This window comes from Nipponia nippon, unplaced genomic scaffold, assembly GCF_047370975.1.
Source record: "Nipponia nippon isolate SJK-2023a ecotype South Korea unplaced genomic scaffold, ASM4737097v1 scaffold_9, whole genome shotgun sequence".
NCBI classification, from domain to species: Eukaryota; Metazoa; Chordata; class Aves; order Pelecaniformes; family Threskiornithidae; genus Nipponia; species Nipponia nippon.
The window spans coordinates 29,772,212-29,915,010 of record NW_028262413.1 but is presented as its reverse complement, the minus strand read 5'-3'; the positions used below and the strand labels follow the sequence as shown (position 1 = coordinate 29,915,010).

Below are 142,799 nucleotides of genomic sequence, written 5' to 3'. Positions count from 1 at the left end.
GAGGCAAGAATGTTTATTGTTCTAGAGGAAACATCTCTAGTTGTGTTTTTAGGAAAGAAGAGTATTAAATCTTCTCTTTCTCCTCTGTCCAGAATGGTTTGCTTGTAAGGATACTGTATCTACATAGCTGAATGATTAAGCAAAAATTCCTAGGTAGTATTCATGCATTTGTTTTCCTGCTCAGGATTTGAGCCAGTGGCTTTACAGCCAATAGTCGGTGTGCTCTGTGTCGTGTTACAGCCAAGTTAAAGGTGTTCTGGCAAGTAAGCAGTTACCCTTCCTGCTGATGGCCTGGCCTATCTGGGCTCAGCTGTGAGCCCAGAGGGGAAGCTGGGGCTGAGGTTATCAGGGAGAAGGGTGTTCCCCTTTCCTTCCAGCTCGCTAGGCAGGAAGGGCAGATGAGGGAATTTGTTGCTCTGCCCTCTGAATTGGCTTGGTTTAGATCTGAATATGGGATTTGGAAGTAGACCCTGAGGAAAGCGTTAGGAAATCGTGTGTAGTTAGGATTTTTCTTTTTCCTGCCCTGGCTAGTGAACCTTTTGAATGGCTTCCTTGGTATATCTTTTCAAGTTATGGCTGAATGTGGAAGTAAGAGAGGGTTCTGTGAGCTCAGCTGTGTGGCCATGAGGGAACAGAGCTGACAGCTTCACTAGACCACTGCCATAGAATATGGTAGGGAATAGAATATTCTGTGCAGAGTATTAGAATAGAATATAGAATATATTCTATATCACTCATATACAATAGAATAAAGCTTCTGATTTCCACGACTAAACTGTAAGTTCAGTCAGATGATGATAGGTGCTATTCTGCTTTTCCTTTACTTCTGCGAAAGGAACCCTTGGTACAGCTAAATTAGTTAGGGTAGCATGTAACCAGAGGGATAACGTGGAGTGACTTCCAACCTCACAGTCAGTCTTGACTCATACGGGTTTTTTTATTGTCCCTGTATATCTCTGAAGTGCAGCATAACATTGTTACCCTTTATGGTGTGGGTCTTCAGAAAGGAACCACGTGTAATTTAGTTATCAGCACAAACAGTGTCAAGACATTGACCTCTATAATATTTAGATAGTAAACAATGAAATGAAACCTAGGGAAAACATATGGAAAAATGAAACATAGGGAAGTAGTATGTGTTACTTGAATAAAGGCGATGTTCTGTAAGATGGTTTGTAAATGGTACCAGATTAATAATTTTTGGTGTCTTGTATGATTTTTTTTTCTGGGTCTCCGTTGTGTGTCCATCTTAGAAATCTGTTTGGTTGTTTGGTTGTTTGTTTGTTTGTTTTTTCTGAACCATTTTCTCTAGACCATCCCAGATCTCCGGATATTCCCAGTTCACGTCTGTTTCCTGGCCATTTTTTGAGTGCACCAGTTGCTATTGTTTTCTGGGCATCTTAGTTCAGTAGTTCAAGCAATTGGCCTGCTTTGGCCCAGGAAGAGCATTAATCTTCAGGAACTCACTGGGACTTCCACTTTACTGCTGTCATAAACATAAAAGCGGACAAGCTCAGTGGCAATGACTTTTCTAACAGTTTTCTGTCAAATAGTTCTGCAAGATGTTTGAAAGGTCTAAATTGCATAGCCCCTTCTTATTTTGCTCTCAGACAGCTTGTTTGGGGATTCCTTTTTAGGTTGATCATGGATGATGTTATGAGATGCTGATTTTCCACAGTATCCCTGAAAGTACTGATGAAAGAAGCTACTGGGCTGATTTTTCTATCTGTTACACTGCTTTTTTGCTCTGTCTGTGCTTCTCTTTTGAGGAGTTTGTTTACAATGATACCGATGACGCAGAACATATTCACAGATGCACAGAAAAATCCATGCCTGATAGAAACTTGCAACTGTTCTGTGACCTTCTGTTAGGTTTGCTGGGTAGATGCAGAAAACTTCATAAATATTATAGCTGTTTTCTGCCTAGATACTGCATGGAATGTATCCTACATCTTTTTTAGCTCTCTTACAGTTCATTAATTTGCATGAAGGGTGTTAGAGAGAACCTCTGTGTAGTGCTAAACGCTGTACAAATCCAGACTGAAGAGATGGCTCCATAATTGTTCCAGCTTTCTGGGGATGGCCTTAGAGAAAATGTATTGCATCATTTGTTGCTTCTGCAGGTTAAAGAGCATGCCCCTGGAATACACAGGGAGCTACAGAACAGCTTTGCAGTGTTCAACCTTGCAGTAAAGCAGAATGTGAAAGGTAGATATAAAAATAGAGGCATCTGTAGAAAATTTAGGAAATCTGTTAACATAGATGGGGAAACAAGTTTGAATTCCTTAGGTCCAATATCTGTCAGCATAGAAGATACGTAGACCACTGTCAATGATGTACAAACCACATCTCTGCTCCAGCTGTATACTTTGAAAACATCAAAAAGCACAAACTTACCACATGCCAGAGATACTTAGTGGACATAGAGTCAGCACAGCTGGCTCTATGTCTTGACATTTGCTGTCTGGGGAGAAATGCGAGAGAGGTAGATGGTATCTCCATTCTACCTCTGTGATTACAACGCCTGGGGAGTTAGCACCATCAGGCTGCTCTCAGGGCTGCTGAGACTGATGTAAAACTGGTTTTAGGATTGGGAATTTGTTCTTGGCTCCCTACCACCTCCATCCTATTGCCCTTCCCAATAAAGCAAGTGGAGGTAGAACACAGCAAGGAACATCAGCTTGTTGGGTTGACATCAGTTGTGTCAAACTACTTTTCTCTTTCTCAGGCTTCACAAGCAGCAGTATGTCAAGCATATTTTTCCCTTTTGATTTACCTTCCTAATTACCTCTTTCAGTCTTGTTTCTGCTTCAGCACTTACTGATAGCAAAGAAAAGTGAAGAATAGCATGAGAATGCTAGTGTTTGCATGCTACTATCACTAAACCTCTGCCTGATTCTTTCATTTGTAACTAAAACAGTACTTGGAGCAGAAACTCACTCACATATGTTGAGGCAGCACCAGCCATAATGTGGGATTTTGAATTCTGAACTGGCATGTGTAGGCATCACTATGTAACAAGCAATGGAGTATAATTATGAAATAAAAACTCTTCAGAAACCATATTTAAGACCTCAAGTCAGCCACATTCAGTTAGCTTTCATCTTTCAGGACCTTTTACTTCTGTGTGCTCCCAAGTTCTGACTGGGACATACAGAGCCATAATCAGCCATTGCTTGCCTGAAAGAAAACAGTAAGTAGGGGAATGTGAGGAAGGAGCTCGAGGCCTTCTCTTGAAGTTTCAGCCTTTATACTGCCTGCTACTGAACCTCTACTTGGGAGTTTGTTTCAGTAATGCATCAAGCAGGAGTAGTTATATATGCCAGCTCTCAAGGGAGAAAGCAAAAATGTAGAACATGAATAGGAAGGTAACATTCTTCCTTTTAAAAGGGTATGAGTCTTGTCCTCTATATCCTCTAGGGAAGGCAAGTCACAAGCAGAGGTCATATTCAGGGATGTCATCAAAGCATTGCCAGCATTTTCCTTTCTCTCTGTGAATTTCACTGTGATTTAAAGAGCTGGTGATGTCAGAGAGCTGCAATTCCAGACAGAATTGTTGATCTTACCTCACTGTGAGAAGCTGCATGGGTTAGCTTTTCCTTACAAGACATTGTCCAGCCTTTCTTACATGAAGGATTTCTCATATTTCATTTGGGCTAATTACGCTGCCTCCCTTTCCTGCTCTCATGAATTAATACCACTATGCCTGACTATCCATTCTGAAAATAGCTATCGATACAGCTCACAGCTATTTATATCTGCTAGTGTCAACTTGAGGTAGGCACATGTTCCCAGAAGAAATTATGACTTTTTACAGCTTCTGCATCAGCGAAGTTAAAAAGGGTCAAAACACAGAGGTAGCTTGGACAAAGTTTGAAATGTTCTCCATTCTTGCCTTTCCCCTGAAGAAGATACAGAAAGTTGCATATCATGATAGATTTTAAAGTCTTATAGAATCTGCCAGAATTTGCCCCCTTTTTTTTTCAGCTTTGAAAACAGGATTTTTTCAAGTCATGTTGTGTTTAATGTATCCCCAGTGTTCAGCAATGGATTAGCTTCATCTTCAGGAATGCAGTAAGAAATGTTTATCATTCTGGTGTAGTAACTTCCTTCTCTAGAATTAAGTCTTCCATATGCTTTGACATTTTGGTTCCTGAACTCCTGTTGTAATCATGCTAAGAAAACCTTAACAGGATTGAGTAACTCAGAGAGCAATTTGTGCTCCAGAGTAGGTCACAATTTAGATGTCAGAGCATTACGAAGTAAAGAAACGTACTCATGAAGCAGTTAAAAAATAAGCGTAATGTTCTGAGGAGGATGTCTGAAGCACTGCTGAGCGGAAAATTGACATTGTATACGTGCATCTGCTGGCAGGTAGCTGAAGTAGCAATACATATTTTTTCATATGTTTGTGACTGTTTATCATTTGAAGTATGAAGACACATTTATATCTAGGGATCTGGGCTTATGTTCAGTAGTGTTGTCCCCACAATGCTTTGTTGAGAAGCTTTGTAGAGAGAAAAGAGGATGAAGGATACTTACAAATATATCGAAACACTTTGTTCAATCTCAATTTTTTTTAGATGGTGTGTTCTGTTAACCTTTAGTGCAGAATGCTAGTTTTGAAACAAGAAGTATCAAAGCATTTCATTTCAATAGTTCAATATTATTAACATTTCATCCAAAAGAATTCAGTGCAATGCTCTTTATTTTGCTGTGTGCATTGGATTTTGCCAGAATTTTTTACTGTAATGAAATGTGACTCACAGTGACTCTGCATTGGAGCGTCATGTAAAAGCAACACATCAGTTTTTTAAATACCTGCAAAAGAGTCGGTTTCAGGGCTGAAGGAACAAGGGAAGGAGTGAGAGAATCAATTCTTCTAACTGCCAGCTCCAGAAAAGCATAGAAGTCAGTGGGAGCAGAAGCCTCCACAGGGTCCTAGCAGCCTTAGCCAAATGTAAAAGACCATGTGGAGTAGGTGCTTCATGTCTTTCAGAGCAATGTCATGTGAACAAGCTCTCAGAGATGGGGAACAGGAGAAAGGATCAATGAGAATCTCGTCTTCCTGGGCTTAAGTGGCTTTTTGGGAGCTTCCCTTTCTTCAAAAGTTTCAGGAGCAAATGTCAATGCCTAGGTGCAAGTTAGAAGCAAGAAAAACTTGACATCAGGCTTTTGGCATTTATGAATTGCAGACAGTGACAATCCTTAAACAAACAATGAAAAAAGAAAGAAGTATTTCTAAATCTCACACTGTGGGGAACTAAACCCAGTTAGCATAGCTGCAGATAAGGACCACGTTAAAGACTAAAGAGCTATAGTATCACTTGGGTTTTTTTCTTGTTTTGTGATCATGTGTGCAGCGCTCTGACTAATCAAAGATAAGAGGGAGTTGCATTCGTTGTACTTCACAGGAAACAAAGTTGTATGCATGCATGAAAACCAGCTGGAAGGTGTTCAGGCAGGAGTTTCTGAGTAACTGATGAGGTCAAAGGCGGGAGCCAGTTACAGTAGATCTGATGATCCTACAATATCCAAGATAGTTTTGAGAATCCCTTCACAAACAGAAGATGAGCTGGGGCTATGCAATTTCTGTCACTTTGATTCTATTGTGGTAGAAACAGTCCCTAAAGATCTTTAGAGTCAGGCAAAATAAAGCTATATAAAATGTTCTTTTCAGGCTAGAAACCAGATCCAGAAAGAATTTAAGGAGCTAGATGTGAATTTCCTTGTTGTCACCCTTCAAATAATGCTGAAGGGACCAGGATCCTTGTTCTGTATGACAGGAAGAAGTATCTGACCTTCTTGTAGTATGTCTAGTATTTCTTCCTTCTGCTCTTCAAAAAACGAACAAAAATCTCACAGAATCATCAGTTATACGTGAGAAAATTATGATGTGTAAGTATGGATGTAGGTAAGTATACCTCTCTGTACAATATGTATGAGGTAAAAATCTGCCCACTCTCACTTTTCAGGTAATTTATGGAAGCTTTCAGTTCATGCTATGCAGTAGAGAAACTCTGCTGGAAATAATGAAACACCAGTAAACCACTAGCTGTCACTGTTCTTGTGATATTTTAATTACAAATTCTGAATGTAATACTAGTCAGAGAGAAAGGATTGCTGAGCAATTGTACAAGGACTGAAACACCATGTAAAAGCTCCTGAGATCCCTCTCTGAACACCTTAATTGTATCTGTTTGGAAACTAGCCTGAAATCTCCATTGTGACAGCCTATGGAGAGAGAAGTGTATCTCTACAATTCTACAGCTCCCTTCCATAGGGATTTGGAATGTGAATTTTATGCTGCTGGTACCCAGTGCCGCCATCTGTATCATGTCAGTCAGTTGCTTTTCTGAACACAGAGGTACATGTAGCACTGATTAGATGCAGTAAGACAAACTTTGATTCAACATGATAGTTGTTAAAATAAATACGGCTTTTTCAGATATTCCGACAAAGCTTTTTTGAGGTTTTGGTATTTGGGGATTTGTAGGTTTTGGGTTTTTTTGCTTTTGGGTTGTGTGTGTGTTTTTACACGAGGCAAGACACTAGAAACAATACATTTACAGTTTAAATACCATTCACAAAAGTTTTTAAGGAGGCCAGAATGGTGGAGCAGCTGGCATCGAGTTAGTTTCCAGCTGAGTCTGGGTTTGTGAGTTCCAGAGCAGTAAGGGTACCTGGCAGAGAGTAAGAGAATGAACCTCTTGTGCTGGTGATGCTGGTAGTACCAATTGGAAGATAAAATGCTACAGTCATAAGAAGCAGCGTCAGCACAATTCCATGGATACCTGGTTTAGTGAATTCTGCTCTGTACTGGTTTTTATTAGTATTATTTTGTTGCTATTATTAGAGCTGATTTAAGGCCCGCTTCTACAGAGTTCAGAGTTGTTCTTGGGAGACTGATAACTCTCCCATCCCCGGTTGCTATGTAAGGCTTAGCTCTGCCATCAAGCTGCAGCAAGTTGACAAGTTGCCCTGCAGCTGTTGACTTCGTCAATATCAAACCTGGCCAATGTATGATGTTTAAGTTACATTGTATAGTCGTGTACTGTAGGCTAAGACCAGATACTACAGGCAGTCACCATGGTTCAGCTGATGAGTAGAAAGTTATAGAGTTGATGTAGTTTGATCACGTATTTGAGTAAGGGCAGCAAAATACAGACTTGGTGAGGGAGGCCCTGACTTCCCTGATTCTCAACAGTTTTTAAATTTTTCCATCTAAGTCTAGAGGACTGCTTTTGCTGAGGCCTTTTTTAAAAATCTGTTGGGCAAATATTTTAGGTGCTGGTATTGATTTTTTTTTCATGGAATGCCATTCATGGTGCTCTTTAAATGCTGAGTAGAGTTAGTCACTGCAGTCAGGAAGGAAGACAGTAAGAACTGTGGAAAAAGTTGCAATTCCTGCAGGTGAATGACGATAACCAGCAAAACATACCTGGTTTTATTAATCTCAACCAAATGGGGCACTGTATCCTGCAGTATGCTACAAAGCCACAATTGTTTCATGCAGTACAAATTACGACTGATTCAGACACTGCGGTTCAGGTTAAAAATTTAAACACTGAAGGCTGTAATTACAAAAATCACAGTCAGTAACACTCGTGATTAGTTAATAATTAGACTCCAGAGTAATGGTGCAAGGACTGCAGAAAACGATGAATGTGGTGACAATAAGTTTTTGCAAGGAAAGGCAGCTACACCTGCGTCCTGCAGAATAGGATATTAAATAAGGATTCATAAAATTATTTAATGAAACTTTGGCCTTAATGCAGTTTGAGGATCTTCTTTATTTACACTGCTTCAAGCAAGGCTAATGCTTAATAAAATGAGCTAATAGTACTGCTCAGAGATAAGAATAAATATGGATAAGGGGCTTTAAGCTTCCCTTTCACACCTTTGAAAGTTACCTTTTTTTCCTTTTTTTCTTTTAGCGAGTAGGCTTCTGCTATTCCACACCTTCCACACCAGTTCCTGTTAGTACAAGAACAGCTCAGTCACTAGCAAATCGAGCAGCTGTAAAGTTGAGTTAGCTAGTGATCATGTACTCACGTACTCATGATCACTGCTGTGACTTTAGTGGATAAGGTATTTAAGTAGGTTGCTTCTTGTCCTTCTGGCACGTTATCTCTGCCCTACTTGATTTTGTGTGTGTGTTGGGCAGTGGTAAAGCAAACTGTTTTGTTCAGAGTGGCAAAATGGCAAGAGTTCACACTCGCAGAGAAAATCGAAATTGCTCCATGTATTTCCAGACATGTTCATAGGAAATCCAGTCAATGCTGCTTTATTGCTTTTGAAGTCTAACCACAGTGTTTGTGTCTGTGACCTCAGTGAAGAGTGAGCAAACAGATGAAACCTCATAGCACCTTCTATTTAAAAAAAAACAAAAAACAAACAAACAAACCAAACAATAACTGCATAACAAATGAAAACAATAAATATAACAAACTGAAACATTCCTATCAGATCTCTGTCCAAGAATTTTTAAAAGGTAATCTCCACTCCACTGGTGTTTCACCTGTAATGTTCACAGACAAATGTTTGTTGTTTCTGAGAGACGCAAGAATAGCAATATGTGGTTCTGATGTGATAAAGCATCCTGTATTTCTGAGCTCATTCAGCTGATTACTTTGGTTAATACCCTTCATGCCTGAAATGACAAACAGCAGAATTCCCGTGACCGAAAACTCCCAAACAATCACATTGCAGAAAATAAATTGAGATGTTGGATAATGCACTTGCATGCTGTGAATATGTCAGAGGTCCCCTCTCTGACATGGAAATGTACAATCTGCTTGTTTCTGGGATGCCAATTTTGTGTTTAGGTTCCATTCTCAATCAGTGGGAATAGCAGTGCAACACTCTTATTTCTTCAGTATGTAATAAACCAGTATTGAGAGATTCATAGTCTGTTGTGACTGGTAAGCAGTAAAGAACACAGTTGAAACATAGACTGTTTCCCCCTATTGTACCAGGTCTGCCAGCTTGCTCAGTTTGAGTGTGGGTCATGCATTACAGGATGATTTTCAGTGAGATCCAACCGCTGGAGTAATACAGGACCCGGCTCCTAGAGTAATGGGAGTGCGTGAGAATCTCAGATTTGGCAGGGGTAGGGTAAGATTGTTTGTTTAAATTACTACGTATGGCAGAAGTCTTGGAAGTGTCATGTAAATTCAAAATCTGGAAAGAAACCCAACATCAATTTATTTTTTCTATGAAATTGTAGAAATTAGGATATTGGAATATTCACCTCTTTGGGGGGAGTTTGACTGATAATTTAGGAGGATCAGCAATATCCCCATAATCTCATGCAATTAATTCTTTTCCATATATCCAGCCAGCTCTTATTTAGGGTGCATATAGCATAGATTCACACAAATAAAAACCCAGATAATGCAAAACATAGAAATTAAGTTAAACAAATCTATCATGAGTGTGATGTGGAAGGGAGAGGTGCATATGCATAGCTAGTCCATAATCTAGAGAATCAGAACTGGGTTCACTTTCTTCTATTCCTTGGAGAGCCTTAGAATGTATGTTCATCACTGAATCTGTCCTTCAGGTATGTGAAGTCATTCAAAAACAGATGAGAGGAAGAAATACACTCTACAAGTCTTGCCTTGATTTATTTTCGCAAGGTCACTAGTCATATGTTACTTTCTTTACAGTTATCTGCAGAGGAATCAATCACAAAGGCGAGAACCCTTTACTTCAGGGCTGCAGAAGCACAGAGTATAGAGGGCCTGCCTCAAGGAGCTTATGCAAACATCAGCAAACTTAATAGTCAAAAGAACTGATGTGTGCAGTCTGTAAGCATGCAGTCAAGTAAGGAAGGAAGTCCAGGTCTTCAGCAGCCCAGTTCAGTGCCAGATACAATAGATGCCATATCATATACTTTGTCTTTCTCCATATACAGAAAGACTCAGGAATTAAGTATGCTTTCTGACTTCATCACAAATACCTATTCGTTAAAAACACATAACAGGCTGTTATGTTAGCCTTCACTTAAGATTTTTGGGTGACAAACCTTTTAAATATATTGAGGCCCAAATAAACCATAGGCCACTTATTAATGGGGAGACACTAATTACAAAACAGAGTGCATTCATAACTCGCAAATTATTTGTCTAGAACCTGTATTTTCATTTATTATGTGCATTGAAATAGGTACTTTCCTTTGAAATATTCAGGTATTATTGGTATTTTGTAAGTTTGTTACAGGAAATAGATTATGTTTGGATGGAGATTACATAACCCTTACAGAAGATTTTGGCATATGAGTTTTAGGTTTTGTGGAAGAAAGCTAAGAAGCTGAGTGGGCAAGTAAAATTACTGTCAGCCTTCCAGTTCACAAGCCTGTGTGAATGGTGTTTGCTAATGCCTAATTGTAGTGGTTTCATGTTGCAGATCCCCTTTTTCCTATCTTAGTTCAGGCTGGCTCTGGGTTTTGAAGTTTAAAAAAGTACAGGTGCTTTGCAGAGGAAAATTTATTGCTCTCAACAGAGGAGTGCTATGGGATCCTCCTTGATTTCTAACAGCTACATTCTTTCAAGCTTGGTAATACGTTTAGTCATAATTAAAGTAAGTAGCTCATTGTGTTGGTATGAGCCAGGTGTAATGTAAATAGGCATTGTGCAAACATATTCAGACTACCAAAGCAAATTATTTTGGGTTGATCCTGGCCTTCTCTAAGCACAGATTGATAAGCAAAGGGAAGATCCTTGTCTAGAAGTCTACTACTGTTATCTATAGCCCTGGCATCTGGAGATCTTCCCAGAGAGCAAAATACATGACTGCTTCCAGGGCAGGATCCCTGCCATACGGCTTTGACAGGGCCTATGGAAATACTAATCAATTGATGAAACTCTTGAAAACAATTGTGTTTAGAATTAAGCTCATCAGGCTGAAGATCTAGCAAACCATTAGAGGAGAGCAGGTTTCAAATGATGCACATACAGTGTCTCCTTCCTAGACCTAGAGTTCTCCAGTAGTATAGAAAAAGCGTCAGAGGAGATCAAAACACTGCCTGTCAATTAATGCATTTGTGACCAGCAGGCAGACTGTAGAAGAGCTTTCTGGAGGGGGATCACTAGCATGCTGGTACCTATGTGTTAGTTAGCTGAAAGCCATACTGTTTAAAAACGTGATTGAATTGGTACGAAGTCTTTAGAATTAATGTTAGCCCCACGCAGAGAAGCATGTTGGAATACTCGCTTCCACTTCCCTTTGGTCTCATCACTAACTCATCCTCTTGTTATCAGGGCCTGGATGTGTGGAATCCCTGGAGCTGTAATAATAAAGACCTGATGAACGTGTAGAACTGGGTGAAGGGGAATTACTGGAAATCTGAGACCCCTCCCTGTGTTTGCAGAGCAAAAGATTGATTGCGTATTTATTTAGTGTTACTAGTTACAAATCTTTAGTAAATAATGCCTCAACAGGTCAAACATTTAAGGCACAATGAGTCGTTCCCCAGCATTAAATGAGAAGCCTTGATCCCAAAATTTTTGATTGAGGCAAATAAGTTTTTTAAATGTGTATCTCAAGCTGCTTGTTAAAATAAATGCCTGTGGTATAACTGGGCTGGAAGGATGAAAGAGAAAAATTCACAGGGCTTTCAGAATGGAACGTACATTGCCTGCTCCAACTTCAGGTTTTATTGCAAGGGCTCTAGCTTTACCCAGATTGACAGCAACTTGGCAGAAATTTTCCTCAGCACATTTCTTTTATGTAGATTTACCAGCAGTAAACTCCAAAATTGGGCAAATGAAACTTGTCAGTGAGCCTGTGGTGTAAGTCTCCCTCTGTGCCCAACCCACAAAATGTTATTAGTCAGCTGTAGCCCCAGCCAGAAAGTGTTAGCTCCTTAGTTCAGGTTGTGGTAGCTCTTGTGTTTAGCTTGGGAGACTCCAAGTTCAGTACGCAGAGTGTCAGCCAACATGACTGCTCTGTCAGAAACAAAAGGTCTATCAAACAGAGTGGCTTCCTGCCTCTGAAGAAAAGGTGGATGTGTCCAGGGAAAGAAGGACACAATAGACTTATACCTGTCTTTTCCCCATCGTGTCTGCCCTCTAGCTTTTATCAAGATAACTTGGATACCACCTCAGTGGAGAACCTGTCAGGTACTTCTTTTAATTCATGATATGTCTGCTACCACAACATTTTAAGCTCCATATTTCAGCATAGAATCATAGAATGGGTTGGGTTGGAAGGGACCTTTAAAGGTCATCTAGTCCACCCTCCCCTGCAATAAGCAGGGACATCTTCAACTAGATCAGGTTGCTTAGAGCCCCATCTAACCTGACCACAAACATTTCCAGGGATGGGGCATCTGTCACCTCTCTGGGCAACCCATTCCAGTGTTTCACTACCCTCATTGTGAAAAATTTCTTCCTTATGCCTAGTCTAAATCTACCTTCTTTTAGTTTAAAACCATTACCCCTTATCCTATTGCAACAGGCCCTACTAAAAAGTCTGTCCCCAACTTTTTTTATAAGCCCCCTTTAAGTACTGAAAGGCTGCAATAAGGTCTCCCCGCAGCCTTCTCTTCTCCAGGATGAACAACCCCAACTCTTTCAGCCTTTCCTCATAGGAGAGGTGCTCCATCCCTCTGATCATTTTTGTGGCCCTCCTCTGGACCCTCTCCAACAGGTCCATGTCCTTCTTGTACTGAGCACCCCAGAGCTGGATGCAGTACTCCAGGTGGGGTCTCACCAGAGCAGAGTAGAGGGGCAGAATCATCTCCCTCGACCTGCTGGCCACGCTTCTTTTGATGCAGCCCAGGATATGGTTGGCTTTCTGAGCTGCGAGAGCCCATTGCCGGCTCATGTCCAGCTTTTCATCCATCAATACCCCCAAGTCCTTTTCTGCCAGACTGCTCTCAATCCTTTAATCCCTCAGCCTGTATTGATACCAGGGATTGCCCTGGCCCAGGTGCAGCGCCTTGCACTTGGCCTTGTTGAGCCTCATGAGGTTCACACGGGTGCACTTCTTGATCTTGTTCAGGTCCCTCTGGATGGGTAGCATATCCCTAAGAAATTAAGTCCACTTTCTGGAATGATCAATATTACTAGAGCAAAAGTAGCTTGATAAATTTAGCAGGTTGTATTACACAAAAGACTTCTTTACAGGTATTTGCTTACAATGGGGACTGGCTGTTGATTAAGAGGTAGCATAATCAGAAATTTAGTTGTTTAATAGCTCTGAAATAGAAAGCCTTCTGTGCAACTGTGCATACATGAAATTTTTGAGTGAAAAATTAATCCTCTCAACTGCTTCAGATATGACATGCATAATATTTTTGCAAATGTCAATGTTCTTGAAAGAAAGGAACTTGGGACATGAGTCCTTAAAAAGCCCTGCTTTGCTGTAATTGAAAGCCACTTTGGCTGCAACTCAGCAGATTTCTCTTGGCTGATATTGTCTTTCTTTTTTTTTGTCCCCTAGGACAGTTTTTCTCCCCCCCCAGCCCCCACTTTGTCACTCTTTGGCAGTGTGTTGGTCACCTAAGGAGTATTTGGTTCCTTGCCGCATATGTGGTGTCCACAGAGGGGATTAAAAGTTTAAGCTCTTGCTGGACAGTTTGATGGAAAACTGCACACACAGTTCTAATGGCCGTCTTTGTGGGTATATGGATGGTTACACTGTCGTAGGGGTTTCGGTCTCCAGGGCTAAAAGCCTCCCTGCATTTCATATCCAGACGTGATAGACTTGCAGATTATTGTTCACTGTGGACGAAAGGAAATGCTTTTAACACTACACAGTGTTTCGTAAAACCTTGACTATGTCTGCGTGTTAGTGACTCTTCTCAGTGCTGCTTACAAAAGTAATTTCACACGCCAGGTGGAGTCCTGTGATGTGTATATGTGCCATATAAATTGAGGTTGCTTACTCTATCCACCCTTCAGGTTAGCAAATGGAGACTCTATTAAATTTTGCGAAGACTGGAAAGATGATAGTAGTATATCCAGCTAGAGCAGCAGAAGAGGCAGAATATCATTACATGTAAGGGATCTTTTCTCTGTGCAGGCATTGTAGTTTAGATCTGCAATAGCCAGAAGTGCTTGGAATGATTATGAAGTGGTAGGAAAAAGCTTTCATCAGCATCACCTAAATTGCTGCTGTGTGTGCAAATTCTAAAATTTATTGATGCGTGCTACCGAATCCTGTAATCCCCCTTGCCATTTTTTGGTATCTGCATCTTTATTGCTCTCTAACAGTGACCAGATGGATGTTCAGCCAGAAAACTATCCAATTATTTCACCTGTGAGTAAGAAGGTAACTATACACATGTGACTAAGCTGCCTGTGTCCTTTCCTTCCGAACCTGTTAGTGTGAAATTTACAGCTCTGTTTCCAGGCACCTAGCTTTTATTCTTGTGGCTGCCTGTATTAGAGAGCCTAAAGCACCATGAACATAGATACTGCCAACATAGATACTGCCAACAAATATAAACAGTTCTCTTTTCTCTCTTTGACTTTGACACCTCCAAGTACCATGTTGGTAGTGTCTGTGTGTGAAGACTGAGTTAGATACGTTAGTGAAAAAGCAGTAGATTTCATCTAGAAAGATAAAGGTGATAATGTTGGAAGAAGAAGTTAAAAAGAACCACCACCAAACATTATGGCCCAGATACCAAAGCACCAAGGTAGCTTTACAGAGCTCAGTACAACATCTATCAAAGGATAGTAGAAGTCACAGTGTAGTTTCTTTGTAGTTTAGTTCTGCAGTTGTTTCTTTGAGATCTAAAATAACTTCTGAGCTATGTTGCACTGGAGACCCGAGAACTTTCTTGCAGAATAGATTGAGGAATGGGCTCGATCTGACAGAATCTTCAGCCACCTTGTTTTTTTTTTTTTGTTTTTTTTGTATTACTAACTGGGCAACCATGCAACCATTTGTATTGATCATTGATCAACTGTTAGATAGTTTGGGGGACAAGCATCAGTCTTAGTTGATCATTAGCTCAACATGATTCTGTTTCCTGGGTTTATGAAGGGAACTAGAAGTAAACAGCCTAGGAAGTAGCCCTGTGTAAAAGGGGTTGGGTAGGAGATAAAAGGATAGTGGATTATAAACAGTAGTGTTTTGTTTTGTTTTGGTTTTAAATCAACAGGTTTTTTAAAAGCACGATGAAAATTTTTAATTAAAAAAAAAAAAATCATTTTTTTGCAAGAAACATTGCCCTAACACACTAGTGCATGGCAATTGAGATAGAAGTGCTCTGGGCTAGAGAAGTCTGCTTTCTTTTTTCAGCTACAGGAAATATAAAAAGAAAGCACAGTTGCCAGTGCAAGAACTAACTCCAGATTTGAAAATCTTCCTGTTGAGAAATACTAGTTTCATAAGCAAGGAAATGTGTTTTTCATAATTACGATCAATTGTTCCACCTAACTCTTTCTTACTAAAGTTTAGAAGATCTAAACAACCTTCTACATAAACAGTAATGTGAGATGCTGCTATTTTTTTTACTATGTAACTGTGACATGAGCTATTTTTCCATTTTTTCAAAATCAATCCTTACAATTTCTGTACAATTCCCATACACTGTCTCTCAAGATAGAGAGTATACAGATGCGCATGTCTCCAGTACTTCTGCTCTGCAAGTTGTGCAGTTTTAATGCATCTATTAGTGTAGAATCCAGAAATAATATTTTGCTAAGCCAGCTCCCCCCACCCCCCAAGCAGTGTGCTGTTCAGCACTGGGGGAATTTCCTGAAGGCAGAGCAACATTATATCCCAAGTCTTCCCCATGTTCCATAGTACCTCAAAAAGTTGTGCTGTCAAAAGCCAAGTTTCCACCTGTTGCCTTTGAAAATGCTGTCTTATTTTGCTGGGAAAGGAGGCAGGGCCCCTACTTGATGTTTCTTATGAAAATAGCGATTTGCATAGCGTGCACAGCCCATGGCTCTGAATTCCCATGTTTGTTGACTTCTTCTGAGTTTCACATTGTAACTGTTGGCATTCAGCTTTGAAGTGATGAAAGACTGACAAAGCATACAGAGGTGTGATGGAAATGGGAACAGAGGGCTTGCCAAACCCTGCAGCATTTTGTACAGTTAAAAAGCCGATAGCATCCTTTTGCTCTTGGCTACGGTACTTAACTTCAGCTGCCCAATGGGTGTAAGAATGAACTTGTTTCCACTGAAAACATTTTTGAATTGAACTAACAGTCTTCTCTGCTCTTATTTGTGTAACAGTCCTTACAAGATGTCTTGCAGGGATCATAGCATACCCTCAGTCAGCATGAACATGAAGAGAAATTTGAGTGTAAGACACACGTGTACAGCAAGATGGATATAGTCGTGCTACTTTTAGAACTGGATTTCTGAAGAGTCAGGCTAAAATTTCCTCTGGTGCCTTAGTTAAAGAATGTGTATATTAAAATGTTCCAGGCCTCTTCTTTTTCTCTCCTGTTTGTTGTAATGGAAGCAATGTGCTTGTTTCGATGCGAAGATGAGCGGGTAACACATTTCCTGCCACTGCACTGTCTAAACACTGAAATATGAATGTTCTTCATCTATGAATTACCCTTATGCTATTGATTTGTAGTCACAGTATGGTTTTGACCATGCTAGTCAGATCCTGAGATTTGGACTTCACAGACTGAAGTGATTGGAGTGATGTGATCTTTCCCTGAGTTGTACAGTGCCCCTGTCACTAGATGTAACAGAAGTACCCTTCCATGGTAGGTATGACATGTTCTGAAAAATCAGTGTCAGGAAAGGAGCTGAAAAAGTTAAATGACACCTACTCAGTGTCTTAGTGGCCAAGATCACTCAGTATTCCTGATACCATATGTATAATTTCTGTTCTTGTTGATCATAAGTACTTTTCAGGATATTGAGAAGCAGATTTTTTGCATGTGCTTGATCATAAGTACAATATCACGAAGTCCATATCTTCAGACCATCAGTAAGGTTACGTCTGTACTTCATCGTTGATTACAGGGTTAAGAATATTGCAACAACCCCACCAAAGACCAGAACAAGCACATTTTTCCTGAGGGAGTAGACTTCTGAAAGCAGCAGTCAGATTCTTCAGGACATAACTTCTGCCCCTGAAGAGGTATAGGATGCTTTCCTGTCTCTAATACAAAACATAATTATGCATTATTGTACTTAATTATGCATTACTGTATTGGGCAGGGAAGGTATTACATTCTGTACCGTGAAGCATAACAAGGTTTATGTTGACTAGCGTTACTATTATTTGGAGCCAAGTAAGGGAGTAATCTCACTCGTTTCCAGATTGATGCCGTGGTATCTGAAATCAGATTCTGAATCTCTGTTCTTAATCGCGTAATGTTCTAATCTCTTTTTGTTTGTTGATACAACTTTGGCTTTACTTAAGTAAGCACTGTGATTTTGAGTCCATGCTCAGGTAGTGCCTGAAGCAATGTAGGCCTTATTTCCTGTTCTGTCTTCTTTTCTTGAAACAAAGATTAATCCATGACTGAAGCATTAGAGGTGAAGGCAAGATGTAACATAAGATTGTTTGTGGTACGGAGTGCCTATGTTTGCCGACTATGTGTTATGTAGGGCAGAACAGTCATATAATGATGGAATTCAGCCCTCAGTTACAGCCTATTTGAGGCAGTGGTTGATGGTTCAATATTCTCAGCTGTGCACAGGTGCAAAAGGGCACCTGCCCATCAGCATGAATGTAGGAGCTCCTGCAAGGGAAAGGGACAGGTTAGAGTCCTGCAGGCTGCTAGCTGGAGCACTCTTACATATGGGAAAGTCTTCAGCGCTCTCCTTCTCTCTTAGATTAGCATGGCTATAATCAGACTTAAAACGCCAAAGAAAAATGTTTGTACTGATTGTCCAAAATTTCTACCAATAACATTACAGTAACAGAAAAAAATGCGGAACAAAATACTGGTTCTCTGGCACCTCTCATCATGAGTCTCTGAGTTGTATCTAAGGCGTAGGTATCTTCTACTGAGAAGTGGAGGACCAATTTTAGGATCATCACTGTGTCCAAGAGGCTCCAGCAATATGTGAAAGTGCAGGAGCAAATGACAGACCTACCAAACACTTAACTTCCTAATGCTGCCTCTTAGCTGTTGTGCCCTACAAATCTCCATCTTTTAGCAGTCTGCAATCCTCAGCCACACAGGTTTTTTCTTTGCAAAACCAGACTTAAAAATAGCAAGATCGTTGTCATGGTTTGTAATCAAGTGGGTTAGCACTGCATGAAAGGAATCCTGTCTGTAGATCTGTAGGGCAGATTATTGGCCCTTGCTATTATAGTAGTTGTTCTTACCTTCCTAATGTTGCCTGCTTTCAGCTCAGGAGGCCTCTTGTGAAAATACCTCAGTTCTGCTACCTTATTCATAGGCAAGGCTTCCTGTGTGTCAGCAATTACAGATTTTTTTAAAATACATTAATATGTTGGAATCTGTCACTTCTGCAACAGCTATAACAAAATGCAGGCTAAAGAATAATTTATACTTGCTCAATCTATCGCTTTCTCGCTCTTGATCTTTCGGTGCTGCTCAAACCAGAAATCCCCTAGCACCTAATTATGAATATTCAAGGAGAAGTTCATGTTATTTTACTGACAGTGGGCCAAAGTGATGTCTACGTTATCCTCTTGCACCAACTGAGAGTTTAACCCACGGTCAAGCAATTTTATTACTCAGTGTAAAAAGAAGAGACTTCAGTCTTATGTTCCCAGTGCTCACTTGAAGTTGTCAAATTTATCCTGCCCTGTCATCTTAAATTCTTTCCAATGAAGCGTGACAGCATAGCTTAAAAATGTCAACAGTTGTAGCTTTTTTTAAGAGTATATGTTTCCACCTCTTAGGAGGTTATTAAACAAATTAATAACAACCTTGAAAATAGATAGAAAGGGAGCACCTGTACAATGAAAAGCAGTCTCTTTAAAAAAAAAAATAAAATAGCACCAACATTTGTGTGATCCAGGATAGGGTGGGAGGGAAAGTTAAAGATGCAAATTCTCCTTCTTTCTCAGTTTTTCCTACTTTTTTGTAACAGAGAGATTTATGTATCTGCTGCCATGGCCACAAAGGGAAAAAACGGATTAGAGCAAGATATCACATTGCAGAAAATTAGTGTTCTTGCTACAGTTACCCCTGTACACAGACAGAACCTTGGACTAGAGTCATGCCAAGTCTGGCTTCTCACCCAATGGATTATGTATCACTGCAGCAGCACATGTCCATGCCAGTCTTTAACACACGTGGCAGTTAAATCTAGGGATTTGATTCCCACACATTACCAAGAAGCTTAAACCCATGCCATTCATGACTACAAATACATTTAGGAACTTTCTGCTGTCAGGAACACTTGGGGAGGAATATCTGTCTTGTTGTCTGTTAGGTTTTACAATAATCAATTCTGCTAATAAGGGATACTGTCTATTATTGGGCTTCAAGCAGTGAACTGAAAGCATGCCCTATAATGTATAAAATCTTAGTTGGAAAGAATTCTTTTGTTCTTACATGGGTTGCTGTCATCTCCTGAAACGTTATTAATTTCCTTTTGGAAATGGCTACAACAATCAAAGCTTGATATCCTTGCAGCCACTCGGTTTAAACAAACAGCTGTATTGATTTACAGAGATGCTGGGCCTTGTGCCAGTTTTTTCTTTGCACTGCTGCTAGAGTACGAAAGGATCCCTGACACAGTGTGCCCTTGGCTAAGCTGTATCTTGTCTGCTACATCCTACTGTATTCAGTTTCTTTCTACATGTGAAAGCCGGCTGGCCATTAAGGAATGTAACGATTTATGGTGTGAAAGCTGGAAGTAGCCAGCTAGCTCTTGGCTTGGTTCTTTTCATCCTAAACGCACATGTTTCCCAGCCCCTCTGGGGATCCCAGCATTTCCTTCTAAGCTGCTTTAAGCATGGTTCTGCTTCTCCAACTCTGCTTTTTATATTTTGAAAAGAAAATGCCTAGAAAATGGCTTTTTTGGAGATATTTCCTTCCAGAGACTAGACTAGAGCAGAAAATATAATTAGAATGGAAGGCGCTGACTGAAGGTTTAATACCTCTGTCCTTAAACAGGCTATTTTGCCACTGGGAGTAGTATAGCTAAGGCAAAATAGGCTGTAAAATCCATTTAAGAAGCTGGTTAAATACGTAAGCTGTGGTCTTCAGCTAGCTTTGTACCACCATGGCAACAGTGCTACCAAGCTAGCTCAGATGTGTTTGTGGGAACTGATGCCATAGCAATGATGGCAGCATAGCCCAGAGGCTTCCTCCCTGCCAGAGAGGCAGTGTCCGTTTCAGTGCATCAAAGAAGACGTCCCAAGAAATGGCCTGATAATTTCTGAGGTCCCTTAGCACTTTAAAACACAGTTGGTGAGTGAATAAGCTAGCTGGTTTTGGACTTATGTTGACATCAGAAAGGTCTGGCATGTGGGAGCTGCTGAGGAAGATCTAGATTTTAATTTCTTCTGTTTGTTGTGAGTCAAGATGACTAAGGGCAGAAAGTAATATCTGTTGAGTCTAGTGGCAGCTGCTTCTTTAGGAAACAAGTAACCTGACTTGAGATAAATGCTGTGATGCAAATGTGAGCTTAAGGTCAGACTTCCAGTAAATTCAGACTGGTATATATTCAGGTAGGAAAGAGCAACATAGGCATCTTTATTCTAGCAGCTTATGATCAGCAGTCAGGATTCATCTCAGATTGCTGAGTTTTGTGATTAGTTGATATTGCACTTGCAACTTTCTTTGCCTTACTTTTCTGGACTTTAATCTTATCAAACATTTCAGGTATGCAGGCCCAGCCTGTCTGCAGAACCTTGCAGCATCTCCAGAAGCAACAGCGTCTAAGGCAGCAGCTCCCTTTGGTGTTCTGTCAGCTGATCCAGAAGTTGGTTTTTGGAGGTAGACTGTGCTATTTGCTACTCTGCCAATGGAAACCCTAAGTCCAGTGGACATGGCGATCTGTTTTCAAATTTTTTCTGACACCAGACTGTGATAGAAAAGAGAATTGCTCTGGAAGCCTTGAAAGTTTTCCAGGGTCTGGGTTAATATTCCTTGGCTTCTGGTTCTTGGGTCACTGCAAATGTATCCATACTTGGAAGAGAGCAGGATGTGCCAGAGCAGTGAACAAACCTCATGCTACCCTTGGTTTTATATAGTTCATCTCTGCTAGTTTTATGCTAGGATAAACAGGATAGGGATAGTAAGAGCATGGAACAAGTCCTAGGCTGTAGGCTTTGCTGGAGCCTTTGTGATTGGCTTCTTTTGCTAGAAACCCCAATGGAAGAGCAATAAAATTCTACAGGCAGAAACTTCCCCTTGATCCCTTTGTCTTTTAGTAGTGAACCTCATAGCTATAGGTGTCCAATATAGCTTGTCTGCCCTTTCTACTATATGAATCTCCTGTCCTTTGAATAGAGATCAAGAGATCCAAACATTTTGTACTGAGAAGATTTTGTGTATTGTTTAGTTGCTAGTGAACTGAGCTGGAGAGAAAGAAAAGCTTGCAGTTTTTTTGATTTGTTCATTCAATCAGTCTGTAGCATAATGATATATAGTACGTTATTGTTCCTTATGGACTAGAATTAGAATTGTCCACCTCATCCCATTTCCTGAGACAGTTAAAAAATTATTCTCCTTCAACTTAACAGGTAGAACTGGATTCTTAAGCATTCTCTCCCAGTATTAGCAGGAAGGCTGGGGTACCCTTTTTCGTGCAATAATGTAATATTTGATCATGTTCATAGAGCTGTTGCAGCATTTTGGTCTTTATCTGATGCTGAAGTTTGCATCTAGCAATGCTCATGCTGTGTTACATCATCATTGGTTATTTGTGGAAACAGTTTATAAAGCACCATCACGTCAAAATGAAGTGTTCAGTTCCTCCTCTAATCTGGATAAGAGTGGTGCCCAGAGACTGGCCAAGGACAAGACTCTCCTGTACCAGGCTATATAACAGCTCTTCCTCAAAGGTTTATTGGAACAGTGGCCAAAGGTGCAGACAGGGTAAATAATAGAATGGTGGCTCACCAGGGTGAATTTTGGTATGATTAGTATTGTAGTTTAGAATTATACCTTTCCCCCCCCCCTTTGATCTTTTGTGAATATTGGCTTTATGGCAGACAATTAGATGCCAAGCTGCTTTGGGCTTCCGTTCTTTATTGCCAGTTCATATTCTGGATTTCATCTGAAATAATCTTCTCTAGATGATTTAAGTATTTTATTTCCAAGGTAGGTTCTATGACCATTTGCTCATTGTGCTTACAAAGCCCCCTTCCATTTTTGAAGAGGCTCTGTACTTGTTTTAATAAAGGCATAAAAATGTCCCAGCAGGATTGCAAATCCACTAACAGCTTCCTTTTATCCTTAGTCTTTGTGAAAGCTGAAAAGGAAATTCCTTTCGAAAGATACTGACATTCCTTGCTTTCCCTAGACCCCAGCAGGGTTGTCCTTTGCCTATAAATGCTTTTCTGGTCAGCAATTGCAGTTTCCTGTAATAATGGTGAAAGAGTGACCACACTCTTCCAACCTTGAGCCTAAGGTCCTCTCCAGCATAGTGGATGCCTAGGAGAAAATGGAAGAACAAGGTACAGTTGTAGAGATCCCTCCCCAGGTATTTCCCCAGTCTCTAGTAATCTGTGGTGTAAGGGTCACCTTAATCACAGACAGTGCTTTTGTGTTCAGTAACAATGGATATTTTTTTTTTTTCCTCTACGAGTTTGTCTAGTTGCTTTTGAACCCTTAAAGGTTTGCTCTCCGGACTGTGTGGAAATGAGTTCCACACTGTGTCTCTGTGTTTCCTGAATATGTAAGCCATTAACAGTATACAAGACTCCTCCATGATCTTCTGTCTCCAAAGCTTTAGTTTGCATCATGGTGAATTTGCTTTAATCTCCTTGGTTACACCAGACACTGTTGCTGGGGAAAGAAATACCACAGCCTGTCTGTCCTCTGGCAAACAGCAGACAGATCCAGACAGCAATTGCTGCCTTTTGTGTGTGGGGCTTGAGTAAAGACTGACATCAAGCAGGTAGGTGACTGGCACCTCTGCAGGGATGCAGCAGAGTCACGGCATGGCTCTATGCTCCCTTGAACTGACAAAGCAAGCTATGTGCTGTGGCATCACATACACTATGTACTAAGAGTACATGGTACACTCAGCTGGATCTGCCCAGCATGCCGGCAAATCCTAGGATGTAACGGTGCTCTACGGAAGGTTTTTCTGTTTGTCCAAGGACCATCAAGTTTGTAAAACAACAGAAGGACTCTCACACACCACACACATTGTCACTGTGATAAAAATGAGGCTAAATTTGAACTGTTCTTCTGTAATTTATAGTGTTCTGTAATTTAGAGTATTTATGGCAATGTGCAAATGCATGTTCTGGTTTGTGTTTGTTTCTTCCAGTTATTTTGCAGACTTTCTTCTCCTGTCTACCCCAAACTGCCAGTGGTCTGGGAAGTATGGGTTAGAAAACACTGCTGTAAAAGTGTGCTTCTGTACTAACATGATAAGCAATAGAAAAGTGATATTCTCCTGAGATTTTTTTTTTCAGTTATGTTATTTCCATTCCTCTTCTTTTTTTCAGAATTAACTTCTGCTTCTGTCCGTCTCTCTGATGCTGTCATCCCTGAGTCCCTCTATCCACCTACAAGTTCCATTTTGGAATGGAATTTGAATACTGAGGAGTTCTTCCATGTGCAGGTATGGGATTTTTTTAGTGCAGTAATTGCTCATAACCTGTGATCTTTGTCACAGGCTCTATATACTATGAACTATCTGAAACAGATCAAAATCTTGATAAATGGTTCAAAAGATCCAGGTTTTCTAGTTATGTCTTCAGCAAAAAAAAAAAATCTCTTGTCGAGGAAAGTAGGTAGCTAGGGAATCCTGACAGCCTAAGAGAAAATTATGCCAAAAGATAAGTGATTATCCTCAAAGCCATAAATAGCTTGTAAGTTAAGTTAAGTACCTCAGAGGGAGTAAACAAAGTGTTTTTTGCCACCACATTCATGTGCCTTTATTGCTGTCACTGAATTTAGAGAGAGACATAATTAATGGGATAATTAATCAAGTGGCTACTTTGTAGTTTTCCTAAAAGTGAATCAACTTTGTTTAGCTTCAAGACAACCAAGTTGAACAGAGGCGTCTGTCAGAGACATTTTAATTATATGTACAAAACTGCTTAAATTCTCTCCCTCTCTTCTGACCCCATGCATGAAAGAACAGGAGGAAATCTGCATCGCTCTCTGTGGTCTTGTGTCCTCTGCACTTGTGTTTTAGGCCTTATTCCATGCCTCTAAGGCTTACAAATGGAGAACAGTACATTTAAGCAGTCTGCTACTGCTGCAAACTTTAGATGTTTTATTTTTTCAACTCCAGATTTGTGCAGTTACTGTTTCAGTGTCTTCTGCTACATTTTGGGAAATTGAGAAATTATAGAAATTATTTGGGGAATGAAATTTAGACAGTAAGCATTGAAAAAAATGTGGCCTTAGTAGGTTGATTGTATACATGTAATTTTTCCTTCTGCTTTGTGTGTAGATCTCATAAGGAAGATGATCAGTGGTGCTCATGTATGTGTTACATACTTCTAAAGGAGCTTTCTTGTTTATCTGATAAAGAGCACATTCCTTTGAGAAGAGCAAGGGCCTGCAAGGAGCTGTTTGACATCTCTGACCCTTGGTTAGGTGTTACAGAGCAAGCTAAGGTCATTCCAGAGGTTATGTTTTGATCCTCTGTTCCTTTAGGTCAGCACTGAGTGGAGGGGATTAAGGGATTGTTTTTAGCAGTCTGTACGAGGGGTCCACTGCTGGGGATAGCCTTGAAAAGAATGTTTGTCATTCCCGCTGCCTGCTGTGGGAAATTCATAGGATCACTGCATAAGTGCTGGGATTGCTAGAGAGTCTTAAGCCAGAAAGAGCCTCAGGCAAGATATATCTTTCTTATTTAGCTGTGACATTTCTACAGGAGATGCTATTTTACAGCATTTTGATTTACGATACCTGATTCATAGAGAATTGGCGCATTTGCTGTGCTTTTTTCAAGTGATTTCTCCTACGATCTTAACTTTAGATCGGGGGCAGGGGGAGGGGGGGAAGTGAAGCTTTTTGTCCCAAGTCTTCCTGTCACTGTTCTTCTTTCTCACGTGAAACTTCATTTATGGCTATCTGGATCACAATTTAGAGAAACAGTAGCTTGCCTTATAATTTGCTATCTGTCCCATAGCCTGCATTAATTAACCAGCTACCGCATTCATGTGCTTAAAGTTCATTTTATTCAACCTACTGGTGTTAAAAAGTGATATCAAAGTGTGGGTTTGGCTTGAGGGAAATCAATGTAGTGGAAACAGGAGATTCTCCTGGGGCACAGCTCTGAGTGCCAGCTCTGGCATTGTTCGCTTTGTACTGTCAGCTGGCTGCGAAGCCTCCTGTTGTCTCTTTCGTAAGTTCCGCCTGTCCGGTGCAAAGGATGCACCCACACAGCATGATGCAATATAACCACAAGAAGGCTGCACTCCTCCAGGTGTATTAGCTGTGGTGAGAAACACAGTTTATTAGCTGGTGTGGTTCGGGACAATGCAAGTTTTTCCACTTCCAAGATCTGAACTGGCTTATGTTTTGATAGAACACTGTATCACACAGTCTGTATTCAAAAGACACTAGGGGTAAAACCATAACAATTCTAGCAGGATTTTAAATACACATATTTTTGTAGCTTGTACTTTGAATGTAATACCCTATTATTTTATGCAGAGACCTCTGTGCCTGAAGGTCTCCAAGTGCTTTCAAATTACTAGCAAAATTCTCCACTGTTATCTCCTTTCTCTTTCTGCTTGGCTTACCTGTTATGCATCCCATTGGCCGACAGTACTGCAGTCAATGTCAAAGCAAAGAACTTCTGATTGTATTTGCTCTGTACTATCCTTATATACCCTAAGAATAATGAGAAATCTTCTGAATTAATTCTGCCTACTAAATTCTGTGATTAAGGACAACAACGGTATGGCATAAAAATCTCTGAATCCTAAAAGAGAATTTTGCATTTGAATATTTGATGAAGAGGAATGTTCTGATTAGGTCTTTAGTATATTGTGGCTTCATAATTTTGCATCTTGTATTGCTCAAGCCACCAGTTACTAAAAGCTATTTGGCACAAAAGCCCATTGATATTTCAAGAAATTAATTGTATTGCTTGAAAACATGGTATCACCCTCAGAACAGTCAAAAGGAAACAGTTTTGTATTTGGAAGACAAATTCAGTGGAACCTGTCTAGTTCACAGGTGGGAGGATCATTCTTGTCTTTTCATTGCTAATTGTGTTACAGAACTGGTTTCTTTCAACAGGAACTTATCATGAGATAATCTAATTATCAATAATTTTGTTTACCAGACAGTTTTTCTTTGGGAATAATCTAATTGAAGTCTCCCAAAAATTTATCACCTGAAATGTATCCTATTGTTTGTTTCCTAGCCCTTCTTCATTAGTGCTTCTTTCATGGATTTCTCTCTCTTACCCTGGATGATTGTTCCAGAAGAATAATCTCTTATTATTTTAGCCTGTCTTCCATTGTGAAGACCTATCAGTTTAAAGATAGAATTCTATTATTCTGTCCTTATGCTTTCCAGAAGCACAAGTATTTGAAAGAATACCTGTATTCTAAAAAATATGTTTGTAAGAATGAAGGCTGGAAGGTGTTAAAAAAGATTAAGTTATTAGAGGCCTATGCAGCTGCCCATCACCGCAGAATGTGAACATATTCCATGTAAAATAGCATGGCCATTGTGGAGTATCTGTGATCTTCAGGGTGTGTTCAGTCTCGTCCTTTCACATAATTATAAATGGGAAATAAAATTCATGCAATAAATTGGTAATTTATGCAGTTGAATTACTGTATTGGACTCATGCCTTTCAAAAAACCAGCATTGCATCTACTGGCATGCCGTAGTCCAAGAATACTGTTCCGTAATTGTTGTCTCTTTCCACATCTCCAACTAAACTGCTACTCTGCAGTTTGTTATAGCAGAAAACACAGCCCTTACTGCTGTCAGTTGTCACATTAGCTCTAGCATTGCAGGAGTGAAAGTGTAAAGTATGAGATAAAGTCACTCTACATTCTACTTACATCTCGAATGGATGGATGGCACCACCTCCACAGGCTAGCCTTCTGTTTTTTCTTTTCTTTTTTTTTTTTTTTTTAATTTCCCTTTCTCTCATTATTTCAAAATTAAGCCACATGAAGCCTACCCCCAAATATCTGTCTGCTGACCAGAGCTGTTAAATGCTGGTGCCAGAGAAATGAGCCTGGCCTGACTGGACTAATTAAGTTGGCCAAGGCACTTGAGAATAGCTCAAAGACAAGTCGCGGTGGGGAAGGGAGGGAGTAACACCAATTTCTTATATATGCACATATTAAAGGAAACCAGCTGCTCCAAAATACCCTTGGTTAGTGAATGGCTCCACAGGCAGTCTGCTAAGGGAGCAATGTCTGGAGTTTAGTAAAACTGACTTTTTAAAAAGCAGTACTTGAAAAACGGAAGGATTGATTTTAGTTTATTTTTTTCCCTGTCTCCACTCTTTATAATCAAAGTTGCTTTCACCCTAGCTTCTAACAAATGATACTTTTGGCTTCTGCAACCTTTTTTTCAAGGCTGTTAAAGGGAATATGGGACCAGCCTAGCAGGAGAGCCCTACACAGATTACTTTACCCTCAGGGTAAGATTTATGTGCTAAAGGTCTCTTCTGTTTTCGAGCAATTGAACTAGACTGCTTCCGCTCCAGAGTTTTTAGTATTGCTGCTAATCTTCTGTGCTTCGTTGATTATGCTCCACCACTTCTAATGTGTTTCTGTTTTTATAGAAACAAAGACAGTAATAGCAATGGTTGGAAAATGAAGCCTACAGCAAATGTGAAGCTGAAATTGCTACGTCTTCCTTCTTTGGCATGTCATTACTGAAGGCTCTAAGAGACTTCTGTTTCATGTCGCATCCAGTATCTCTTGTAGTACAAGCTACCTACTACTTTTTGGAAGTGCTGGTAACTCCTGTCTTCTAGCTGAAGTCCAGTGTAACTATGTTCTTCCTACCTAAAATTCCTCTACAGTTTCAGTTGAACATGTTCTTCACTTTCTGAGTTAAATTGTGCAGCCCATCAACTGCCAAATGGCAAGTGACAGCTCTTAGCTCTGTTTTGGATAAGCAAATCTCTCTGAGAAAGAGGAGTGAAGGAATCATAGAATCATAAATTGTTTGGGTTGAAAGGACCTTAAAGATCATCTAGTTCCAAACTCCCTGCCGTGGGCAGGGACACCTTCCACTCGACCAGGTTGCTCAAAGCCCCATCCAACCTGGCCAATGTTTGTCCCTATAAATTTAGTTTGTAGTGCTGTTCCCTACGAGTCCACTACACATCTTCATTGCAATGAGAAAGAAATACAGTGGGCAGCATCTAGTTGAGGTTTGTTATGTGATCAGCTGTCATAAGGAAAGAAAGCTACTGGACTCATGGCCTCATCAGAATTTGTCCTACAGCAGTTCTCTGCTGAGCTTTGTATTGTCAAGTCTTTACAAAGAAAAATGGCTTCTCTCTTTTTTTCTTTTTTTTTCCTTTCCCACTACATAAAAAAAAAAAGTACAAAGGAAAGAGGAGTGATTATTTTTTTCAATATTACATGGTGTTTTGCTGTATCTGGCTGGAGCCTTCAGCTAAATAAAGAAGTCATGAAAGCAAGGTAGGGAGTGAATAGAACTTCCAGGAAGAGATGTTCCAGTAACTGGATCACTATTTTCATATTTAGGAGAACAGAGTATAAGTCCCTTCTCAGGAGAATTTCTACAGTAGGTAGGTGGTTTTGCTTTTCTGCGCCTCAGCTCCTCAGTTCCACAGTAAGGCTAACAGCATTGCCTTGCTAGAGCTTGCTGTAGTGAATACCAGCTCACTCTGGTTTTGAGGGGTTATCCACTGGGTGGGAATCATTGCAGCACTGGTGCTCCTGTTTTTTTGCTGAGGATGGCGGACTGTGGTTCTAGCAAATGCTATTCCAGACTTCACTCAATTCTCACTTCTCTGGTCAGAGAGTATAAGAAAGGGAGAGAACCAAGCTGGTGTGGTGGCTCTTTTTCAAAGGACTGGTGAAAGAGTTAGTGAGTATTTTGGGCAGAGTGGGAGGGTGTTTGGGTTTTTGCTTGCTATTTCTCCTTCGCCACAGAAAATGCTGAAGATTATTTGCATGTGTGTGCACAGTGGGAGAAGATGCCCAACTGAGATCCAAACACAAATGAAACAGAACTTGCAAAGTTCAAAGCTGACACAATCCAAGTTCTTGCTACTATGAAAAAAAAAAAAAAAGTTCCTCTATTTTTCCTTCATGTAAAAAAAAATGCCACTCATCTTCCTTTTAAAAAATGCATGCGTTTAAATCGACACACTGATCCTGGGGAAGGAAGAGAGAGAGATTTCTGTTCCCAAAGCCTGGTTTTAATCATAAGATGAATTTTGAGACAACCTCTGAAAATTCAGCACTTGTGGTCAGTTCTCCCCACCCAAAAAACTAGTGGGTTTTGCAGACATTCCGTAAACACAGGAAGCTTTGACTGTGTCTCTAAAAGATAGGGAGGCAGAAAAGCAAAATACACACAATATAAAGGCAAAAGCTAAACTTGCCATGCTAGCTCAGAGGAATGTAGTCCAGCAGTCTGTCTCTATAGCCAGAGCCAGATGTTTCAACGAATATACCCAAAATCTGTAAAGTAGAATTCTGACATAACCTGCCTATGTTTTAGATTTCTTTTTAATTACTGATTTTCCTCCCTGAAGCATGGGACTTTATATTCTGTTTGAGTCTTTGGTTTGCTGTTTTTTCTTTGGAGGGGGGAAAGGGGCAGCATGGAGGGCTAAAAAAATGTGCTGTGCAGAATTCCCACGGTGTTTGGATTCCTGATGATCTCATAACTGGTCCTAATTTGTATCTGCTGAAGTATTAGCCTCAATTTTATCTGCAGCAGTCAGTTTCATGGATTAACCATGTTTTGTCCAAGTTTTCTTTTCATCCATTTTAAAATGTCTGTCTTCCAGCTCCTTACTGAATGTCTCATTTTTCTTGTAACATGAGAGTAGCCAAAAAGAAATTCCTATCTTTTTTTTTCCTGCACCATTTATTATTTTTATATAGCCTAATTGTTGTTAGTCTCCTTTCTAAAATAAACGGTTATGTTCCTTTCATCCATGCTTTTTTCCAAAGAGAAGTCTTTCCTTTCCTTCATCTTGTTCCCCGACCAGTCTCTCTCCTCAGCTTTGCTTTTGCCCACTTGCTCACCAGAACTGAAGCCACTAATACAGGTGAAGGTACCCCTTTCACTTTCAAATAGCCTTTTAATATTGTAATTATTTTCTTTTCCACCTGAGTGTTAACCTTTCTAACCTCAGCCCAATGAATAGAGATTTTAACAGAACTGTCGAACAACTAGCCCCCATGAGCAGTTATACTTGGTTATTAATAGGTGAAATTCAGAACATTTTTTCCAAAGTACATTACTTCTCTCTGAAAAGTAAAGAATTTGCCTGATGTTAGTCTGTCTACTTTTCTTATTTCTACCCGGTTAAAATTACAGGTGAGAACCTTTAACTGGGATATCTTTAACAATTTCTAATGATTCCTGTGAATAAGTTGTCATTGAAGTACCTGAATCTAAGGGCTTTTAATCATTCTGAATTTAGGATTATGAATCAGAATACTTTCATATTTTTAGAATCAGTATTCTTTGAGCTTCCTCATTTTTTAATCTGTTTTCTAAAATTCTGTTTTAATGATTTCTCCCTTCACGGTCAAACTGGAACACGTCATCATTGTTAGCCTGTTTGTCAACAGGAATCCCGTTCCAGAATTTTTTGTTCTGTAGAAAAGTTTCAAAGCAAAAAAAGTTAATCAAATTGGACAAAAAAAATACAGATTTTGAAATTTCCAGCAGAGTGGAAAAAAATAGTAAGGATCTTTCATAATGTTGTAGAATATTGGTGATATTAAAATAACAATGTAAAACAGGAAGAAAACAGTTTTACTTTGTAGTAACGCATATATTCCTGCAGACCTTTCAGATTTCAATTGCACTATCCTGTGGTGAATGCTTCTGCAAAAAGTTTAGTTACAGTTCCACCAGAGAGGGATGCTTAATTTTTGGTTTGGTTTTGTTTTACCCTAACTGCTCTGTGTTAACAAAGATAAGTTAAAATAGCATATATTCTATTGTACTCTATAATTAGGAATTATAACATCTAAGGTATTGAATCTTTAACCCTCACTGCACTGTCTATAGCTTGTGTTCAGAAAAAAATTAACTTACCATTACTGGTTTTCTGCTGGAAGCTGTTTAATTTGGTTTGGTCCAACTATCCATTAACATCCGAGATGGCTTCCAGTTGAAATCTGCCTTTGGTGTATCCCTACCCCATCCTGCTCCTGCTTTCTCATATCAGCTCAGCCTGAAATCTGGAAATTCCTATCTCCATAATTAATGGACACTGATGCAGTTCCTCCCTGCAAGCTCTGCATCCCCTGCTCCTTTGGGTGTGCTTTGAAACTAGTTAATAATAAAGAACAAAAGACTCCTGGCCCTCCACATTGTTTTATTAAACTTGCTTGCATGATAGTTTTAACACTGTATGCTCATTTTCCTGTTTCCAACCTTAAGCCACATATGATAAGTAAAGAAATACCTTGTTTTACCAGTCAGTGTAGTTAAATGGCAACATAGTAGATAACTCGCGTATCTTAAAGCAGTTCTAGTGATGTACACCAAAACCTCATCTAAAAAGAACTCTGCATCAGCTGTTCTCAAGGGAACTGTCATGTTCTCATTGGAGAACTCTCTGCTGATAATCAAATGTCATCTGGCCCCACCAGCTACAGGTTAAAATTGACTTACATTAGGTTTTTCAAATGCAAAACTTGCAGTGTCTTAGAGTCCTTTATTCTGCTGAACCATTGTTTTCAGCAGTATTTTTGCCTAATTCATATACCACAAGCTTCTGTGGCAGATGTAGTCAACACCTGTAAATGCAGTATGCTGAATTACGTCATGTGCAGATTTTCAAAGGCAGAAATAGAGCAGTGAGGCCCCTTTTCTTCTGGGAGCAGCTGGCTCCCAGCGGAACAAGATGTCTCTGTGCCACCAGCGTCTCTGAAGCCAAAAGTGTTTCATCCAGTCCTTCATTTTTGCATCGTACTGATGAAGAGCTTGGGGGGTCTGTGGCCAAAGATCGCCCATGCTGGTGTTACAGACAGATATTGGATCTTTTTCTTGAAAAATAATGGAGTGGGTATTTATTTATTTATTTAAATTTTGGCATGATAATTAGGCGTGGATAATTAAACACAAGATTTTAGCACCTTTGTGGAAGTAAAGGACCAGTATGAATAACTATTACAGCTGTCAGCATTTCTATGCTGGTTTTAGAGGATTAATAATGCAATCGCAAAAATTTGTTCCAGGCAGAAACTTGGCTTTAAAAGAGGCAGTCCAGGATTTTTTTTTTCCCTTAAATTTGAATTTAATCCATTTGGCTATTTTTAAGTAGGAAAAAGACTTTGTGTTTTTGAAGGTAGAGATTCCTAACATAATTCTGGTTTCAAAGGGAATATTTAGGAAACTAACAGGGGCCACAGGACTACCTTGCCCCTATTCTGCCTCTCTTCAGCAAACCTATTTCATGTTGTTATGTTTTTGCACTTTATCACAGCCTATGGTAGGGACAGATAAAAGTGTAGTTGTAAGTTTATTCTCCCTCGTTTTTCTTTCATTCAGTTAGGTATTTGCAAAAGCCTGTAACTGGTTATGCCTATTGACTTTTGATAGCAGTTGAGGGTTTCTTTCGGAACTTCTGGAAAATTACATCTTGGTTATATATTCTGTCCTCAGTGAGTGCTTTCTATGCCCATGTGTAATATAAATTAAGCACCCCATGATGTCCTGAAAGTCGTCACCTTTCCCCAGTCATCATAACTGTCTTCCAACAGATAGCTTTTCAGCTATTTCTGGAGTAAATCACCTATTGTGAAGACAGTAGCAGCAGAAATTGATCTAGTCCCAGTGCTCTTGCAGCCATGTTTCTACTGCCAAATTTCTGTTAGTCTGGGGAAGAAAAATTTAGGTTTTACATAGCAAATACTTCATGACTTAATTTAAAATAATAAGGGAACTCAGAAGAGGAAGAGAGAGAATGTTTAGAATGTTAAAAAAATATCTTCTTAATTTATAGAGAGATTAAGTAAAAGAAAATTAGGGAATTTTCTTACTTATAAATTAAGAAACCCCGAATGGAGGGTTCACTCAAGATTTTGTGAGCTGCAAAACACTTGGCTGGCAGAGAAAATCACTCAATGACTTGTTCATTTTTCTTTTTATCTTGAGTGTCTAGTTTTGCTTTAAAAACAAGCAGTGTAGTTTCTATGCTGAATTCCAGTACTGAGTAACGTAAACCCTGAGATTTTTTGTAAGTTCGAACAAAAAATGTGCCATGAGGTAACAAAGAATCTGCTATTCTGGATCTGAGTTTCGCTTCATACATTGCCTGTGAACTTACAGTATTACTTATTACTGTTAATGCTGTCTGTGGTACAAAATGCAGTTCTGTTGCCCTAATATCTGAGAAAACAAATGCACTGAGGGATGAGTGCTCATATTTGAATCATAAAGGAGGAAGAGCAGTACTGTAAATCTCTGTTTTACCAAGACCCAGAGTGAGTAGGTTTGCTTTGTCAGAGATGCTCAGATAGTCTGTGGCAAAGCTGACCAGAGTCTGGCCTGGTAGTCTAATGCCTTGTTAGTCTAAGCCTCGTGTCACCAGCTGTATTATCTTGAAGACAAGATTCTGTTAAAGGAACTGGTGTGATTCCATACGGTTTCTAGTTCCAGTGATTTTAATGATACTTCATGTTGATGTTTTTAATTTTTTAGTAATTTTTTTTTCCTTCTTCCCTTGATACTGATGCTAAGATGTGCTGTATAGATTGCTAGAAATAAATAGGATATATCCTTAATAACAAGCGGTGTAGTGGAAGATGGCAATATACTTAGTGTCTGTACAGTTCTCACAGTGCTTCACAAATAGCAGTTTTTTAACCAGTTTTTTCACAGTATATAGGCTCAGAACCAGAGGCACAAGGCAGGTAAGTGACATGGCAAAGGCACCAACTGGGAATCAGTGACAAGCTCTGCCTTAGAATAGGGTTCCTTCCTTCCTTCCTTCTGAGCCCTGCAATGTTACATCAGCTTTTATAAAACTTCTCTTTTAATTAAGAAAATTATGTAATAGTATTAGAATCCAATCCATCAAAACAGTTACATTTGTCCTTAGTTTACCATATTTAAATTTAAACAAGATTCAAAGCTCTTATGAAGCTTGGCATTGTCACTTACTGAATAAATTACTGGGGGGGGGGGGGGGGGGCAGATGGGTGACATTCTACCCCTATCATTTTGTCAGAATTCTTTAGAGCTTAAGGGCTTCATGCTTTGAAAACCAGTTGTTAAACAAAATAAACTGCATGCAGGAAGGAGTGAAATTTAAAGTCATACAAAGTTCAAAAAGGATAAAAAGAAATACAAAGAACTTATTCTGAACACCAAGCTCCTACACTAATACTGAGAATTAATTTACCTCAGACTGGAGGCAGAAGGATCCCATTGTTTTTGTTTTAAAATATATTTTTCACTAAAATGAAATATCCCATACATAACATTTCAGACCAAGTTATCTTTTATTATTTCTATTTTTAATGTATGGTGCAGGAGTATGTTATCTTCCCTGTTTGTAGAGCACTCAACAGCCAGAACTAGGTATTTTTCCTATACAGCTATCCTGCAGTTGTATTTTGCAGAACAGAGGAGGTCCTGCAGATACCGTGTTTAACTGGAGAAAACAGTGGTCAGGTCTACTCTGCAGAGAAGAGCCCCATATTAGCAATCCCAGCTTTAGCTCCAAGCAAGCTGCTGATTCTACATTGAGCAGCATAATATCATGCAGAGATACTAAGCAGAGCTTGGTCCTGGCAGTGCTGTAAGTGCTGATTAGCCTGTATACCTTTGTGTACTAATGCAGCTAGATTTCTTTCAGTTCTGACACTAACTTGTTTAACACTCGCTTGGGGATTTTTACAGGGTGCTCATTATATGATACGTACATGCCCAAAGGACCTGCAAAGTGAACCTGGTAATAAGTGATGCTGTGGGAAGGGAAAAAATAAATAATAACAATACCACTAAGTTTTAAATATATCATTGCCTTGAGTACAGGAAATGCATTTATACCCTGGAGTATTATAGAAACAGGCACCTAGATCTTGCTTTACAGCAAAGGAATTTGGAAAGTGCTTGGTGTGACCAAGAAGGGCTCATGCATGATGTGTACAATGTACTCTTCTGATTTGAGTGGTCGTGGAGTGCAACAGAATTAAATTAATGCCCTGCCTTTGCAAGGAAAATAATGTGTGAAACAATTCTGGTTTGTGCAACAGCCCTGACAAAAGCATGGCAGATTGCTTTTCTAATGCAAGTTAAGGTTTAGCTGCTCAGCATGAACCCCAACTTCTGACAGGATTTATTTCAGCAAACCAACAGATCTTAAAATACAACTTACCAGTTATACACTCCAATTCAAATATATTAGTAAAATGTTTAAAAACTCACCCTTTTTTCCTTAGTGTTTACTTGGCATCAGTGTGCACATGTGTTATAGCTGCTGAATGTTACCAGTTTTTTTAATAGAAGTGGGAGCAGGTGAGCAAATGCTGACCAGATCTTGCCTTGAAAACCATTCAGGCTATTGGGGGCAATAGCAAAAACTAAAAGCTGCTTATACAAAAGTTGAACTGGCAGCTTGTTAGGGACCCCAAAACTGCCTCTGTTTTACACAGCTTAGACTTGTAGCAGTTGACGGTTTTCAACAAGGTCTTTAGAAGGAGTAGCTGTTGGCATGCAGAACCTCATTCCTTCAGTGATGAAATGAGTCAGAATGTGCAGCCCCCTTCATCTCTATAGCCTGGATGAATGAGTCCAGAATATCTGAATCTCACTAACTCGCAGCAGTTGTATTTTTGTAAGCCTTTACTCTAGAGCTGCATGCGAAAGAAGAAAAGCTGTGAGCAGCCTTCAGCTTCATCAGGATTTGTGTTTGATATGCTGGTGTCAGAAGTAGAACATAAAGTCATGCAGCCTCTATTAGAAATTATCATCCTTTCTTATAAACAGCTGAAGTGAAATTGTAATCAACAAAGTGATACTTTTGCAAAAAGGCCACTGGGGAATTGTGCCTCTGGTTCAGCTCACTGTTGCCTGCACTGCAAAAGTGTGCAGTTGATTTTTTGTAAAATGTTAACTTCAGCCATGAACTTTCAGGAGTCACTCTGGCAGAGGGCTCTAGTAGAAGTCCAATTGTTTGCTAAGCTTATTGTCCCTGTAGACAAATGAATGTTAAAATAGCTTCTAATGAAACTTTAGCTTCTGCCTGGCTCCTAGCCTGTTATCCAGCTGTAGCAGCTATGCCATTTGAGTGCCAGGTTTCAATTCTACTTGATTAACAATTCATGCAGACCATGGGATGGTTGACAGGGATGTTAAACACATTGACATGCAGAGGATTACCGCTTCAAACAGTTTTATTGTTGGCACCTGCAAGCTGCTGTTTTGCTAACTGTTGTTACAGTGCCAGTGATTAGCTGGGAGAGGTGTGACACCAGGGTCTAGACAGGTTTCAAAGCAATGTGTTGCTTGGTAAAATTGATCTGGAAATTTGAAATATAGAGGCCATTTTACCTTCAGAATGAAAAGGAGCTGCGAGCTCTAATGATCTGCAATGATCTTAATGCTTGAAACTGCCATCTGCATGCTGAAATATCCGTGTTGTGATATACTGCATTAACTGTTACAGTACCTTTGCGATGGGCATGCAGAGGCTGTTCTCTCTGCTGTTACCCAAGGGCTGTTGTATGGTAATCCCAATGCAGTCTTGTATCCAACATTCTTGTGTAGCTTTCCCAAGCAAATGAAAAACTGTTCATTTTGGCATCATGGTATGTGAGAGAATTTTAACTAACTCAAAAATCATTTTTCTCTGAAGAAAAATTGTATTCTTCATGGAATTTGACAACTTGTTATTTCAGATACTCCCTTTGCATCTGGTAATTTGGTTCTTACATTGGGACATAAAAGTACGTCTTCTGAGGGCTGAGGAAGTACATTCAAATCAGGATTACTTCCAGGAAAATGATCTGGAATTTATTTTTTCTATTTCATTCAGGCAGGGAGGAGTGCGTAAATGTAAATTATACAGACCCGTGAATTCTGTCCAAACAGCTTCCCATAGCAAAAATAGCGTGAAGACTAATGGGAACATCAAGTAAATTCTCTAACTAGAAAAGCGTTAAATGCCAAGTAATTAGTGAAAGGTTTCAGAGTTACAAAGAAAAAGGATAAGGAACTAATGAGAGGACAGATTAATATGTATTTGTTATTCCAGTGGATTGGATTTATTGCGTTTAGTATTCCTGAATCTCATCTGTCACGTTAATGACATGACAAGTTGCCAGCTCAAAGATCTCAGTGATACGAAATGCATGTTTGCTATCAGGGAGGATAGGAAAGAACAAGCTAAGGTTATGGAGATAGATGTTGGAAGGATAGAGTTAGCACCTGGGCGACACTCTTATTTTCTGAACTGAGACTAAACACTTTCACAGTTGTCTTGCTGTGGCAGCAAGTTTCAGGCTGTGCAAATATAAGGCCTGAAGTGAAGGGGATAAAGTAGTATTTGTTCTGCTACATGATGAATGATTGTTTATAAAATAAGGCTGAATGTATCTTTCTTCCCTTTCTCTGTCCCAGAAAAAAGACTCAGAACAGATCAGAGCAAAAAACTTCTCTAGGTTTCAGTAGAGAATTTTTCTTTTCTTTTTAAATGGTTGGGGTTTTTTGTTTTTGTTTTTGTTTTTTTGTTCCCTGGTGGGTATAGTCTTGATAGCAATAAGAAAACTTCAGCCAGACCTGATAGGGTTAGCTGTGGACAAAAGTTTACACTATTTAAAAGCACAGTCAGTTAAGGTTCTCAGGATCTTCCCAGCAGGTAGGTTGAATTTAGGCTGCATGAACATGGACATTATTTTCCTACATCCTGTCCAAATTCAGATTGATGCCTTGTTGTGTGACAGCTGAGAACCTCCACAAAACAAAAACTAATTCCTGGCAGGAGAGGAGCACCCAGAAGCTCCTGCTGATTCACTTTCTGGAGCACCTTTTTCTTCTCTAGCTTTTTGTGCTGCAGGAGTTGCTACTGCTGTACATTCCCTGCTATGAACTCTACTGTATGATTTCAGGACATTCCTAAAACACTTTCAGTTTTCTCAGTTGCAGCCAAGAGAAGGGAAATAGCTGTCTGCCCTGATATGTCTCTACAACATCTCCCTCTGTACTGTTGTGTGAAGGGGTGGACATCAGAAATATCACTAGGTTTCTTGTCTCCTTTTTTCCATTCCTGCTCTGTTCCACTATTTACTGTCATCGTATGTTGCTGTACCAATAACATCAGTAACATAAATCTGTTAAGGATACATAATGGTAACTGTTCTTTGTTCTGCCAGGAAAAAAAAAGAATCCCCAACAAAACTGCAAAGCTATACTTCAGTACAGCTTGTAATCGTGTAGATGTGGCAGTAGATGTTACAACAATAGTGCATTTGTCTATATATAGCTCAAAGCATTGGCAAATGAACTGCTTAGCAAGGATGGAACTGTGTCTTTGGAAGGTATAGGCCTTCTTGTTGTCCAGGACAGCGGGTCCTTCTACAACTTTTTTCTCACCTTGCATTCAGTAGAACTGGGTCTGATATCATTTGGCATAGTGTAAATCAGAGGAGATCCAGAAAAGTTAATGCAATTTCTGCAGCAGTGTAAGGTTCTGACTGGGCTCTTTGACCAGGAGAGAGTCACTTCCTTTTGGATTTGTTGATTCACAGTTCTTTGCAGTTTGGTGTTTGGGTACACTTGATTTTAGTGTCTCTTTTTTCTTTCCCCCACGTTACATATTACTTGCCTTTTTCTGTTACTTGTCCTCTTCAGCGTTCTTCTTTTCTCTTTCACAATAGCATGCTTTAAATCAAAGTGGACTGGGTGGTTTTTTGCAAGACTATTTTTTTAAACACCAGATTACTGTAGTGAAATTCAAGTAAGTTACTTCAATAGGGACTTCACTGAGTGGAACATAAATCCAACAATGTATAAATACAAGCAAACAGTTTTAAATGATCTATTTATCTTTTTTGGCCTAAAACTCTCTGAAGCTATAAAAAAAGGATGTGGGAAAACATCTTGCCAAAAGTGATTTTTGTTTTTTTTTGTCTTTCCATTACTTGTTTTTTCTTTATTTTTTCAGAGAATTACTTTAGTAATTCGTAAATACCAGCTAAAGCAAATCAGATTTAGAAAGGAAACACAATACAAAACCTTGGGAGACATGTTTGCTCAGCTGAAAAGTAGTGAATAATAGCAGTGTAATTAAGGTGAAAGGAGTCTTGCAAGCAAAAAAGAAAAAAAAAAAAAAGACCTTCTCAGAGCTATTTTAAGATCTTAGGTCATGAGTTAGGTCATGAGCTTCTTAGCATTTGGTGTGGTATCTGAGTAGACCCTTGGATTATAGATCAGGGCAGGTGCAGAAGACTGTACTATAAATACTTTTACCCTTAAGGAGTTCACAAATTTCTTGAATGACAAACCGGACAGAAACATATTAGTTCTGAAGAAGAAAACTATAAAAATCATTTTAGAAGAATTTAAAGTTTTATTTTCCAACAAGTCATCCCATAGTTCTTAATTATAAAGGCTAAAATGCTCTTCACCATTATCTTAGAAATGTTTCAGAAAACCTTTTACAGAGTTACAGCATGTATGAAGCATGACTGGCATGTTCAAGGGTATTTCTGTACTTATTTGCTGCCTACTGAGCTGTGCAGAGAACTGACTGTCAGGATTCCTACCTTCTATTTTAGGGCCTTCTCTTGCTTTATGGCTGGAGCGTATATGACCAGTTCCCTCCGGGCAAGTTTTGCCAGTTATATGTTTCTCTTAGAAATATTGTCCCTCAGCTCCCTTAGTGCAAAGCTGTCAAGAGATCCTTACAGGATAAAATACACTAACTGTAGTGGTAACTTGCCTAATTTCATCAGTATCTATTGTTTTATTTGTTTTCCAAGTGAATACGGATGTTTTCAATTTCCTGGTTTTTGATGATATGCCACCCTCATGTTGCTGCTCCCTTTGTCCAAAATGAACCTTCCAGTTTTACAAGGGCTGCAGAGGTCTCGGAGACCTTTGAGAAATTAGTTTGTATTTTATTTTTATTTGCCTCCCTATGAGGGAACACTTTACTTTTCAAATTACACATACAGGCCTATGAGTTCACTCTGACTGACCTAATTTGAATCCTTAATCATCTTTTAAGAGGCATGTTTTCATAGAACTGGCAGAACCAGTTGTAGTATAAAGTTAGGTGTCATTTCCTGCATATTCCTTTAAAAAAAAAAAAAAAAAAGAGAGAAGAAGAAGAAGAAAAAAGAAAAGGAAAAACAACTCCAAGGGAATGTTTGAAGTTTTTCCAGATGAATAAATCCACCTACCCTTTTGTCTGTTACCAGAATCAACAGTGTGAACTCCCTTTGATCAGCCCAATACATGCACAAAAAAGCAAGTCCTTCTCAAGGCAAATTTCTGTCTATGTCAAGGGATACATGACATGACAGAAACATCATGATATAAACAGGTTCCAGCCTTGCTCTGGGAAACTATACCATATTGTCAGTAAGCCTGAAGTACAACTCATAGGAGGAGCAGTGAATTTCAAAACCAGTATATCCTTCTCTGTTTTTTTGTGTTGGCTGTCTTGATTTTCTAAAGAGCCTGATTAAACTAACAGAATTCAAAACGACTGCAGTAGGTACTCCCCAGAAGCAAGTAAAACTGCTGCTAGGGAGTTCCTGCACCACTTGTCAATGAGAGAGATGAGATAGCCGCTGTGGTGAAAACAAAAAAAAAAGATAACAGTTACAGAATTGGTATTATGTCAGAAAAGCAAAGTTTGTGCTGCCTTCTTTTTTCAGTATGCAAAAATAATTTGGATACAGTCTTTCTTCACATATCAATTAAAGAGGGAGGGACTACACAAGCTATTTGATTTCCAAGCCTATCTTTCTTAGCCAGCTGGAACAGAAATTTCCAAGCAATTGAAATCATTAATGAAAGGTATAGCAAGCATGTTCACATGTCTTTACTTTTCATGTTCTCTCTACGAGGAAAAAAAAAATTTAATCACCATCAGCCAGTTCAGCCCCATGGATACAGGGTCATCTTGATATAAACAAAGCTTATTAATTGGACATTTTCATGTAAGTGGAACCTCAAGATTTCGTTTTTCTGTGGAGGTGATAGCATCCTCCAGGTATTTTTTTAAAAAAGCTTTGAGTTCCTTTCCTTCTCCCCATATCTCATACTTTCTCACGTATCCCAGAGGCTCCCATGTCATGGCTAACATTCTTTTAGAAAAATGGAGCTGCACAGGAATTCTTTAAGAGCCTATCAGCACCACTCCCAAATTAGCCAGACAGGATACTGTTTGTTTAATTTCGCAAGACATTTGCTTTCCCCAAAGCCAGAAGAGCTGCCTCAGTGAATTCCCAGCCATGATACTCTACACTTTTTAAGGATTTTTTTGTGGCGGAGGAGTAAGTGCTCCTAAACTAGGAACAAAACAGACCGATACATTTCATAATGCAGTCAGGTTGTTATATGTAACTAGATGTCTTTTAAATATTCACTGTACTTACTTCAGAAAGGCCCTAATCTGCTCTAATTTGCTATATTGTAAAAGCAAGGTAAGTGCAAAGAGAAAAACACTTGAGAGTTGGCTGTGACTAAATCTGCAGACTTTTTCAATACTCAGTTGTCTGGTGTTTTTAAACATTCTGTGACAGTGCAATGCTGTTTATATTTTGATGGGTTTAAATAGTATCTTTTTGGAACTGATAGGGATGAATGAACAATATTGTATAGAAAAGAGAAAATCTTACCCTCTAGAAACATTTTACTTCATAATTTTTACTATTATTACTATTATTTTACTATTATAGGAGTTTGGTTATTAAACCAATGCAGGGATAAGCAAATGCAGTGTGAAATCATCTTTTCTCTAAGTAGGCATACAGAAAGCTTCTACTTTGCCAGTGGTCTTGTGTGCTCTTTAGTAGCAATGCCCATGAATCCCTGCACCTAGTTGCAAGCCTCTCTGAACTTTGTATAGTTCATAGCTCAATTCAGAGTATGGCCTTTCTCAGGAGTAGGGGAAGATAATTCTTGGTCTGAACCCTGATCAGGGGCTTCGCTATCTCGTAGAGCTGAAGCCTTATGGTGCAGCTTGTTTAAGCCCTCCAGGAGCTGGCCTCCAAGGCCTACTTTGCAAATCCAGCCTGTATTGCCCTGGCCAGTACAGTGGCTGGAAGCCATACAACATTCCCTCCTGCTGTAAAGTAACATCAGTTCAGCTGATGCAGTGACAGCACCAGGGAGGAATTTTCTGCTGCAAGTACTGAGTGCAGACAAAGAGGCTGCTTAATTTTCTCTTTGTGCAACCCAAATCCTGTGGGGCTCATGCACGTCTGTGTACTTTCTGCACTGACAAGGGAGCGTGCGTTGTGGGGATGGAGCGTGTTGTGTCTTGCTCACTGTGCTGATGAGACTGTGAGAGACCCGCCAGAAGTGAAAATAGGTCTCGACTTAATTATATGTTTTGTTAATTGTCTCTCTGCTGCCTGTTTCTCGCTGGTGTTGCAGGCGGAGAGTGCAGGCCGCCTCTCCAGCAAGTCTCTCTGTCCCAGCTTCTCCTGGGCTCCATTCCTCGCCGCTCCGGCTACCCCCAGGAGGGAAGCCGACCCCCACTCTCCCAGTTGAGGGGCGTTGTAACTCTCCTCTGCCTTTTCAGTTCAGTGTTTGCACCCCTTGCATGTGCAGCAACGAGGCACGTCTCCCTGCAGAGCCCGAAGTCCCAGCGAGGTACCGCAGAGGAGGGCGGTAGACGTGGGAAGCGTTGGCAGCCGGCGGTAGCTCTGCTCTGCCCCGACACCGCCTGGGGAGGAGGGGAGAGCCCTCCGCTGCCCCCCATGGTCACCTGCCCCGGGGGTCTGGGTCGCACCTCAGCCCCTTCCCCCTCGGTGTGGGTCCCGGCGGAAGACGTGCCCTGTCCTGTCCTGTCCGCAGCCCTGCCTGCCCGCCCGGCCGAAGTCTGGTCTGGTCTGGTCTGGTCTTCGTGCTCGGCGCTGTAAGGGCCGGCCCAGCACCCCGCCGCCCGCACTTGCTGCAGCCCGACTGTACGGCAGAGATGCCGCCGCCGCCCCCTCTTCCTCCCCCTCCCCTGCTTCTGGCTGCCGGGGGGAAGGTCTTAAAACGCATTCATTCCGTACGTGCATGCAGTTAACCCCTTCCTGCCCCTCCAGCTGCCCCCCCCGCAGCCCCGCGTGTTCCGCGGCCGCCTAGCGCGGCCGGCTCCGCCACCCTCCTGCTTTAAAACAGATTGATTTCCACGGGTGGGGACGGCGCCGGCACGGGGCTGGTGCCACCCAGACGCCCTGCCCGCCCCGAGCAGCCTGCGCGGCCCTCTCCTCCGCTCCCCGGGCTCCGGCTTGCTGCCCTTTTTTTTTTTTTCCTTCTTCTTCCCAGGAGTAGCAGCGAAACGTCCCGTCCTGCCTATTTGGAAATGGGAACAAATTGCTCCCCCGCCTTACCTCGCCCATCGCATCCCATATATAGTCATATCTACGGTCAAATGGCAGGCAGCAGCGAATGGGAGCGCTGAGCCTCCGAAAAAAGCCGGGGGGGAGTGAGAGAGGGAAAGGGGTAGGGACGAACGGAGGAGGGAGGGAAAAAAAAAAGCCCTTTCCAAAAAAGTATTGGATGTCTTGAGGAATGCAGTCAGCCCCCTGGGAACGTACATATCTGTGAGGCGCTCCCTGCCCGCCGCTTGCACTCCGCCGGCGCCCCGTCCCGCACGGATCAGCCCCGCCGCCCCGCAGCTCCCCGCCGCTCCGCGCCGCTCCCTCGGGGGCCGCGGCTGCTCTCGGACTCGGGGCTGTCCCGCAGCTTTTCAAGTTTTGCTTTCGGGTGCAATTCGCGCGGGGACGCGCCCTAGCCCACCGCCGCCATGGATGCCATCAAGAAGAAGATGCAGATGCTGAAGCTGGACAAGGAGAATGCCTTGGACAGAGCCGAGCAAGCCGAAGCAGACAAGAAGGCAGCGGAGGAGAGAAGCAAGCAGGTCTGCACCGAGGGCCCGGGCGCGGCCAGCGCCGGGACGCAAGTCTTTCTAGACGACTCCTCTCTCTCTTTCCTTTTTTTCCCAATGTACCTTGTTGTATTCCCCCTCCCTCTCCTCTCCTCTCCCCTCCCTCCCCCCCCCCCCCCCCCAGCAGAACTGGTTGAACTTTTCCTAAGGCAGAGCTTCACCCTGGCAGCCCCTGGCTGGAGGTTTCCGGAGGCCCGGCAGGAGGTCGTTCCCCCCCACCCCCAGCACCCCAGCTGGGGCGCGGGGCCCTGGGACAGCCACACGGCCTCTGTGCCTTTGTCATAGGGGCCCGGCTGGGAGAGGCTGCCTCGAACACCTGGTTAGCAATGGACGGACATGCTGTGATTTGGCAAAGGACACTTAAAGCTGTGTTCGCCCCCTCCAGCACCACCCAGCAGACTTGTCCGATTCCAGCTGCCCCCCTCCCCCCCGCTTCCAGATGTGTGTCCCATTTTTTCCCTGGCCTTCTCCACTCCCTCTCCTTTACACCTGGGGCTTTTTTTGTTTGGGAGAGGGGGGCACATTGGTTGCACGTTTCTGGGAGATCCTGAAGGAGGAGGGAGGAAGGGAAAGGGATTTAAAAATTAATTTCCCACTTTTCTAAGCCTAGGGAGAAACATATTTGCGCGTTGTATTTCCTCTTGTGCACCTAGTTAGAGGATGACATTGTGCAATTGGAAAAGCAATTGCATGTGACGGAGGATGCAAGGGACCAAGTGCTGGAAGAGCTACACAAGTCTGAGGATAGCCTCCTCTCCGCAGAGGAGAATGCTGCCAAGGTATCGTGCCCTTGTCGCAAGCAAAGAGAATCTAACTGTCTCTCCTTCTCTCTCTCTCTGTCCGTCTGTCCTTTTCTGTCTCTTCTGCACTCGCACTTCTCCCTTTGCACGATCACGTTGCCTGCTGCACCTTTTCCTGCCCGCCCTCCCCTCTCCACCACTTTCCACCCGTATCACAGCTGGAGGACGAGCTGGTGGCTCTACAAAAGAAGCTGAAGGGCACTGAGGATGAGCTGGACAAATACTCCGAGTCCCTTAAAGATGCACAGGAAAAGTTGGAACTGGCTGACAAAAAGGCCACAGATGTAAGTTACCCCCATCCCTTTCACCACCACCCCAGTACAGAAACGACACACTCCCTCTGCACAGGACAGCCAGGACTCCTACCAAGCAGCCTTCCAAAGCTTTGCTGAGGGCAGGGTCCAGGCACCTCCTGGGCAGGGAGGTGGGAAACACAGCACTGCCTCCTTGCATGAGGTTTGCACACTATCAGAGGCATTTCATTGGGTTTCTGCTCACTTGACACGTGCTTTTCGTGTGTACTTGCCGCTGTAGATGTGAAAGTAAAGAAAGGGTGGATTGTCTGTTCAGGTGATGGGGAAAAGGGCTTAAGCTGGAACACCACTATCTTGATAGTGAAGCAGAATCATCAGAGAGTTATTAGCAAGTAGATCCAAGAGAGAGAGATCCAGAAGAGCAAGGGCTGCTAGTTCTGTCTTCAAGAGAGCCGTTCCTAGTCATGCATGCGTTAGAACTGCTGCTAGATACTAGTTTGGCTCACTTACTGGTCCCTGAGATAAAAGATCCTCTCCTAAGTTTTTTTCTTTTCCTGGAATTCACTGGAACTGTTTCACTTGTCAAAGAAAAGTTCAGTCTTGTGTAAGAGAAAATTGTCCGGAAGATGATACTTGCTAGGTTTGCAGTTCAGAGGACAGGGATCCTGGGAGCAAGCTGCGAGATATATATAGCTCAGCACTTTATATGGTAATAATGCAGGAGCTTGTGCCTCTCCGAGGCCCTCATCCCACCCACCTGTCTGCCCCTGACATGCATTTAACGTACTGCATGCATGGAACCGTGCGAGTTTACTGTCTCTGCAGTTAAGGTCCAGATCTTTGTGGCTGCTGCTGTACAATCCAATTCTCTCTGAGTAAATCTCAGGTCTGAATTACAGGATTAGGTGAAACCACAGTATTTCCAAAGTGATGAATGTCCTTTTCCTATAACTCAGCTTTAAAAATTAACCTCAAAGTCATAATAAAAAGAGGAGTTGCCACAGATGAAGCAAGCAAAGTATTTCAAGGAGAGGAAGGATACTTTTAGAAGGGGAAATGTTACAAAAACCAACTTCGCATGACAGACAACATGCTTTTATCGTATTTTACTTCTAAAATGAACAAAGGATAAAAGAGGTTTAACTTCAGTATGGCAATTAAGTTGTATAGCTTTGAAAGAGAACTAAGAACTTAACAAACATAAGCATGCATAGGAACAGGAGAGAGGGGTTCTGTGTATAATGTGGATCAGATGTCTGTCGTCTTCTGTGTATGGCTGCATAGATGAGAGGCAGCTTCCTAGCAGGACGTTTATTTAACTTGTTCAAAGGAACCGCGTATAGATCCAGGGGAGATATTCCTTATAAGGAAAAGTATGCAGACTATTTGGAAATAGCTCGCCTAGGATGAAGGCTGGAGAAATGCTACTAGATTCCCTTTTTGAAAGATCTTCTTAACCAATCCCAATGCTATTTCCCTTTGCTGGAAGACAGTGTTTGGAAGCTAGTTGGGGCAATTTTATTTGCAGTCGTCCCTCAGGCAGAGGGTAGGCAAGTGTCTGGCTTGTTTTCGTCAAGGTAAATGCTGTATTTAATGGTATGCATGGAATATGTCTGACATTTTAAGGATGTCTTTCTTTTTTTGGCGATGCAGAGTATCTTTGGGGCATTGCAGTTGACCCAGTATTTGCCCTACTAGTTTGGATAGTTCCAAGCCTTAGGAGAAAGACACGGGCAGGGGCGGGAGCGCCGGCTCCCTGGGGTGGACTCGCCTCACGCAGGGGGATGAGGAAACCTCACCTCGCCGGTATTACTCACCTCGCAAAAGCGGGCACATCCCCTGAGCCCTGGAGCCACCTCACTGGGAGGGGGCAGCCGGGGCTCCCTCTCCCCTCCCCGCGTCTCAGGAGCTAGGCCAGGCGCAGCAGCAGCTGCCGGGGCGGGTGGCTCGGTGTCCCTTCATTACGCTCGTACTGGGGCGGTTTAGGGGGGAAGGCGGGCCCTGGCCCCGGCCCGCGGGAGTCCGCGCGCGCTGCGCCGCCAGGGGGCGCTGCCGCCCCAGGGCGCCCACCTGGCGACGGCCGCCGGTCCCCACGGCCCGGCCCCGCCTGGCCCGGCCCCGCCGCAGAGCCCTCTCCTGGCTGGGGACGGCCGGCCTCTCCCCGGGGCCTGCCTCCGCGCCCGCCCCGGCGGTGCGCCGCGCCGCTCCTAGCTCGGTGCCGGCAGCCCCGCCCCGGTGCGCGGTGCGTTGCGGCGCGGGGGGACTTCCGGGGCTGGGGCGGGCGGAGGGAGGCAGCGCAGCCCGGGCGAGGCGCTGGTATGGCGGCGATGAGCTCGCTGGAGGCCGTGCGGAGGAAGATCCGGAGCCTGCAGGAGCAGGCGGATGCCGCCGAGGAGCGCGCAGGCCGGCTGCAGCGGGAGGTGGACCAGGAGCGGAGCCTGCGGGAGGAGGTAGGGCCGCTCGCTCGGCTCGGCCGGGCCCGGCCCGGCTCGGCTCGGCTCGGGGGCCGCAGCCCGGTGGGAGCGGGCGGGAGCGCCGGACGTGGGCCCCGGGGCGCGGCTGACCCCCGCCGCTCTCCGGCCGGCGGTCAGGGGGCTGCTTCCTTCGTCGCCGTCTCCGACAAAATGGTTACCTGCCGGCCGCGGCGGCGCCGCCCTCCCCGCGCCGCGGGTGGAGGCCGCTGTTCCCGGCGGGCAGGCCCAGGGCCGCAGGTGAAGAGTGGGTCGCAGCGGCCTTCGGCCGGGGGTGCTGCCCTCTCCGCTCAGTAACCCGAGTGGTGCGTGGGGCCGGCGAAGCTGCGGTGCGTTAGGTAGATAGCACTAGGTCTGCTGGCCAACAGCAAAACGCTGAGCTGCAATGAGGTTGAACTTGGACGCGATGTTTGAGACTTGTATTAGGTGCTTTGTATTAGGTTCTGAGCGAGATTTTATGGTTTGTTTGGTTTTTTTTTTGCAAGTGCTAGTTGCTTATCACATCCAAATGAGTTCAGCTGTGGGAAGTCAGCATGGTGACTGTTAAGAGATTATGTACTTGGGACTGAACCTGGGATGGCCATGTCTGAGTACTTACCCACAGTACCCAAAAACACCACAACAATGTAATCATACAGCCTCTGTCACTATACATCCGTAGTATGTTTAGCTTGTCAAAACCCCTAGCTAAGATGGGAAAGGAACAGTAGGCAGAGACAAGATCAGGTGTGAGCAGCACGGACTCACGTAGCAGGGAGATGTAGTTACAGGTAGCATTTATGGCAAAATAGTGATAGCGCTGTTGTTTGCCTTGCCACTGACCTTGGGGAATTCTAGCAGCTGTAACTTAATGTTTCCTGCTATAAAATGTACAGTGTCCTTTGCAGCGGTTTTAGCGTCTTCAGTGGTTGTGTAAAAGTGACGCAAAAGAACAAATTCCTTATTCATGTAGTTTATTACAATAGAAAAAATGGTGATTATTGGATTTTCTCATAATATGGGGCTTTCTGCACGTTCTGGCCAGCAAGTTCAAAGGAAGAGCCTTCCGATGACTTGCAGGTGATCTTCCCAAGGACCAAAATATGGCTCCTTATGCTTGTGTAACTACTGCATTCTTGCAAATCACTTCACATATCCAGTGAGGGATCATGTCACAGTCATTAACTTGTTTCATAAGGGTTTCTGTCTTTAAAAAATGCTGTACTTGTTTTCTAAGCTTTGTGCAGTAAAGGACACCAATTTTCCTACTTTCAGTGACATATTGTTCTAAACAACATATTAAGGGATTCCCATTAAAATGGGAAGCTTTGTTGTTACCTTTTGTGGCAGAAGGAATAGCACTGGAGGAGTGATTACAGCTTGCTGGTAGAGTCTTCCTACTGGAGCTCAGCCACATTGCTATAACGCTTAGGATCCTAAAGGTTAGTGTTTGTGCCTTCCCTGGAGTTGTTTTATGGGGATGATGTGGAATTCTGCTGAGCACATTTACATGGTATTTAGGGTTTTGTTTGGAGGGGTCAGTGCTGGGGTTTTTCTGTTGTTGCAGCTGTATTTCTGCATGCTTGAGGAGAGAGCCTTTCAGAACGTTGCAGCAAGCAAGCTGAGGTGTGAATCTGACCCTTCCCTTAGTGTAATGCCTTACATGTATGGCATGTGATCAGCTAGGGTTGCTTTGGTTTTTGTTTTTTTTTTTCCTTCCTGTGCAAGGTACAGATACACAAACAATGAAAAAGCTCAAGCTGTGGCCAAAACATATCACAGCTTACAGCTTTTGATTGTTAAACCAGATTTTTAAAAGTTTCAAGACTGTGACTAGCAGCCATTGCCTTAAAAAAGAGTCCCTTCTGTTTTCAGTGCATGCATCTCAAGGGTCTGTTGGTAATCACATTTTCAGAATGCATTTTTCTTCCTTCTTCTGCAAAATAGAATCCTCCCTTACAACAGTAATAATTAACACCCAATGGTAACTTATCCATGTCATTGCTCATTGTAAAAATATGTGGTGTATAAGTGCTGTGGCAAAAACGCAGAAGGTTGTGTTTGTCTGTTAGCTGTGGGAGTGCCCCTTAATGTCACTGGGGTTTTTCCTTCCTTACCATATAAGGAGAGAAGTCCTGCTCTGCCGTAGAATAACTTGGGCCATATAAGGCTGGTTGGTAAACCCTTATTGAGTTACTGGAGCAGGAAGTAAAAGCTTGAACTTTAGTCACCCTGTGTTTTCCAGGCATATTGTATGCTCTTATCATGATGAGGAGTCTTGACCTGATAATGATTAACTTGTAACATTACAAATTTCCCAAGGGTAACATTTATAAAAGGTGGTTTTCTTTCTCAAATCAGAATGATCAACTTCTTACTCTTTAAAGCCAGAAATCTGAAAATACAGGTTTGGAGTACTACTGCTTGATTATGTAGCTAAAGCTTTTATATTTGGGTTAATGTGGATCTCTAAGGATGAAGTCTCTTCTCCTGGTACATGTTCGCTGCCAACACTCATTAATGTTCAAATATATATTTGTTCCCCTGTTTGTGTGTTACATCCAGTCATTCTAGTGGGACAATGTTACTGTTACATCAAAGGTTGTTTTACTTGTTTGGTGTGTAAGTTATTCTTACTTGTGTTATGTACAACAAAATTTTAGCTGTGGCCAACTGTATCCAGCTGCCCCTGGTTAGTAAAAGCAACAAATAACAGTTCCTTAAACTTTTAATTAAAGAAAAAGTACCCAACTGGTACTTCTGGTATATACTTTTGATAGGGGGTTGGTTTCCCGCTTCCCCCCGCCCCTGACATCATAGGAAATTCAATGTGTACTTCCTCATGTATAGCAAGATCGTTTTCAGTACTAATTAAGAGTAACTGTTATTCTTGGAAGCAATTAACTTTTTAGAATAATGACCTTTTTATGTATATTTTGTGCTTAATATCCTTTTGAAAGAAATAAAGTTTAATAATGAGGTTACTATGAGAAGGCTGTTATGGAACTTACTCTGCAACTTAAGCAAGCGTAGGTTTGAGAATGTCAGAAGTAAAAGCTTGTAATGATAAGAGGCAGATGAGTTGCAAGTGTTACACAGAAGATTAAGTGAACAGGTAATGCAAGTGAGGCAGATCTCGGGGAAGTTTGAGGATGGTGGTATGGGGGGGGGGATATTTTAAGCGATTGTTGCCTGTACTAGGGCCCTTCTGACATGTAGCCTCTGCTGGTGCCTTCTTTGTCAGCTCTTGCATAGCTTGTCTGTAAACAGAACTTGTGAGTATTCAGGTGTTTCTTAAATGTTCTCATGCTCTCTCTGTGTCAGCTGTCTTATTGCAAATGCTGATCTAGGTGTATTTTTGCATGTTTACGCTGAACCTTTCTTATGGAACTCAAGGAAATACTGGGACAATTCTTATCAAAATGTGGCAAAAGGTCATAAAGAAATGATTTGGGATAACGGAAGAATTGGGTAATTAGTTTGTGTTGATTTGATTAAAAAAAAAAGGGGGGGGGGAGAGACTATAACTGGTTAATGTCCGCAAATACAATAACAGAAAATATTTGGGGAATGGTGCATAATTCTTCCAGGGCAGTTCTTTCTAGTACAAATTGTGCAGTCCTTAATGGGCTTCCTTTAAAGGAAGCATTAATCACTTTCCTCTGTAAGCAATAACTTCACTATTCAATGAGGACATGTACATCTCTGTGTATGGGCTTTTTAGTGGATGAAGTCAGAAATTACTGAAGTGCTGTTAAATGGCACTAGCAGGTGTGCGCGATAATCTTTTACAAGAGGTGATGTGTGCCTTATTATGAGTTAATTTCTGTTTTTCCTGTGCTTAGGCTGAGAGCGAAGTAGCTTCTCTGAACAGACGCATCCAGCTGGTTGAAGAAGAGTTGGATCGGGCTCAGGAGCGCTTGGCTACTGCTCTGCAGAAGCTGGAGGAGGCCGAGAAGGCCGCAGATGAGAGTGAAAGGTGGGTGGGGCCACTCTCAAATGGATCATTACCCTTATGACAAAGATGATAATTGCCAGGGTGTGGGTTAGGGAAATAAATTAAGCCACTCCTATGTCTCTGAACACGTGTAATCTACTCTTCCTTTGCCTACATGGACTTCAGTTACAGCTTGTCTGTAGGGATGTCCAAAATGTGTAGGCTTGAATTCTTTTTCATGTCTCAGTTGTAAAGATAAGATTTAAGTAGGGTAGGGCTTTTGATGTATCATGCCACATCCTTGGAAAACTGCTTGGCCCAGCCCAGACTTCTCTATTTGGATTACAACTTTTTGAGGGTGATGTGTACTCTTGTGCTGTCAGGTGATTCTTGATTTCACTGTGGGTAGAAAATCTCACCTGGAGAATAGCAAAGTGCTGGAAGAGGCTTTGATTCTCCAGTTGGCGAGATTGTTATACGAAGGTGAGCAAAGGAGAGAGAGCAGGATAATTCCTTTAGATTTAGGCTGTGGTTTCTAGAAGTACTTAATATAAGCTAGGAGCTCAAGATTTGTGGCTTTGGAAGGTTTTCTCTTTTACTTCTACAAGTTGTATTTTATATCTGTGATAATACCTTTTATTGGGAAAAAATCCAGTGTATTCTGCGTATGTATTTCTACCTCACTGATGATGCAGCCTGTTGAAAAGTGCCTGAGACTCACAGTGCATTGTGAAATAGTTAAGAGAATTTGGGTCAAACATGCATGGAAGGGGCAATACACAATGTTTCCTGTTATGAAGGAGTTAAATGTTGCTTATGCAGAGCACAGAGAGCTTCAGTTCTTTAGGGCTCTGACATGGCAAAACTCATGGGAATCTGTTCAGCCCGTAAACATAATGCCTGTCAGTCCTGCAGGGGTTGTAATGTGCTGTTTCACAATGAGTGTAAAAGCACAGATGTCTTTAGTCATCTTATTTGGTCTTTAGAAGCAAGACCCTTTATTTACCTTTCCATAAGATCAGTTTTCCTTCAACTTAAAATGAAAAAGAATAGTGCAGCTGAACTGTGATAAGAGCTAAACAAATTAAATTTTCTTTCTTCCTAAGACATGCTTCTTTTCTTTGAACTTCTGAAGTGTGAATACACAGGACTAGATCTACGATGTGAAGAATCAAGTATCTGACATGCTTCGTTCATCTTAATACCCCTGTCTGAAGGTTGCACTCCAGTAGCAGTAGAGCTGGAGATAAACTGGCAAGCCCTGAACCTTGCATTTCCTGTTTTTCACGTCTTTCAGAGGAATGAAGGTCATTGAAAATAGAGCCCAGAAGGATGAAGAGAAGATGGAAATCCAAGAGATCCAGCTTAAAGAAGCTAAGCACATTGCTGAGGAGGCTGACCGCAAGTATGAAGAGGTCAGTTCTTGAGTGCAGGTCATCTGTTTCCAAAGCCCTTTAGGCTGTGCCTGTAATTCTTTGGGTTTTTTTCCCTTTGCCTTTTAAGTTCAAAAGATCACAAACACTGCTCTTTGCGGCTGTGGAAGGAAAAATGGGCACCCGAATACCTCAGGGGACAAGGTGGCAGGAGATCTGCGCTCAGATCTTTACACTAAAATGGTTGCGAGTAATCCCTGGTCTCTTAGAGAGAAAAATATTTTTAAGTTGCCTTTGGGTGAATGAAAGAGAGGTCTTGAAAAATGTCAGATAACAAAGACTCAAATGAATAATGAAGATGTCACATAATCAAAACTCACATGTTGACCAAAAAATGGAAAGAGGACCAACTCCCTGCTTTGTACGTTCTAGAAACAGGTGACGTGTGCTGCAGCAACGTAATATCCCTGACTGTCATCTGCCTTTTCTTGTAGGTGGCTCGTAAGCTTGTGATCATTGAGAGTGACCTGGAGCGGGCTGAGGAACGTGCTGAACTCTCAGAAAGGTAAGTGTCGAACTGCTCCGAGATGTGTGTGAGGTGTGCTACAAGACAACTGTAACAGCATGAAACATTGGCAGTACACTGTGTGTTCAGCTCAAAGCTATGTTTTGCTCATTTACTCTAATGGTTGAAATAAATGGTCAATGCCAAAGTAAATATGTTCATATGTGTGTGCGCGTGTGTTTTGTCACTGCATGCTGTACCTGCACACTGATTTTGTGAATGGCTTTTGTGCATTTCATGTGTTCACTAACAGCCAAGTCCGACAGCTGGAAGAACAGTTAAGAATAATGGATCAAACCTTGAAAGCATTAATGGCTGCAGAGGATAAGGTACTGATACTAATAAACAGTTTTTAGGTTTAACTGCAACCCAAGTCTTTCAGCTTCCATAGCCGGTTAGCTCACTCAGTAGTAACAAATAAGTCCTCACTATGCTCTTTACTCTCTTTGCATCTTGCTTTGGTGGTTTTCTTTGGTCTCTTTTTTGTTTATTTATTCATTTTTACCTTTAAAACTGATCTCTTGTGCAGCCAAAAAGAAGCTGAACTGTCTCACGTGTAAAGGCTATGTAAATATTTTTGTGTACACCAAGGGCTGTAGATAGTTTCTGCCTGGTCGTCGTCTTAATGTACACTTGAAATGGAATTTGGCATCGTGAAGAGTTGCTTTCAATCTGTGATGGATTCAGCTGCTTTTGAGGCCGTTCTTTTGCTCTGTAATTATTTTCATTTTTCTCTATCTTTTCCCCCTGTTTTCTCCTGTTTCTTTTGCTTGACTGAATCTTCCATCCGCCCCTTTCCTGCCTTCCTTCCGAAATAACAGCAAATGTGCTGAGCTTGAAGAGGAGTTGAAAACTGTGACCAACAACCTGAAGTCACTGGAGGCTCAGGCTGAGAAGGTAGGCTAGAGACTTATGTGAGAAAGTGTCCCTTACGTTGTCATCTGGATTGGTCTGTGGGGTTTTCTTTACATGCTGATCACTTTGCAGCATTTCAGCAAGGCCATTGACCTTACTACTCAATTCTTATTTGGCTCTCATCGGAACCTAGCATTCCTTCTAATTCCAAATAGGTCAGTACTATTTGACCACATGTTCTGTTAAGTAGTCTGACAGGATCAAATATTACTTATGGAATGTCCCTCAAAGTGGCACTTGTGTGCTACCATGAAATTTCTCCAAATGCCGCTCCTCTTTAAAACTGTAGTACTCATTTCTACTCAAAGTTCCTACCATATAGCACTGCAATATAACTCAAAGGAAGTTTGGCTCTTGTAATAAACTGTGGATGAAGTGGAACTAGTTTAGTTATACCTACGTTTCTTGTATACAGTTGATCTATTAGAAGAGAGTCTCAAATGTGTTATTTTTTGGTATATATAGAATACCTGGTCTAATATCAATGATCCTCTTTCTAATTACAGTACTCGCAGAAAGAAGACAAATATGAAGAGGAGATTAAAGTCCTGACTGACAAACTGAAGGAGGTAAAATTAGAGCCGTTCTTTATAACGGATCTTCCAATGCAACTTTGATTCTTTTAATATAAACACTACTTTGATGCTTTAAGGATGAACACGTCATTTTGGAGACAGTTTAGTGTTAAATGTTTCTCCTAAAAATGAGTATCACCTTATTATTTGCTTCCTCTCATTATACTTTTTTCCTCATTTGAATTGTTGCTCCTCCATTCGTAAGTACAATGCCTGCATTTCCTAAAGTAGTCTGTATTTGTTTTGACTTCAGGCTGAGACCCGTGCTGAATTTGCTGAGAGGTCAGTAACCAAGCTGGAGAAGAGCATTGATGACCTAGAAGGTATGGGGTTTTGTTTTTTTTCACTTACTATAGAAATACATTATTCTCCCGTTGGTTTTTTTTTTTTTCAGTACCCAATTCTACTCACCTAACTTGTCCTGTTTATATAAATGGGTCTGCCTAAAGAGTAAAATAGGCAAAATGTTTTCCGATTGAAATGTATTGATAAGTTAAATGCTTCAGGCGAACAGTGTTTTGCTCTTGCCTGTTCCTTTTTCTCTCATGTTCTCAAGACTCCTTTCATTTTTTTGCTTTATACTCTTCCTACTTGGAGGTATATAAATGTATAGGGTAAATGATTAGATGATAAGTATCATTATTATTATCTTACTAAAAAGCTGATAAAGAGCTGTGTTATGTTTGTAATAATTAGGAATGTAGCAAGCTGACCTAATTTATTACTGTGATAAGCGTGGGTCAGGATAGGCATTTTGTGACATAGACCAGTTGCTGTTTTTCGGTAAGGCTAATGGATTGTATACATAATCAGAAGGACAGCTTGTTTAACTTCAGAGAGCTTGTTTTAAGGTTTTGATAAATCTTTCAGAACTGCAGTAGAATAGTAGAATGTGCTTTCTCCCTCCGGAGAAAATAATTCAATAGTGCTTTGTAATTAGAAGTTATATGGAGTTTACTATTTAGACGCGTTACACAAAGTCTAGGATTTTAAGGCGCTTGATTGCTTGGCATAGCAAGCTAACTTCTGCATAAAGGGTATGAAATACCTAGGTAGCTGCTGAAAATTTTTGATCACTGACTCAGGAAGGAAGCAGAGAAGAAAGATAAGTGTTTAGAAGGAACAGAAACTGAGTTTACAACATCACACAAACCAGAGTGGCTTTAAAAAAAAAAAAAAAGTGTTAGAAAATAAATGGTAGCATCCTTCTTGAGCCCCATTTCTGGATCTTTTCTCCCTAGCTCCTGTGTGCCCTCCCTAATGTGTGTTAGAACAAAAATCCAGGGCAGCAAAACATGGATTTTGCTACCGTTGTACACTCTTTCCTTCATTTTCTTTGTATTACAGGTTGCCCCGCTGGCAGTGCAGTTAATGAACTTGTTGCATAAAACTAATCACTGTTGATTTTCTTTTTTTATTATTCTCTAATTTTGAAATTTTTGTTTTGTCTGTCGCAACACCTCTTTCTGTGCGCTCTTCCCCTTTCCTATGGCTTCTGGATGGTATCCCATACCACCACCTTCACCTTCCATCCCGTGATCACACTCCATTTCCTTGCACACCTCTGCCTTGCCTTGGGGGAATGTTAGATGAGTTATATGCTCAGAAACTGAAGTACAAAGCCATCAGTGAGGAGCTGGACCACGCTCTCAACGATATGACTTCCATGTAAATGTCTTCCCAGCTTGTGCCTGCACCTGCTTCCCTGCCCTCATTGATTGCGCGGTTCCGGCCTTGTGAAATTATGCTCCCTCTGTAGTGGGAGACGCATTCCTTTAGTGAGACTAGGTGTACAAAATACCATGAACAATTTCTTTACCGTGGCAGAGTGTGGGTGAGTGTTGTGCCTAGCCTGGTAAATACTCATGGTGATTTTGTAAGCTGCGTAATAAGCTTGTGTTTACTCTTTCATTCTCTATCTGCAATCCTTGTGTCTTGTGGTTGCCCTTGGTTTGTAGCTCTGTGTTTATCCTTTCAGTTCACCTCTGTTCAAGCATTGTCTACCAGGCACATCATGTTCAGTTTACCAAAGAAAATTGCCTTGGTTTGTGTTGCATTCAGAGTGTATTCTTCTGCTGTCACAGTTTTTCTCTGGCAAAGTTCCTGTAAAAGTTTCAAAACAATTTAGATTTAGCTATATTCTCTATTAATGACAGTGGAAAGTGTTTATCTAAATTCCCTTAACTGCTCTGAAAATTTCAGCTGTTATCACTAAATTACAAGTGTGGAAATTGATTTAAAATGCTTTGTCGTTTAAACCCATAAAAGTGACAATTGAATTGTAGGTTGCTTCTGCATATTTTGTGGAGGGTAGTAGTAATTTAATTTGCATATATCAAAAATGTGGTAGTATCAACTTTAGTCATAAAGAGAAAACTGAAGAGTGTATAAGGTGGCAGGAAAGCAGGAGAGTGATCAGTTGTAAGGTGTGACTAGTCCATGCAGTGTTTGATAGGAACTGACTCTTCTTCCATCAACTTAAAACTCTGAACAGAGGTCAGCTGTGCTGAATCCACCTTCCCATGCTCATACCTTTCACTTGCATGTACCCTCTACAGTTGGCATGGGAAAGAGGAAGAGTTGTGGCTCTCAAGTGCTTGTGAGGTGTGATGTTTAGTCCTGGCATTTCTGTTTGGAAGCTAGCATGCTTCCAGAAAGGCGTAGCTTTGCTCAGAGCTTGAAATGTATTTTGCATGCACCCATATTAATTTTTTTCTTTTTTTTTCATCCCTATATCTGTTCATTACTTCCCTTCCTCGCCCAAGTTTTTAGTAGGGCCATTAGATCTAATGTTGTTTCTTGTATGCTTTGATTTTTATTTATTTATTTATTTATTTATTTTATTCCAGCCAGCCCCCAACATATGCTTTTGCTCAGTGGCTTGTCAAGCAAATGGTTTTTTTTTTCCTCCTCTGTGTACAGAGGTTACAGTATTTCTTCAATCTGGGATATTTCTAAATGGAAAGCAGACTTTAAAATATACTCTACTGATACATGAGGACGGTTACTGTAGCATTCCAGTCCCAGCATGGTGTGGTGTTTCTCTAGCAGTCGCCCTGGCATGCTGGGCTCTGCTGTGCTGTTGCTGCTTTTTTGGAAGTCTTTACTGCACCTTTTTTATTTCCTACCTTATCTCACTTTTTCTTTTCATGCAGATAACTTTCTTTGCTTCACTTCTCCAAAGACATCTTCATCGGGTTGGATAAAACATCTTTCCAAGCTTTGGATGTTTCATGGGTTCATTGTCCTGTCTTCTAGCTTAGTTGACTCTATTTCTCTAGCACCTGTCTCAGAACATGCTCTGTTTGTGCTCTGCTGTACAGAAACTCTACATCTTTCAATGTAAAATAAACATCCCAGCTGTATCCCTTTTGCTATTCCCTTGCCTTTTATTTATTTAAATAACTATTTCAGTTGTTAATAAAAACTGCTTCTTTTGCCATTAGGGATTTAAATATTTTTTGTGTTTCCATTTTTTTCTGCACTTTTGCCTGAATGTTGACAATGCGAAGCCAGTGGTAACAGTCTATGGGATGAGAGTACTACTCTTGGTATTTTGAGGTCAAAACTGACCAGTTACGATCTTAGTCTTTCTCAAAATCTGATGCAGATAAAATTACAAATAGATGTGATGGGAACTTTTTCAGTTGTTATTGTTAGGCCAAAATCTGCAAGGACACTGCTTCTTTGGGGTCACTTGGTCGTGGGAGCGTGGCTGAGAGAGCAGTTAAGTCCTTGACACCAGATTTTTCACTTCTAAAGTCTGAAATTTTCCCTAGCTTGATGCTGAAGACTTCCTGTCTTTATATAAATGGCTTTGTTCATTAACTCAAGTATTTGAGACAGATTTAAAGGGGCAATAATTCTTTTTTTCAACCAAAAGTAGTCCTTTAAATGTCTTGCAAAAAAGTTTTCCCCACTTTCACACCTCAGTTACTCAGCAAAGAGAAAGCAAAAGCTTGCTCTTTTTTTGTTGTTTTGTTTTGTTTTTTTAACAATATACTTCTCTTGAGTGGCATGATAGGATTGGAAGTTCAGCAGGGAGATTTCAGTAGCTTTCCACTCTCGCGCTTAGCTCAGACTTGTGTGTTTGAATTGCAGACTCATGAGAAATGTTTCAGAACTGGAGTGGGAAAACTCACCATTACACTAATAATGAAATGATTCTGCTGCAAAGTGGAACATACAGATTTCAGATTTGAAAGCCTTTGGCTTTCAGCTGATTTGGCAGTGCCTGATTAAGGATGGGGCATTAAATACTGACACCTTGCTTTATTGTACTGTTGCAACTAGAGAGTTTATTGCATTATTTTAACTTAATTTTCTTCACAATGAAAGAAGTTATTTTTCCAGTTCACATTAAACTGAATCCAGTTTAAACTGGATTGATTTCTGATTATGCCTGTCACTGTATATATTGCTAAAGTTCCTAAGTCACCACAGCTAAATAAACTTACCATAGCATAGCTGAGTTGTAGTTTTTAGCTTGTAGAATAACGTAAATGTGGCTTTCTTGTTCAACATCAAGATTATTCAGCAGTGCAGTCTAGGCTAGATTTCCTCCCCTCCCCAAAACCAGTTTTCCCAATAAGGCTTGCAAATGAATGCATCGTCTTCTCCCCTGCCATCCTCAGATAACTGTCTCATCTCAGTTTTTTATCCCATAACACACGTCCTAATGTTACTGGATATGGGGTGAAGCCCAAGTACAGGATATGTATCAGCAGTCACAGGTAGTCCAGATAATAAGGTTCAATAACTTAACTATTCGTCAATTGATATACAGTAAGTGGGTTTATACACTGTGTGTATTGCAACTGAAAAGTAAAACATTTAGTGTGAAGGTTAACCAAATATAATGGGATGACCATTTGTAAAAAGCTAACGTGGTTAACTTCACAAATGCAAGAGTTATGGGGAATGTGGTCAGCTGTCACTTGTCAACTGAGCCACAGTAAGTTATGCTACAGCAACTCCAACCTGTAATCTATTGTGTGTTTTAGTTTACTGTGTCAGCAGTGTTGTTTTTCCCCTCAATTCTTTGCAATACTGTTGTTTCTTAAGAGAAGATAAAAAAGCAAAATCCAATGTAGGAACCTGGTAATTTTTAACCCAGTAATTTTGAACATCAGTATTTAAATCTTCCCTTTTCCTTCAAACACGCATTATCAGCTCTCTGCACTGTAGGGTGATGAATTGCTGGACAAAGTACTGGAAATGGGCAATGTAATGCAGATAGCCAGGTAGCTGCGTACAGAATTCCTAGCTGGCCCTGCTGCACTGATCTTGACTCCACGGAGCTGTTGTGGTTTCTCACTGCAGCGTATTTCAGCAGCCTTGTCACCATTGGACCTGAGCTGTGCATTATGTTGTACATGCCACAAGGTCTGGCCGTGTGTAGCTAGTCATGTACATGAGGCTTGTTGGCAGGAGTGCAAGGCTGGCTCTGACGTCTCATTTGCCTGAGCTCTCTGCTGTGCTGAGGCTGAGCCTCACTGGGTCTGCATCGGAGCTTGAACTCCCTGCTTGGCCTAAGGGAGCTGCCTACAGAGCCAGCCCTTGGCTCTACCTCTGTGGTAAATCGCAACCTAGACAGACTGCCTGTGGGTAATCAAGGGCTGACTGTGCACTCGGTAAATGCTTTCCATGCTTTACCTGGGGATTTTGGTCTCATTTGGGATGTTGAGAAATACTGTAAATCTCTGCCTCAGTTAAAGAGAGTTTTCTGTGATGAAGGTAAGCATCAAATTTTTAGTTCAAATTATGTTGTCATGTTTGAATAACAACTAAATACACTTTGCCAAACAAAGTGAAAGTTTAGTTACTCTGAGGTTTCGATGTTTTTTCCACATACATGTGACATTATCCTGATAAGAGAGACAAACCCCAGTTGTTACTGGTCCAGGATCAGTTCTGAAATGTGCCCGGGTTTTACTGAGCTGGCTGTTGGAGTTTGGGCTGGGGAGGAAGCTGTGAGGAGTTGCCGCTCACCACACAAGTATGTCCTACAGACCAGCTCACTGCACAGCTTTGCCATTGCTGTGTCCAGAGCCTGCAGGGGAAGAGGATTTCTGTGGAAGCTGTTAGGAAGCTTGTGGAAAAGAATCAGAAACAGTCGTTTCCTGTAGGAGAATAATCTGGGATCAAGAGGTCAGGAGTGCAATTTGGATCTAGGCTATTGAGAAGAATACGGACAATTTGAGAAAACAAGACAGTTAAAAACCATCACGGAACGTTCTTTCACTCTGCAGCACAACTTTCGTAAATACACTGTGACAACATAGCTGTGGCTGTTCTCTTTCACTGTGAACGTGAACTGTCCTTTCCGTTTGCTGTATTTGAGCAACACAGGTTTTCATGCTTCCATTTCATTTTCGCCAAATGTTTGGGTTTGTTTACTTATGAAGTACAACTGGACAGTTCAAAGGTATCAAAGTGTGTTGATACCGGTAACAGAAGTACATTTCCCTACGAAAACGTTTCAGCTGTCAGATTCCCCAGGAAAGGAGTATGGGCTGAGTCAGACCTAGTGGTAGTTGGCTACCAGCACATCTCCTGTTACTCTTGTTGTGATGCAGTTGCTTTTCCCTCCACTGACAGATGAGGTTCCACCACATCTTAAATAGTTTACAAATTAAAATGACACTCATAAAACAAGTCTTCCACACATTGTACAAAAAGATTAAAGTGGGACTTGGTTCTTCTAGGAATATAGCTGCAGTTCTTCCATTTCTGTTCCCACTTACCTGTCTCACAGCTGTTCCTCGCAACAGGAGTCTTGGCCAGTTCTTCATAGGTTATAATAGCTGTTCCTTGGAGTAGCTATTTAATTACTAGAGTTCTAGAAACAAAGGTAAAATGTTTCTCTGTATGTTACTTAACTGTCTGTGTGTGACCAGTTTCTTTATTAACTCTTACCTAACTGTTTTCTGTGTCTAATCTGTCTTCATTCTGCCTTTTTTTCCCTTCTAACCTGCTTGCTGCCTGTACAGACCAACTCTACCAGCAACTTGAGCAAAACAGTCGCCTAACTAATGAACTAAAGCTGGCATTGAATGAGGATTAAACTTTAGTGTGACTATATTGTTAACTTGTTTAAAAACTGCTTCTTGCAAATTTCCTTAAGAATGAATCAGTAAATGTAGGAGTAAGCAAGAAACCTAGAAATCGATTTTTTCAGGCTGTTGATTCTGTGATAAATTAATGGATGAAATTCTCAGTTTCTGTTGGAAAAATATGAAAATGCTTCCTGAATGGGGCTTTTCATTATCTGTATGCACACCTACTTTGGAGGAGCAGTAAGCTCTTTGGCTATGCAGTAGCTCCTTTCCTCTTCAGTAAACAGCTACAGCATTTAGCTAACAGTATCCAAAAAGTAACAGCCTGCCTTGTAGAGAGACACTCGGTTTACCTGACATCATGAATTGGCCCTGAGATTTTTGCTAGAACATGGACAAGAGAAAAATATTCACCGGGATTCATATTTCTGTATTTCAAAACCAACATAAAGGATACTTATAGCTGTTTTATCTGGAGACTTTAATGCATTAATTTTGCATTACTATGAATTGGGCTTGTATTTGACATTAAAAAAACCCAAACCAAAACAAAACAACAACAAAAAAAACTAGGACCGGGAGCTCCATCTCAAAATACCTGGTCAGTTTAAAGGTATGCTTGCATTAATATGAAGTTACTATTACTGGATTCTGGTAGGATGCAGTTCTACAACATTGTGCTCATTTATTGTATCAAATAAATGTGTTAAATGACTGTCCTATAAAAGTGTGCATGCAACATAAAGCTACTAACTTCAATTTCATTTATTTTCTAGAAGAAATACATTTCTTAAAGGTCACTTCACTGAAGAAGAGATTGGTTGCAATTTTTTTGTTCTTTGCAAGTTCTGAATTACATGAAACTTAAAGTACGGATCTGCAAAGAACTTAATTATTTTCTTTATTGCCCTACTTTGGAAAAAAAACCAAAACAAAACAAAAAAAACATTCACTATCCCACATTCCTATAACCAAAAAGCTTCCAGAACATGCAAGAATTGCGTCTCTGTTGGCAGTGCATTTTCTTAACAAATGCAGCTGTAAACAGTTAACTTGCATTACTTGCCGTTTGTTTTATTAATTTGGAATTCTCTCTAGTTGTGTTGTCTGGGGACATCAGTATTTATGAGCATGCACATTTCTTAACTTTCTAAACCCTCCAGTAGAAATGATGATTGCATGTCCTCATGTTCTGAGAATCGGTACTTCCAAAGAACTGCTATTCATGTTTTAATTTTCTAATCCCACAACAGAGAAAGTGGCGCATGCCAAAGAAGAAAACCTTAGTATGCATCAGATGCTGGATCAAACTTTACTGGAGTTAAACAACATGTGAAAACCTTCTTAGCAGCAACCACATTATTTGTTTTATTATTTTTACACCTGCTTGCCGTGAAACCCCATAAACATGTCTTTATTTTAGTTTCACCACATTCACAAGAACATCTGCTAAATTATCAGGCAGGGGTCAGGGAAACACCAAAATGGGCAAGCCATATGCGGGTTAAGCTATATTACGTTATGGTTTAAATGTGCCATTTCCCAGCAAAAATGTTACCTACACTTTGTAGAGAGTTCAGCAATTCAGTATGCTTAGTCTTTTGAAGAATCCTGGCTGTGGCAGAAAGTGTCCCACCTCAAGTGCCAACTACAATTTTTAACAAGAAGAATGATTCATGTTCAAGAGAGATCAGGTGGAAATGGTGCTATTTTGAACAAAAGGTTCTACTGAAGTCTTGTTTGATATCAGACAAGTCAGGAGTTGTCCAGCACAGTAATTTATTTTTATCAGAATTCTATTGATCTGTGAGGATTTGGACTTTGTGCCTTCTAATTCAATAGAACGAAGGTATGTAAGGAACAGAGAAAAGTGAAGGCTTCTGGAGGTTTTAAATTGTTCTGCAACTCAATACAGAAGTGTAGGTCAGCATTTCACCTTGAGTATTCATTTGATTGTATTTTTCATGTTAAAATGAAAGATTCAATAAATTCAGGAGAAAAAATAAATTTGGAAGAGATTGTTTTAAAATGTATTTTATTTGTGTGGATTTGGGGGAGGGGGAGGAATTTATAAACCGATGTTCGCCTCACTTTCTTTCACACTTTCTTTGAGCAGTTTTAAAAGTATACCTGTATGTAAACATTGTATAATGATATGGAATAAAATGCACATTTTAGGACATTTTTTAAATTTTGCTCTCCTGTGATTTGTTTTTCATCACACTAGCTTTCTGTGTATCGCCGTGTAAAGTGTGCGCATGTGCATTGTCTCATTGGGATACACTGTTAACACATTGGCTTTCAGTCTCTTCTGTGCTGTTAGGCTAATGTATAAAAATGCGGTGGTTTGGACTGATGTGGATCTACAGCTGCTAAGAGCGGCCCTTTGGTGGCCATATTGCAAGAACCTTTCCCCATCACTTGATTGTATTCCCAGATGGGTGCAAAATGCAACTATCCCCTAATGGATGATAGAGCTTTCCAAAATTATTCATTGTTGACCATAACTGTTTTCAGCAAGATCATTGCAGAACTCCCATAGGTTTCTGTAGGAAATGAGCGCTAAAGGCCATGCTCTTGGAAACGCTACCGTGTATTTGTATATCTTACCTGTCAATATGTGTTACTTTACTTCAATACAACGATAAACCTTCCACAATGATGTGTCAAGTTCATGAGAGATCCTTTCACCCAACTTTTCACTACTGGTTGCTAATTTCTACATGTGTAGGTATCTTATTTGAATTATGAGGTCTGTCAATGAGCAACTTCAGAAATAATTCTTATTCCTTCTTTTTCTATAGTATATTGCTGAAAGTTGATGCTGACCATCCTTCTAGCAGCAAGGAGCTTGGTAGGAGGCAGGTATAGATAACCTTGCAGATCATCAAAGAATCTCCATTAGAGGACCCTTAGCAAGCAACTGAAAGCAAGTGACTTTCTCAGCAGCTGGTGTAGTGGTGAAAGGGTAAAGTAATACGTAATAATTTCAGGTTAAATGGGAGTTGGAAGATGTATTGGTGTGAGTCTCTGGCTTTTTTCGATTGTGTTAGAAAGGGCAGAACTTAGTAATATTACAAGCTTTTGAATGATTCATTGGCTGCTACCAAGTCATCCTGAATAGAAAAGATGAGATCCCTGGGTTCACGTTTCCCTTTAAGTGTTTTTCGGAAGCAAAATATATGTTACAAGGCTCCTGCAGTGCCTCAAGCTTGTACTGGAGGCTGACAGTCTAAAGCTCCAAGTAACAGTTGTGCAGAGGTAAGTTATTTTAATCTCCTTCTCCTTCCTTAGTACAAGGATGAAATGCCAGGTAATTGGGCTCCAAGAGTTCAAGCCTCCATGCACTCCTGGCCTTGAGTGGTGCTGCTGGAGTCAGTAGGGCTGCTTCCAGTAGGAAGTGCTGTGCTGGGTGGTAGTTTGCAGGGTAGGTCCCAAGGCCACCCAGAGACTCGGAGGCCATGCTGGGAGCTGAACAGAGGAGTTCCTGGCACTTGGCCATGAGTTGTACACAGCTGAGTGTGCTGCCTGCTTCACTGGATTGCTTTTATGGTCCCATGGTCTGTGCTTGAGTCCTGAACAATGTGTTTGAGTGAGGTCAGACCTTTTGTTTGCCACTTAAAATTGCTTGCTTTCCAGGAGACCACAAACTGCTTTGTGGTTTGGGGAATCTGAATTCACCTCTTACTGTGTGTGAGGGTAAGGAGGCGGCTGTGGTTTTGATGTCTCTTAATGAGATCATGTCACCATTAATAGGGCAAGCATGTGCAAGCAAGGAGATAAGAAGTAATCTGAAAAAAATGTGTTTGTAGAGTAGACTTCCCAGAAGTGCGCTGTTGCAGATGAATCCATAAAACTTCATAATAGGTAAATAAAAGCTTTCCAGTTCCAAGGAGAGCTGAAGGGAACAGTGAACATAATTGTAAATCACGCCAAGTGGCTTTTTTTGCTGACTAGCAACAGACACGTAAATAGGCATATGGATGTATTTGCTGGAGCAGGAAAATCTGTTTCTGCTGTATATCATAAGCCACTAACCATTATGGATTCTTTGCATGCAGTGCCTAATCAGACAAAACTCAGTAAAGCTAGAAAGCATTGACTTGTAAAAATACATAAATTGGGCTCTGATTTAACCCCATTCCAAACAAATGGGAGTTTCTCCCTCTTGCAGCTACTTTGCCCAAAATGTTAACTCTAAAATGTTAAATTACAGAACCCTGCATCATTCAGCATTCCTCAAGGTATGTGTCTTGGTTTGGAGAGTACTCACCCTTTTCTTCAATGCAAAAACACATTTGGCAGTTTGAAATATACCATTATTGTGCAGCCGTGCTATGTAATTGTCGTGGTGGTGTTGTGAGTTGTCCTCTCTCAATGAAATGAGTAGTTCTGAGAACACCAGAACTGGCAAAACCTGCCTTCTTGCAGATTCATGTCTCATGGTTGGTTGTAAACTTCCAATGAATTTTTTTTCCAGATGCTGAGGCATTTGTGTTGTCTCCTGCTCCCTCATGGGATTTCTCTGATGTCTAATAATATGCAAGGCATGCTGCAGGGTGTGCCTTTCCTTCCATCAGGATGCTCATAGGCATGCTCGTTCTATCTTAATGGTTCCTTACCTTCACAAAACTTGCAGAAACGTAATTTTCCTTTTAGAGTTCTGTGTGGTTGAAACCAGTCAATCAGTTCAAGAGTTGTTGAATGGGATGATAGACAGAGATAAGAAAAACATACAAGTCCCTTTTCATTAAGAAACAAGGCTAAAGCAGTAGCCTGCACCTATAAAGCAGTGCCTCTCAGAGCTCTAGCATCTGAGTGAGAAATCTGAATCTGTAAGGTGTTGTGCATATTAACCAATTTCTGCTGTCATTGGTGCTACTCAAAATCTGGGTTAAGTTGGCAAACTTAGCTGTACTGTTAATATTGTAGGAATATTTGTTACACTGGGCTGTCTATGACTGCTGTAGTCTGTTAGTGGCAGCAAAAGAAGAAAGTAAGAAGAAAGTGATTAGCCAACTAAAACATTTAAAAACAAGGGGGGGGGGAAATACTTTTTACATGGCTCAGCACTTGGGAAAATAGTATTTTTTCCTCAGGTGTTCATTTTGCTGTTTTTTTTATTATTATTTCTGAGTTTTTAAATAATAAAACTGGAGCATCAGTGAAAGAGTAAGTGGGAATTGCAGCAACAAGGTCAAATCATGAGAGAAAATAAGGATAATGCTTTTTATCTTCATGGAGGTTTTGGGTTTTTTTTCAAAAATGCACACAGGAATAGTTCCTTTTAATAGAGGGGAGCTGTGTAGCTTACTGTCTTCAGTGTGTGTTGTATTCTTTCCAAGGTATGGAAAATCTGTACAAGTTTGCATAATCTGCTTGGCTTCAGTTGCGAACCTATCTAGTTTTCTGTAAGTCATAGCCTTGCCAATTTGTAAGCTGTTGCTGAGAATTGCATAAATGCAGGGTACCCCTCACAATGACAGCAGCTTAGTGAGCAATCTAAATATCCCAGTTAGATAATTTATATGAGAGCAGAAAGAATGGGAAACAGAAGCAGATAGAAGTCTTACAGACACACAAAAAAATATTCCTTCCCATTTGTTATTTCTTGACTCATAATGTGCTGAAATGAAAGGACCTTACGTAGTATTTTGGATTTGAATATTATGGCCTTTAAGGACACCTCAGCATTGGTTTCTTCCTGTCTCATTGCTCATTTGAGGAATGGCTGGATAAAGATTAAACAGCATCTTTTTCATAAAAAAAAAAAAAATAGAGCCAAAACAAAACAAAGTCCTGCAGACCTAGCTGCAACTGACACTACCACATGTCATAACATACTGGCATGCATGGTTGTGGGAACATTTCTCTCATTTGTGTACAGCAAGCATATATGGATCATGGGTATAAAAGGATGTAATGTGTTTGGGGCCATGGTCCTGCAAAGTATTTTGAATGCCTTCTGTTCCAGGGTCTGACCATGATCTGCTTCTCGGGATTATTTCTTTCATTGATGTTTTCATTTTTTTGCCCTGAGATTCAAGCAGAAATGTCAAGGAAGTGTCTGTGTGATCTGTCTCAGCCAAAGCTCGTGGCAAACAGTGTTTCTTTGGATAAAACCTGCTAGTGATAGTTGTCCATGCTACTGAGGAAAATGACGCAGGTCTGGTGTCTCTACAGTAGAATTTGTGAAAGAATAATTAGGAAGGTGCAACTGCAAAGCTCTGGTAAGTTGTTTTAACTTGCTTAGGACACACTGATGTTGATGCTAACAGGGAGATCTCTGTGAGTTTCCAGTTTAAAAATAGAGCATTTATTTGCAGGTCCACCAATAGTTTGCATGTTTCTCTTGACAACAGTACTAGTTGGAGAAATAGCCTGGGAAAATGCTTCAAAATCTTTCCTGGATTATGGTTTTCTGTAGCCAGCAAGGAGGAGCCTGCCAGACTTCTTTCCACTTAATCTGGATTGCTGTACTACTTCCTTATTTGTTTATTGTACACACGTAGACTATAAAATAGGCTAAAGGTATGATGTAATTTGTGCAGGCTGTCCAGAAAAAAAAAAATGTATCTAGAAGAAGAACTAGGCGAGAAAGCAGCTGAAAGGGGAGTGATAAGATAGAATTGTGCACAAGGGCTAAAGGCCAGTCGGGAGGGTATAGACAGCATGAATGTGATCTACAGAAGTATGAATCCTCCTCTTCTAAATGCTACCATGTAGTTATGCCTTGTCCGGCTCCTGTAGCCTCTGCTTGTGTTCCTGCAGCCACCGCATTCCTCTGCCACAGAGGAAGGTGGCTGGCAAAGTCCAGGTAGCAGCAAAATCTTTGTTACCCCTCATCTGGGTTTAAAGTACAATATGCAGGAACTTTTTCTGTAAGAATCAATAAAAATCCTTTCTCTCAGTGTTTCTCACCACACTGGCAGAATCTGGGTTAAATTTCTCTATACTAGGACTTTATTATCAATTACCTTAACCAGGAAATTATGACACTTTAAAAAAAAAAAAAAAAAGACAAAACCACCATTTTTTGCTGCTTTTCAGCAGTTAGCAAACATGTAGCAAATGTATGTGTGCTTTTATTACATTCACATCTCTGAGTGCAAGTTATTTCCTGGAGATTAACAACTGGGTGGGAAGGATTGTGGATACGAGAGGCAGCCCAAGGGACCCAAACTGGTTGTTAATCCATGGGAGGTGCTCTGTGCTGAGACTTACTGTTGTAAATTGAAGTAAAAAACACACGGGCCTGTATGTTTCTGTCTGGAGGAGAAGCAGAGATTATTGCCATTTTGAGCAATTAGGTTATTGACCCCTCCCTCTGCTTCCCCATCAGTGGATGTGCTGCTAGCATTAGGAGCACTACAGCTAGCAAAAGAGCTGATAGGAAGGGTTTACTCTGGATCCATTGTTTTTGTGATTCACTTGCTATTAACAGTTCGGGTTTAATTAAGGAAAATCAGTAAAATCCAAGTTTAAATTAGAGTGCAAATTGTATAGGGGTCTGTGTCATTTTAGCTAAGTTGTTTTAAAGAAGGTCATTTTACCAAACCACACAAGTGCATATACAACTTTGGGCATACACATATACAGAGTCTACACAGCTACGGCCTGCCTGTTTGACTACGCCTTAGTCAAGCAAACAGTTCCATTAGAGCAAAGTCTCAGTGTTGTAGAATCGAGCTTTATGGAGTCATTGCACAATGAGAAGTTCTCTCTTGCATCAAAGCTGCTGAGCCTTTAGCTGCTGTGACATTTGGTATGTAGGTTTGAAAAACAAATGGCTGTCCCCGGTGAGGATTGCAATGCTGTATTTCAGTTTCTAAAGAAAGAGACTGATGTTCAAAGGCGCTGAACAGTTCTTTTTGATCTGAGTAGAACACCTGCATACTGTATTAAAGGTGGGAGATTACAGACTCCTTATTTAAACTACAGTAAAACCAGAAAGGTCTGAAATCTGTTTTCCCGGTTCCTCTTTTCCCCATGTCTGTTTTGCCTTTGAAACAGTAATGAAGAAATTACTCTCTCCACTGCAGTGGGAACAGCAAAACTAAGTGTGTCACTTTGTTTCAGTTATAGATGCATTTCTCGGACAACGGGGATTTCTCTTAGTTTCTATTTTTTTTCCTGTGTGAGAATTTACAAGAACACCAGCTGTCCGTACAAGAAATGCTTTTTACTCACACCTGTTGTTTAAATTTGACAGGCACCAAGTCGAGCAGGAACTTGTTAGCTTTCATTACACCACTTGGAAAAAATGTCGTCATCCATTAAATGGAGCACAGCTTCCCCTTCAGCATCAGTACACCTTGAGCTTGATTCTCTTCTGAGGCATGTATCAGTGTCTTGCTTACCATCTCACTACAAGATTGTTTTTATTGGAGATGAAGGGATTAAAAGAATCCAAGCTGAGTGGCAGACATTAAGATGAGTATGCAGGTAGTAAAACTGTTCTACTGAGTAATGTTAATCACACTGAAGTATAACTGGAAGTGTGTGTATGTGTACCTGACATACACTGCTATACACCAGAAAGTATATATAGCATCTAAAACATGGAAATTGTTTTAGTTTGGTTCAAGGTCAAAGAAATAAATGATAGTATTACCCACTCAAGCAGTTGATGGGTTATTCCAAGTAGCAGGAACGACAAACTGTCCCACACTTAGTGCTTACTGCAGAAGTCAGTCATCCCAGGCAGTCATTTTCCCTCACTAGTGAAGTTTTCCAAATTTTCTTAGTTGTTTCCCATAGCTCTGCATGCAAAGGTACAAAAGAAATAGCTATTTTAGTTTTTGCAATGATCCTGTTGCAGCACAAATCTGTGTAAATACCATTAACTTGATTTATTCTTATTTTTACATGTGTGGAAAGGAGATAGGGTAAAATCCCTTCTTACTGATATATATAGCATGAAGTAATTGTGCACTTACACATCTTTAGAGAAGGTCTTTTGAAACATGCCTCGACTTGGGAACAATAATACGAAGCAAAGGAATGGAGTTTGTAGTATGCATGGATTCACTCCTGTAAGAATACGCAAGCCCAGTGCCAAATGCCTCCACCCAAACATCCGAGATGTTACTAATTTGATAAGAGGCCTTTTCCTGTTTTTTACTAGCCTGTGCAGTTTCTCAAGCTATCTGCGCTCAGTTCTCACGAAGAGCATTTTTAGTGGCACAGAACATGTCTGCAGAGCAAAATGAAGGCGTAATTGCAGCACAGGTAGGTGAAACCACACTAGAATGGATAGTCATAGCAGTGAGTGTGTGGAAGATGGGCTGGCAACCACCATGCACATATAGCTGGATGAGTATTTGGTGTGAACGGCAGAGAAGCATTTGCTTATGACAATAGTTATCGGTAAAAACACATGCTGGAGCTTCAAATAATGTTGAATGGTTTGGAAAAATCACTAGAAGAATAGATACTGAGAAGGATCTAGAGTCTTCTATCTAGAAGAACAGATAAAAGACAGTAAATGCAAATCAGGACTGTATTCTACACACAGGGATGTTCCTCCTGCTCCTGTATGTATCTGTCAAAGCAAATGTGCCTGTTGTTTTTCTTCCTGACTTGTAGACACCTGCTGTGGAGGTGGCACTCGACCCTGGCACTTCAGGATGACTGAATGCAGTTGTCTGGTCCGTTTCTCTGCTGAGTAAGTCAGTCAGTGTCAGGCAGCCAGGGTTCTCACTGCCACATTTCTTCATGCATAGTTGTGTGGGACTTGTTCATTTCGTTGAGCTTTATATTTTGGGTAGAAAGGGTGGAAAGAGAGGTTAACCTCTGCACTTCATAACTATATCTTTGGGCATATGAGTTTCAGAATGATACCTTATGGTTAATATGTTTAATCTTTTAGGTGTTTTACACCTTCTGTGATTTGTTACTTCGTTTTGAAGCAACATGCTTCAGTCTGAAAAGATGGAAAAGTCAAAGACACTGATGCTATCTGGTACCCATTGCACTGTGTGAGTAGTGGTTACACAAGCCATCATTTCCCATGGTATATTGTACCTTTACCCACCAAGTGGGGAGAAAAGCTGGAGAGGGTAAAAAGGTTATACACAGCAACTGAATTCTAATGATACATGTGAAGCCATTCTCCAGGACAAAATTGTTCAGTCCTCTCTGTGCTCAGTTTTCTACCAGAAGAGATTGTTGCCTGGAGAATAACTTCAGGAAAAACAGGAAATAATTCTGTATGGGGTTGTTTGGTTTGGTTCTGTTTGGTGGTTTGGTTTTTTGTGTGTGTGTGGTTGTTTTTTTTTTTGGGGGGGGGTGGTTTTCTTTTTTTACACTGATGTATTTCACAAATGTTCCTTCATTACTTACTTTCAGCTGGTGACAATTATTTTTTCTCTGAGTCCCAAGAGGTTTAAAGTAGGCCCTGAATTAAAAGTATGAGGAAATCACTACTGAGAAACTGGAGTTTCAAAGCTAATGTTTTTGCAAAGAAGAAAAAGAAACATGTGCACCCTTTGGCTGGTCTGTAACCACAGCATGGTCTTTTCAGCATTCCTTTCCCTGACGTGGAAAATATTTCCCAAAGTCCCATCCTGTTGTTTCTAGGAACTGTGTCAGACTGCATGCAACTTGTAAAACTAAGGCAGTAACTATAAAACTCTTCCATATTCTATTTTATCGAAAGTAAACAATCCCCAGGTGACACATCCTGAGTACACAGGAAAATGCAGTAAATTAAGGAGAGTTATGTTCCTTTTGTGGTGCGTGTGTGTCAGGGAAAAAAAAATATAAAGTCGCCAGCCTGTGGTGCTGCACAAGTCTCCCGGTATGAGCTGCTGCTGGGAGGGCAGGGCCAGCCCTGCGGGGGTCCTAGTTGAGCTTGAGGACCACCACTGCTGCCCTGTCTGTTAACTTGTGATGGGACATGGGCTGACCCATGGGATGACCGTGCTGCTGGTGTGACCACAACAGGAGCAGTGCTCCTGTGTAGTAGAAAAAGTACATCATGTTTAACTAAACTCCTCAAGTAGCTAAGATTAACAAATATCTGATTCATAGTTCAAGCAGAGCTGGTGATAAAGATGTTGATCTCAGTGTCTGAAGACCCACTGTTTTTAATGCTACTTTTTCTCCTGATCCAGACATCTTACATGTTTAAATATTTGTTCCTGATTAATGTTTCTCAGCTAAGTTGTTGGAGAATTCACCCACCCATGACCTTAGTTTAGGGAAAAAAAAAAAATAACAAAAAAAAACAACTCAGGGAAGATTTTAATCTTAAAATAAAGCTGTGAGTATGCACCTATTTATTTAACTTTTGGGGAAGGGATGCCTAGTTTTTGGCTGGGCCTAACTGTCCTAGCATAGGATGTTATTGGTGCACATTGGTAGGGTTAGCACTGTTACTGAAATGGTACATACACTGTGATTATGCAGGTGTTACCTTATTTGATAAGCAAATAATAATACTCTGAGAACTACCATACTGACCAAGACCAAATAAAAAATGTATGTGGGTGAGGAATCTGATAACAACTCAGTTCAGTCAGACTGTGACAACCAAGAGAGATCCCACTGCAGTGGAACCACCCCTTTTGCTAACAACGGGTTAAACTGATAAGGTTTCTTACTGCCACCTACTGTACAAACGTGTCAAGCCAGAGGGGAATAAAAATTCTGTCTCTTGGTTCTTAAATAAATGAAATTGCTTCTGAAAAGAGAGAGAGAAAGCAGAGCTTGATTTCTCTCTACATCTAACATTCCCTTTATTTGCCTTCTTTTCAAATGCAGAAAGAATTTGGTTTTTTTAAAAATCTTTCCTGTACTGAGGTAGAAACATCAGGTGGGATCAAGGGAATCATTATCCCTTTACTCTTTGTGTTTTCCATCATCAGTTTCTCCTATATCTATGTATACAAGCATAGATAATATTTCTAATTGCTGCTTTCCTATTTTTCTTCATTTTATTTAGCACAAATATAAATTGCAGTCCTTTTTGACAATTTTAGCTTTTGTCTGTTAATTATTTTCCATTAGATTCAACATTTGTAGATCCAGAAGTCTTTACAAAAGTTACAATCTTTAATTATTGGAATTATTCAGTTGGAATAATTGGAGGAACATTTCATTGTTCCACAATAAATCCAAACAAAGAAAACAAAGGAGTTTCCTTACAGTGCTACTTCCTAAATTTTTAAAAGACCCTTCCTACAAACTTAACCTGCAAGCTTCCATTTCAGTCTGTGGCAGTTATAAATGATATTTAATAGGATGAAAGAGCAGAGCGGGGCTCATGACTTCAGAACTGACCAGCCCTTTATCAGGGGAATACTAATAGATATCACCTGTTTCCTATCATTCAAACCTTAGATGTGGTTTGTTAAAAACATAACCCATCTTTTCAATGCCAATGGAAATGTTAAATTTAGGGGCATGTCACTGTAGAATTTCGCCACATTGGTGAGATAGAAAAGCAAATGAGATCATTGTAGCAAAAATACTGAGATCAAAGTCCAGACCTACAAGCAGGAGCCGCCATAATAACATCTGTTAAACATTGCTGAGACATCAGGATCCACAAAAGCACTTGCAGAAATGGAGGAGGACTGACAGATGTGATGAAGTTGTTTTCAAAATGCCTGTAGATTTATTTTTTTTAAAGAGTCATGTTTCAGGAAATACTGATGAAGCCTCACGATTTGCAAATACCTGGCATTCCCACATACTGCTGACCACCAGCAGCAGAATGAGTATATTACACCTTTTGATGCTGGGCTCCATCACTGCAGAACAGTGTAAAACTACTGCCCACCTTGTTGTTGTTCCCTAGCTCACACAGTAACAGTATTATGCAAAAGCCAGTGAATGCAGTAGCGTACAACTACAAGAGCAAGATGACTAGGAAGATACATAATCACTTTGTTTTAAGGTCCGGTGTTATTGAGCCTTTGTTGTTTGTCTCACTCAAAGGCTATAAAGCCTTAAAGGATTCTTGATGGTGACACTCTAAAGGTGGCCCACATTGAGGTGAGTGAGCACAGCCCTGCTTTGCTGAGAGACCCATTGTGTCGCGCCATTCTTTATCATCCGAATAAGGCGTATCTCTTCACACAGGCTTTTCAAATCTGGTAAGTACAACTTGGCAAGGAGGCAGAGCAGAGGAAAAGTCAGCTGGTTTAGTGCTAAACCATGTGGAGTTTTTCTACCATGCCAGAGGGGTCTCCAGATGGACTTTTCTGGCTGTGTTACATAAGGAAGATGGATTACAGCTGAAAGCCCGTGCCTATACTTCTAAGTGACTGATGGATGAGGATGGAAGAAAAACATGAGGGTTTTTTGTTAAATTTAGAATTGGATTAGCCTAATGCTTGCTGTCCTCATTTTCTCTTGCTATCAGTGGGAGTAGAAAATTCTCAAAACCTTATAAGCCTGATAACTCAAAGTTAACAAAACCAGCAGCTTAGAGGAAGATACAACAGATAATAGCAGGCCATGTTGTGCTCTTCATTAAGGCAATCGGAGAAAAATGGCAAGATCCATTTCTAGCTTAGGTCCATTCAAAAGTGTGATGCTAAAGGGTGTTCCTGCTGAGCAGGTTAATGTAAGAATGCAGAGAATCCTGATGCAAAATGCTTCCAGAGACAGCTTAACGCAGTGAAAATGAGTTACGAGAAAGTAAATACAGCATCTTGCACCAGTTGGGTATGAAGTTGTACTGTGATAAGCAACAGAGTTTTATTGAGAAAATACTAATGAGAAATAAATGCCTGCAGTGAAAAGTGTAGCATCTGGTCTGCGTTTGACTTCACGCATGAAAGCTATTTGGCCTGACTTCCTGCCAAATCCTGCAGTTCTTGAGATCGTCGGACATGAAGGAGATTGAACTCCCTAGGTAAGCATCTCAAAATTTTCTCCTAGCAGAGCATATGCGGAGTTCTAAAAGCACAGACTCCCCACTTTTGCTTACAAGTATGGCTCTTTTTTTTTTTCATTTTTTAAGCTGTCATATTCTCTGTCAACATCTATAACATTTATGGAGTCGCTATTATTAAAGGTTGTTAGCTGTTGTTCAAGAATCCTTCAACATGTATACATCGGGTTTTAAGTCATTGTCTAAATACCCCAGAAAATCTCCAAGAAAGAAATAGCAGACCCCTCCACAATCCATCAAACTGGACACTGTGGGCTTTCTGCACAAGGAGATTTCTGCATTGCTAAGTAATGATACATCCCGGTCAATCTATTTGTGATTTGCAGGGATTAAGGTCCTTAGTCCAGCCTAAGGCATTTGCTTGAGAGGACTGACTGAACAGTTAAAAAAAAGGCTACTAGGAACGTTTCTCAACTGTTTGGACACTATGCATTCTCCATAGTATGCCAAGGGCTCTGCTGCTTTTGGTATCGCCTCTAGAATTTTCTACTCATCTTGGACCATGGCATGCTTGGTTCATATAAACTAGTGCCTCCCTGTCCTCCCCTGTTGCACTTGGACTGTTAGACTAGGTAGTCTGAAATCCAAAAGAAGAGCAATAACAGTGCTAAAAAAAAAGACTGAAATGAACTGTTAATGAGGGCTTTTTTTAACCTTCTTTGGACCTAACATCATTGGCTCTAGCATCACTGCAATTAGAAATTTCACAGTAATGACATAGAGGAAGAGAATGACTGAATATCTTCATACTAATGAAGATATTTTGATGCTCCAGTTAGACATGTGGACTAACAATTCCGCTGACAGCATTGAGTGGCTCTGGATTTGCCTTTGCGTTAGGCACATACAGTGTCTTTAATTGTCACAAAAGGCTGATGGAAGGATCCCAAATCTGCAGGCTCATCCACTTGGCAAAGCTCACAAGAGTCCTGGTTATTGGATGTATCCTTGGATGGGACTTGGATCTAGGTGACATGCTGCCTACCTGCCAATCTGAATCTGCCGATGCACTGAAAATCCTTCTTTCCTTCTGCCGCCTTGAGTCATATTATCACTATTTGGTCACTCTTCAGTCTCTTTAGCTTGCTGCTCAGTCAACATTCAAATCATTAAAGACAGCTATTAAAAGTTTATTGGAAACCAAGTATGTGGAGGGTTTTGAGATCGTTTAAAGGCATCAGTTGGAGGGCATTGTCGTCTCTCTGTAGGCTCTGTCTAAGGAGAGCAACTACATGGAAAAATTATTTCTGTGAGCAAATGCTTGCTGGGCCATCGGCACTGCTCTAGGCTGTAGCTTGACTCTAAAACCAGCGTTGGAAAATTCAACGTTTGTAAGTAATTCCTCACTAATGTAGATGAAATACGCTCATCTTGCAGCTAAAAGGTTTTATCTTGGTGCTCGCCGCCTTGCCCTGCCTCGCTGCTGCCTGCCATCCATCCAGCCGCAGGCTTTTTTCATTCGACCCTGCGATCGTTTGCTGTGCAGCGCGGAGTTACGGGGCAGGGCGCGGGTGACGGCGCCGGCAGGCGGCTCGCCGGCGGGAGCCCCTGTCCCCCCGCGGTTAATCCGGTCTGCGGAAGGGCGGGCTGCGCTCTCCGCCTCGCCGCCGCTTCCCGAGGCCGGCGGGCCGGGAGCGTCCCTCAGGAGAGGCGCTGCGGGGCGCCGGGAAGCGCAGCCCGGCCTGCCAGGCCCTGCCGGGGCTCCGCTCGCCCCCAGCGGCTCCGGGGCCGCGCCTGCCGCCCCGGCCCCGGCGCCACCGGGCGCGGAGCCAAGCTGCGCCGTGAGACGAGCGGCTGCCCTCGCTCGATTGGCTCGGAGCTCGGCCGAGCGAGCGCTCGGGAGCGGCTGGAGCTGCCTGGCGGGCGCTCGGTGAGGTGGTGCCGAGGCGGCGCGGCGCGGCGCGGCGCAGCCATGTACGGCCTGGCGCGGGCCCTGCGGCGGGCGGCGGCCCCCGGGCGGCTCCCGGTGCCCCGGCGAGGCGGCGGCGGTGCCGGGGCGCGGCCCTGGGGCTGGGGGCTGGCTCTGGGGCTGGCGCTGGGGGTGAAGGTGCCGACGCCGGCGGGCTGCGAGGCTGACGGCGGGCAGGAGGCGGAGGCGAGTCCGCTGCCGCCCCCTCGGGGCTTCGGCGCGGCCATCGAGAGGAGCAGGGACCTGCTGCGGAGGATTAAGGTGCTGAGCGAGCGGGGCTGAAGGGGAGCCGGGGGGTCTCACCCCGTGTCTGGCGCTGTGGGAGCCGGCCCTCGCCTCCGTGAGGGGGGAGGTGGGCTCGTATCTCCTTCCCACGGACTTCGCGGTCGCTGCAAGAGATTTCGGCCAAGCGTTGTGTGGGGGGAGCGTTTTTTGGGCGCCGCGCTGTGAGGAGCCGCCCCGCGCCTGGAGGAGGAGGGCGAACGCCACCGAGCTCCGGGGCTCACCCCGAGCCGCCGGCCCTCCGGTGAGGAGCCGCTGCCGCCGCCCGCCCCGTCCTGCCCCGCCGCGGGCGCTCGGGGCCTCGGCCCGGCCCGCAGCTGCTGCGGGGCATCGCGGGGCTCCCGCTCAGCGATCGCAGGTGAATCGCTGAACGTCACGGCGCCGTCTCACGGAACGTCGTTATTTTTCTTGTGAATGTCGCGTCAGGGAAGGCGGTCGGTCCTTGGGAAGCTCAGGCCAGGCAGGGCTCGATGCGGGGAGCTGGTGGAAGTACGGTACAGGATGGAGCGTCTGGGAACACGGGAGGGCCTTAAAGGCGGTGGGAAGGAGAGAGGCGGGCGGGGGGGTGTTTAAAAAGCACGTTGTAGTTACTTTGAAAACCTGACTGAAGCTCCTTTGAAATTCTGCTTGCATCTCTTAAGATGATGCAGCTTGCGTGTTGCATGTTAACTCTGTAATGTTTTGTTTCTGGTCAGTTTTTCTTGCATGCCCCGATTGTTAATTTAATTATTAAATAAATTATTTTATTTAAATTATTATTATTATTGTTGTTAGGTATTAACTGTTGTTAACCCCGTTGCTGGATTAAAATGTCAGCTTTTCGAAAGCAGTTTATACCAGTTCAGCCCAACTAGTATTTAACAAAATTTCAACTGTAACGTGACACCAGTATGCAGGTGTATTTGTAGGATTGGTTTTGCTTTTTTAGGGTTTGGGAGCAGGTGTTTTTTAACTGCAAAGATCCTTCTTAATGTCTTCTGTCCATTTTTTTGACAGGATGAAGCAGGAATCCCAGGTATACTAGTTGGAGTCTCTGTAGATGGAAAGGAAGTCTGGTCAGAAGGTTAGTATATGGGAGTAGTAGTTGTGCGTGCTGTTGGGAAGCAATGAACGTTTTACAAACGAACAATTTGGACACACTGATCAGTCTGGGATTGCATCCACTTGATGTCCCGTCTCTGGACAGTGGCCAGAAACAGGCACCTAGGGAGTACGAAGTGATACTTTCCTTGGTAAACTTCAATAATTTCCAGGAATTGATAATTCATTAACTTCCTGAATGTGCTCGTATATCTCAACAGTTATGTTTAAGAACCTTTCTTTCATTAATTTGTCAGATCGGTCTTTGAATTTTCTTACACTCTAGGCATACAGCTGTACAGTGGTCTGGTAGAATTGTATATAGGAGGTAAAGAACTGTTCTCCCCACAGGAACTTACTTAATAGTCAAAGTAAGAATGGCTCACATTTGGTCATTTGTCTCCCATTTGTGGGCTGAGGTGTAGATTTTTACTGGGAAGGTACTGAGATTTAACAGGTGTCATCCTTCCAGAAATTGCAAGTGGTTTTTCTAGTTACACAGCTTAGTTTTAAATAGAGTCTGTTAGTACTGCTCATACCATGTAGGCATTTGATGTTTATTTAAAAAAACCACCAAACTGTGTGTCTTTTTTTCAGAAATATTTTCATAATGTGTTTTGGGTTTTTTGGACAACTTAAATGGTAGTAGTGAATGGCAACGTATTTCATTAATGTGTTATAGAATTTGAAAAAAAAAGTTTGTAAGTAAGATTGTTACTAACTTTTTTCTGATACTCTGTTGTTGCATTAACTCTTATATATGTATAAAGCCGATTATAGGTTTTCATTTCTTTTTCATCATGACAGAAGTGAGTTGGAGAGCCTCTGATACCTTTTGTAATGTGGCCTAATAAGAAAATTGTGCTAGAAACTTAATCACAAACTTTCTCAAATTGGATAGCTTTTTCTGGTCTCAAATTACCTAGCAATCAAAGCAGAAGTTTCTATAAGACTTCGGCAGAATCACTTCCTTGACATGCAGGAAAGTGCCTGAGGGAACTAGTGCCAGGGTTGTGGTTTATCACCAGGACTGCCAGATCCAGTAGCAAGACAACTACATGTGGGAGCATAAACCATGGCAGAGCTTTCTGTACCCTGCTGCATATGGATATAGAGAACAACATTGCCTTGAGTAAGGCAGCTGGGAGGTGGATAGCATTGCTCTAGCAGGCATCTGGCTCGTTTTGTTGTCCTCCTCCCTTCTTCATGGGGGGAAAAAATAGGAACAGGTGTAAGCTGCATGCATTCTGTGACCATGGTACTAAACCTGCTTTCTTGCTAAACTGATGGGAGTGATTTGAGATTTGGAAGATATTTTCACTGGCGGGTACAGCATCTGTGTTCACAAGCACCATGCAAGCACTTGAGTAGCAACTTTACATAAAAGAAAGGATCTTGGGCAACTGACATGTCATCTGTTTTGTTTCTTGTATTTTGGCAAGGTTTTTTTTTCTGAGTAGTTCATTCTCAGACTACAGTTTTATACAGACAGACATGCATTGCTTGCAGGCCTTGCTTGTACTGAAAACTGTAAATATGTCATTGCTGCATTTCATAGCTTTTTATGCTGCCACATCACTTGCACAGTTTCTTCAAACCAAGCTCAAACTGAAGACTAGTATGGGAGCTTGATAATGCTTTATTAATTCCAGTTCTTGCTACTAGACTCGTGGGTTGGTGACATAGGAAAACACTGGTATGGAGACTATTAAGCTGTCTTTAATTAAAAGTCATGCTGAGTGATATTGAAACGTAACTGTTTTGTGAAGCTTTACGGCTTAGGTAATTGCTGTGAGTTTGTGAGTGATTTCCTTTCTCAATTTCTGTATTGGTAAAATAAGACCCTTTACTGTTTCAGCCATTAATTCAGAACAATAAAATTTGTGACCATTGGTCAGTTGTTTTACAGTCTAGATTTTGGTCTCTTTAGTTTTTCTACATTGAATATTTGACCTCAGGAGCATAAATTTTGGCTTAATTTTCAAGCTCATTTATCATTAGGTTTGTTTTGTAGTCTTAATCAGTAACTTGGGATGCCATTGGCCATATAATGGGCTTTGATTAACTGTTCCTACTACATTAAAATGTTATTAACTTAACTGAAGCAGGAGCAGGGATAGTCCAATGCTTCATGTCCCAGTTTAGCTAGAGGAAAAACATTTTAAAGAGCCAGTAAATCTAGTTCATTGCAAATAATTAATTCAGCATGTCTCTATGCAAAATATTTACCACAGTGTTTTTATTTTCTTAAAGGTTTGGGTTATGCTGATGTAGAGAATCGTGTAGTATGTAAGCCAGAGACGATCATGCGAATTGCTAGTATTAGCAAGTGTCTTACAATGATGGCTGTTGCTAAACTGTGGGAAGAGGGGAAACTGGATTTAGATGCTCCAGTGCAGAAGTATGTCCCTGAATTTCCAGAAAAAGTCTACGAGGGTGAAAAGGTATGTAATGGTTTATTGGTAACACTTTTTTGGATTTTCATTCCTCTCATCGCACAGCCATATGTGTACAGGTCCCTGTATCTGGACCTATTCCTGTAAAACACCAAAAATCTTTTAGACAAATACTGATGTTTGCTGCTCGAAAAAGCAATGCTGGAAATTTGGATCTTCAGTTTTATATCAAGTGTGTAGTGTGCACATATGTATGTAAATATTTTAACTGGGTTTAATACATGATATTTAAAAGGTCTTATATCTTTGTCTCTTCCTCGTCATGTTGAATTTTACTTTTCTGGTGATTTAGTGTGTATCATATCTTTAATGAAGAGAGTTCACATTTAAATATTGTCCTTGCTACCTAGGTCGCTATTACTACAAGACTGTTAGTTTCACACTTGAGTGGGATTCGTCACTATGAAAAAGATATTACAAAAGTAAAGGAAGAAAAGGAAAAGGCAAACAGAGCAGTTAAACTGACGAAACCCTATCAGGATAAAGAACAAAAAGAAAAAGAAGGCAAAGGGATTGAAAAGAGTGATTCTGTCAAACCGAGGAAAGAACACGAAGGTGAGGTAAAAAGCCGAAATTCAAAACCTGGCAGGAGAGACAAGGAATTTGAGCAAGAAGAGTATTATTTGAAGGAAAAATTTGAAAGCGTGATTGAATCACTGAAGATATTTAAAAATGATCCTTTATTCTTTAAACCAGGTGAGTTTCTACTCGTTTAGACCAAAATGTGCTCCTCTGGTGAAATTTTTGTTTTGGATTGTTTTACATGCAGTGAGGATAGTAGAGTCCAGTAAAGAGTGTTTGTGTGTGTGGGCAGGGAGTGTTTTGTTCTGCTCCCTCCCCTTTTTTTTATTCTTGTGCCCCATTAAACGCTCAGCAGTGAAGTATTTGGGCTGTTCTGCACAAACCATCTGGTCATGTACTTGTCTTAAAACTGATGTAACTTTTGAAGACTGAACTGATCAGGATTTTATCAGTTGAATTTTAGATAACAGTCTTGTATAGATACCTTTACCGATCTACTGACTAAAAGAATTATGCTTATATAGGTACCTTCTAATGGTGTATCTGCACCGTAATCTAGGAAGTTCAAAATGTGATGTAGCCAAGACTTAAAAGGTAATACAGAGAGTCCCAGATAATGCAGGGGAGAAGAGAAAGTGGGACCTTAGGTAGAAATAAGACTTTTCTCCCAGGAGCTCTTAAGTAATGCAGTGAGTGCTATGAAATGTACCAGTTACTGAGTTTATAAATGCTAAAGCAGATTATAGTTTTGGTAACAAATTTGTACCTACAAAGTATTTTGTAAGTGGATACCAACTTGCTGTATTCATCCTCTGGGCCTTCTAGATATGAACCAAAAGCAAAAAGTTTTAGTGAGGCACTAAACCAGAGCTAAAAAATTCTACAGAAAGACCAGAGAATCACAGAATTGTTGAGGTGATTTATTGTTGGAATTATTTAAGTTAATTCTAGAGAAGACTTTGAGGAACTTCAGGTGTAAGTTCTAAATGAGTTAGGTTAACAGGCAAATGATACGCATTGCTGATAAAGAGTAAATAAGGTGCATTTAAGGGGAGAGGGGTAGGAAGGGGGAGAAGTTAACCACTTACTATCTTGGAGAGTTCTAGGAACCATTTCAAGCAAGAGATCTGTCTTGACAGTAGGCAGTTTGGCAGTTGCTTGATATGTAGATGTTTCATAAAAGGCATAATCAGTGCAAGAATGAGATTTAAAAAGATGAAATGTTTTGTAAATAAATTATATTGTCTTAAATAATATGCATGTTAGTGTTTGTATAATCTTTCAGGATATTCTAGAACTAGAAAACTAGAACTAGAAACACCATGATAAAAGTGATCGAGTCCTTTGAAAACCTTGAGCAATATCCTGATTTTGGCTGGGATAGAGTTAGTTTTCTTTCTAGTAGCTGGTTATAGTGCTGTGTTTTGGATTTAGTGTGAGAATAGTGTTGATGATATGCTGGTATTTTAGTTGTTGCTAAGTAGTGCTTACACGAGTCAAGGACTTCTTAGCTTCCCATGCTCTGCCAGGTGCACAAGAAGCTGGGAGGGGGCACAGCCAGGACAGCTGACCCAGACTGGCCAAAGGGCTATTCCATAGCGTATGACGTCATGCTCAGTATATAAAACCGGGGGACTTGGCACGGGCGGCAATTGCTGCCTGGGGATGGGCTGGGCATCGGTCAGCGGGTGGTGAGCAATTGCATTGTGCATCACTTGTTTTGTATATTAATAATAATAATAATAATATCTTCCTCTGCTGTCCCGTTAAACTGTCTTTATCTCAACTCACGGATTTTACTCCACCCCACCCCCTGATTCTGTCTCCCATCTTGCTGCTGGGGGTCGGGGTGAGTGAGCGGCTGTGTGGTGCTTAGTTGCTGACCGGGGTTAAACCACAGCAAGCGAGTACTACCCTTGTTTTTCCATCTCTAGGATATAGACACACAAGTCACAGTAGGTGAGCCTCTCTTAAGAAGTAAGTTTATGGTTTGCTTCAGCTTTCCAAATCCAGGCATCCTTTTTAGAACTAGTATGGAGAATCTTGTGGAAAGTATGTTAAATGTCAGTCTTCACATCTTGGCATGAAACCTGGCTGTATGTGCAAATCCTTGAAATTTTTTTAGCACTGCTCTCAGAGCTACCTGCGCTTAGCAAGCATCTGTGTCTGCTGCTGTACAGAAATTCCTAGGGTCCAGTAGCATAAGCTCGTGATTCACATCATATTAAAATGGAGGTGGGTGGGTGGGTCTTCTAATTGATTATTTGTTGCTATATATAGTTTCATTTGCATATGTGATTACTTAAATTTTATCCTTTTGATTCCATTTAAGCATCATGCGGCTAACTTCTTTTTTTCCCTTTCTCATTGTGTTTCTTCAAGGTAGTCAGTTCTTGTATTCAACATATGGCTTTACTCTCTTAAGCGCTGTTGTGGAGAGAGTTTCAGGACAAAAATTTACAGATTATATGCTAAAAATGTTTCATGATTTGGATATGCTATCAACAGTACTAGATGACAATGAAGCAATGATATATAACAGAGCAAGGTAAACTTCCACACACCCCCAATTGTTGCTCTTTCTACCTTTATTAAGCCAACTTAATTAAGAATGTGTGCATTTCCTGCCCCCCCCGCTTTTAAATGAAATGGCTTATGTTATATAAAAGTTAGTTGTGTAACTGACTTTATGTCAACGTTATGGTATTGGTTCTGTAATTAGCATTTAAAATTACAGAATAGGAAATAATTATTTCCTGTTATAAGAGTATATATGGGAGGGAGTGGCAGGGGTGAATTTGTAGTTTGCATTTATTTTGGGTACAAATAAGCAGTGTAAATAGAGTAAAATAAAGGAGTAACTAGGAGATTATGTTAGAATATATAGTTACGTTGGTTTGCTTAATATACTGACTTTTTAAGAGTTCTGTGGAATTGTAATAGTCTCACAATAGCACAAGGTTGTAACAAATTAAATTGTAGCATGAATTTTAACCAGAATTAAAATTCTGTTTAACACAGAACATGCTTTACCAATTGATTTATTTTTATTAACTTAAAAAAAACCCCCACAAAACAAACAAAAAAAAACCCAACAGAGAAATTTATGGATATTCCATTCCAATACAGTGGATAAGTTAATTCTTGTCTTTCTCTTCAGTCTTTATTTTATTGACCTACCTGTCTGGGCTCTGAAATTGATTCATTGACTCACCTGTTAAATTTTGGTCCAAGAGAAGAATTCTAACTGAATCACAAAGGCAGGTTATGGGAAAAGTCTCATGAAAATGAGACTCAAACTTCTTAAAAGTTTGGCTTCTAAAATGCTCTCAAAAAATGAAAATGGTGATGAACACGTTGAATCCAAGGTTTATAGTACTTACATATAAGTGTATATTTAAAGTGCCTGCATGTGTGTGTGTTTGCGTGTGTGTACGTACACGCACACACAAAGCAGTTTGTAATGTTTTAGGGATAGCTTTACTGCTGTATTCCAAGATGCTTTGTGCTGGTATTTATTTTGCTTCCAAATTTTCAGAGGCTCTTCTGCCTGTAGATCTGGATGCTAGTGATGTTCTTATAAATTATCAACTTGTACAGTCAAGTTCTTGTCAATATGTATCTGTATATTAAACCTTTTATAAACTGAAATATGGTAGGGATGAAGGAACTGGGACAGACAATGTTTTGGAGTTTTTTTTATGGGCTACTTGTTATTAAGCAAAACTGAGATGCTAATGTGATGGTTTTGCTTCCACAAATAGCTAGCTTGGTGCCTCAAACTACAACATATCGACGTGTTGTGATTTGTTTAACAGTTTGGTTATACTATATTTCACTGACATTAAAATGTTTAAAAATTCACATTCTGCGTCTTTTAGCGGTGTAAGTCAAGCATTTCAGCATCTTTGTAATAGGTTTTGTTGTGATCAAAAAGCTGACTATAGGGACACTGAGATAATCAAGTCACTGGCAGAGTTAATGGTAGTCTTGGACCATTCGTCTCTCTTCCTTTGCTTCACCTTCTGATTTTCAGTATTATGGCTTTCAGAAGTTCCCTGAATGTTTTCCAATTTAAGTGCAGACTAGATAGGGAGTGTATCTGTACTGTTTAATAGTGGACTTGCCCTGCCCACCCACCTTTTTTTTTTTTTTTTTTTTTTTTGTGTGGTTCCTTTTCACAGCTCTCCACATGGACCTCTTGTGGTCTAAAGGTCAAAGGCTGAAACTCATCAGATTATATAGTTATTCAACATTCCTTTTCATATGTTGTATGAAATGAATCCAGTCATGATTGGACTGTTTCTTTCAAAAGCATAATTCAGTCTGCACTCCTGTTGTGTTGTTCCTGATAGTTTGTTCTGCAATTCTGGTTGGTAGTTTCTAATTTGTACTTTAATGACAGGTTTTGCAAGACTCTTTCATGCTTCTCACTTGTCTTAGTAGTTACAGAATATTCAGTTGTCGTAGTATATGGCAACTGTAATGGGGTGGTGGTGGGAAATAAATCATAAATGGAAACTACTGTCTCAGAGCAGTCACCTAAGACTTCAGTGAAATTTCAGCTCAGTGTCTGATAATCGTGGGGTAGTTTTAGGATTCCGCTTTCTTAAACACTTTAAATCTAGTGCAGAGATTTAAGAAAAATCCTGTGCTGGCTGATCTATAGATTTCTGTCACATCTCTTATTTGTATATTGCCTTTACTCTTTCTATATACCAAGAGTAAGTAGAAGGATTAGTACTTTTATTGATACTAAGCTTCTAACCTAAGAAGTCACCTTAATTTTTGTTTTCCTGTCAGAATTTCCTGTTTATTTTTCTGCAAGAAATATATTTTAGAAAAAAAAAATTTTTTAAAATTCTAACATTTTGGTGAGAACAAGTTAATACATGTTCAGTTTACTCTTTTAAGGTAGGGCGGCTTAAAATAGTTGTGCATAATATCTGAGAATGACAAGTTGAATTTTCTTGAATTCTAGGTGTTATGTTTACAACAAAAAGGGACGGCTGGTAAATGCACCGTATGTGGACAACTCTTACAAGTGGGCTGGTGGTGGCTTTCTGTCGTCAGTAGGTGACCTTCTGAAATTTGGAAATGCCTTGTTATACAGTTATCAAGCCGGACAATTTAAAAACACTAATGGCAAACTTCTTCCTGGGTACCTCAAACCAGACACAGTTGCAATGATGTGGACCCCAGTGGCAAAAACTGAAGTATCGTGGGACAGGGATGGTAAATACGCAATGGCTTGGGCTGTAGTAGAGAAAAAACAACAATATGGCTGTTGCAGACAGCAGAGACATTATGCATCTCATACTGGTGGTGCAGTGGGGGCAAGCAGTGTCCTCCTAATTCTACCTGAAGAGCTGGACTCTGAAGCTATAGATACTGGGCTAGTGGCACCACCTAGAGGAGTAATTGTTAGTATTATCTGTAATATGCAATCAGTTTCGCTCAACAGCACCGCCTTAAAGATTGCAAGGGAATTTGATAAAGAAAAATGGGCACAATATATAGATTAAAAAAAGAGATACGTGTAACTGAATTCACTGTACTGAAACATGAAAAACAAACGGAGAAGGTTGTAATTGGACTTTGAGATCACTAAGAATATGTGAAGAGAAAGCATCAAAAATCACTTAATTCTGCTAGTGGTGCTAAACTTACGTGTAACTGGAATTCATCTCTCAGGGAAGTTCCTAACTTACAGAAAAGGGGAATGTAACAGTCAAATTTGACTTCCTGTAGTACATGTGTAAATTATCATTATATTAGCAGGTTTTTTTTCTCATCCAGTCAAGCACTTGTCCAATACTAAAAAAACTAGCATTGGTTTCTTGCACTGAGAAATACAACAACAAATTATCTATCTTAAATGTTAAAATTTTGGAAAATTTCACATCTTGATTTGAGCACACAAAGATGTAATTCATTATTCTCACGGTTCCAGTCTGCCAAAACTGTTCAGTATTACTTTTTTAAAGAAAAATGGTTTTACTGATGATTTTTTATATTTTCACATAGTGCTTTTCTTATTTGCTTAAAAAGCAAAAAACCCCAGCAAAACCCAAATCTTGAAGCTACCTCCAGAATGCAGATTTATACCAGAAGTATGCTTTTGTCAGAGCTGTGGGTTGTTAAGAATTAGAAAAGAATGAAGCTAGAGTAATGTAAGTAAAAGTCTTTTTGTTATTTAGATGTCCTCTCTTCCATTTTTATTGGACACAGAGAATGTGTGAAACTCGTTTACTGTGAAATAAGGGTATTATTTCCACAGTCAAATATGCCTGAAGAGCACAACGTGGTGAGCTGTCAAACTGCCTCGTTGTTTTTGAATGCTAACTTTGGTAGCCAGAAATGGCACTGATTTCTGTACTGTAGGTATTCCTTTAAATATAGGAATTAGGAACTGAAATAACTCAATAAAATTTAAAACCCATTCTTGAAGCTGGTAGTAGAAGTCTCAGAGACTTTAAGAGTTTTTTTTTATTTAAAAACCATCCTTTTTTCCATTTGGAGACCTGCCTCAAGGAGCTACTTTTGCACAAGGTTGAGCAAGACATTGTGATAGAGTTCCACAAAAGCATTTTCTAATCTTCCATTTTACTGTAGAAATACAATAACATCTGAATATGTTAATTTTATATATTCCATAATGACATGGAAGATCTCCGTGATCTCCAAGATTTACCCCCATGCCACTTCCCCTGCAGTTACATCAGACAGTATTTCCAGGGTAAGACAAAACAAAATATCCTTCAGGAAAGGTTTGAATACTTATGTCCCTGCACTGTTTAGCAGCTCTGCTTCTCTGAATTTAAGGAGCAAGATGTCTTGGATAACAACAGCTAGCGAAAGATACTTTTACCTGTCTCTTTCCCGAGATAGTGCTTTTAGTATTAACATCATAGTTGTTACCTGCCCTGTGATGAAACAACATGCTGTCATGTCTGTTCCCAGAAAGCCTATGATAATGCTTATTACTTAAGACTGACAAACCAGGAAATATAATACTTTGAGGTGTGTTTTACCTACATTTTTAATTGAAGCTAGTAGGACTGATTTAGTACTCTTCATAATTATAATCATTCTTGTGCCTTAAAAACAGTAAAAGCTTACACCTAAACTATTTGCTTGGATTTTCTGTCTCACTCACCAAAACTTCACTTTTTTATTCAGTAATAATGGGTTGTCTTTATCTCAAGAATATCAAATCAGTCGAGACAAGAGAGAGAACCTTTCTGAACAAACTTTCATTTGGTCAGGCAATAAATTATTTACTCTTCCACTGAAGTCTCTGATATTGTTTGACAGTTCCAATAAATACAGAAGTACTGGAGATGAGCGTTGTCTACAATAGCAACTTTTTTTTTTTTTTCAGTCTTGAGCACCTGCTAGGTGGGTAAACATGCAGGAGCAGAGGTCATTGCCTGTTTTACATAGGGAACAAGAGTAAGTAGTTCCGAGTTGTTTTCATGTTGAAGAATACATGAATAGAAATAGACCAAATACAATGTTTTAAATACAGAAAATCTGAAAAGTAACACTTATGTTAGGATTTATAACATACTTTTCTTGTATGATGCATCTGTTTTGCAAATGGTATTTATTGTCCTTGAAAACCATTTTGCATACTTGAGAGAAAACAAGTTTCACTCACTGACCATTGTGCTTGGGTTTAGACAAAGACTCAGAATGTAGAAGGCGTAGGTTTACCATTATGCTTGTCTGCATATGACTATAATACACTATAGTGTACTAACACTATACATGTCAATAGTTGAAGTATGTATGAAATTGAATAATGGTAAGAAGTGTCTAAGGCATTTCTAACACCAAGATATTAATGACAGTGTCTCACTCCCCTCATAGAATATGTTTAGCCACCAAGTTTTTGTATGCATACCATGTTCTTTATACTGTATCTCCTATAACTTAAGGCTTTTAAAAAAAACCCTCTGTTGTCACATGTACAGTATTGGAGATGCTATGTCTAAATTTCATTTTCCAGTACTGAAACAAGGTGGGTCACTGACTTTCTCTGATTTGGTATTTATTTAATCATGAGTTCTTAGCTTTTGGGTGGAGGAAGAGAAGGCAGAGATATGGGAGACTAGTAATCAGTCTGGCCTCAGCACATGTATTCAGGTCACAAGTGAATTAATATTGCTACTTTGATTTTTGTTCTGAAACCAGTTATTTGATGGACTGGCATTAAGTGTGGGGAAACTGGTCAATTAAGAGCAGCTTTCATGATAAACTTGCTCTTAAATTAACCTTTATTGCTAAAACACAGTATGGCACTGACATAAAACTGTACTTTTCTTAAAAGGCATGTATACTAAATTGGTGCACCTATTTCTGTATCAGACACCTACTTTTTGTATCTGGTAATTATAAGTGTTCACTGTTTGAATTAACTGAAATAAAACTTAGCTTGCAAATGCAATGAATTGTCATATCAGGTTTGTTTTTTCTGTTGTTTTTTTTTTTTTTTTTTTTAAATTGACTAGAAACATACAAGTTTTAAGTCATAAAAAGAATACAGGTTAAATAGAAATTCCCAACAATAATTAGCTCACCAAGACACCCGATAGTTTGAAAGAGATGTTGATACGTAACTTGAGATATTATTTAGTAAAATAAGATGTGTGTAAGACTTTGAATGTTTTCTCCTGGTTTAAAAAAAAATCCACTTTCAACAGCCATTTAGAAAGGGATGGCTTTTAAAAACTAACTAAAACTTGTTTCCTCATTGCAAAAAGGTAATTATTTAATGTCAGTATTTAATACTGAAAATATGCATGGTTTTGCTCTACTAGTTTTTTTTAATGACTGGATACCATTCACAGCTGTTAGTGTAGTTTGCTGACTTGGGGTTGCTTATATACCGTATGCCTTCTCTATACTGAATGCTTTCAGTGTTTTGCAAAAGGCTCCTTTCCTTTTTTTTTTTTTTTTTTTTTATAGAAATCTCAGTATAGAATACCAAATGCAGTTTCGAGACCAGATTAGAGGGAGGGAAAAACCATGCATTCCAGAAAAACACCTGAACATAAGTGAGTAACTTTACATTTTTATTTATCGCCGCATTACTCAACACGGTAAAGGGACTTAAAGCAATGTTGAAAGCAGGGACTTAAAGCAATGTTAAAAGCAAATGAGCCATTTAAAATCTATCTAGCCTTTGCAGCCCTTGCAGTTAGGGTAGCTGCAGTAATAAAGCATACAAAATGCATTCTTACAGCAATTTCTGTCACCATATGCATTACACTGAAGTAGTTGATGATTAATGAGAGGAAGGATGCAGCGAGGGAAAGGATGCAGCAAGTCCAAGGTTTTTATGTTAAGTGACACTACCGAATTAACAATACACTGTTTAAAAGCAAAATTATAAAAATACAGCTCAGTTGTCTGCAAACTTGCAGGAAAAACTTGTACTTCATTTATTGAAAAAGAGATTCCAGCTCATTAGTCAGCAGTAGCATGTAATTTTTACAAAATCAACTGTAATTACATTGTTGTATTAACAGGCATTTTTAAACTGGTAAGGCTTTCAGGAACACAAATCCAAAACGACATGCTGAAGTGTTCAGTGTTGCTTTCTTCTAAATGAACAGCCTGTAAAGAAATCACATGAGAATAGAGATGAATAGTCCTTAAATTGTTAGACTGCCTTGGAAAATTGCCCACCCAACCTAAGTAGGAAAACTGATGCAATAAATTTAAACTTCATGTACCACAAGACATGAAGATTTAGGACTTTGAGTCTTCTCTAACTCAACCAGAACAACCTGGCTGTTGTATAACTCAAAATAAGGCTAAGGTGTACTATTTCTTTTCTTCCAGATGCCTTTTAAAATTTCAGTCTACTGTTCTATCCCTTAGTGATACAAACCCCAAACTGAAACAGCTGCAAGGAGTGTTGATACCTTTTCAACTGCTCAACAGCCTTACTTTAGGTATTCTGTCCTCATATAAACTACATCTGTATAGTAGCACATGGTATAAGCATTACTATATGTAATTTGCATATATATTTACCTTTTGCCCTTTAAACAAAACATGAATAAAACCTGGATTTGTTCTTTAATTTTTTTCAAACCCTCAAGTGGTTCCAGTGTTTTTCATATACCCCAGCCATTGGGTTGCATTTCAAAATAGTGGTGCTATACCAGTTTTCTCTATATAATTATCAGTGGTTATTTGTTCCCTTATAATTTATACAAAACAAATTTTGATTAAGTAACATGAGCCAGGGAACTGCCTTACAGTACTACTGTTTAAAAACAAACAGGCAAGCCACCACCAACTAGCAGTGGCACAGAATTGCTCTAGCCTGGCAAAAGTACCCTGCCCCTTCAATGGTGCTTTTTAATAGTCTAAACTTGGCTCAGAACTAAATAGGCAGTATTTATTACAGGTAGGATAAAGGAAAGGGCAAGTCAAAGCACCTAAAGTCAAGTGTGTTTGATCACAATGTAGCTGCTTAGCTGCCTGGCATATCTGTATAGCCATTTAAAAACAAGAATCTGAAGAAAAAAATGGCAATTCAGGGCCCATTAACAATGTTTTTACTAGCCAACTCTAAGCAATTTGCAAAATAAGTGTTTCAGTATCAGTTCCAAAATCAAAGCTAAAATATTTGCAGGCTATAAATACATAAATGCATTTATGTAAGTAGAATGTTTAGGCTGCTAAACGTTGCCCCTTACCTTCTGTGAGCCTGGCTTTCCCCCCAGTAGGCTGACACAGGACAGTTGAGCATCCTACACACAGAACTACTGTCTGGGCATGGCTGAATACAGTGGTGATCTTGTAGCATCCTAGAAAACGGCAGTATTAAACTTTCCGTTGAGTACTTCTAGCATGATTTTTTTTTTTATTGTATGTGTAATCGAATCAGATACAGATCCATTTTTGGACCAGTGTGTTTAGAGTATTTCATTACACAGCATACCAAGTAAAACAAAGCAAAACATTGTTATTGTGGTCTGAAGTACTTGCTTTTGCTAACATGCATGTGAAAGCAAGTTAGTTAACTGAAACTGTTATGACTCCCCATATGAAAATCAACACAGCCTGATGGCTGACAAGCCCTGTAGCATGTCTCCTGCAAAAAAGTCAAGGAGTTCTGAACTAGCATTCTCTGCTGAACAGAAGAACCCATCTAGCTAGAGAAATATTTAACTTGTAATAGTAGAACATTGCTGTTGACGAAGTCTGGCAGCTGTGAATGTAAACACTACTGTTCAAATCTGTGTTTGCTTTCTGTTTAATAATTAGTACACATAAGGCACGTGCTTGGTTGCATTCTACAAAGCTAGCATCGTATTTAAATGAGAAGACTTGCACAGAATAACTTCACTAATTCCAGATCCAAGAAGAGGCATCAGCAACACTTTGTCTACAACTTCTAAATTCTATGACTTAAGAAAGAATGAAATCACTCTCGTACATGAGCCCTTAGACAAAGGGCTTCTCACTGCTTTCATTCTTTTTCTTGAAAAGTATTTTTAATTAGCCAAGAGGAATTTTTGGAGAGAGAAAAGTTGTAAAGCATTTAATCTAGCTGTGGATATAGAAAATAAGACAAATAGATAAAGGTGAGCATAGATTCCGTTTTCAGCATGTGTGGACCAGAAAGATAAGATAGAATATATGTTGTGAGGAAGGTCCTCAGAAAGCTCTCTGACAAGAGAACTGGTTGGTAGAGAGAACTCCTGTTAGACAGAATAAGATTCCTGCTTTGTTTAAATCACAAATAGTAACTGCATAAATCTTTGTTTGCAAAAAACTGCTAGCAGCTAAAATTTAACCATAGCAAATGTTGTTTTCCCACCATGAATGTGAACTTCCACGCTGGTGAGTTTTTAACTATGTGGATTTTGCAGGGAAAGGAGCCCAATCCATTTCAGTAACCAGGTGGCAACTTCCAACAACACTGAATGATGCATAAGGCCGTCTGATATTTTCAGTGCCTCGTGCTTAGGAGTCTCTCATGATTGAAACTCTCCTAGTTTGCTCTGTATATCCCTCAAACTCAGTAACAAATTAATCCAACAATAATGAAGATAACCAATGACCTGTGGGCCTGTGTTGACTTTAACTGTATCTTAGTATATGCATGCAGGTACACTGGTTTGAAGAAAGTTAAAAACAAACAAACAAAATCAGTGGCTTAGCCTTCAACCATGTATTTTTTAAAAGTAACCGCACTTTACTTTCAAACAGTTTTAATAAATTTACCTCACTTATAGATGGAAAACAATGTCTTAGAGCTTCTTAGAAATCTAAGCTACTAAGAAATAATACGATAATAAGAAAATCTGAATACAGCAACAATTCCCTGCTTCTAGTCAGGATGATCGCTATTGTAAGTAAGTCTCTGCATTTTCTTACTGCTATAATCTTCTTGTACTACAGTAGTTTCTAGGAGATAAGTTACCACACTTGACAATTTCTGTGCCTCGATATGGACGTAGCTGTGCTGATCAAAGCAGCTGTTCGCTGGTAGAGCATATTCCTGTAATTGTGTTAGAAAATCCCATCATTTAGTTTATAAGAGAGAAATTGGTTATACAGATGTTCCTGAGCCAAAGTAATGAAAATCTGTGAAAAGTGGACATGGGCAACCTTAAATATAACCCCTGTATGTGTGATCTAGATGTCAGCTTACGTATTAATAGCAACATGCAAAAAAGTCAGCTGTATGTGTTTTACTTTCTATGTAAAGTCCCAGTATGTATGCGCATATCCCTGTGAAAGTTTTTCTGGTTGCTTTTCCAGAATCAACCAAGTTACTTAAAAAGAGAGGAAACCAATGTTGTCTTCTGTTTGAAACTTGTGCCACGAATGCTTTAAAGCATCCATTTTATCCCACTTCTTATACATGCAAATCTGGGGGTTTGTTTTTTTCCCTACTTGCCAGGATTTCATAAAGGAAAAACAACAACAAAAAAATTTCATGCCAGACCTCCAGAAAAGAAAATAGAAAGCTGATTGTTTAAATTAACTTTTGAAAAAAGGTTGAACACACTTTTATTGTTAAAAAAACCCAAAGCAATATACAGACTTTTTTCTCTAGAGAGCAGATAAACCACATTTAGATTAAAAAAAAAAAAAATCAGACCTCTTATAAAGATGAACTGCATACAAAATTAGTTTTATTACTTCTGTAAGAGATAAACATTTTAAATATTTACCTGGACATTTTACATCCATAAAGTAGGAGTTTGGGCTCTGCACAAGCCGTTTCTTTTTGTGCTTTCTCTTCTCGTCCTCTAAGGAGGGATGCACTAGGTCTTTAGCCAGCTGGGTAGGACAAGAGGAAAGAGGCACCGCACGTTAAACGGCGCTCGGGCTCCTTGGACAGACTGGGTGCCGCGAAGCCGCCTTCAGTCTGTTCCCGAGCACGGCCGCAGCGCTGAGCCACCCTCCCCGGCGGGGCTGAGGGTGACGGGAACAGCGAGACCCCTCTCGGGCCTTCGCAGCCGCCCGCGGGGAACCGGCGCGGTACCGGCGTTCCCCAGCGAGGCGGGAGCGGCGGGAAGACCGAGCGACGGCAGCCGCTCCCCGCTCTGCCGGCGCTGGCCCGCCCGTCCCCGCCGGGCACAGGGCGCGGCGCCGCCCGGTCCCTCGGGGGGCGGCGGCCGGAGACGGGCGCGTCCGCTCCGTCCCGCCCCGAAGGCCGCGGAGCGCGGTACCGGGGTGGCTCCCGTCCCGAGGAGGCCCGAGGGCAGGCGTCAGCCGGGAGCGACCCCCCGGGGACGGACCCTCGGCCGCCGGCCCGGTCTCCGCCCCGCGGAACGGCCCGGCCGGCGCTGGTAAACAACTCACAGGCATGTCTGCCGCGGAGCCGCCCCGCGCCGCCGCCGCCGGCCCGCCCCTTCCCCGCGCGCTTCCGGCGGGCGCGAGGGCAGCGCCGCGCTGGCGGCGCGGAGCTCGAGCTGCTCTAGGCGCCCGGCAGACTCGGGTCTATGGTGGGTTCCGGCGGGGCGGGGCGGGGGCTGACGGGGCCCCGCCTTCGGGCGGGCTTCCAGAAAGCGGGCAGCGGCCCGTCCGCAGGGGGAGCTGGTTGCTGTCGCGGCCCTAACGGCGTCCTGTCCGTTCCCTGCACGCAGCCTGAGCTGTTTACCGTTAATCGACGAGGAAGTCCGTGCCGAGGGCACGTGCGCGTTCAGTTAACTCCTGTAGAGGGTTTTTTGTACGAGGTGGCGGTACGGCGCCGCTGCTTTCTCGCGGGCAAAACGGCACGCGCAGGGAAAAGCGGCCTGCGACCTTCTGTGAGGGCCGTTACGGCGCTGACGCCGCCGCCATGCGCCCTCTCCTGGCCCTTCGGAACCGATCAAGCACAGAGAAAGACGGGAGTCTCAGTGTGACTGCAGTTCTCTCTTCCAAAAATCTGCTCGTCTTCCCCTCCCAACAGATTAATACATGACACGGGCATTTTCAGGTAATAAATGGCATCTAGAAGGCCCCTCTGCTTTTATATTAGATGCTGACTAAATCGTCGCTTCTGTGTGGTTTCATACCGAATGACACGTGGCGTGAAGTTGTACCTACGTGCATACTCCTTTGCGGTTTCCTACCCTGGTCAAAAAGAAAAATGCAGAAGAATTTCTGTTATCACTTATGTGTTTAAACCGATTTAGAGAACCTATGAGAAACAAAAATATTGCAGATAGTGGGAATGAAAAAAACATTTTTCATTGATTTTTTTTTTTTTTAGTAAGAGTGTTTTTTTTCCATAAGTCAATAAAAATAATCACAAATATAATCTGTAAAGACTGTTGGAGTTAATTGAATCAAGCCCGGCACAAGTGTAATTCACTAGAAGTCCAGTAAGTGGCACAAAGAGACCTTAGGAAAATGGCTTCGTATGAAAAGTTCCAAAATGTACGGTGGGCAGCGTGCTGAGCCACATCCTTTTTGAAGCGAGAACTGATGCATTTAGCAAAAATTATTTTTAAAGTTTGCCCTGAACACAAGTGAAGATGTAAGTTTTATAGAGGCATATCTTTCCGACAACAATATTCTCAAAGCTGGGATGGCCTCTCCAGTGCTGACGCTGTACACAACTTTCAAAATACTTTCTTCCCACCCCAAAACCCTGCCTTATTCTGCAAGAACAGACCCATGTGTTGTAGTGCTCCAAGCCATTATACTGGTTTTCCTCTTCTCACCATCGCAACTATTGTCTTGTAACATTGTAATGCTACGTTAGCATTTTTTCCTTATGCGCTGAAGTGGTGATGACACACAGATAGAGGTATTTTGGAAGTATTTCTTGTTATATCATGGGGAATTTAATATGAAAGGCTCTGACTCATACTTTCCTCTGCATGCTGTCCTGAGAAGTTAGGAACATAAAACAGTTACCAGCACAGAAATCAGTTCTTGAGTCTTAGCTGTTTCTACTACCTTGCAGTGCTTTTCAAATGTATGGTATTTATCTGCAAGCAGAAGGGAAAGGGGAGAATCTATTAAGCCTGTTCATTCACAATCTGAAGGAGAATTGTTTTTCTTTGTTTAAGACAATACCTTCACAATGTAAAAAAAAAAAAAAGCACCACCAACAAAAAAACAGAACTTCTAAAGTGCCGCCCTCCTTCACCTCTTCCTCCTAGCATTCCCTGCTTAAATGTCTTTCCTGCAAGGAGCCTCTAGTGCTTGAGGACAACTTTAGCATCACAGTTTACATTAAAAATTGGTTTCTGTGGAAGGAGGGGCACACAGGATGATCTGAAAACAGGATGTGTTTTGGACATTCCTCTGTTTAGTTCTCTATTTTGGTTTTACTTGGAGATTCATTTCCTTTTCATAACTGCTTGTAGTTCAGTGACCTGCTGAATGAGTCAATTCTAATGCATTACCTTCAATCTTATGATTGAAGCTAAAAAAAGCTCACTTTAAAGTATACTCTTTAGAAAACAGAAACGCAGCACCGAGTTTAAGTTGCGAATTAACAAGGAGATAAATGCAGTCCGAACCACAGTGACGTGGCCTACAGAGACAGAGAGAGATTCAGGTCTAAGAGAAAGACTTCCCATTTCCAGCCTTCTCCCAGCAAACAAAGACTTTGATCTCATTTTAGAGAAACGAACAAGAAACATCATCTGTCTGCTAGAATGACAACAGAAAATTTCCAAAAGCTGATCTGGAGATGTTTAAAAACAACATAATGACAGTTGGGGGTTTTTTTCTGCATTGCGAGCGGCAGTCTCTTGCTGTTTAAAAGCTGAATCTGTGTCTCTGATGACAGGCATTGTGGTGGTCTCCTGCTGGGCTGGTCAGCCAGCAAGCCCTCCCTGCCAGGAGCCTGCTGACACCCAGCGCTGCTCTCTTCTGCTCCACTTGTGGCCTTCTGCAGCTGTGTTTGGGTGGGTCCTTAGATTTGCTATCTGATGTTGCGAGAATACAGGCTTTTTGGGGGGGTTACTACAAAACCTTGTTTAAACTGCCTGGGTCCCTGGGGAAGTACTGACTGATCTTAAAAAACCAAATTCACCCTAATAATGCTTATAGTGGTTTGTCTAGAATACTAAGATGCGGATGGGTGTCTCTCTAGTACTATCATTAAGACTGTTTAGATTTCAATACACTAACGAGCTCTAAGCTGCACTCAAAATAAGTAGGTTCACTTCAAGCGGTATGTTTGATCTGGAATGCAGTCTTCCTGTGGTTTTGCCTGTACTGCAGAATTAAGTATTATAATTTTAATTGATCATAAATTAATGGTGTAAAGCATGGCATGTAGTCATTTGGTTTAAATATGCTTATGCTGAGATAGTTTAGATTACCACTGACGCTTGAAGAAAGTCCACTTTTAACACTACCGTGATAGCAAACCTTGAAATTAATGGGACTTACAGATAAGAGTCTTACAGTGCTTTTCCGTTCTGGAATTGAACATACATATTTTAAGTCATTTTTTTCCAATAATGACTTGATTTAACCTCTTCTATATAAAGTTCTGCAGCATATACATATGGAAAATTCATACATTTAGATCACTAAAGGAGAGTACTGTTCTTTGTAAATACCAAAAAAATTAAACCTATGCATTGATCTTCTTAAAACTAGGACTTAAAAGTGGGACATATCAACATATCAAATGCAGTAAGACAAAGTGTAGAATGAGCATAGAAGTATCTACCTGCAGTGAAAGACATATTTACTGGAACTGGGGAATAAGTGACTTTTTTTTAAAGGAGTGTCACGTGATGGTCATCAAACAGTAATAAATTGCAGAGGCATCTGCCAAAACCAGAGTTGTTAAAGATATACATCAAAAATATTATTATATTAGCTAGCAGAGTCCAAAAGCTGAGGAGCAAAGCTCATGTTAATGATTTGCAGTCAGGTGTCATTCGGGGCAAGACTGCCTCATAAGAATATCTTCTGTAGGACTTGGACCTGTGGATTCCAATTAGTGCCAAAATAACAGGATCCTGGTTCAACCAACATGTTTTAAACTCTACTGTTTTTTTTGAAACCTTGTACTTAAACAATTAAGATGTAGAATTTTCTACAGTTGCATATGCATTGAACAAAAGAGCTTGATTAAAGACAGACTTTCACACAGTTCTCTTTTTACTTAACCGGTCTCACCTTTGAACTGAGGGGAAAAAAGGATTTTTGAAAGCTAGAAGTAATGATGTCTATCATTTGAGAAAGTAAAAATGAGAGGGGGAATGAAGTAGCAATGTAATCTGTTTTATTCTTTAAAATGCAGATGTTGGTAAACTAGTCACAAGTATTTTCTGGGTTTTTTAATGTCTATGTAAAGATTGTTGAATTTATTGCATATGAATAGAGGGACTAATTGCATTTTGCTATTCATATTAGTGCCTTTCTTAAAGTGAGTGCTTTAACAGATGCACTTTACATACACCTCAGTGACTAATGGAATTTTGCCGTATCTTGGTTGGGATTCAACATCTGTTTATTGGATGAGTCAACCATAGTATTCAGGCAAAACTGTTAGGGCAGTCATTTAGGGGTTGCAAAGGGTTTTAAAATTCTACTTTTTTGAAATGTACAAACCAGCATCACACTGTTACGGTGCTATCTGCTTTTATGTAGTGACAAAAGGTAAACCATAGTATCAAACATGTTCTATTTCCTACATGTTCAGCATTCCCCTCAGTGGTTCTCCCATGTCAGAAAAAATGAAATATTTAATTGTAGTTGATCTATTTGACTGTAATGCAATACAAAACAAATGTTGCCTTTTCCAATTTAGTGCAATAACAAAGACTGGGCTTCAAAGTAGTTTCATGGAACAGGTATCGTAGCGGCTTGGTTATTGAGCCTTAACAGCTTTGACAGTACTCCTCAAAGTTTTACTAACATATTGGAAGGTATACGATTGTACAAGTACAGTTTTTCCATATTGTAGAAAATCAAAAAATGTAACTAACTCAATTTTTATATCTTGTTTTTAAAGTTCATGGTTAAGTAAACATCTGTCCCTTGAATCTGGCAAACTGGCACTTTTCCAAATCAGAACAGAACGCAATATTGCAAAGCACCAGTGTAATTAAAGAGGGAAGTAATTTGCATTATTTTTCTATAAAACTACTCTTGAGTAACAGATGGCAATCACAAACATATTACTCCAGAGACATATGGAAGCCTATTTGTTCCATAAAACTCAAGAGTGAATATTAACCCCAGAATCACTCTCTTCAATGCTGAAATACGATTGTGTAGTAATCTTCAGTATGGCCATAATTACAGTACATAGCAACTCACGTCTCTGAAAATACAGATACAGGGAAATGCTTCAGAGGTTAGTTTTTCATTTGCATCTTTCCTATAATCTGATTATTCATGCTAGTCTGAAATAATTAACCAATTTGGTTTGATTGCTTCAATGCCATTGAAGGTTGCCATTATCATTTATAAACTTAAATCTTATAATAATTATTGTAACAACCCATCTTAACAACTAAACAGCTCAACTGCTAATTACACAGTACAAAAATGAACCACGCAGCCATGTTTCCAAGTTCCAGCCTGAACTGGGCAGAGATCTCCAAGTGTGTAAAAAAAAAAAAAAAAAAAGAACCAGCAATTCCCCCCATCCTTGTTTTGCTGCCTTGATTCTACTCTATCAGGTGATATCCTGGTCTCCCAGAGGTCTCAATCAAACAAACAATTAAATTTTTACTTGAATCACGACACAGCATCTATGATATAAAATTACATTTTGATACAATTAACTGGATTAGCATTCATGGCAAGCTCTTACTGAATTTATTTAGTACGTTAGCATTCATGACAACCTCTTACTGAATTCCCCTTGTACAGAGATTTACATCAGATCTATCGTTGGATTTTTGATGCTTTGTTATCACAGACATCATTGGCCAGAACACCACCAAACTGAGACCCTTAACAAGGAAGATTTGGAATAATTAATAACTAGGAGCAGAGAAGCTTTTGCTTTTTCAAGGTTTATAATGGCTGAAGGTATTTGTTTGGAGTGATTCCTCAGAATACTTTGCACAAATACAGCAGTAGCCAGGCGTTAGACTAGTTTAGCCCTATTTCACCCATCAAATTGTAGGTTAATGTCATGGAGTGATTTTTTGTGTGCTTGGAATATGGAGGCTAACCATGTATGACAGAGCTTTAGTATTCAAAACTAATTTTGTTTGATTCTGTATAGAACTCAGCATATATATTTGCCAAATTAACACCAAAAAAAGGTGAGAAAGGAGCTTTTACAGTTGTAGGCTGGGTTATAACTAATTGATCTGGCTGCAGGTGGGAGACACTTGTGAGCAGGTATCTCTGGACTGCTGTTAGGGGCGGTTGAATCACATCTGCACCCCCCAATCCCATCCTTGCAGGATGACAATCCCTTAAGGAATGATTTGGGGAAAACGGCTCTTTTTCCTTTGTTTTCCTAAGAGGGAAGTGAGAACTGTTGTAGTGATTTATAGTGTTAAGAGATTTCTGTTTATAGCTTGTCTAATTTTTAAATTAAATTAAAGCAATAGCTCTTTGCTGTCATTTTAAAGTGTTTCAGTAATGCTATTTATTTTTATAGTGCCTTGTGACACCCTGTGAGGAACACAGCATAATGAATACATAATGAGGCTGCCTCACACCCAGAGATAATCATCAGTGGAAAAAGATGAGGAAAAGTGTTTATCGAAGTGCTCTAGAACAGCCACGTTGTTGTAGAATACCCACGGTTTTAGCGCTGCTGGAGACTGAAAATAATTTTTCTGTTGTGTGAACAAGTTTATTCCTTGCTTGACACTCCCAAAGCAACACGTAACATTTGAGGCCACATACGCGCTCACACTTCACCTGTGCTTATTGGTCATGTGCGGTATTATGCCATTATTTATTGTGTCACCTAAGCAGATAAATACATGACTCTATTTACAAATCTAGCTCGTTTCCAAAGAGAAGTTAGCCCAGTCCCTTGTAGAATGAGGCCATCCGATCGCTCAGTGATAGCACTTCTCCCAGCGTCATTAAACTCTAGAGAACTCCTGCACCTACTGCCCTTTGAGCACCAAGAATGCAAGCTCTCAGACCTAATGGTTTGAGCTAACCTCCTTGGCGTCACTGCCTGGAGGTTTTTAAAACTCAGAGATTACATCTACATTCACACGGGAAGACCCAGAGAGGTGTCTGGCAGCGCGCTCGGCTCGCCGGGGCCGGGCGCTGCCTGCTGGGTCCCCGGCACGGCAGGGAAGGGGAAGGCAGACCCGGGGCCGGGGCCGGGCGCTCTCGCCGCTGCGGGCCGGCGACGCCAGCGAGGCGGCCGCTGCACAGCACGCGGCGTCCGCGCCCGACGGCCGCGCCGGCAGCGCCTGCCAGAGCCTTCGCGTCCAAGGCTCCCAGCTGGAGGAGGCGCAGAGGCGGCGGGCGGCGGCAGCGCCCCGCGCTCCCCGAGGCGGCTCCGGCCGGCGGCAGGGGCCCCGCTCCGCAGCCTGCATCTCCCGTCGGGCCCGGGGCGCTTCCGGCGCGCCGTGACGCGGGGCGGTGCTGCCGCCCGGGAGTGGGCGCCGGGCGGGGCGGCGCTTCGCTCCCTCCCTCCCTCCCTCCCTCGGTCGCCCCCTCCTGCTGCGGCGGCGAGCCCGAGCCCGAGGGAAGATGGCGAAGACCTACGACTACCTGTTCAAGCTGCTGCTGATCGGGGACTCGGGCGTGGGCAAGACCTGCCTGCTCTTCCGCTTCAGCGAGGACGCCTTCAACACCACCTTCATCTCCACCATCGGTGAGGGGCCGGGGCCGGCCGCCGCCGCCGCCATCCCGGGGGCGACAGGGGTCCTGGCCGGGGCCCTCCCGCCGGGAGAGGAGCCGCCGGCCGGGCGGGAGGGACGGGGGGCGCCGCCCGTCTCGCTGCCCGGGGCTGGGGCCGCGCTCGGCGGCCTGTGCGCGGCCGCTGCGCGGGAGTGGGCGGGAGCCGCGCGGCCGTTACGGGCCCCGTGTGGGAGGAAGCGCCGGGGCGCCGCCGCCGTGCCCCGGCCGCCGCGGGGGGAGCGGGAGCCCGGCCCGCCCGCGCTCGGGAGCGCCGCTCCCGCCGTCCCCGTGAGGCGGTGGGGGCCCGTCGGGGGCCCCGGTGCGGGCAGGCCGCGCGGCGGAAGGGCCCGTCCCCGGCGCGGAGGGCCGGAGGGCGGCTGGGTGGCGCGGCCCCTGCCGGGGACCCGCAGGGTGCGAGCGGTCCTCCGCCGGCCCCGGCGCCTGCCTGCGCCCCGGCGGCAGCAACAGTTGGCTCGGCCTCGGCTGTGGGCAGCCTTTGGGCCGCTCGCCTGCTGCTTCTGCTGGTAGCGGCAGTGATGTTCCTGCGGGGCTGCCCGGGCAATGGCGCGTACGGGACTGCATCGGCAACGAGTCCTACGCAAAATGCAGAAGGGTGCACTGGATGAGTTACAGGATGATCTTTCTGTCGGTTTTTCTTGCTCTTTCGTTATTGGCCATTTCGTCTTCAGACATACATTTTCGGAAAGTGGAAGAGGGCTTGGACTGCTTAAGCTAACTGTGGCTCCTGCTGAGCTGCGTAGTGACTGTGACTAAGTGCTCTTGGCAGATAGCTTAACTCTCTCTTCTTTTCTCAACCCTTCCAAATGCACGTGTGCAGTCATATACATGTAGCTCACGTTTTTGAGATTTGGGGTAGTTCTGTTCAAGCTCCTTAGTCGACTAGAGTGAGAAGCTCCTTAGTGGCTAGATAGAGGAACCTCCCTGACAAAAGTTGAGTTTGGTTGTAAATTTGGTGGTGAAAAGGGGTTTCTAAAGCTCAGCTAACCTCTTGTAATGACAATGAGATGCGATATATCAAAACAGACTGCTGTGGCATATATTTCTGTAAGATTTGTCAGTCTTAAAATACTTCCTGCTGAACTAAACATACGCAAAATTTTCAAGTTCTTCACTGAGATATTGCTGAATTGAAATATCAGTCTGACAAGACTTGAGGTTTATGGTTAGCTACTCATAGTTGAGGTGACTTTAAAATTAAGTACACTGTTCAGGATGAAGGGGTGAACTGCAGTGGAGGTTGCTAGTATTTAGGAGGGCAAAACTAGTGCTGGCTTTGAAAAATAACACTAAGAGACTGAGTAGACTCTTTATTGGAAGGAAATTGATTTAAAGATGAGGTGGAATAATGTGTGGCTTGTTTTATGTTACCCAAATGCTGTATCCTCTTCAGAAATTTTATTGTGTTGAACTTGGTGCACAGGAAAGAAACAAATTTTTATTTAGGCAGATGTGGTTGACTGAATGAGGTATGGCTGGCATTTCTAACGCTTTAAAAACAGATCTTCTGCATTTCAAAAAAATGTTTCTGAAGAATTAAAACGGCACATTCCTTTTCTCTCTGCAACCATTTTCAAAATGCTGTATCAGTAACACCAGCTAATCAAGGCCTGGGTAACATTTTGCCTAAAAAGGTATTTTTTCTGTATCTGTGGTGGAATAAAAGGCTTAATAAACATTAATAAATGCTGTATAGTTGTTTGTTTTTTGGTTTTGTTTTTTTTTTTTTTAAAGCCTGCATTGGTACTGTGCTGAATACAAAATACCTCTTTATATTTTTAAAGAGATAGCTAACATAAATGGGTGCGTCTGTCTTCCAACCATTTTCTTGATGTTTCTTGAACTGCTTAACCCCTTGATATTTCTTTTTCTCATTGATACACTTTGAAGTCTTAAGGATTGTGAATGTGATGCTGTTTTTTCTTACTTTATTCAGTAAATATAGGATTTGCTTTCATTTCCTTCCTTTATATTTGCTTTCACAAGGGTCTTATTTTCAGCACTATTCAGCTTGAAGAAACTTACTAATAATTGAGGCATACTTCTGATTCCATAGGTACTATTTGGGATTTCACAGTTACATTTTCCTTCTTATAAGTTGTTTCTTCCAGTCCCTTTTATTTTTTAGCAAAGGACCTACGAACAGGAAAGTTGACAATGCAGGAAATAGTGAAACTGTTCATAAAGTGCTGACGTATGCTTAAATAAAAATACTAGGTTTTTTTTCTGTCTTCCTCATGTATTGCTTGTATTACTTTTAGGTCAATTATGTAGATCTGTTTGTTCTTGAAGACGCACTTGTGCACGTGCACGCTCTCTGTGAGTGCACACTGGCTGCTCAATGCTAGTTGGCTTTACAATCATAACTAATACATCTGATGAGCTTAGGGGCATTCCACTTTTAACAATTCTGAATTTTTTTTGCATGATCGATAAAGCATAGCTAACTATGGTGTGGAGGGAGATGCAGGGATGCAATGCTTTTCCCAAACAGCCCCCTTGCCAGTTGAAGTTTTAAGGTCTCCGGATGAGCATTCCTAATTGGGTACACTGAGTCCTCCTGAAGCATAAGATGCCAGACTGTTTTGTTTCTATGTTCTCCAAGAAGTGGATTCTGCGATATGATGGTACTTACTGTTACGATGTGTGTTCAATTCACAATGATTTTAATTAGCACGCGCAATATTACGTGCCCTTAGTGGTGCCCTAGTTCTCCTCTGGTCTGTGTCTCTGCTAACAAGATCAGAGTCGGTTTAACTGTAGAAGTCTGAGAAGGCATATGCTTGAGATGTGTTGACATCAAATTTTATTGTTTAATCTTATGTATGTGAATGCTGTTCATGAGTGAGGTGAGTCATTTAGAGGTTTTTCTCAGCTACACGGGGTTAAACTTTTAACTATTCCAACTTTTTTTTTCTCAACTTGTACATCCAGAAATTAAAGCAAACATTGTTGCCATGATGAAAGGGCCCACATCATGTCTAAGCACCAAATATCTTTCTTATAATTTCCTACTCCTGTTGTTGTTTAGTAGTTTAACCGGGGTTAAACCACTTCAGTCTTGTCATTAGCAGAGCAGTGGAAACAATTTCCAAAAGGAAAAAAAGAAAGTAGGAAGGGGTTATGGAAATATTGCTTTATTATAGAATATTTGTTTTACTTAGCCTCAGTGTTCATATTATAGAAGCGAGTCAATAACAAATTGTAGTTACTTTGTTATCTTGCGTGATATACTTGTGTTGTACTTTGCAGATTCCCTTCTCTTCTGCTGTCATGCAAAACATGCCTGTAAGGCTACAACCTTGTAGATTGCTTGAAGGTTTGCAAATGGTCCCTTGACTTTTCTCCTCAAGACTTTGGTCATGCTATAATGATGGCTGTACTGATTCAGACAGTAAGGTCTTCTAGCCTGGTGTCCTGTGGCCAATGGTTGCATAAGAAGTAGGATAAACATGCAATGCATGTCTATTTATAATTTATCAGACTTTTTAAATTCTTTTTTGGGTGACTCTTGGTGCAAGAGTCTTTCTGTCTTTGTCTTGACTGCCTGGCATAACTAATACCTCCAGCAAACTTTGCTACCCGTTATGAGAAGTGAACCAGCAATCTTTCTCTCAGATGATCCTTTTGGTTATTCTAAGTGATGCGTTTTCAATCTGTGAAAACACAGATTGGCCTTCAGCAACTTTAGGCAAGGCAGGTCCTTGGCCTTCAGCAACTTTAAATTTTTTATATAGGGCTCTGTAGCTCTGTTTTGAAAATCTCTGAAAGAGTTGACAAGTTATAATACTGCTGTGGTCCCTAGTGAGGATCAGCTTTTCACTGTTAACATGGGATAAAACTTTTTTTACAACAGGAATGTGTTATGTAAGGTTATGTTGTTTAGTTTGCTTCCTGAGTGGAAACTTCTGCTTTTGCACAGTTCTACATGGAAAGTTAAAATGCAGTTGAGTCAGCTCATTTTCACACTTCAACAGCTCCTAAAGCAAAACTTATCTTGGAGTATCTCATGTGCGTTTTGCTAGTAGTTTCAGTGTGGTGTACAAGAATAAGAAGCATTAATTTAGCAGTCTCTAAGTATCTTAACTTGCTGTTCAAGTAGTGCTGTCTGGTAAAACTGGACTGGGTTTATCATCCCAAATAATAAGGTTTATTCTCTGCATTCCTTTCAACTTTTTGTTTAAACTGGTTTCTATGAGAGTAAAGTCATATCTTTTAGCTGATAGCATTTCTGACTTAGTACAAAGGCCTGCTGACTCTGAAACAAAATTTGTCATATTTATTTTTTTAATCCAAGATGATATCAGCATTTGGCAGGAAGTTGCCCATACGAGATAGCACTGTATCTGAGAGTTGAAACAATTTGTTGATTTTACAGAAGTAACTTTTCCTTAGCCTACATCTTGCAAAATAGGACACCACTATAGCAATCGAGCACGTGTATGCTGACCTTTGAACACTGATGAAAATCCTTTGACAAGCAAAATTATCAACTTCCTTTTTGCAGTGAAATTTCCATGTCTGTAATGTGTAATGGAAATTGTTTTAGTGTACTCAAGTCAAATTATGCCTCACTGAATACTTCTACTCTTCTTCCCCACAGTTACTTGTATGATAGACAAAAGATTGGTTATTGGTTTGTTGTTGGGTTGTTGGTTTTTTTTTTCCCACCCTCCCATTAAGCTTCAGCATTCCCTGTCCTCATTCAATCTATTTGTTTTGGGCTTCTCCAGATGGTAGGAGCTGTAGATGAAAACACACATCAATGACAGGTGAGCAAAGGGAGGGAAGAGTCAGGAAGGCGTTGTCAGTAGTACTTTATTAATGGTCATTGTAATAAACGAATTGTAAGTAAGACTTTGAAATGACTGAGACTAGTTTACGTGTCTCAGGTGGCACCATTATTCTTATCTACAGAATGGAAGTGCATGTTCAAGGTTTGTAGGATCTGGGACTTGGGTATCTCTTCAGTACAGTGTGAGAAGGCGGTCAAGGGTTTACATGGGAATAGGGGCAGACAGCATTATGGACGTAAATACAAAACCGGAAGAATGATTCTGTTTTCATGGTATGTGATGAGTGGTCAGCAAGACGTTGTCCTGATATTGATCAGAAAGCATTGTAGTTGGAGACATCATAGGTTAAAAGCATTTAAGGGCACAAGAGACACAAACTTTAATTTGATACTAACACCTAGCTGGTAACAAAAGACATCTTAGACTTTGATTTTCATCTGCTGATGAGATTGCGTTACCCTACTGTATTCTGCAACAGGCCAACGATGTAAATGAAATTGTTTGGCTTTTATTAAAAACGCTGTTGCAGCTTTCTTGCTGCATGTTACTCTGAAACAGCATGACAGATGTCTAACTGTTTTATGCCTATTCCTAATTGGCAGATGGAGGTCTATCTTGGTTATGTGCTATCTGGTTATTTGAGTGACAGGAGGGCAGCTTAGAGCTGCTTTTGTGACTTGGTTTGAATGCAAAGTTAAGAACACAGACTAACATTGAATGAATGTAGGAACAAATGTATTGATTGATTGATACAGACTTTGAGAGAGGTATTGAAGACATATAGCTTTTGTTTGGGGAATTTTTTATTTACTTTTTTTGAAGGATTTCCTAGTCCTTCTGCAATAGGGCATCCTTTTAGTAGAAATACATCTTGAACTGACTTATTTCAGCATTTAACTGAAATCCGTAACAGGTGCCAAAGAATACATGGAGTCTTTATAATGATGCTTTATTTCATGTTTTATGATAGAAATTAGGTGTGTGTTTGTAATTCAAAGGATATTATATTCCTTTTTGTCTTTAATCGGATGTTAGGGTAGCTTAAGTGCCCAGTCTATCAAGCTGACTGTAGATTTATAAAATAGATCTGATCCTTTTCTAATGTGAATGAACTATGAATAATAGTAACTTCAATGGAGTTGCACAGTGTAAGACTCTTGTACAAGCAGAGTTGATCCAGAGGCTTTTAGTTGCCAGACTTGCAACTCAAAACTTAAGTCAGCAACTTCCTGTCCCAACAAGGGGTTGCAGTGGGATGTAATTTAGTGCCTCTTAAAGGATTTTTGACCAGTAATTGCATGTAATATCAGTTTAATCTTGTTGTTTATAGTAAGCTTTCCTCTTAAATGTATTTTGATGCCACTTTTGATTTTGATGCCAAAACTTTTGATTAGATTGTATGTAGTTTTAAAGGCAACTAAAGTACTGCATGTTTCAGAAGACTTCTCTTCTGCTAGGGAGAACAAACAGTTGACCAAGTTTAATATGATCTGTATTAGTTTGGCTGCTGCTGTGCAGACTCTACTGCTTTGGGCACCAGAGAAAAACAACCTCATGCTGAATGTCAGTGGCATTCTCTTATATGTATGGCAAAATCTAAGAACACGTAAAGCAGACTCGTCACTAATAGGAGTCTGGCACCAAATCTGTAACTCAGAAATAACAGGTTGAGTTTAAGAAATTGGGCAAAGCTAAAGTGGCTGCCAGCCAGGGAACACATACACTGCCCCCCTGCCCCACCCCAATCCTCCTTTCTTTCATCTGCCAGAGAGAAATAGCTTTCCTTTACTGAAATAAAATATCTTGTCTGTATGGTGTGACTTCTGATGGGATTAAAGATGAAGTGAGGTATCTGTGTCAACCCAAGCGTGGAAGGAAGGAGGAAGATACAGCTAAGTCAGAGTAACTGCTGGCTGGGAGAACTTCTCTGGCTTAGCAGAAATGACTAGAGAGGAGTATTTAGAACATGCAATGGAGGAAAAGGAGATGAAGTGGCCATTAAAAGGACCTTGCATAATGTAGAAAAAGAAAACTGTTATGTGCCAGAAACACAAGTATGGCCTTCATTAATAAGTTACATGGTTTCGCCTGTTAGGTAGTAAAAATCTTTCAGAAAAAGGCCTATTTTGTCATTCACATAAGACGTTAAATAAAGCAGCCCTTCTTTCCTCATGTCCTTTGCTTCCCAAACAAAAAAAAAACAACACATACTTACCCCCATGTAAAAACACAAGTTTAAAAAAGCCTCCGATTAAAAATTATGTTCCCAAAGTCTGTTGAGAGTGCCATCTTTAAAATTAACTTCAGTAACTTTAAACCTTCTGCTTTGACTATTGGCCTGATTTTGCTTCACTAGGTGCTTCTAAAACACAACCATATTTCAGACTCTAACTGAAATTCCTAGATTACATGATTTATCTTAACAAAGATAATTCTTACTCAATGAGACGTTTTGATCTTCATAGATAACCAAGATCCTTTGGCCAGAGTATCAGTTACAAAGCTAAGAACTGTCTTACTACCATTGTTGATGTACTTTTTTTTTCTTGTGGTTTTCTCTCTGTTTATTTTGCTGGTGATACCCATATTCTATGTACTTTTCCTTCCAGTTTTAGCAGGTCTGTACCCTCTGAATTCTCATCAGTTTAATGAGTGGGGTGTTCCTGCATTCCTACAAAACTTTCAAAAATTTCATCGCTGCTCATCTTTTTTAATCACTTCTATCTTTATAGTGGTCATACATAATTTATACCTGCTCTTTCTAACATTATCCAATTCAAGTGTTTTTTTTCCTCTGCCTCTGACCCTCTCTTGATATCCCTGAATCTCTCAAGGAAGTGCTTGGCAGTCCAGGTTGTTGGGCTATAACAGTGTTTCACTGTACATACTAGCTGTTCCCAACAAGCCTTCCATACTTGTCTTAAATCTGCAGCTGATGGGATACGTATGCAGTACTTATCGTAGGTACTGCTGGAATAGAAGCTAAAGTGCATTGTTTGTACTGTGCAGGGATTTTTAATCTCTAAGTGATCAATGACTTGCCAGTTCTTCCTTTGCTTTCTGAATTCTGTATGCTTGCTTTCCATGTAGCAGCTCTTCTGTTGTAAACAGACAATGGTATGGCCCCCAAAGTCTTTATTTCTTCACTCTGAATAACCAGTTCAGTATAGACATCTAGATCAAGTGAGAGCCCTAAAAGTTTTAAGAGGCTTTTTTAAAAAGAAGTGGCATCTTCATTTCTCACTGGACAGTCATATAGGTTCATCTGGACCAAAAATTACTAAACAAAACCAAACCTAACCATTTTGGCCGGTTCTCATCATTACAACTGAAGCATAGTATATGAATAGTGTACAATGAACTTTAAATCACGATGGCAAGGTAGTATTGGTTACATAGGACTTTTTTAAGAAGGCATTTTTTTGACCTTTTGGATGCTTAAGATGCTAACTTTTGGATGAAGTGAGCTTTTTTTTTTTCTCCCCTGACAGCAATATTCAGTTAGAGTTATCTTGGTTAAAGACAGCATTTTCTGTTTTCTACATCTACAAAAACATACCTGATTTACAGGCAGGAGATTCAGGATCATCTTTTCCTGTTGGGGGTTCCACTTTCAATTTTTTTTGGTCTTACCTATTAAATGATGCTTTTGATAAGGAGTAATCACATGTCATCTCATATTAAGCACTGGGCTTTGGAAAGAATAATCAAATATTTGTATTCCTAAACCACCTTCTAAATGGGAAAAATCTGGTGTTCTTACACATTAAAACATGTGGCAAAATTTTTTTTTCTTGTGCAGTAGAAAGCCATATGCTGCACATCCCAGAGACCTGAGGGAAAGAAGAGCTTCAAAGTAGATGACAGATGCACAAATCTCTCATTGCTGCATTACAGGTTACATGGGTATGGGGCTGGGTCCTTGGGAGATCACTGCAGCCGTTGCTGTTCCATATCTAGCCATAGTTGGAACATGAAATACAGAGTGATTCCTGTACTAGCATGGAGCTGCAGCTGGTCAGGTGATGTCCTGGTGTAGGATCCACACTGGAGCTGCTTGCAAGCTACTTGTGGGCCAGCTTTTGGTCTGTATTAACTAGGGCTTTAATTTAGTGATTGGTTCAACAGGGTCTGTGGTCTGCTACTCGAAGGAGGAGAGCTGTGACTGTGTGTACCTGTTCTCTAAGTTACACCATCAGTTGTCATTACAGATGATGGTAAGCTGAATTATGGAACTCACCCAGATGAAAACTAACCTGATCAAAAGAGAAAAGGATTTGGTCATGACTCTTCAGTGGCAGCACCTACCCTAGTTTCAGCTAGCTGTGAAACTGCAGCCTCAACTCAAGTCTGTTGGCTGATTTTAACCTTTGCTGCTCACCAGTTGCATGTTGGCTTGAAAGGAATATGTTCTCAAAGCAGCTAAGTTAGTGCATTCCTCTTAGAGACAGTCAGTCTATAAATAATCCTTAAAATGTTTACAACAGAAGAGCTGCTACATGGAAAGCAAGCATACAGAATTCAGAAAGCAAAGGAAGAGTTACCAAGTGTAGCTTATTTTACATTCAAAACAGGATGAGAGGTAGACATAGGTTAATTTCTGTGCACTTTCATAGAGCTGTAGTACCTAAGTTGTAAACTCTAAAAGACACTCTGCAGGGACCCAGCCCTTTTAAAGCTGGGCTGTTGTGACAGATGGTAATTCTACTCATGTCAAGCAGTAATAAGTTTCTACTATTGTGTTGTTTTATAGTCTTAAAATTTGGATCGAGTATTTTTTGTGTTCAAAATAATGCAATTCAAAGGCTGCTCAAAGCAATCTGTAAATTCTGAATTCAAAATGCTGAAAAGAGAATTTTACTCTGCAGGTTCTTCTGGTGTTCTGAATACTTTGTTCTTTTTTAAATAGAAACTAGTTTATCTTAAGAAAGCTTAGAGTGGTAGCTGTACCGTAGCTGAGGAGACACATGCTGAAGGAAGTGGCAGTTTGCTTAGCGTTATGAGCATTGATCTGATCTTGGTAGTAAGTTTCAAGGTCTCATGAGCAGGAAACTTCCTTATGTTATATATACACATGGCACCCGCATTCTTTATTGCCGTACCTACTTAGCCATTTGTATGTATTTATCTTGCCAGTGTAGTGTGTTTAAACTTGAAGAACCTTACTGTATTCATAGAATCATCACAGAATGCTTTGGGATGGAAGGGACCTTAAAAGGTCATCTAGGCCTTCCCCCCTGCAATTGGCAGGGACATCTTCAACTAGATCAGGTTGCTCAGAGCCCCATCCAGCCTGTCCTCGAATGTTTCCAAGGATGAGGCATCTACCACCTCGCTGGGCAACCCGTTCCAGTGTTTCACTACCCTCATTGTGAAAAATGTCTTCCTTATATCTAGTCTGAATCTACCCTCTTTTAGTTTAAAACCATTACCCCTTGTCCTATCACTATTGGCCCTGCTAAAAAGTCTGTCCCCATCTTTCTTACAAGCCCCCTTTAAGTACTGAAAGGCTGCAATAAGGTCTCCCCGCAGCCTTCCCTTCTCCAGGCTGAACAACCCCAGCTCTTTCAGCCTTTCCTCATAGCAGAGGTGCTCCATCCCTCTGATCATTTTTGTGGCCCTCCCCTGGACCCGCTCCAACAGGTCCATGTCCTTCCTGTGCTGAGGACGCCAGAGCTGGACGCAGTACTCCAGGTGGGGTCTTGCCAGAGCAGAGTAGAGGGGCAGAATCACCTCCCTCGACCTGCTGGCCACACTGCTTTTGATGCAGCCCAGGATATGGTTGGCCGCCTGGGCTGTGAGAGCCCATTGCTGGCTCACGTCCAGCTTTTCATCTATCAGTACCCCCAAGTCCTTCTCCTCAGGGCTGCTCTCAATCCTTTCATCCCCCAGCCTGTATTGATACCAGGGATTGCCCTGGCCCAGGTGCAGGGCCTTGCACTTGGCCTTGTTGAACCTCATGAGGTTCACACAGGCCCAGGTATTAGTATCTTTTGATGTGCAAGACACTGCTCTGGGTATCATTGTGTAGGACACTGGTATTGGATTCTTTGTGTGGGTGAATATTAAGATAAAGAAGGGGCAGTTAACCTGAAGGAGTCTATTCAGCCCAGTCTGAATTTAGTAATGTTTTGTGGATTCTTATGGGCTGTCCAGAAGAAATAGAATACAGCTTTGTCCCTTTAAGTTGTGAGAGGATGAATAAAGCTCGTTGCACTTGTGTATAATTCTAAAATAAATTTATCTTACAACTTTTAAAAAATGTTGACCTTCACCCTGGTGTGTTGCTTCATGTTAATGTGCTGTATCTTTGAATGACGGCAATAAAAGGCTACTGCATCTTTAATTTACATAGTGATACAAGACATTGCTGAGATCATCTGAAAATGCCTTGCAGATGTTACTAGGGACTAAAGCCAAATGTTCAAGTTCAAAATGATTAGACTTTGCTCTTTTGCATGAGGCTGTATGACACACTGGTGTGTTGCAAGTGTTCCCCACCCTGCCTTTTACGCTGATCTTGTTTCCTACTTGGTCATTTCTTACATTTACTGAAATCCTTCAAGAGAGATCTAACATGAAAGCAAATTTCTGAGGCTTCATTTGTCTACCTTTGCAGATTGAGACAGTATACTGAGGTAGCTCAAGAAAATATTCCCTTAAAAACACCATTAAAAAAACCCAGTTGTGTATTTAATCCAAACCCTGCAATACCTACCGCTGAGAACAAAAAAAATAGTAATCTCTGGCTAGGCTTGTGGGGAAAATATATGGGAACAAATTGGTGTCCCTCAGCTGTTGGATGCATATGGAAAAGAACAAGTTTCGGTAAGAGTGTTGTCCTATAGGTCTGTCCGTGCTTGGAATCTGCTGGGAGGATGTTGAAACCCTTCAGCTCTGTTCACGTGTGTCCACACGAAGCTCGTGTGTGTGATCAGTGCGGATATCTGCATGTCTGTCATCTTGTGGTGAGCAAGGTGTATAAATGAGTGCTTCAGTGTCCTTCAGTGCCGGTTGCTTGCAACTCTTCAAAGTGTAATGAAAAGCAAATGCACTGGCAGCAGTTGATTTTGAAACACGTACTGCTGCAGTATCTTGGAGATTACAGGCTTGTGACAGCTCTCCCAAATTCAAGCCCATCCTTTGGGGAATCAGCAGAACAATGCCAGCTGTTAGAGCTGCGCTATAGAAGTACTACTGCTTACTAGTTCTGATGTTCATCTATGCAACTTAGTTGCTTCCTGTTCACAAGAAGCAAAGCCTATAGGGAGAAGTATTTTCCAAGTAATTCTCTCCCAGAATTCAAGAAACTGAAGGTGAAGCATATTGATTTTCAGTCATTTGCCTCTTCTCACTTCCTTTTTTTGAAGGTAGGTTACAAATCTGCTTGCTCACTTCTAAGATGCTTTTAATTCAGCCTTAACTCCGAGTGACTGCAGGAAAATGTTTTCCTTTCCCTTTGTAGATCTTGAAGACTCTTGCGTGTTGTGTCTTGCAGTAAAGAAGTTGCAAAATTTTCTTCCTCTCTAGCTCTGCCCACTGAAAAAATCAAAACCCCCACTATCCCACATATAAACACAGTAGGATAGGAAGGACCAATGCTGTGAAGTTGGAGCAAGCCCATCTTGAAAGTTGATGCATAAATTCCCGTTGTTCTGATGCTGTATTGCTCAAAAGGGTAACAAGACTTTGTACCTTGACTCCTTTCCCTGTCTTGTAATGAATTGCTTTTTATTGTGACCTATGTCCAATGGTGGTAAGTGCCACGAAGTTTCTGTGTATCAGGGAATCCCATTGGAAAAATCCTTTATTTCTAATAAATTTTACTTCTTCCATTCTTACTTCAAGAGAGTAATGTAAGATTTAGATAAGTAGGAAGATAACCTCTTTAAGAGGGTGGGGGGGTTTATTATGTGCAGGTCATGCAAAACAGATGTCTTTAATTTTTAGTTTCATAAACAAGATCTGATACTGTGGTGCATTTTTTACGTTCTTTGATAGATGGGTCTAAAATGAGACTCTTTCTAGCAAGCAAATCAGGTATTAATTTTTTCATAGCTTCGTTGCCAATTTTTTGTTTTTAATCACTTTTTAAAATTCCCTTGGCTTTTATATTGAAAAAAAAGAAACAAACAAAAAACAACTAAGCCATTTAAAATGCTAGTACATTGAGTACTTTTTTTTTTTTTTTTTTTAATAAGTACTGCTTTGGCAGAGAAGGAGAAATACTCGCCTGCGGTAGATATACAGGCTAGTGTACGCTATCAGAGACTGACATTTGTTTGCATCCTGAAAGGGGTCGATTTCCTGGCTGATTTCTTGCTACAGCTGCACCAGAAAAATGTTATTAAATATACAGACTCTATGAACTTAGTGAAATGGGAAATCTATTAAATCAACTTGAGTTAAAATCAACGGGAATTATCATCTGATCATACAGCTTTCTCACATGTAAAGTCCAGCTGCCGCGAACTACTGTTGGGCCACATGAAAAATTAACTTAAAATACTGTTTAACTCTGTAATACAGGTAAATATTAAAATTCTAATATTTGCTGGTCAGTGGCTAATAACTGATTTATTTTTTTTTTAACGTTAATTTGTACGTGTTTCTTTTCTTTTTTCACTACTTGTATTATTCAAGGACATGGCCCTTCTAGTACGTTCTTGCTAAGCAGACTGAAGACCAGAGAAACCTTTACCTTCAGGAAGTATTTGCTGGTACTGTTTTAACAGTTTACTTGCTTCAGCCAGATTTCTTTGGTTTGATTTCTTTGGTTTCTCTTTGCTGTAGCATTTTCTGCAACAGAAATTTTGTTTAAAAGAAGAAACAAGACAATCTGTAAGTCCAAACAGGGGTATTGTGTAGGGAAAAGTTGTAGTGGAGACCTAGCCGGAGGTGATTCCGTAGCACTGAAAAACGTGAGATACTAGCTTTGACCACGACAGGGTTAAAATCACAGATGGGGGGAGAACAAAAGAGTAACAGTGATGCCTTGAGAGTAAGCTACTGTTCTAAAAACTAAAGTAGCAAAATGAACTGTTTCTGCATCTCTGCTCAGCTTGTCCTTAGATTCCTGTAAGAATTGCGTCAGACTGATTTTATTAAGGTTCGTAGTAGAAAACCCTTGGTACTAAAGCTGGAAAAGGAACCTTTCAATATGTCCTGCTGGGCAATCCTGTATATTTAGTATTGTAATGCAGCTCTTCAGACATTTCCCAATGTCTCTTTAAAATGATTGCATTACAGCTTAATTATGGGTAAAATCTGCCTAGGTCGGCTGGAATAAGAAGGAACGTGTAACTAGGGAGCAGAGTGCTGGAAGAAGAATTAGTGGCAGAAGAGCTTTCAGAGTGTGGGATGAACATGGCTTCTTGGCTTAAACCAAAACAGGCCTAGGTCAGGCCGGTCTCCGTGGCCTCTGATATTTGGCTACGTGGTATTGGACAATGGTATACCCTAGCTGGTGAATTTTATTAGCTTTGCATAGTGATGCAAGGTAAACATGGCAACATGCAGCTCTCCTGTTTTTTTCTGTAAGTCTTTGTGTGGCACTAATGACACTGCCTTTTTCTTAGTGTGCAGATTTCTCTGTTCAGTGTATTCTTTGACAGAGTTTTGTTGGAAGCTATGGAAGAAAATATCCTCAGTAAAGTGAGGAGAGAGAATGCATCCCTGGCCTATAGTTAGCAAGGATCTGAAAAGGATTTTGAAGAGCAGTAAGCCCTCAGCTACTTTTACCCCATGCTGCAAGGGAAATGCAAGCAATTACGGTCCTAACCAATGTACAGTTGGGATCTCAACTTGGACTTCATCCTCGCAGACTGCAGGTTTGTGATTCCTGCAACGGATGCTCTTGTATCCCTATCTAATATGTACTGACTTGCTAGGTAGATACCAGTGTGTCGGACTTCCATGTGGCAGCTCTGCTTTAGCAGTTAAAAATAATTATCCTGTTAAGCCTTTGTATTCTAAGAATTAATCTGGGTCTGTGTTTTCTAAAAGCTTCTAGAACTTAGCTTCAGAGGGACATGCAAATGTTTCTGGGCTTTTTCTCCCTACTGGAGAGAACAGCATTGCACATTGCATTTTAAAACTGTGAAAGCTGTGTGAGCCTTTGCGGTCAAACTTGGATCCACAAATTACTCTTCTTTATTAGACCCAAGTATCTTTTCAGACTTTTGTATGCCAGTGTGTGACTGCGCAAAATAAGAATTCATTGATAAAGGAAACTTTCCGTCAATAATTACTTTTGAAATGCTGTAGTCATAGGAGGGTTTTACATGGCATAATTTAAATTTAACTGTAACCAAAACGTAGCTCGTACTTAACCATGCAAGTGTGCTTGGCAGGAAGTGGTAGCACATGTCGCCAGGCTTGCTCTACGAATGTTTGCAGCTCACCACTTCCTGTTACCGAAGTGAAAGAACAAAAGAAACACCAGTTTCTAGTTCTTTTTAGTCTCTCAAAAGTTGCAGTTGCATTTGTTAAACCTCTTAGTACCATAACAGAGGTATTTATGGCCTTCCCCTTTATATTCTTCTTCTAGCTTTGGAATTCATCTTTATTTGAGAATTTTGGTGAAGCTATTGTTATCTTTTGGAGAAGATATTTTTTGTGCAGATCCTGAGTTTTAGAAGTGATCAAAGGAATGGTTGTATAAATCATTTTGGTGCTGCGAGGGAAATGACTAACCACAAGAAACCAGTCTGTGCAAGGCATGGATTGGTGCACATAGATATCTAACTGCAGCGTAAGCTTGCTTTGTCAGAAAACCATCCCTACAGGAGCCTTTCACTGTTCATGCTGATGTGTCTTAGCTTCAGTAGTTGACAGTACATACAGAATTATCTTTAAACCACAGTAGTCTCTGAACCTAGTTTTCCCAATAGTTGCTATACTTAATTCTAGGACTTCAGGCCTAGACACAAAGGAGCTTTTAAAATTGATTTAATTTGCTGTTGTCCATGATACAATACCATTTCCAGAAGAATCTGTATTTGTGCTTTATAACCTTTGAGGCCAAAAGAAAATCTGTTCGGAGCAAAGGTCATTTGTTTTCAGACCTGAATACAATTACCTGTAATTTCAGCAGGTGTTGCACCTAGTTAGGAGAAAAATCTTTACCACGGGGGAGACACAAAATCCTATCAAATGTAAAATGGAAACACTTGCCAAACTTCTGTTACATATAATAAGGATTTTTTTAAAGTACACATCATTCTTATGTCATTTTTAGAAGAATGCGAATTAATGAAAACATCTTTTTGCCTGTAAGTCTGCTAGTGAATCTTGGGAAATTGCAATTGTAGCAGTAGTCATAGCATTTTAAATTAATGCAATTAATTTCATATGCTGTTAAAAGTGCTGATGTGATATTTCTGCTCATAATTGTATTCTAACTAATGGGCTAAACTATGTATCCATAGCACGTCAAGATTAAGTGGCTGAAATTTGGTATTTTCAGTATATTAAAGTATTAATATCGCATGTGAGAAGAATGAAAGTCAAATAGTTAATGAATGTCCATATTTCATATTCAAATGCTACTTAGTATATTAAAAAATCCTGTAGCTTCCTGTTTAAGTGATGGATGAATTCTGAAAGCTAGAAACAGCACTTTCCCAATTAAGATACTCTTGATAATTGTCACTTAAATTACATCTGAGAAAAGACAAAATTAAATAAATAAAATAACCTACACCCCTCCCAATCTTTTATAAACTATGACTAAATGTCAAGTCACTATTTAAGATTCAGTGAAGAAAAAATGGGCCATTAGTTTCAAAACAGATTAATTGGGGGGTAAATGGGGGTGGCTGTCCTGGGGTTCAAAATTCTGGCAGTCATGTAGTGGGACTTGAGCAGTCTTAATTTGAGCTATGTTATACTATAGGTTTAGAGACACGAAAGTTAAAATAATCCAGGGTAAAGGCTAGTCTGTTTGGAAATCTTGGCTTTGATTCATAGATTCGATCCATTTGATCCTTCTAAACCTTAAAAGACATTATTAAGCCCTTCTGAATTAATTCAGGTTTTTTTTACCCATGGCTTAAAATCTGTCTTCAAAATCAGTCACAGAACTGATGGATACCATGTGGAAGTGTAAGGGGGGGAAAGGAGAGAAGTGTTTTCTTGGTACCTTTTGGAGCTTCCTAGAAAATCTAAGTTACTCCTAAACCGGTGTTCTTGAAAAAATCCCATGCGTGATCTACTTCAGCCACCTTCAGTAACTATCTGTATAGCTTTTATCTCCTGTGATGCTTTACCATTTACTGTGATGTCTGATTAGATTGCATTAAACATCAGTTTTCAAAAGCAGATGCCAGTTTTGAAAAGGAACTAAGGGGTCATAGTATGTATTTTTTCCTCAGAGCCAGCAAAGGTCCTAGGGAATTGACTTGAACTGCAGGGGCTTGCCAAAAGTTGAGAAAAATATACATTCAAACTAGTGATCTTATTGGTGTAAAATGGAAGAATTTTGAGATTAATTCTTCCTCTCATAATCTTGACTAACTCTAGTAGTGAGTCTGAGTTTGGTTTATTTTCATTGTGCAGAATAATTTATCCTTGACAAGTTGGATGCAGCTGAAAACCTTTGTGCATTCTCAGGACTTTCTAGTGTTTGGAAGAAATGACAACTTCAGAATAATTCTTTTGCTTAAGTTTGCTCTTACCAAATTGTCAGAAGGAAACACTTTCTCTTCATTTATTGCAACACTTAGAGTATCTCTTTCTCTGGCAGGAATTGACTTTAAGATCAGAACAATAGAATTAGATGGAAAGAAAATCAAGCTACAAATATGGTAAGTATTCCAAAGTAATTTAAGTTTTCAGTGAGTATTGAATTAATCTTTGAGCAGGAATACTTCATAGCTTTTGAGCCTGGGTGTACCAGAAGTTTCATATCTTTTATTCATTGACTGTCCATAAGGTTTGTGCTTTATTCTAGCTTGCTCTTGGCGTGATTCTGCTTCAGTAGCACAGGAAATAGCCTGTTCACATTGCGAACATTACAGCAACTTCCCATTTTATCAAAAGCTGTCCTCTTAAACGTGCTTTTAGCTCTTCCGTGTGAAAGAGAAGTATTAACTCCATAGCTGTAAACTAAAATGCATGACCTAATAAAATGTAATCTCCTCTGATACTTTGATGCCTAGTTGTACTCAGAGAGGCACGGGTGAGTGGTAATGCTCCCATTCCTTGCATGGTGGGTTAGTAGAGACTGAGCCTCCTGATAGCAGCAGATGAGTGGTTTTGGAGTAGCATTATTACACATGCCAAACTCTTTAAATGCTACTGGTGAATGAAGGGCTCTTGCTTATTTCTCAAGTTCTAGAAAAGATAGTTGTGATACTTGCATGCGAGCCAGAATTCTTTTGACAAAGGAAGTGAAGTGCCAGAAGTGGTTGGTACAATTTTCTGTCTGTAATATAAGTCAAAAAGCTGTTTTTTGTCAGGCCTTTGGGGTTCAGGTCCCCCTAGGTGTGCCTAGTAGCCAAACACTTTGGTCCTCTTGTTCACTCATAGACAGATACTGCTTTGAAGTCATCTAGGGTAAAGTATCAGCACACTAAGGTGTAGTGGCTGATTTTAATAGCTAACTGTGTGTGAAAATGCACTATTCTAAAACATTTTAATGCTGCATGTTTTAATTTTTGTTTAATGCAGGACTCGGATGCATCAGGGATGCCTTTTAAAATTATTCTAGGGAAGGCTGTGTAGTGCTTAGTTCTACTGCTTGCATGAAAATTTAAATACTTTTGTGTCATATTTATGGTGCTGCATAGCCACTGATGTAAGTAGGATAGCTTGAGAGCAAGATGTTGGAGGCTGAAGAAACAAACAGCTTCTAAATAGTATTTATTTTTTTTCATAATGAGTGAGTATCTATACATTGTTACTCTGTTTGAAAAGACATCTCTAAGTACAGAAGAGTGTAAAGATCACCTCCAACAAATAATTGTTTTCACTGAATTTTAGGGATACAGCAGGCCAGGAGAGATTCCGCACAATCACAACAGCTTACTACAGAGGAGCCATGGTGAGTGCTCTCACTGGAAAAAAAAATTAGGCACAACTAGTGTAACTGGTTTGCTGTTCTTAAGGTTATATCATGTAAGTCTTTGGCTGGAGGACTGGATAATTGTGGCTTGAGATGCGGGGAATAAAGTTTGTGGTTTGGTTGGGGGCTTTTTTGTTTTGGGCTTTTTGTTTTTTTAGACCTGTTGGTACTTTGTCTAGTCCTGTTTTTGTGATGAAACTTTAAGCCCTATTTTCGTCTTTAATATAATTAAAATTTCTGCAGATTATAATAAGCTAAGTTGCCAAGCTTTAATCAAACAGGTTTTTTAATTCAATCAACCCCTTTAAAAATTTGAAATATTTGAAAAATAGGTTAAAAAATGATTTAAATATTAAAAGTGTATTTCACTGAATTGGTTTTCCTTCAGCGAGTAGAGAATGCAAAATCTGGACTAGAAATACAATCACCTACAAAAGCTACTGTTACTTTTTCCTCCATTAAGAATGACTTGAAGTCAAATAACTGACTTAGAGCCTGCATTCTTTGTGGTACGACTGCTTGTAATGGTTCTTAATGCTATGATTTGAGATACTTTATGTTGTGACACTGTTAATTTCAACTTGCTGATTACTAGCTATGCTGCTACTACATGTTCTTATCGCTTTGTATGAACAGATCTGTTCCATTCATAGGCTGGCTGTGGGTCCAGATAACTCCACTGTTATGGAATACTGATGGGGAGAAATAGTAATGGTTGTGGCTATGTGTTAGAGCTTCTTAGTACTTTAAAAAGGTTTTGACAGTGATGTGGTCTTCTCCTCACCTCCCAGTCCATGCCCAAGGACTTTTCTTTGTCCTACGAGGAATGATTGGAAAGGCAATAAGGAATGGAGGTGAACCTGGCAATCTGTCTTTAATTCAGCTGTTGTGTGGTTTCCCATGCTTTGCTAATTGTTGAGAGCCCACGCTAGTATAAGTACATAACTGTCTGGAAGAGCTAAAGCTTCTGGGAGAGCACCTAGTGTTCGCTTTGCTCTAAGTATCTACTGGCCCCAGCAGACTGGATCTCACAGGGTTGTCATCTTTGACTGCTTAAAGCTGCTGCTTCTAAACTTGACTTTAACAATAGAGTCCTGGTTGCTGTTGTAGTAGAATTTCTAAACTTCTCCTGACTATAGGCTAATAATTTAAGAACTTCATATAGATGGTATCTTTGACCTCTAACAGTGGCAAAAGATGTTAATTAGTAATATTTTGGGTAAATTCTCAGCAATGGCATAATGCTTTGAGAAAGGATTATAGGTACATAAGTCATATGTTGAATTTCTTGCAAGTATAATCAAACCAACAGCATACATGAAAAGTCAACCAATAGTGCTAGCTCATCTAACTAGACTTTCTTAATTTTATTTAGGGAATTATGCTGGTGTATGACATCACAAATGAGAAGTCTTTTGACAACATAAAAAACTGGATAAGAAACATAGAGGAGGTAGGTGCTTTGGAAAGTACTTCTTACTCATTCCATCTTATGATTTTGCTGGGACAAGTAATAATCAAGCAATTATTCACTTTCATTACAGTAGCCAACATATATGGCGAAGTTAGACTGTGCAGTGAATGCAACAGTGGTTACTAATGGGGAGAATATTATCTTGTTCATCTAGGGATAGAAAGTAGAAAACTTAAGTTTAAAAAGTAAGCATGAAGTAAACACTTCTGCTCTTACTATATGACTTACTGTTCTTTTTTGCTTTTGGGTGTGTCTAAGGAATGGGAAGGACCAAGATCTTAGGGTGTCTGCCTTTCACTGAGATGATAATAGATCTGTCTCATTTCAGTTGTTACTGTGTTGTGTGTTTGTTAGATTAGAGATTTTTGACCTTTTCATCTGGTCTTGAGTAAGCTTCCTTCCTGCTAGCTTATTATAAATTATTTAATGGGACATGCTGTCAAATAGGGATACGTCATTATGAAGTTAGAGGAGAAACCTTACTTTTAGTGAAGCTGCAGTTAGGTAACAGAATCTTACTTTTTTTTTTTCTTAAACATAAAATCCATGGGCTTTTCTTTAGTATTGTTCTTTGGCTCTTAAGCAAAATTCCTGTACTGGTGAACAATTTGATCCAATAGAGACTGGGCTAGAAAAGTTCTCTTGCTGAAGTGATTATTGCTTTAAAAGTCTTTTATTAATAATCTATTTTAAAATGCAAACGTATTGCATAATGATACTCCAACCAAGTACCACAGATGTCCATTCACCACTTTGAAGTAAAGTGTGTACTGTTATATTTCCAGAATAGCCAAATGCGTGTGCATGTGTGCAACCTGGTACAGAGCTCATGGTACTGTATTTGATCTGTAATAATACTCAGGCAAATTTAATCTAGGAGTATTTATTCCAACCTGTTTCAATATTTAAATACTAAAATGCCTGTTTCAAAAGTCAGTCTCTTTCTCAGTAACACCTTCACATTAGATAACTTTTTAAAAATAAAATATTCATTTGTGGATGAGTTTGACACATAAGTTTCTTTTAAATAATGGTGCACTTTGTTACTGGGAGATTACTTTTCCTTCTTTCAGCATGCCTCTTCAGATGTAGAAAGAATGATCCTGGGTAACAAATGTGATATGAATGAAAAAAGACAAGTCTCAAAAGAAAAAGGGGAGAAGGTAAGCTTTGGTGACTTGCCTTATTTAGAAGCCTGCTTTTCTTAGGATTTTGGCTGCTGGATATTTGGTATGTTCTAGGCATATGAGAGATAATGGGCCTTAAACCTCTTGTTTCAGAAACTTTTATATATTATAGGATGCCAGGTTTGGGGTTTTTGTTTTTAAATAGCACTTGACTGTCTTCAAGTTTGAATAAACTTAATGGTACTGTTGTCTTGGGGAGAAGATCCTGTAAAGAATGTTGACCTTTGCCATACCATGAAGTATTCTAGACCTCAATGTAAAGCTTTGTATATAGTTTGAGCATGTTGCGTACTCAATTCACCATAGTGGTTACTTACTCTTGTCATAAGTACTGTTATTAAAGCTTAAGTAATCAGTTGTTCTGCAGAACAAACAAGCAAGTAAGAATACTATATAAAGTATCATGTGCACAGCTAAAGTAGTGTAGTTGCTAGTAACACAACTTATGGGATGATTGTATGTAGTTATCTGGTCCATCAATCTATATCAATGAAGATTCTATCTTAATGTTCTTTTAGGTCCTAAATAAGTCTTTTTGTGAGCAGTTAATCTCTTTACTGGTTTTGAATTTACGTGAGGGTATGGCCTGTTCTAATATTTTGTCTAATTGTCTAGTAACTTTAATGCTTTTGCAAGAGAAAAGCAGAAATGAAGCTTGTTTGGTTTTGTTTTTAAAGCTTGCTACAGCATACAGCATCTATTCTATTATGAACCTATGTGAAACATTCTCTTACAAAGCAACTTAAAAAACACTGAAAAACTTTAACCTCTTTTCCAGTTAGCAATTGATTATGGAATCAAATTTTTGGAGACAAGTGCAAAATCCAGCATAAATGTGGAAGAGGTAAGAGACGGGTGTTACGCTTAGGTGTGTTTCTTGAACTACTACTCGGGAGGCATGTTTCATCATCTGCTGGGCTTTCTGACCTGATCTGGGACAGTCCCAACTGTGCTCGCGGGTCACCAGTTTTGTTCTATGTAGAGACCTACTGTAAAATCCAGCATCTCTTGTTTTCTGGTAATGTCTGGAACTGTTTTTTAACTGGATGTTAACAGAGTGGTTTACTATTATTGTAGCAAACAGTTACGTTAGACTTCTGTGCCTTGCTACTTAAATTGCAAGTGCTTTTGGACAGGGAATAGGTGTAATTTTAGAACAATGCTTTGTGCGGGAAATTGGATTCAAGATTCTTTACTTTCAGAATAACGTTCTACTGTGTCAAGGAGCCTTCAGGTTACTACTAAATATGGGCTGTGCAGATGAGACTGGAGATTTGTATGTTAACCTGGAACATCAGCAATAGACTGTCATAAGCTGATGTTAAAGGAGGAAGAAGGCTTATAATACTCCATAGATAAACTTGCAATCTGTTTTTCCTGCAAATAAATTTTGTACTAAAACCACAAGATCCCTATTCATGAGAGCTTAAGGAAATAGAATCGGAAGGAAGAGTGGCTCAACTCCAGTCTGTCTTGCCGTGAATCACTCTTGGCATCTCAGGGAGGGTGGGGGGAGGATCTTAACTTTATGAAAAGCGTGGAGAAGAAAATAATATGATATCAAAAGGCAGCTACATTAAGATTCATTCATTCAGATAAGGCAGACTTGTTCTTGAATGTTGTTCCTATACCTAATAATCTAAAAGGCTTTCCATGTGTATTGATGGGATACCTTTAAAAAGTCCTCCAAACACATACTTAATTCAGATCACGCAGCTAACAAATTAACTAGAAACTAAAGAGATTGTTACTTTAAAATAACATGACTGATGCTGTGCCAGCCAAGTGTGTTTTTCTGATTGCAGGATGGTTGTTATACAGTATAGTTAGAATGGCCTTATTTGCATTGTGCTGCATCTGGGACAGTGCTTGACGTGATTTTCACAGTGTTATCATGATTCTTAGAGCAGACGATGGAAGTGTGAACGTTAGCAGCTAATACCAATGGTGGATAGCAATAGTCTCCTAATAAAAAGTACCTATCTTCTTCATTAGTTCCTCCAGGTGGTTGACTTGCTCTTTCATAACATGCCCTGCAATTTCATTTTAACTCCTGTAGGTCACTAAATGTACAACATTAGTTTGTGCTTACTCCAATTGACTTGGCTATCTGAATATTTTTTTAAATTGTCACATGAATAGTGAAGAAAGCATTAAAAAAATGCAGCTGGTATAGGCATTCAGCAAGTAATGATTTAGTCTTCTTTCCACCAAATGCTTAACTTGTGGGAAGTGAAACAGTTGTGATATTCTTGTGATCAGAAGTGAATGTACTGTATTTGTTGTGATTTATTTGCATTAAATAAGAGGGGAAATGTTTACAGTTTTTTACATTCTGGAATTGTCCTTGGATTGTTGGTATCTCCAGATAGCCTAAAATCTTGCTTTTCCCTGCTTCTGGAGAATTGCAGAATTTTTCTGCTACAGAAGTTTCTTTGCTGCTTCGTACATTGAAGTCTCAGATGCTGAGATTTGCCAGAGTGATTTTATTTTTATTTTTTTTTAATAGGGATGTTGAAAGCATAAATAACATTATGGATAGTCCAGGAGCAAAAATTTTTGAGGACAGAAAAGCAAGCTAATCTTGATATGAATTCTCGGGGGTGCCATCCTCAAACCTTTCTGTGGGTTTCTAGTTGCGATGCACAGTACAGTTTGGCAAAAAAGAAAAAAAGTATTAGTGTATGCAGCCTTCCCTTCAGCAGGTTTTTTGTTTTGTTTTTTTCCTCAAGTGGTATGCGATGGGAAAGTCTGTTTATTTGCTTCAAAGATTGGAGGGATGGAGACTAAAAATAAATAAGTTTTTCTTCTAAAGCATGCTTACTGCAGTTTTAAGTAAACAGCTATTTTACACAGAGTGCAACTCGAAGTGCTAGCAGTGACCTACAGAATACTGTATTATTAATGTGTCTGGCTGCTCCAAATCTATCTTGTCTTTAATGTGTCTTGTGACTAAATTTTTTTTTTTTTCCCCCCCTTGCTCCTCACCAGGCATTTTTCACACTTGCACGGGATATTATGACAAAGCTCAACAGAAAAATGGTTTGTATTTCCAGTTGGCATACAAACTAGATACATTGAAATCACTATTATAGTAAATGGCTGAGTGGTAGCCCTACCAAAAAACTGCTGGGGATTACAGTGGATGGTAGATGAAATTTGAGCAAACAGTGCTTTATCACACTTTATTACACATCAGCGTGTAATTGTTCTTTATTTTGCATGAACATTAACATTGGGCAGCCTGAAACTGGTGTGTTCTTCTGAAATGTAACAGTGTGATCCTTGCTTTATTAAATGTCAAATGACGTAGTAACTCCTTCAGCTAATACTTGAGATCTGGATTGTTGGATCGATGTTTCTTTTTAAAATAGGCAGTTTTCTTGAGCGATTAACAGGGTCTGGATAATTGAGAAGCTCAAGTTGCAGCAGACCTCTGCTCTGGTTACTGCTTTGCAAGGGAGGGAAGCGGGGAGGGAAATTAGGAAAACTAGACTTATTTTTTTTCTGCCTTTTATGATGTTGATACTCTTTTCTCTTTCAGAATGACAGCAGTTCATCAGGGGCAGGTGGGCCAGTAAAAATAACAGAAAATCGATCTAAGAAGAGCAGCTTCTTTCGATGCACGCTACTTTGATGAACTTCTAATGATAGACTGCAGCACACTTAGAACCTTTTCTGCTTCTTTGAAAGCACAGGGTCACAAAGCCTCAGAAATAATACCACCAAGCTGCTGCTGAGAGCTCCATTGAACGTAGACTGCGATACACAAAATACCAAGTGGATTTTGCTCACTAAGCCTATTGACCTGTCAGGCTCTTCTTTCTCAGATATGGAAGCTATGAAGTGGAGACACAAATGCAAGAGTTAACTTGTTTTCCTTTTTTACTTTCTGTTTTATTGCCTGTTGCTGCTATGTTTCTTTTAACTTTGCACATCCATATTGGCCTCTTACTGCCTGTTACAGCACAATCTTACATTTGTATTTGCACAGTTTGACTTGTAAGTAAGATTCTTAACAGATTTGTGCAGGTTTTTCTTTCTGTTTTTAAACAAATTTATTTTCAAGCAGAAGAGCCAGGGGAAAAACTGTCTCACTTCCATTATTTTCTATGCTGTATACTTGTGGCCATGACTGCAGTATGGATGTTGACACTCTAGTGATGCGAATTACTGTAACAATTGGCATTTAATGATTTGTATGGGTTTTGTCTCTCTGATGCACAAATCTGTTCATGCAGAAGCTATGGCTTCTATTCTGAATGTAGTATGTTGCTTTTCTTTCTTTACCAGACTTAGCAAAGTTGTGTTCTGAATTGCCAGTCACTGTCTGATTCACAGATGCACCTTTCAGTTATTTGAATAAACACAGTGTCTGTCCTCACTTCACTTCCCTTTGTTAGCTCAAACTGTCTGCACCTTTTTTCTTTCTGGTGAGGAAGTATCCTCTGGAGTTGAAATCATCATCACAAATTGGCCTCATCACTATCACTTCAGTGGCTTGTGGAAGCTGAATGCATGAGTTTTGAGTAACCTCTTTGTGGATTCATTTGTTCAGAAATGACTGCTTCTAAAGGTGACTTCCATTTCTACTGTAATTCTAAGGATGGTTCATTAATGTCTGTAAGCATCAACCCTTGACAACAGAGGCGTCCAAATACTAGCTTCCTGTGCAGTTGCTAAAGTTTATCAAGTTCTGGCACTAAGGAAATGGTCATGTTAGGGCTAAAATGTACTATTAGTTATGCAGTTAATGCTGAATGTGTGAAGCCCTCTTTGGTCTGCTCAAGCAGTTAAGTTATTTTTTTCATCAAAAACTGGTACAGTGACCTAGACTGTTAGAAGCAGAGTTGAAACGTAGTTGCCTTTTTTACTCAACTGAGCATTGTATAACCTAGTCTTTGTTCTACTACTTTTTTTATTGTCTTCTGAAAAATTTCCTCAATGAGCAATTAAAACAGGTGCTTTAATTCTGTTGGTGTGCCAAACTTGGACCATTGTAAGCTTTAACTACAACTTTGTGTCCAGCATGTTTGTTATTTAGGGGACAGGTGCATTCTGTCATTGTCAAAGTTAATGTCAGACGTGCTTGCTTTTGCTTCACTGCATTGTCTAGAGTTGTAAACAGTGAGTTGGTTGTTACCGCAGATAACCGCTTCATTTTGTGGTGTCAGGTACTGAATTTGTCATCTCTGCGTCTGTTGTAAATATCTTGAAAGTGAATGGGCCAATAGCGTTAGATTTAAAGACGTTTGATTTTACAAGGTTTAACATGAGTAGCTGGTTCCATAAAGTTTTAAGTGGTTATCAGCCTGTCCCCACATGTAGTTTAATAAAAATAGTTATTGTAACTAGATGGTGAATCTCATAAACTGCTGTTGCCGCACTAAAACGGAAAAATCTTCGTGGCAACAAGGTTTAGTGAAAAAACAAAGCAACCCTAACTGCTCTGTCGTCTACCCTTGATGTTTTTCTCGGACAGGCTAAAGCAGTTATGTTTTCTGTATGGTTAAAAAAAAGTGCTTCTATACAGAAAGTGTTGTGACACCAATTATGAATGTTGTTTATTTTCAGTAATTTACCTCTGACTTATTTGGTGTCGTAATACTTTGATTTTTATCTCAGGGGTTGTCTGCAAACCAAAACTGACATGTTCTGTGTTTGGCACTGTTTACAGAATGCTTTGTATTGTTTTTCCTGTCTTCGCTGTGTGGCTAAATGTTCATTCAATATTAGTCTCCATGAACTTCCCTTTGAAAGAGCCTGTAAGTAGTAGAGTCTATGAAGTGCTTCTTGAAGCAGCAGCGAATTGGGGTATCTGCTCGGGGGGGGGGGGGGGGAGAAAAAAAAACTTGCTATTTTCTTACATTTAGCTGTGCTAAACTGTACATAAATGTGAGGTAAGACCATAGGAAATTCACTTTATGCATGACAAAATAATGCAGTAAATACTTCACTTTGCTTAATGTTCATGTAAAGTTCATCTTTTTCTATTTGTAGAAGAATTTAATGCAATTTTGTTGTCCCCTGCTGAAACTGAAGAATTCTAATTTCATGTGGTCTTATGGATAAGGTAAACTGCAGATTTCTCTCTCTTTCTTTGTTGTTTTGTCCCCACCCCTCTTCTCCAGCAGTATTAAATGGCTGAGTGGCTGCACTTTATCGGTGTGCTAACTTTTGGTCAATATAGACCTCTTTCTGTGTACAGTCTGCCTGGTCAGACATTGAAAAATGTGCTGTATCTTAGTGTGCAAATCAGCTGTGTGTTTTACTGGGAATTTTTTTAGCTATATTTTCCTTTAGACAAGCAGGTGGTGATAAATGGTATGTTCTGCCTACGCATCAGATGCTGGGTACTACAGGCTTTTCTAATATCACTATGATTGTTTTGTGCAGTCTCTGTTGCTACTTTGCTCAAGACTATATGATCTAAATTTTGAAGGACTCTTATACCTCAGTCAACTAGTTAGTATTCTAATGTCCATTAGAATGAAAGTCATATAATTATTATTCATTAAGCAGCAAATGTATTTCTGTTTTGTTCCAGAAATTGCCATTAACCTTTCAAGAAAGGCAGCCGTTTTTTGGTGGATTTCGATAAAACAACAACACTGCTTATGCTGTTGAGTTTTACGAAATCTTTCCCTCAGCCCTGTGTCTGAGGACTGTATCTTGACCAATATTTGTCTAAATGGTTTAAAAATAAAAAAAAAAAAAAGCCAAACAAAAACCACACTGGTCTCAGTGCTTTGCAATTTTAGCTTTCAGTCTGTGCTCAGCAAAACGTGCACAAGAAGTTTTTGTTGAGTGTGTACAGAATATTTGATCTACTTACTGTCTGGAAGTTCTATTATTGCTAAAGCTTAAACCACTCATGAAACTTAGCACAGCTCACTTTTCTCTTTGGGGGACAGTTTCAGAAATGCTCATTGACTTTTCAGACCTGTAGTTCTTTTTACAGAAGGTATTTCCCATTGTAAGTACCTTTCCCACACTAGTCTGCCCAAGTCAAGTGAATTAAGTGGATCATTTTCACAAGTGAATAAAGGACTCTTGAATATACATATCACATTAAAATATTGTGAATGGATAATAAATTGAAAGTACATGAAGAATACGTAAAATGCATAAAAGTGTTATTTGTGAAAATGCATCTGTTATTTGGTTATCTATTAATGTAACTGAAATTTTGCAAGGTTAAACTTCATAAGGATTGGTCTCTAGGTGATAATAGGTCTTTTTTCTCCTCCATTCACTGAACTGCTTATGCCATTCTCATAAATAAAACTTGTATTTCTTTCTTCCACAAAAGTAGGATTCCCATGGATTTTTCTTCTTTCTGGTGAATCTAAGTATTTTAGTGCATTCCTATGGCCTTACGAACATTTTTGCAAATAAAACTTCAATTACAGTTATTTTAATGCTATATAGCTACTAAATTCAGAATAAAAAGTATAGTCCTTGAGAAAATGCTTAATTTTGAAATAGAAGTGTTCTACTGTGTGTGTTTAAGCACATTTTCTCTCTGGTATAAAGGTGTAATGTGAAGAGCTCCTGCAGATAAAAGTGAACTTGTCATGTGCTTAACTTGTAAACCTAATCATTAATTGTGTTTTGATGTGTATAGACAAAAAACCCAAACCCAACCCCTAAAAACAACTTCACACTTCAATGGTTTTATTATTCCATGTGAACTTTTTTACAACAATGTGTGTCTCAAATAAAAGTTACATAATGAAAAGTATTTGGAGTATTTGGTATGAAATATTCCACGTAGTTTTTGTACAGTTGGCATTTCCACTCTATTTTCGGTACATCTGTTGTGGAAAGGTGTCCAGCTGAGTTGCATCTGTAAAGCTTTGCCTAACTTCAGTGGCAAACTACAAGGGTTTTTGTATGGCTTTGCTTGTTCCTAAACTTGACTGTTCTTTGGAGTTCTCCTGAAATATCCTCTATTCCTGTAGTGATTGCTTAAATCTAAGTATATATTTCAGTGACCTTCAGCTTCATAAGGAACATATTTCCAGACATTTAGTGTTATGAAATACCCTTCCAAAGTAACTTCTGAGCAATGCCGGTAAAGATAACATGAGACACAATCTCCAATTTGATTAAGAACTATCTACTCGTTTAAGCCATTAACATTTTCTTTTTGTTGTTGTTGTTCTAAATCAGTGTTATGTGAAAAATCTGACTATTAAGTAACCTGAGGCACAAATATAATGAATTAATATAGCAAATGCTGTTTGTCCAGCTTCCTTCAACACTGAATATTGAGGGATTTGACAGAAATATCTGTTGGCTATTACATTAGCAATAGCTCTTGACTTTCAAATTACTGTGGTTTGGCAGTAACTCACAACTGGTATGAAAATTAGCGAACCTAAGGAAAGAATGGTTTTGCCTACCCAAGACAAAAGCAGATTAATGGTTGATACACCCAAGTAGGCACCCTAAGGAATAAATGGGAAACGCACGGATGACAAGTAGCTTCTAAAGTTTGTGCTTTTTACAAGTTCATCTAATAAGTGGTATTTAGCTGAAAGGAAGTCTCTTTACCTTAAGCAACAAAAAGCTGGAGTTACATTCTTGTTACACCTTATTATTTGTTGGGTTTGGTTTTTGTTGTTGTGTGGTGGGTTTTTTTTGTCCCCAGACTGCTTCTGGCAGACAAGTTTGCTGCTTTAGGACCAGCTGTTTAAACATTATCTTGCAGACCCCCTTGATCTGAAGTAGATGCTCAGCAGTCCTAAAATCACTTCTGCAAGTCCTTCGGTTCTCACAGAAGTTAGTGGCATGCATCTGCATCCCAATAACATTTTAAATACATTTGCATTCTCCATCTGTTAAAAGGAAATAGCAAGCATACTTACACTGCTTAAAAAGGGTGACTTATTACAGTTCCTGGATCTATTTTTGGTTGCAGAATAGCAATTACTATACAAGTAGTGCACACTTGCAGATCAGAGGCAAGTTATTGGTACATATGTAGAATGTATCCAGCTTTTATAATCTGGTAAAATTGCCTTCTTCCTAAATGATTCTTTTTCCAACTTGGTTGACTAGCGGCTCTTTAGAATTCTTGAACTATACTGAAGTCATCAATATAATGTAAGATTTCAAAATAATTTTTCTTTAGAAAGATTCTAATCCTCAAGGGATACATAAATGAAGCTTTTATGTTACATAATGTTATTCTTGCCACCTAGAGGTTTAAAGAAAGGGCATGGCATGGAACGCAAAACATACTGATGAGAATTTTTAGTTCTCTAGGATGTTTTCTGGTTGCTTCAAAAATTTTTTACTGCCTTTAGCAGAGCACATCAGCACTAAGCTTCTGGTGTGAACAGATGTTACATGAATTCCTCTGAGCACATATTCAGTACATATTGTTCCATCAGTTTGAGAAATAAAGTTGTAAGTTTTGAGCAGGATACGAGCATTTTCCTCATCTGAGGAATTAACACGTTTAATGAATTGTGGAAAGCGTGTATAACTTGAACTGTACTACTGAATACATTGTACTGACTTAAAAGTGAACAATAGTTCTGTAAACATTCACTAAGTGCTGAGAATTTCACCCTATTTCGTCTTAAGTACCTTCCCTGAGTAGATGATTGAGATGACTTACTGCAGTTGTGACTTTTTCTGCTTATGCCCCCACTCCAAAGGAGTGTCCATGGTACACAGCTACGACTGGTATCCCAAGGCCTTGTGTTAGGCAGTGGTCTCTCAGATTGATGGACTTGTTTCAAAATGGTTTTTGATTTCTCAGGGAAACGTTATCATTGTGCTCACTAACCTTTCTGACTTGGTTTAAGACCTTTGTGGAACAGCATAGAGAGATGATGCTACTGTGAACGTACTTACCTTGGGACAGAAAATGGCAGGCTCCAGAACTGCCGAGCTGGCACCTTTCTGAACTGCCTACATTCACCATTTGTGGCACTTCCAGCACTATTTCATCCACATACGTACTTTTGTTGGACCGCTGGCAACGTGCTCATCTCTGAAGAAAAGTGCAGGCTTTACTTACCTAATTAACTACAAGTGAAGTGCAAATTATGTCAATAATGCCTTTTTAAAAAAGAAAAGTTGAATGTTTAATTTTCAAGGCTGTTTGCAAATCCTTAGTGTTACTTTACTTTTTCTTTCCTTTTTTTTTTTTTTTCCAGGCAACATAGCAACTAACTAGCTCTGGTATGTATTCTAGATGAAGGACAGAATTTTTCCTAGAAGCCTGAGCAAGTGCTGCCCATGAGATTAATGTCTAACACTGCCAAACGCTGCTTCTGAGCTTCCGCACCTGAAGTGCAATGACTTTGTAAAACTCACATTTATGCTCTGAACCAATAAAATACAGGGAAAAGGCAAGCACGTGTCTCTTAAATACTGTTTGTAAGTAATTTTCCAGAATAGCACTGGTAAGTGTACTTGAAATTAGGAAATGGAGTAGGTGCGGCGAGACCCCGCTTCCCGCCCAGCGCCGCCTGAGGGGAGCCGAGCCGCAGGACGTCTGCGCCCTCCTCGCAGCCCGGAGGCGGCCGAGGCCGGGCCGGCCGTGGCGGCAGGTTGGTCCCGGCGGGCAGCCGCACACCCAGGGGTCGGGAAACCCCCCGGGCTGTGGGGATGGCGGCGGGAAGCGGCGGCCCCGCCTTCAGGGGCAGAGGGGAGAGCCCGCCGTAGGGTGCGGGGGCCAGGCGCCGCGGCCCTGGCAGCGCAGGCGGCGCCGTTACCGCACGCCCGCCTTTCTGGCACGAAGCCCGGTGGTTTCCGTGCGCACGCACGGTGTCGGTGTCCGAGCACGGCTTCCTGCCAGGCGGGGTCGCGGCAGGACGGCCGGCGGGTCCGCGCGTTGGGCACCGACCGCCTCACGGCGCTGCCGGGGGCGGGGCCGGCGCTGGGCACCCTCCCTGGGACCGGGCAGGGCCGAGCCGGCGGCAGCTGCCCCTCGCCTCAGCGGCTGCCGGGCTCAGGGCCGGCGTCCCGCTGTGACGGGGGCCGCTTTCCCCGGGCGCGGACTCGGCGCCCTGGGGCCGGCGCTCTGCAGCTGTGCGCCGCCTCCCTCCACGCCGGCTGGGCGCGGCGCGGCGGCCGCGGGCGCCTGGGGGGCAGCGGGCCCGCCCCGCCCGTCAGGCGGCCGTCCCCCGCTGCGGGAGGCGTGAGGGGGCCGCCGCGTCCAGACCCGGCCGGGCCGGAGCTCCGCTCCTCAACCCGGGGCGCCGCACCCCCGCGGACAGCCGGCGCCGTGCCGCGGTCTCGATCTCGCCCAGCCGGGCCCTCCCTGCGGGTAGGGCGCTTTTCTGAGATGGCGACGGGAGCTTACCCCCGCCTCGGTCTCTCCTCAGACGCTTCTGTGGAGCCGCCCCCTCGGGGCACCCCACGCCCACCGGCCGGGGTGCCAGCGAGGACCGCCGGCCACGCAGGGTGGCTCCGGGCACATCTGCCCCAGAAAACCAGCCCTCCCGTGGTCCTGGAGCACGGTCTCGCAGGCCCGGGCGGCCTCTGAGGTCCTTCGCCGAGGCTCCCCGCAGGGATCCTCGCAGCTGCGCCCGTTAGCCATAAACGTCCCCAGCCCCGTCACCCATGCCCTCAGTCACCCTTCTGGGGCAAAGTGCTGGGGATGCCAGGTACCGGCTGTGCCGTGTGGACACCTGCGCTGTGCTGTAGCGTTTGGGGGTGGAAAACCAGGGAGCTCTACCTCAGACTGAGGTTTGGTTACTCCTGGGGCATTCATGAGGAAGCTCCCAACGCTGTGTTACAGTAAGCGGGCACGGGCGGGTGAGCACCCTGGGTGCAGGGGTGCACAGCTTCTGTCCTGCTCCAGCTGCCCCGCGGGGCTGGCGTGCCCCGCAGAGGTGCCCAGGGCGTCCCACCCGCGGCAGGCCTGGCCCCAAGCCCCCACTGCGTGCAGACCTGTGCTCGCCAGCTTGGGCCTGTTCGAGCTCCGATGTTTAGGCAGGCCCTCCATTTTCATATGCGCTTTTAAATTAATTTCAAGTCACTGTTGTTTCATTTTTGGTGCCTAGCAGGTGTTCCCAAGAACCATAGCTACAGTAGGAAACAGACTTTACCAAAAGTGTTTTTAGAAGCTGGTCCTGCTTTTCTGTACTTTCTCACACAGCGTAATTAGGTTAATCCTTCCTCTTTGAGTAGTAATGTAGTTTGCATAAATGGGTAGAGTTATTTAACTGTTTTTTAACCACCCTCTCCACATCAGAGATGAAATTGCTAGTTTAATTTTTCTTAAAATTAAAAAATAGTTTCTTGCCATGGGAAATGCACTCTTCCTTCGAATGTATTTCTTTTGTGGTATTTACGCTGCAACTCTCTAACCAATTTATTTGCCTCATGGAGATCCTTATTAGACATTTCAGATGCTAGTGGAAAATGCAATATGAATAACAGTTCTCTGGGTTTTTTTCCCCTCTCTTTGATTCAAGGGCTTTTGGCTGGCTGGTCTGACGGCTGCTTTCTTCCCTTGAGTGGTTTGTTGCTGTGCGAATTGGTGGTAGCCGTTAGGCATCAGTATGGAAAAATGTCCTCATCTTTGGACTGGTGTTTTCTGTTCTGCTCCAGGAACTATTCCAATTTACCTACAACAGACTTTTGAAGTAAGTCATATGATATTTCCCATTCACTGGAGATTCCTTAAGTGTGGAATCATATTGGACAAGTAGCTAACAGTATTCAATATCAGCAGTTCTCTTGTGGCAACATACTTTCTCAAGAGTTAGGTTTAATAACAGAAAATGAAATTACTGCAGCCTTAAAGCAAATAATAAAACTTAGGAACTTTATTTTTTACATTTGAGTCTATGATGCAAATTGGAGATCAAACACAGCTAATAAGGTTAACCCTATTAATTAACCCTTGAACTTTCTTCCATAGTAAGGGCCACCTCCTGGAAAGAAAGAGAATTTAAAACAAAGTAGCTTATATTTCATTTATCACGGCTGTTCATTAAAAGCTAGTATTAGAGCAAACTCCCTTTCAACCGTGTATTTGGAAGTCTTCATGAGTTATTACTGCTTGCCAGTTTTCTTCAACTTATGACACTGCAGCTCTTTCTGGAAAGATCAAAGTGACTAAACGATAATAAACTTTCCAAACTGCTTTTTGCTTAAGGATATAGAAATAAATATTTAATTTTACCTTTAAAAGTGTTTTTTCCCTTTATTTAAATTTCATCTAAATGAGAACACAAAATAGAGTCAGGTAAGTTTTCTGAGAAGTGGGTTGCAGAGTCATATGGTAGCCTTTGATATCATGATATGTTTTCTTGTGACTGCTATATAAAATGTCAGATGACAAGTGAGCTCAGCTTCCCCTGCAGAGGTTCACCTACATCAAAAGTGAGGTATAGAGTGCAAGCAAGTTTTCCTATGAAATTTTCTGCTACTTTTGTTTTGAGACGTACAGGGTCCTAAAATTGAAATGTTAGTGAAGTCCCTTGTTATTAGGCTTGAAGTAGTAGCAATTATCTTTTTTGCTTTTAACTTTAGGTAACGGTTTAATGTATCTCTTTTTAATTATGTAACTAATTCAGTGGGTGAACATTAGCTTATCAAAAGTTCAGTGCAACCGATTTAAAGACAAAATGCAGTAACGGCTAGTCCTAAAAGGGCATATTTGTTCACGTATTCTCTTTGAATTATTTGCATGCCTTTTCCTTCAGGGTATTCATACAAGATTTTAGAATCAGAAGGTACGCTAACATGTCTTTTCCTTATTTTACTGCTTTTTATGACCAGAAGCATTTGCTGCTTTAGTCCCATGACTGTATCTGTAGCTGAGATTGGAAAAGTCATCATTTCAAATGGGAGTCTGTGGACTTCCACTGTGTTTGTCTCTATGATGGTTAAAACAAGTGACAATTTTTATAAATAATACCCCTGTATATTTGCAAATAAAGTTTTTAAAAACATGACATTTTGAAAATCATACAGGTTTTTGTAAAAGCTAAAGTGAGTTCTGTGGCGTTCTCAAAAGACTGATTACAAGAGTCCCATTTTTACTGTGTGTTAGCTGAAAATCATTCTTGCAGGCAGAAATTTCAGCTTGAACTGAAATCAGTTTTGAAAGAGGAAGGGCAGACTGTTCAAATACATGTTTCTGTACTCTGCTAAAGCTAAAATAGGTATCTGTGTGGTGAAGTGGTTCATAGAAATAGAGAAATAATTTGATCTGGGCCAGCTGCATACGTTGAAGTTAGTGGATAAAATTAAAATTGTTTGCCCCAGTGCATGTTCTAACCAGAACGGCTTTTATCCATATGTTCTTGGAATATGGTCCATACCTGCAGTAGCGTGTAGTAGCTTGCTCTTCTGTGATTTCCCTGATGAGTTTTTTTTTACTTGTTCTTGCTGAAAATTGCAGCAGTATGGAACAATGCCAGCTCTCCTGTCTGTTGCTTTTCTTAATGGCTTTTGACCCTGTTACAATAAACAGTTAACCTTATTTATCTTGTTTTTATTAGGAATAGGTAGTATTCTTTGCTCTGCCATAGAGCTATGGATAAGCAAGAAGCCAGCAGAGCTACAGATCACTGTAATGTTCTTTACAAAGTATTTTCAGTCTCAATGTGTAAAAAAAGATAATTTAATGCTATAATTTCAACCTGTCCCACTTTTTAGGGTGAGACACCCTAAAAGTTTAGAGTGGTGGGTCCTGGTGGGGTTTTTTGAGTTGCTAGAGAGTTAACTTTTCTAGCAAAGCAAGAAACTGTTCTTTGTATTTATTGAATACACACAGAAAACAAAGAACAAAAGAGGAAACATTGGTGAAAAATGTCTGAAGAGTATAGAATCTCCACGGCGCAACCTCCTTTACTCTCTCACTTTTTGTATAGCAATTCCTAAAGGAAAAGTCCTCCTTGATAGTCCTCCAGAGGGCATATGACTTTTGTTGAGAAAAATGTAAGTTTTTCTTCAATATATTCCTTCAAGAAAAGCACAGAGCAAAAAAACATAAAAAGTAGCAAACATTCTGCTTTTGCCTATATTTTTCTAGTGGATGAATTCCTAGAAGATTTTGTAAAATCTATGCAATCTGTACAGCAGCAGTTAAAGTTTAGTTCTGTAAAAATAGCTTAGAAATGCTGTATGCTGGCAGCTTTTAGGCTATCTGCTGGAAATGTGAATCAGTGAACATATACATGTGCGATCATGGTGCCTGTGCTAATATGATGTGGTGTTATTAATTGAAGAGAAGGGGCTGCTGCCTTAGATTTTATCAGTGAAGAGTTAGATGCGTCCAAAGTTACTCGGCTTTTATTCATAAATTTTGACAGCTATGTGTTTTATCATTAATTACTAGAAAACTCCTTAATAAGCTGTTGTTGCCATTGCTTAAAAAGTATTTGGCTTTCCTGGGAAGATATTTGGGTCAGTAGTATGTGACTATTAAATTTATATTGTATGTGCCTCCAAAACCATTTTGATATACTAAAGACTATAGGTAACTAGTTTGGTAGAAAAATAATCCTTGAGTAATAACACTTGACTTTCAATTCCTTGTTCCATAGTAAGTGTTCCAGCATTCGTGTTTATTTTTACATTTCCTTTTGCTATTGTTTCCAGACTTGAATGTACGGCGTTGTGAGGAAGTAAAAGAAGTGACAACTTTCCTGACTTGATTTTCTCACTAGATGGTGCCATTTCACTTCTCTGGAATCAGACACTTTGTCTTAACTTACTATTTTTAGTAACAGTTGTTACAGTTATGTTTTTAAAAGAATGAAATGATTGGACTTTTGAGTTCTTTTTTGGAACTTTGGTTTTTTTTCTGAGACTATGCAATATATATATTTTGCTCAAATAAAACGAATGTATTAATGAAAATGTGCAAAATTTCCAAGTTCTGTTCTTTCAAATTGTCATAAACTTTTAGTTTTACATTCTTCACATATATTTCACTGACGTTGATAATGAGACCTGATTTGATAAAAACGTACATTTAGAAGTAGAATTCTTTGAGAGTCTTTTTTCCTTTTCTTCATGAGGTCTAGGTAAGTACTTGCAGCTAATGTGAGTTATGATATGGATTACTTCGGTTGAGGTATAACGGTTTTCATCCATGGACAATTGCTCTATATTTCTTTATGATTGTACTAAGAATTGAAAAGAAGAGAGGCTCATTTTTGTATCTTACTGTAGTCCTAGGATACCACAGAAACAACTTTGTGCAGTTTCATGTAAGAGGCTAAAAGTTGTCTGGGGAACTTTTGTTTCATTGTTTCACAATAAAACACTATCTGGTAATTTAGTGTATTGTCACAACTCCTGTGCTGATTAAGAGTTAGGTACAAGTGATGGGTATTATGTCCAAGTTTAACCACTTACTTTTCTGTTTAGCTGGTCAGAAATAGGAAGGCTTGCAAAACCATTTTTGCAAAATGGCTTTGACACTTTTTTGTAATAGCTCAAATTGAGCAAATGGCAAAGTAGAACGTAACAGTCACAGGAATGCTTTTTATTAATAAAATTACTTATTTTGAATGATCTAATATCAGATGTTGATTTGCTGGCCAGCAGTCTTTTCTTGGTGAGGAAAAATGTTCTAAAACTGTAGCTGCCATATTGTGGTAGAAGGTCTTTTTATCAGTGAACAAGGTGCAATGAGTTAGGCTAGTTATAGAACAACTATAAGTTTCAGAAAAAGCAGTGAATACGTAAGTTGTCTAAAGCTATGCAGTAAGTGGTTTACAGTTCTAGGTTAGAACGTGGGCAGAGCCTCCGGGATGGTCAAGAAAGGCTTTTCATGTCATCAAATGATCTAAAACTGGTACCACCAAAACATTTAACTAATTGTGTGAGCTGCTTGGTTCCCTGAGGCGTCCAAGCCACCATCTCTTTGTTACTTCTTAATTATTTTGTGAAGAGACAAGCAGGTACTAAACATTCATGTTAAAGAGATGGAGGCTTCAGCATATCCTGGTGCTGGATACTTAGTCGTGTCAGCCTGCACTCTTTTTGGCAGTTGAATGCATCCACTCCAAGTGTTGTACAGCTGTGTAAAGCCATCCAGCAGTCACTGGTGTTTTTTCATTGACTCTGAAGGATGAAAGTGGTGGGGAATCTTGTGTATGTGTTACAAAGTCTTCTGTTTGCTTTTCTGGGCTTAGTTAGAGTACAGGGAATTTGAAATCTGTCTGTAAACATTTACTTGTTGAATAAGCAGCCAAAACTGAAACAAGGTGTCAGATTTTACTTTTCTGTAATGTTCCTGATTATCTGGCATTTTTGAAATGTAGAACATGTAAATATTGCCTTCTTTTAAAGAGGTCTGTGGGGTAGGTTAAGCTCCAGTTTACATTTTCTAGTGGTGAAGAAAAATGTTTGTCTTTTTTTAAGTAGAAGGAAAAACAAGGAAAATAAAATAAAGTGAAAGTGTTAATAAGAGTTAAATATTCCTTGCAAGGTAATAATAGAAACCTCACAGCATCTTTTTGAATTTTTATGTCCTAAGCTGTATTTGTGGTTAAAAAAACCCACGCCACAATTAAGTCATAAACTTTATTTTTCAAATTATACTCAATGTGTAATAACTATTTACAGTTTTCTTTTAGAATA

The 142,799-nt window shown here is 40.6% G+C and overlaps 4 protein-coding genes and 1 long non-coding RNA gene across 31 annotated transcripts; 4 read left to right on the top strand and 1 right to left on the bottom strand.

The window, feature by feature from the left end:
* Positions 1-43,917: 43,917 nt before the first annotated feature.
* Positions 43,918-64,445, top strand: TPM1 (tropomyosin 1). Of its 21 annotated transcripts, none has more exons than XM_087743019.1 (10): positions 43,918-44,300; positions 44,981-45,106; positions 45,286-45,411; positions 51,677-51,810; positions 53,066-53,183; positions 53,636-53,706; positions 54,528-54,603; positions 55,128-55,190; positions 55,450-55,519; positions 56,786-58,197. In XM_087743019.1, exons 1-10 carry the CDS (start codon positions 44,187-44,189, stop codon positions 56,866-56,868), a joined length of 981 nt encoding a protein of 326 aa, XP_087599145.1. In that variant the 5' UTR covers positions 43,918-44,186; the 3' UTR covers positions 56,869-58,197. The 21 variants fall into 21 exon arrangements, with proteins under 21 accessions (XP_087599145.1, XP_087599138.1, XP_087599147.1 ...); XM_087743018.1 differs by lacking the exon at positions 54,528-54,603 and adding an exon at positions 53,960-54,035 and having other exon boundaries at positions 43,923-44,300; positions 56,786-58,191; XM_087743017.1 differs by lacking the exon at positions 56,786-58,197 and adding an exon at positions 63,508-64,445 and having other exon boundaries at positions 43,925-44,300.
* Positions 64,446-71,379: 6,934 nt separating this feature from the next.
* On the top strand, positions 71,380-77,651 carry LOC148050251 (uncharacterized). Its single transcript, XR_015701367.1, has 3 exons — positions 71,380-71,485; positions 71,843-71,921; positions 76,003-77,651. It is a non-coding gene; the product is annotated as an uncharacterized LOC148050251 (long non-coding RNA).
* Positions 77,652-78,022: 371 nt separating this feature from the next.
* Positions 78,023-94,805, top strand: LACTB (lactamase beta). 5 transcript variants are annotated; one of them, XR_015701633.1, is made up of 9 exons: positions 78,023-78,330; positions 79,348-79,414; positions 81,685-81,875; positions 82,238-82,583; positions 84,792-84,957; positions 87,391-87,644; positions 89,794-89,864; positions 91,383-91,471; positions 94,307-94,805. XR_015701633.1 is itself a non-coding variant. In XM_087745221.1 (7 exons), exons 1-7 carry the CDS (start codon positions 78,073-78,075, stop codon positions 89,808-89,810), a joined length of 1,299 nt encoding a protein of 432 aa, XP_087601347.1. In that variant the 5' UTR covers positions 78,023-78,072; the 3' UTR covers positions 89,811-90,861. The 5 variants fall into 5 exon arrangements, 3 of the variants coding, with proteins under 3 accessions (XP_087601347.1, XP_087601344.1, XP_087601345.1); XR_015701632.1 differs by lacking the exon at positions 94,307-94,805 and adding an exon at positions 92,262-93,121; XM_087745221.1 differs by lacking the exons at positions 91,383-91,471; positions 94,307-94,805 and having other exon boundaries at positions 89,794-90,861.
* Positions 91,477-96,986, bottom strand: RPS27L (ribosomal protein S27 like). 3 transcript variants are annotated; one of them, XM_087745224.1, is made up of 4 exons: positions 96,550-96,986; positions 95,618-95,726; positions 93,128-93,238; positions 91,477-92,033 (listed from the first exon to the last, which is right to left on the bottom strand). In XM_087745224.1, the coding sequence occupies exons 2-4, from the start codon at positions 95,634-95,636 to the stop codon at positions 92,005-92,007; spliced, it is 159 nt and encodes a 52-aa protein (XP_087601350.1). In that variant the 5' UTR covers positions 95,637-95,726; positions 96,550-96,986; the 3' UTR covers positions 91,477-92,004. The 3 variants fall into 3 exon arrangements, with proteins under 3 accessions (XP_087601350.1, XP_087601349.1, XP_087601351.1); XM_087745223.1 differs by lacking the exon at positions 96,550-96,986 and adding an exon at positions 96,252-96,499; XM_087745225.1 differs by lacking the exon at positions 96,550-96,986 and adding an exon at positions 96,119-96,137.
* Positions 96,987-102,739: 5,753 nt separating this feature from the next.
* Positions 102,740-132,969, top strand: RAB8B (RAB8B, member RAS oncogene family). The gene is made up of 8 exons (XM_087745222.1): positions 102,740-103,659; positions 121,245-121,305; positions 122,483-122,543; positions 123,940-124,017; positions 125,112-125,201; positions 126,004-126,069; positions 128,217-128,267; positions 128,770-132,969. The coding sequence occupies exons 1-8, from the start codon at positions 103,536-103,538 to the stop codon at positions 128,860-128,862; spliced, it is 624 nt and encodes a 207-aa protein (XP_087601348.1). The 5' UTR covers positions 102,740-103,535; the 3' UTR covers positions 128,863-132,969.
* The last annotated feature ends 9,830 nt before the right edge of the window (positions 132,970-142,799 follow it).

Coding starts and splice junctions, on each gene's coding strand:
- TPM1 (XM_087743017.1), top strand. CDS start 44,187: ATGGATGCCATCAAGAAGAAGATGCAGATGCTGAAGCTGGACAAGGAG. Junction 44,301..44,980: donor CGGAGGAGAGAAGCAAGCAG/GTCTGCACCGAG, acceptor TTGTGCACCTAG/TTAGAGGATGACATTGTGCA. Junction 55,191..55,449: donor TGACTGACAAACTGAAGGAG/GTAAAATTAGAG, acceptor TTTTGACTTCAG/GCTGAGACCCGTGCTGAATT.
- LACTB (XM_087745218.1), top strand. CDS start 78,073: ATGTACGGCCTGGCGCGGGCCCTGCGGCGGGCGGCGGCCCCCGGGCGG. Junction 82,584..84,791: donor TCCTTTATTCTTTAAACCAG/GTGAGTTTCTAC, acceptor TGTTTCTTCAAG/GTAGTCAGTTCTTGTATTCA. Junction 84,958..87,390: donor ATGATATATAACAGAGCAAG/GTAAACTTCCAC, acceptor CTTGAATTCTAG/GTGTTATGTTTACAACAAAA.
- RPS27L (XM_087745223.1), bottom strand. Junction 93,239..95,617: donor TATGGATGTAAAATGTCCAG/GTAAATATTTAA, acceptor GCCGTTTTCTAG/GATGCTACAAGATCACCACT. Junction 92,034..93,127: donor GAAAGCCAGGCTCACAGAAG/GTAAGGGGCAAC, acceptor ATTTCTTTACAG/GCTGTTCATTTAGAAGAAAG.
- RAB8B (XM_087745222.1), top strand. CDS start 103,536: ATGGCGAAGACCTACGACTACCTGTTCAAGCTGCTGCTGATCGGGGAC. Junction 121,306..122,482: donor AAAATCAAGCTACAAATATG/GTAAGTATTCCA, acceptor ACTGAATTTTAG/GGATACAGCAGGCCAGGAGA. Junction 124,018..125,111: donor GGATAAGAAACATAGAGGAG/GTAGGTGCTTTG, acceptor TCCTTCTTTCAG/CATGCCTCTTCAGATGTAGA.